Below are 144,179 nucleotides of genomic sequence, written 5' to 3' on the forward strand. Positions count from 1 at the left end.
TTCATCACGTTTTCAAAAGTAATCCAAAACGATAAAGGTTACTCTATAACTAGTGTTAGGAGTGATCATGGCACTAAATTTAAAAATCTTGGATTTACTGAGTTTTGTAATTCTAATGGTATTAGTCACAATTTTTCAGCACCTAGAACCCCTCAACAAAATGGAGTTGTTGAGAGGAAAAATCAAACTTTAGAAGAAATGGCTAGAACCATGCTTTGTGAAAATAATTTGCCAAAATATTTTTGGGCGGAAGCCACAAATACTGCTTGTTATGTTGTAAATCGAGTAATGATTAGGCCTATTTTAAAGAAAACTCCATATGAAATTTTCAAAAATAAAAAGCCTAACATTAGCTATTTTCATCCTTTTGGATGTAAATGTTTTGTTTTAAACAACGGTAAAGAAAACATTGGCAAATTTGATGCTAAAAGTGATGAAGGAATTTTTCTGGGTTATTCCTTAAATTCTAAAGCTTATCGAGTATTTAATAAAAGAACTTTAGTTGTAGAAGAGTCTATACATGTTTTTTTCGATGATAATCCCCTTCCGATGAAGGATTCTTGTGTGAATGATGATATAGGTATTATAAATACAAATGAAGTTAGACATGACGTTGAAGAATCATCATCAAAGGAAGAAACAAAAGATGAGGTAACTCATGATCCTCTTGAGAATCCAACCATTGAAGAAAGGGAAGTATTTTATCCAAGATAGTACAACTATGTCAAGGATGGTGAGATTATAGGTGATCCATCCAAAGGGGTAACAACTCGATCTTCTATTAGAAATATTTGTAATTATGTTGTATTTATTTCATGCATAGAGCCTAAGAATATTAAAGAAACGTTAAAAGATGAACATTGGATTATGGCTATGCAAGAAGAATTAAATCAATTTGAGAGAAGTAAAGTATGAACATTAGTTGAAAGGCCTAGTAATAAATCTACTGTAGGTACTAGATGGGTATTTAGGAATAAGCTTGATGAGAGTGGTAATATAGTGAGAAACAAGGCTAGACTTGTTGCTCAAGGGTATACTCAAGAAGAGGGCATAGACTATGATGAAACATATGCTCCCGTAGTTAGGATGGAAGCAATTAGAATGTTATTAGCATTTGCATGATTTCATGAATTTAAATTATATCAAATGGATGTTAAAAGTGCATTTTTTAATGGTTTTATAAAGGAAGAAGTGTATGTGGAACAACCTCCAGGTTTTGAAGATTCAAAATTTCCGGATCATGTTCTTAAATTGACAAAATCGCTTTATGGTTTAAAACAAGCTCCTAGAGCTTGGTATGAAAGATTGTCAAATTTTTTTAATTGAAAAAGGTTTTTCAAAAGGGAAGGTTGACACTACATTGTTTTTAAAGCACAAATGTAAAGATTTATTAGTAGTTCAAATTTATGTTGATGGTATAATATTTGGTTCTACTAATGATGTTCTTTGCCAAGAATTTTCTAAGCTAATGCAAAGTGAATTCGAAATGAGCATGATGGGGGAGCTCTCATTTTTCTTGGGACTCCAAATCAAGCAAAGAAAAGATGGCATTTTCATCAATCAAGCTAAGTGCGTCAAAGATATGCTCAAAAAGTTTGGACTGGAAAATGGCAAACCTCACGACACTCCAATGAGCTCTTCAACAAAGCTTGACTTAGATGAAGGAGGTAAATGTGTAGATGTTAAATTATATAGGTCAATGATTGGCTCTTTGCTTTATCTAACTGCAAGTAGACCGGACATTATGTTTAGTGTTTGCTTATGTGCTAGATTTCAATTATGTCCTAAGGAATCACATTTACTAGCTGTTAAGAGAATCTTTAGATACCTTAAGGATACTCCTAGTTTAGGACTTTGGTATCCTAGAGACTCTAGCTTTAGCTTGTATGCCTTTTCTGATGCGGATTATGGAGGATGCAAATTAGATAGGAAAAGCACCTCCGGTACTTGCCAATTCCTTGGAAATATGCTAATTTCTTGGTTTTCAAAGAAACAAAATTGTGTTGCATTATCTACCACTGAAGCCGAATACATTTCAGCTGGTAGTTATTGTGCACAAATTTTATGGATGAAACAACAACTTTTTGATTATGGAATTGAAGAAGGTACCATTCCTATCAAGTGTGACAATACTAGTGCTATTTTTCTCACTAAAAATTCCATCCAACACTCTAGAACTAAGCACATCGAATTAAGACATCACTTCATTAGAGACCATGTCACTAAGGAAGATGTAGTTCTAGAATTTTTTGATACTTTGCACCAATTAGTGGATATCTTTACAAAACCTTTAGACAAGGAAAGATTTTGGACACTTAGGAGAGAATTAGGTTTGACCAACCTATCTTTACTTAGTGTTTAAAATAATTTTAGCACTTTTAAGACTAAATGAAAAATGCTTAATTTTTTATTGCATTCATTGCTATTAGTTAGGGGGAGTTTATGATTCTTGATGAAAATTAATTTTATGTTCAAATATAGTTTAATTTGATTGTTTGAACGTGATTAATTTTCAATATATGAGTTGCCAATACCACTAGAGAAAATTAATTTAGCATTTTGTGTGTTTAAAATCGGATTTTAGCATTTTGGTGCAGAGGGAATCGATACCCCCATGAGGGAACCGATTCCCCCTTTGAAGGGGAACCGATTCCCCCTACAGGGGAATCGATACCCCCTGGGGTTCTGGTTTTATCGGGCATAACCTTTGGTTTTGGCTCAAAACCTCTCTTCTCTTCCGTTGTTCTTCCCCTCTACTCTCTCAAATCTCCATTTTTCCTCAAATCAACGTTTTTAATAAAAAAAACTAGATATTACAACTAATTTCATCAAAAACACAAGAATTTTCCAAAAATTTAGAAATTTTCGAAATAAAAAAATGTTTTTCAAATTATTGTGTTTTAATTGAATTATGTTGTTGTTATGAAAACTATACATATATTGTTTTTCAAAATCTTATTTTTCAATAGTTTTCAAAAACTTTGCCCATTAGGATTGATTTAGTGAACCTTGAAATATTAAGGACTCAATTGAGTTTTGGGATTGATTGAATTGCATACATGTGTTTTCTAAATTGCAGGTTATCCATTCAATTCCTCCTCATATTCCTGAAATTCCAATTCCTAATCCTAATCCAGTTGATTTTAATTTAACTATCCAAAATTCATGCTTCAATCATCCTGGTCCCAGAAATCATCGTTTTTGGTATTATCAATATTTCGACTCTTACAAAATTATAGAAGAACGTATCCCTTCTCGTCAAGCTATGTTAGATATTAATTTTAAATATCTTTCTCTTTTACAAGAGTGGAAATTCGATAAACTTTATGACCTTGATCCTATTGTTTACCATCAACTTGTTCGAATCTTTTATTCTAATGCCGTTTGTGTAAAAAATCGAGCTCAAACTGAGATCATAGAAGTTCGTTCCTACCTCCTAGGACAATTCTTACATATTAACTCGACTTACATAGCCAAGGCATTAGGATTAGATAACGATAGTATTTCAAATGAAAAACAAATTTTAGGTTCTCGTTATAAAAGAAGGGATAGTGCGAGTGTCTTAGACCTTCATGAACGTTTTCTCTTCACCTAATGATTTCTTGGTGGTTTCGACCATCCGGAGGTCGTTATTCTACTCTTAGAGCCTTGGATATTTGGTGGTTATATTGTTTCGAAAACAGTATTAAAATAAACCTACCTCATATCATTTTTGCTGAAATTGTTGAAACCGTAAATCTTGTTCCTAACAAGAAACTCTGTTCATCTCTAGTTTACAGTTGCATTTTGAGTAATCTTTTTACTAAAGCCGGGCTTAGAGTTGGTCTAGATGCCTCATTTCCTCTAAAGAAACAAATTAATCTTTTTTCCTTAACGAGAGCGGGATGGAAAAAGGATAAGGAAACCGGTGAATGGGTTCGATCGTCTGAAAATACTCCGGGAGCTAGTTCTTCACGAGCTCCACCAGAAGGTGACGATGATCCCAAGCTTCAACAATTAATGCGAGACATCGATGAAGCTGAAGATGAGCCTGAACAGCCCGAGGAGCAAGCACAACAAACGCATCAAATGCCTCCACATTTTCAATCTTTTATGGAGATATTCGATTTCCGATATGTTATAATGGATTCGCGCTTTACTTCTATAGAGTCCCATTTATCCACAATGGGAGCTCAACAATTAGAAATCCTCCGAGAGATGCGCACAAACAACGCTTCGATGAATGAACGTATTGATGCACTCTCACATGAAATGGCCGCTATGCGAGCTCGTTTTCCTCCTCCCGATCCGGATGTTTGATTATGTGTTTAGCTTTAGAACTTTGAACTAAAAGATTATTGTTTCAACATTTTGAATATTTTGGAATGTTTGATTTTGAGGATTGTTAGACTTTGGATTTGTTTGGATATTTAAATTTATATATTTGGTTTAGTTAAATTTATTGCATCATTTAAATCATGTTAGATATATGACCAATTTTTCCATGTCACATTGTTTCTGAATATTGATTATGAAACTAATGGCTAACGTTTCTCTTGATTGTTATCTTAGTAGCTTAAACTATATATAATCAAATTGGCTACGTGATTGGAAAACCTTGTTTAAATTCTTTTAAAATGTCTTTTTGATTTAACAAAAAGGGGGAGAAGTGTGTTAAATGTTTTAAATGGGAGAAGTGTTAAAGTAAGGGGGAGTAATTTCAAAACTTGATTTCAAAATCTTAAAATTACTAAAATGTTTTGTTATATCAAAAAGGGGGAGATTGTTGAAAACATTTTGATATTTCGATATAACAAATTAAGTTAAATGAATTTTAAGATTTTTCAAAAAATTTTGTAAGTATATTCAATATAATTATTCAAATATCAAAATATTACTCCAAATCTTTCAAATGTCATTTTTAATCCTTACTCAAGTGTAAAATTAAGTTTTAATCTTAAAATAATTTCAAAACGATTTTATAAAATATTTCGAACCATTTCAAAGCCAAAAATTCCAGATTGCTCAGAGGGAACCGATTCCCCCTGAATGGTTGGGCTCCGAGAATTCCAGTATGATCGGAATGAACCGATTCCCCCCAGGGGGTACCGATTCCCCCACTATTCAACGGTCGAAATATTTGAATTTTACACTTAGGGAACTGATTCCCCCTATGGGGTACCGATTCCCCCACGCTCCAAGCTGTTTTATTAATTGTTTTCACACTAAAACGGCTATATTATCTTCATTAATGATCCCCAATGTTCAGAAGTGATTCAAGGTATATTTAAGCAAGCTTAGAAGCCATTGATCAAGAACAAGAAACATCAAGCAACTAAAATCAAGAGAGAATCAAAGAGAAAGCATCAAACCTCAAGTTTGAGCATTTCAAGCCTATTTTTCATTCAATATTCATTTTGCTTTCAAGAACACTTATTGTGCTCAATTGTATTCATTCTTGAGTGTTCTTTTCTTTGTTCTAGAATTATGCAAACAATCTACCTTGTGAGGATTTCCTTGTAAGTTTGCAAATTTATATTGTTCTCTTTAGGAGAGAGTGTTCTCAATAATTTGGGGTATAATTCTTGAGGGTTTGTAAGGTTACTCTTTGTCCTCAAAAGAAAGACAAATTAGTGAATTTGTGAAAAATCCTTAGTGTGGATAGCTAAGGTAGTGGACGTAGACTTTGGTTGAGAAAGTCAAACCACTTTAAATCGCTGTGCAATTTCTTTCAATTTTCTGCAAAAGCTTCCACCAAAATTTTTTATTGCCAATTCACCCCCTCTTGGCCGATTCCGTCAATCGATTAACTCAACATCATGCCAGTTTCGGTTTCTATCATGCATATCATATTTCAACCGAGACTCAGTCGACTTAGGTTGGAGGTTCATTGAATACAATGCAACACACTCAAACATCTTCGACAGAACATGCAGTTGAGGGTGAACGGGATCATATTGTATATGGCCAACAACATAGTAGCCAAGTCGATTTAGTAACGACAATGATAGCGTCAAATACCATAAGCCATCATCGTATTTCGAAGGTGGATCTCAGAGCGTGAGAAGTACACCTCCTTGGCAATATGAAGACGAAGACGACAATGATCAAGGTCGATGACCTCGACGTACTCGACAGTCACATGCCATTATCATTCGACCACTCCTCGGCATCGTCAAGAACATAAAAAATAGAAATAAATTTTAGTAGTTTGTAAACAATGATATTTTAATTAAAAACATTTTTTTTTATTTTTTTAAATTTAACCTGGGTGAACTCGTCACCTCTATGTGACGAGTTATGTTGACCAACGATTAGTTTTTAATGGAATTATCACCCCGGTGTACTCTTTTTTTATTTCTAATTTTAATTTTCTCAATAATAAAAAAAATTAATTGACTCGTCAACTCGACGTGATGAGTCCGCTTAAAAACAATAAATTAATGCCCCACATGAGACCTACTCATCCGAGTCCATTAAAAAATAATGTTACATGAAACTCGTCACCTTGAGGTGACTAGTTCGGCCGACACTGTATCAAATGCCGTAGATTCCTAATTAAAATTGGAGGATGGGTAAAACCCTAAATAATAAATCCAAAAGCCCTATTGGGTCAAAAAAGCCCAAGATATCAATCTCCAGATCTTAGGTAATTTCTCGGCCCAAAACATAAAAGAAATACTAACAATATGCTCAAGTTGCTGTTCAATTCTATGGTTTACAATCATAAATTGTTATGTCCAAATGGTGATTGATATTTATCTATTAATATTTCAGGGATATTCGATTTACAAAACATAATATTACTTTTAAGAATAAGTTTAAGATATAAAATTATTTGGCATATTATTAAAAATATTATTTGATTCATTTGGTCAATATATAAAATTATCATAATTACTAAATTATAATAGGTAACATATTTTAGTAATTCAGAAAAAAAACATATTTTTATTCTTCCCTTTTTTTTCTATCACTTTGATAAGAAAAATAGAAGCCCTGATTGTTTGTTATCGGTTCCAAATTTAATTTTTTAATATGAAAAATGTGGTACAATTTAATTCTTTAGAGAAAGGACTCATTTATAAGTAAAGTAAAATATTGAGCTTCAACCATTTATGTAGTAAGAAATTATAAAGAAGTAAATTTTAAAATAACTATTTTGTAAAATATATTTTAAAATGATTTTATATTTTTTAATCAAATAATAAAAAATGATAGTTTAATTGAATGAACCAAATATAATAATATAATATAACCAATAATAAGTATTAATCTTCACACTAACCGTATTCCTATATTCACTAAAGCTACCATATTTTTCAAATGTACTGTAAGTGGAGCAAAGATGAACCACAAATTGCTTCTGCAACAGTTTAAATCATCCTGTGGACGCACTCGGCAGGCCCTGTCGCTGCCAACATTTAAGATGTTGAACCGCATGCCAAGTGTTTGTGGAAATGAGTCAAAAAAGACAACTCGATGGTGGTCGTCAACCTAATGGAAAGCAAGAAATGGGTTGGACCCCAAAAAGAATAGGAAAAGGGAAACGAAAATTTTGCCATCTGTTATAGTAAGTGACCAAAAGAGTAAGAAACAAAGTTGAGGTGTGTTGGAAACAACGTGAGCACTAGAAACCATCCCCACACCCACACGGACGAAGAATATGAGTATGAAACACCATGTGATGCCATGGTTTTTTTCCCGACACCACCATGTGACCCATCACCTTCTTTTGAACCCAAAATCCTCCGTTTTTGCCATCCTTCCCGTGTCTGTTTTCATGCCATGATTCCTATGTGGACCTCTACCATGCACGCCATATTCATAATAAAACAAAAAAGAATGACCTTTGTTTTCTTTATCTTTAGCAGTCCACTGTAAAAAAAACTGTTTCTAAGTTTTCATTTGACGTACCATGATAACCAGATGTAGGCGTGGGATAAAAAAAACAAAAGTTTATTATATTTATGCCAATGAACCTTCTTTTTCATGGTATGTTCGTGAACCATAACAACATAGAAGAGGTATTCACAATGATCATTGGAAGAAAGATGTTCAAGCTGAATACGATGCTCTATCAGAAATAATATTTAAGCAGTCCATTGTTGAGTTACCACTAAATCGAAATTCAGTTAATTAAATGACTTTCTAGGGTAAAGTAGAGGAGATGGGTCAATTACTTGGTATACACTAGGCTTGTTGCAAAAATGTACTTGCAACAAGGTTAATATGATTTTCATGAAATTTTCGGTCAAGTAGTCACACCCATTACTGTGAGAGCTATACTTTTTGAAGATGGTGTCTATGACAACATTAACAATACCTTTCTCTATTTACACCCTCTAAAACCTGGATTTTTTTTATTACTCTTTCATTTTAAACAACATTAAAAATCTTCCTATAAAAAAAAGAAAAAGAAAAATTGTAAGTGGCAGTATCTCAGTTCAAAAGGGTACGATTTCACTGCAACCAAAATCGTCCAAATCCGCCATGGAATCTTGGGGCCACGAATCCCGAAGCAACTTGAGTAGCATTTGAGCTTTCCTCTTCGCCCTTTCCGTACAATCACTTTGAACCAACAACAGCAGCTGTGTCAGAACGCCCGCGTTCACTGCCTCCCTCTGACACTCTTCCGACTCCGAGCACAGCGCCATCAACGCACCGGCTGCGTACTCCGTCGCCCTCACCGAGATCTTTAGTATAGTTTTTACCAAAAGAGGGACCGTAAGCGCGTGCGAAGCAAACGCCGAACATCCCGACGGGACCCGACATAACAACTCTATGGTCGCCAAAGCTCGTTCGGCCTCGCATTTGTCCAAGTCGGCCAACCGGTCGATCAACGTCTCCGGTGCCCCGGCTTGAACCGCTTTGTGCCGGGTGTGTTTCACTAAGCACAAAGCGAAGAGAGCTCGAATGCCGGTTCTTAACGCGCGGGGATAAGAGTTGAGGCTCCTTAATATGTCCGTCACCCCTTCGAAGATTTCATCCACATTGATTATCTGAGCTCGGAGCTCCGACGATCTCGTTCCGGAGAGAACGATTTCGATGAGTGAAGCCGAGTTGACTCGGACTTCGATCGATGAATGGAACAACATATGCGATAAGTTTATCACTCTATCGGGATCCGAAGCGATCGACTCACACTCTGCTTCACTAAGTTGAAACATCACTAAAACCGCAAGCGCCTCCACATTCAACTCCGACGAACCCGAACCCGAACCCATATCCTTAAACAATACATTTATTAGTATTTCCCGTGCGTTATGCGAGGAAATAACGCACCGGTTTTTATCAGAATCACGAGCGAGACCCTTGAGTCGACGCAGAGCCGAAAGACGAGACTGAAACGGATTGGAAACAGACGAAGCTTGAGCCAGAAAAGTCCGAACCATGTTCGGATCGGCAGGTTGTTTAGGCGTGGGAATCCGCTGGATACCAAAAGTCTGATTGGCGACACACCAATCTTGAATAAGTCTGCGAAGGGTGTGGTTGGGGATGAAAGTGAAATCAGTGAGCGGGACACGAGTGACGGGACAAGTGGTGTTACCGGTGGCGAGCCAGGACTCGATGCTGGATCGGTCGTAGGTTTGACCGGTGCAGACGGTGACAGGGTCACGCATGAGCTCAAGTGAGATTGGGCACCTGAAATGAAAAGGAATTTGAAAACCAACCAAATCTAAAGGCTCAAGAGTGGTTCCAGGCATCTCTGAAGATTCTCTGACCGGTGCCTGTGTTTTTGGTTTGATATGAAAAGCCAGAGAGACAAGAAGGAAAGAGCTGCAATGAGAATGGTGGGACTCCGTGAAGGGGAGGGACTTATCTTATCCGACTATGGGCCACACGTGTGTCATTTATAACTGTGGAGTTTGAGTAATGTTCAGTCAGAAACAATTTTAAAAGTTTAAAATCTCAACTCCATTCGAATGTTTAAAAATTTAAAATCATTACGTTTGATTTAAACTCAAAACAAAAAATTAAATTTTAACTCGAGTTAAAAAATTTAAACTTAAAAATACTCTTATATTATTTTTTAAAAGAACAAGAAATAGGGGGGAAAAAAAGGCCACCGTGATTTTACAAAATCTTGGAGCTTTCTTGAAAACCAACGTCTGACCCTATGCAAGAGACTAACCTGCCGGTCACAGAGGTGACCCAGGCGGGAGAAACTATGACAGAAGTAGGAAATAGTAATAAACGGGCTCGTCAGTCAGCAAGAGAAGAAGTGACCGAGGAGAGGTCATGGACTAGATCTTGGAGAGACACAGTGGCAGACTCACCTATCTTTACCGGAATGTTTCATAGTTCGGCAAGAATTGAAGAAGAAAACTTCGAATCGGATGATGAAGAGGAGATCGAGGATGACGGTATACCTACAATAAAGATTCCCCCAGAGGAAAAAAAAGAATCAGAAAACCATGACGTAAAGCTCTGATCATCAAAGTCTTGGGAAAGAACATTGCCTACAAAATCTTAATCAGTAGAATTACATCCATGTAGAAACTTGAGAGCGAATTCGACTGCATTGATTTGGGAAATGGGTTCTATGCAGTTAAATTCCAGAACATGAACGATAGAGTAAAAGTCTTGACTGAAGGACCATGGAAAATCATGGATCACTACCTAACAGTTTAAAAATGGAAACCAAATTTTCTTGCAGAAAATGAAAACATACCTTCGACAGCAGTTTGGGTCCATGTTCCGGGACTCCCCATAGAATATTTCGACGAAGGCATTCTTGTCAACATTGGAAAAATCGTGGGTACCCCTCTAAAAGTTGACTATCGAACAGCATGGATGACAAGAGGAAAATTTGTTAGAATTTGCGTGGAAGTTGACTTAAACAAACCATTACTTTCTCAGATAAGAATAGGAAACACGATCTTTAACATCGAGTATGAGGGACTACACTTAATATGTTTCATGTGCGGAATGGTGGGTCATAAATCGGATGCCTGCCCTATCAAACACTTCGAAAACCCCCAAACAGAAAAGGAAAAAGTTATGCAACAAGCCTCAGAACCAAAAGAAGCCCAAGAAGAAGAATTACACAAGGAACAAGAGCGAGAAGAAAAAAACAGTAAAGAAGGGAGATATGAACCATGGATGATGGTCCAAAGGCGCCAAAAAGAAACACGCGGAAGTAACAGGAAGGAATACAACATTAATCAAACAGACCATAAAGGAAACCGCTTTCAAGCGTTAGGAGAAAGAGACGATAACGAAAATATCAGAGGGGAGGAAAAAATGGAAAATGACAAGGGAACAGAGGAAGAACAATTCCTTAACAATAATCAACCCAGGACAGAAGAAAAATCTCAATATAGCAAAGTAGCGGCGGAAAAAGACAAAGGGAAAAAGAAAATCTCTGATAACAAAAAAAATGGGAAGCAAGGATTCGTCTCAGGGGAGCAAAAAAAAGCTGTAACAATACAGAAAGTAAGTCCAGGAGAAAACAGAATCACTACAGGAGGGGACGAACATACCAACGTGAAAGTCGCTGGAACAAACTACAGAAATAAGACTACAAATAATCAGGAAAGCAGCAGGATAATTAGTCACGAAGACAACCAGTTAATGGAGGGAATAAGCTTTGAAACCCAAAGTCACGCGATAAAGGAAAATGAAGGAAAACCGAATCAACAAAATAGGCAGACACCAAGTGTTGAAAAAAATGATATGACTAGTCAAATGATAACAGATGGAGAGGAGCCTGATCTACAGGAGATGGCACTTATAAAAAGTTATTCCTATGAAGATGATAAGTTGGAATTGCAGGGGTGTGGGTAACCAAGATTTTATAAGAAACTGTAAAGCAATTATCTGGGAAGAGAAGCCAGCTATGGTTAGTCTACTGGAAACGAAAACAACAATAGGGATTGGGAAAACGCTACAAAAAAATTAAGTTTTGACAACAGCTTCGAAGTGTCGGCTAGTGGTTTACGTGGAGGGATCATCATTCTTTGGAACTCGAATCTTGTAGACATTAGAATCTGCTACAACACTGATCAAGCTATTCATTGCGAATTAAAGGAGGAGGACAAAATCTGGTTAACGTCGTTTGTCTATGTGCAACCCCACACAATCAAAAAAGAAGAATTCTGGAATGATTTGGGTAGTTATTCGGATACCATTAATAAACCGTGGATCGTCATGGGAGATTTTAATGACATTGCTTCTTTAGACGAAAGGGAAGGTAGCAATTCCGACTGCATTGACCGGATCATTAAATTTCGGGATCGCTGGGACAGATGCAATCTGCTGGACTTGGGATGGGCGGATAATAGATTCACCTGGGTGAGAAGACACAAAGGTCAGATTATTCTCCAAGAACAGTTAGACAGAGCGTTAAATAACACAGATATCTTGGATATTTTCCCAAACATTCACACGTCTACACTCCCCAGACAATATTCAGATCACCACCCAATTATGGTCAACACAAGCCTGACTCATATTATGGACAAGGATAAAAGACCTTTTAGATTCGAGGCTTTGTGGCTAACTCACCCTGATTTTGACATTACTTTCAACATAGCTTGGAACAGGAAAAAACACTCCATTATAGAGGCTATTGAAGAAACCGGAAAGGAGATTAAAATTTGGAAAATAACAGCTTTTGAAGACATCTTCAAACAGAAGCGATCGTTGCGTAACCGTTTAAAAGGCATTCAGAGATCCCCGAATTATATTCTTTCAAAAAGACTACAGGATTTGGAAAAGAGGCTCAGCGATGAATATCAAACGATGAATATCAAACGATTTTAAACCAAGAAGAGATTTTGTGGCTTCAAAAATCTAGATTAGATTGGGTTTTGAACGGGGAGCGTAATACAAAATTCTTCCACATTACTACTAAGATTAGACGGAAACGGAACAAAATTGTTGGATTATTCATAGATGACAATTGGGTCACTGATAAACAGAGTCTCGTCAGGAATATCGTAGACTTTTTCAGAAATCTTTTCTCTAGGAAAGAAATAGGTAATCTCACTGAAAGTTACGACAAATTCAAACCCCAGCTGAATGAGGAGGAAAAAGCTGCACTAATTAAAGATGCAACGAGTGAAGAAATCAAATCCGTTGTGTTTTCTATGAAGGGTTTGAAATCCCCGGGTCCGGATGGAATCCAGCCTATTTTTTACAAAAGAAACTGGGACACGGTTAAGGAAACTCTGATGCAATTTGTGAAAACAGCAAGTCTACTGGAGAAATCGACACTAGGATTCTGAAAGTGTACTTGTTGCTTATTCCTAAAACTGAAGTGGCGGACAGACTAACATTATTTCATCCTATAAGTCTGTTCAATACTTCTTATAAAATCTTGGCTAAAACTCTTGTACACCGGTTGAGACCTATATTACAAAGAGTGATAGGCCGTATCAAAATAGCTTTCTCGCTGGTAGAAGCACTACAGATAACATATTGGTGGTGCAGGAAGCGGTTCATACCATAATGCAACTCAAAGGAAGGAAAAGTACATCAATCATGAAAATAGACCTTCAGAAAGCTTACGATAAAGTTAATTGGGACTTCCTACATAAAACACTACAGGATTTCAATATTCCCGAAGAAACAATCTCCATCATCATGTTCTGTGTCAGATCCAGCAGTATTGATCCGTTATGGAACGGAGAAACGACTGAAAGCTTCAACCCAGAACAAGGCCTTAGACACGGAGACCCCTTATCCCCATATCTATTTATTCTTGTTATGGAACGGCTGTCACACATGATTTTAGAAAAAGTGGACAAGGGGAAATGGAAAGCTTTTAAAATTACGAGAAATGGAACTAACATAAGCCATCTTTTCTTTGCAGATGATCTTCTACTATTTTTTGAGGCCAAGGCGGACCAAGTGATCGAGGTTAGAAATTGCATGACAGAATTTAGCAATGCCTCGGGTTTAGAAATGAACCTCCAGAAATCGAAAATTTTTATATCGCCAAATATGAACATCGAGGCGGCAGATTACTTGAGTCAACTCAGCGGGGTTCCCCGGACAAATGACTTAGGAACTTACTTGGGAGTCCCTATCATTCATAAAGAAATACTTTATTGAGTGAGTTAAGTCGTTGAAATTAATTTTATTATATTTTAAGATTTTAAATTCAAGTAAATATGTTTGTCTGATGTGTTTGTGCTATCGATAGTTAAAAGAAATTATAAATAGTTATTTTTATTTTAATCATTCTATTAGTGTTAATATTTAAAAGTTAACTTAAATAATTTTTTTATAATATTATTAGTCATTCTAATTTGATAGCATATTAATGATTATCAATAAAATGATATGTTGATTTTAGAAAGAGGTCTAAGATGCACTAATCAAATTACCTCATAATTAAAGAAATTAGTATTGTTCTTAGAGGTCATGAGTTCGAGCACCAGCTACTATAAAGGTGATTGAGCGTTCATTGTCAAATGGTTGAAAACATATAGAATCGATACTGCTATGTAACATCAGCCTCTATTTGAACGAATTTATTGCCAAATGTGTTCCTAAAAGTCTCAGATTCGAGCATCAACCTCTGCAAATAGAGGTATTTGATCGCATTTATTGTCAAATAATTTAAAATCTTTATAATAAATAAATACTCACTACACATTTAGTCCCCACTCTATACAGTTAACCCAATTTAACCGACCTATCTTACCTTCCTTCATGCTACGGGCGACTCACCAACTTTGTCTCTAGGGAGTGCAACCCCTAGGAAATGTGGTTTCTTTCTTTCTTTCCATATTAGGGCAATAAAATCATTCCATGACGGTCGGAACATGAAGGAGATCAACAATTTCCATCCAGCATTACCACACGCCCAACCAAGCTTCGGATCCTATTCCATAACCGACTTTGCCAAGTTGTAAACCTACAAAATACTGTCCCAAACATGTCTACAGTAAGCACACTCAAAGAATAGGGTAATCATGAGTCTCAAGCTCATTCAAACCCATTATAAATATAAGTGTCATCAATATTCAATCTAAATGACATAAGCCGACTCATCGTAAGAAGTCTATCCAAAGATGCTATCCAAGATATTACCGAGTTATTTACTATGTAGATTGAACGACACACTAGTCTATCCTAAGAAATCCTTTGGAATGGCCTTCCAAATCGAAAAAATTAACACTAGAGGACCGACAAGGAGGTCTTTAATCGATGTAGGCTTAGATCTCAATTGAAGCAAACTCGTCCACATCCACCCACCCTAAGAAGAACCCCTAACTTGCTAAATGGAGCTGCCTTGTAACACATAACGATGAACTCCTGTAACGTAAATTGGTCCATCTTTAAGTAAGATTGTAACACTCTAAAATTGGGTTAAATTAGTTTGTTTGTAAATTTTTTAGTCTTGTTGTCAATTCTTTTAAAGACTAGAACGTAGGGTTCTAATTAACCCATAAAGTTAGGGCAAAGATACCCAAACACATCACGTTCAAATTTCCTGTTTCCCATTTCAAAAAAAAGTTATCGCGCATACTTTCTCTCCGTATTTCTCTTTCTTCATCACCCGTTTTTAATCTCGGTCGATTTGTTGTTAACCGTAAGGTGGTGTTCGACACATTAGTACAATTGTGTTCATCTCATCGACCCTGTTCAGTCGGTGTTATTGGATTGTCGTTGCCATCATCGTTTTGTAACTGGTGAAGATTCTAATATTTGAGTTTCATTAAAACCACATCTCCATCAATCTTTTTGGAAAATCGACGTTTGTAACTGACTTATCGTACCCCCAAATATTTTTAGGAAATTTCTAGACTCTTCAGCTACTAGAGGAGGCCCCACGCGTGGTGGTGTGCGACTGGGCTCACGCGACTGGGCTTTGTTCTGCTGATTTAGACAATGAACCTGTCTGACCTTGAACCGATCCTAAACCAGTTTGATCAAACCGCTGATCGAACCAGTTGACCCATTGACCCAACCTGCTGATCAAACTGCTATCGGATAGAGTAAAATCACAACTGATAATTTAAAAAAATAAAAATGAAGATAAAAGAGACACCAAATTTACGTAGAAAACCCCTAAATAATATAGGATAAAAACCATAGGCAACGGTAGAAGAATTTCACTATGAGAAAATAGGAATTACAACTTCTCTCGATCTACCAAGGAGAAAACAATGATAATTCTCTCTTGATAAAAAAGAGAAAACAACTCTTAAGAAACTCTCTAAATTCTCTAGTATTGGAAGAAAACTAGAATGCTTTGGGATGGTTTTGAAGCTAAATGAGCTAGGGTATTTATAGTTGAAGCTTAAGGACTAATCTTATAAATACCCTAAAGTACAATGACTAAATTGCGTAATTTACCCTTTACCAAAATTCAACAATTAGCCGCCCAATTTGAACCAAAGCCTTAGCCGTCGGCTGCTACTTTGATATTTCAACAATCTCCCACTTGAAGATTTGATTGGAACAATCATATCTTCACACCATTCTTTCTACCTTGTACCATCATGTTGCTTACGTCTCTGACAGGCCACAAGAGGATCGATACCAAGTAAATTTATCAACATTGATCGCCTTCGTCATGAAATCTGCTATGTTGTCTTTGGTATGGATCTTCTGCATATCTACTGTCCCTTCTTCCACCTTTTCACGAATGAAATGGTACTGAACTCGTATGTGCTTTGTTCTTGAATGAAATGCTGGATTCCTTGCTAGATCCAAGGCGCTTTGGCTGTCACAAAACAGAGAGACATACTCTTGATTGTGTCCAAGCTCCTCCAATAGCATCTTCAACCAAATTGCTTCTTTACTAGCTTGTGTAGCTGCTATATATTCTGCTTCTGTTGTGGACGTAGCCACAACTGACTGCAATTTTGAAACCCAGCTTACAGCTCCACCAGCAATTTTGAACACATATCCTGTAGTAGATTTGCTTTTATCCAAATCCCCTGCATAGTCAGAATCTACATACCCATTGATTAGTAAGTTTGATTCTCCGTAACATAATGCAACATTTGAGGTCTCTTTGATGTATCTCAGGATCATCTTTATAGTATTTCAATGCTCTTTGCCTGGATTCACCATGTACCGACTAACCACTCCCACTGCTTGTGCAATGTCTGGTCTTGTGCATATCATAGCGAACATTAAACTTCCCACTGCTGATGCATACGGTACTCGAGATATCTCCATCATCTCTTCTTCACTGCTAGGACTCATACTGGAGGATAATTTGAAGTTAATAGGAAAAGGGGTAGAAATTGGCTTATAATCTTGCATGTTGAATCGTGACAAGATCTTATTCAAATAATTCTTTTGTGAAAGTCAAATCTTCCTATTACTTCTGTCTTGGTGAATTTGTATCTCTAGAATCTTGTTTGCTGATCCCAAGTCCTTCATTTCAAATTTCCTAGCCAGTTGTTCCTTCAATTCTTCAATATGATCTTTATTGGGTCCTGCAACCAACATGTCATCCACATACAACAACAATATAACAAAATCGTTATCACCAAACCTCTTGAAATAAGCACAAGGGTCTGCATTAAGTCTGTTATATCCAAGGCACATAATGAATGAATCAAATCTCTTATACCAACACCTCGGCGCCTGCTTTAGACTGTACAGAGATTTGTTCAACCTGCAAACCAAGTTCTTCTTTTCTTCTTCTTCAAAACCTTCTGGCTGGAGCATGTAAATCTCTTCTTCAAGATTTCCATGAAGAAAAGCTGTTTTAACATCTAGCTGCTCAAGATGTAAATTCAATGTAGCACACATTGCCAAGACTACTCGAATTGTTGTTAGTCGAACCATAGGAGAAAAAATTTCATTGAAATCAATACCTTCTTTTTGAGCATATCCTTTGACCACCAGTCTTGCACGATACCTCTCAACTTGATCATCACCATTTCTCTTGATTTTGAAGACCCATTTGTTACCAATTGGCTTCCTTTCTTGTGGTAGTGGCACAAGGTCCCATGTATTATTTTTATGAAGGGCTTCAATTTCTTCTTGCATCGCCATCATCCATAGTGAAACATCTGAGTTGTCTATTGCCTCTTGGTATGTTGATGGCTCACCGTCATCTGTTAAAAGGCAGTATGCAATATTACCTTCTATAACATAATATGAGTGTCAATTGGGACGTCTTCTCGCACGATCTGATTGACAAGTTGTTGGAGCTTCAGAACTCTCTGGTTCTTGTTCATCATGTGATGGTTCTGCTTCTGAAGAATCTCCTTGTTCAACCTCCTTTTCCACATATATTTATGTAGTCTCTAACTTTTCAGCACTATCATCGTCTTCTTTTCATTTTAGTTTATCTTCTACAAAGATAGCATCTCTGCTGATGATCACTTTGCGGACAGTGGGATCCCACAAGCGATACCCATTGACTCCATCAGCATACCCCAAGAATTTGCATTTTCTGGATTTTGGATCCAGCTTTGAGATTTCTTGGGAGTTGTACATCACGTACACAATACTTCCAAATACATGGAGATTTGAATAATTAGTTGGTTTACCAGTCCACATCTCCATTGGTGTCTTCAGCTCTATTGCAGTTGATGGAGCTCGATTCACCAAATAACAGGCGGTGTTGACTGCTTCTGCCCAGAATGATTTTTCTAGGTATGCATCTCTCAACATTTCTCTTGTTCTTTCTAACAAGGTTCTGTTCATCCACTCTGCCACTCCATTTTGTTGATGAGTGTTTTCCATTGTGAACTGTCTTTTGATGCATTCTTTCCTACAAAAGTCATCGAATTCTTCGCTTGTGTATTCTCCTCCATTATCTGTTCTGAAACACTTGATCTTATTTCCAGAATCAAGTTCCACCCGTGCTTTGAAGTTTCTAAAAGTTGAAAACATATCTGACTTCTTCTTAATAGGGTACACTCAACATCTCCTGAAGTAGTCATCAATAAATGAGACAAAGTATTTTGCGCCGCCTAAGGATGTAACTGGTGCTTGCCATACGTCAGAGTGAACCAATTCTAGAACACTTTTGCCTCTAGAATTTGATGTGTTGAATTTCAACCGGTGTTGCTTACTTGTTATGCAATGCTCACACAAAGTAAGTGATACCTTTGTTAAGCCTGGAAGTAACTTTTGCTCCACAAGGACTTTCATTCCTTGTTCTGACATGTGTCCAAGTTTCTGATGCCATAGTATTGCCGAATCTGATCTACATGAGACAACAAAGGCTTTTGCTTCTACCAAAGTCTCTCCTTTCAGCATGTCCAAGTTTGCAGCTATCTTTTCGCCTTTCAACACCACAAGCGCTCCATGTAACACCTTCATGATTCATTTCCGTGTTTCAATCTTGCTTGCATTATTATCCAACAATCCATAGGATAATAAATTTTTCTTCAGGCCTTTCATTTGCCGCACATCTCGAACAACTTTAATCATTCCATCATACATCTTCAATTTGATGGTTCCCACGCCAACGATCTCTAAGGCATGATCATTGTAACTATACACAGATCCTCCTGAGACAGGTTCATAATGATGTAACCATTCTCTTCTTGAGGTCATGTGATATGTTACTCCCGAATCAATGAGTCATATATATGCATATCTCTTTCTACTTTCCACGGTGGTTGACGCTTCACAACATAGAGCATCTCCATCATCTGAAGTGTTTGCGGTATTGCCTTGTGGATTGGAATTTTTATTTAGACTCCAACAATCATTCTTCAAGTGACCCTTCTTTCCATAGTTGTAGCACTTTAAATTCTTCTTGCTCCTCGACTTCGATCTACCATATTTGTGACCGCTGCTTTGGCCACGTTCTATTGATCTCCCTCTCATCGTTGTCAACGCTTCTACTTGTTGCAAATTTACTTGTATGTCTTCCTTATTCTTGCGCCAATTTTTTTCTTGGAGAACAGTAGCTGCAACGTCATCGAAGACTAGACTGGTGACATTAGTGTTTGTCAAGTTGATGATGAGTTGATCATACGAATCAGATAGACTTTGGAGTAGAAGTTCATCACGTTCTTGTTCTCCTATTTTACATCTTAAGGATGTAAGCTGAGAAAATAACGTGTTCAGTGTGTTTAAGTGCTCCGTCACTGAAGTAGATTCTGATATACGGAGAGTGTACAATTTCCTCTTAAGGAAAATTTTATTATGCAGCGATGTGGCCTCGTACAATTTGGTGAGATGATCCCATATCTCCTTAGCTGTCTTTTTCTCCTCGATGCTTGACAATACTTCATCTGTTAATGCTAGATGAAAGTTTGTCATAGTATTCCCGTCCATTTCGATCTATTTGTTGTCATCTGTGAAATTCACTGGTCTTTCACTGATAGCTGCTGGACAACCGTCTTTCCTCAGGATGACTTTCATCTTCAATTTCCACAATGAGAAATTTCTCCCATTGAATTTTTCAATATCAAATTTCGTTGCCATAGATTCTTTTACTGATAGCTCTCACTATTTCACTATCGTGAATAGTTCTCTGGAACCTTCAAAGAATGGGTAATAACTTCTTACTTTCTTATGTTGGAGATCCACCTTTTGGTGGCAACCACAAAGACAATAAGCAGATATTACACACTCAAATCTGGCTCGGATACCAATTGTTGCGGAAGACGGCTATCGGATAGAGCAAAATCGCAACTGATAATTTGAGAAAATAAAAATGAAGATAAAAGAGACAAAATTTACGTGAAAAAACCCTAAATAATATAGGGTAAAAACCACGGGAAACGGTAGAAGAATTTCACTATGAGAAAATAGGAATTACAACTTCTCTCGATCTACCAAGGAGAAAACAATGATAATTCTCTCTTGATAAAAAGGAGAAAACAACTCTTAAGAAACTCTCTAAATTCTCTAGTATTGGAAGAAAGCTAGAATGCTTTGGGATGGTTTTGAAGCTAAATGAGCTAGGGTATTTATAGTTGAAGCTTAAGGACTAATCTTATAAATACCCTAAAGTATAATGACTAAATTACGTAATTTACCCTTTACCAAAATTCAACAATTTGCCGCCCAATTTAAACCAAAGCCTTAGCCGCCGGCTGCTACTTTGATATTTCAATAGTAAGGTGGTGTTCGACACATTAGTACCATTGTGTTTATCTCATCGACCCTGTTCAGCCGGTGTTCTTGGATTGTCGTTGCCATCATCGTTTTGTAACTGGTGAAGATTCTAATATTTGAGTTTCATTAAAACCACATCTCCATCAATGTTTTTGGAAAATCGACGTTTGTAACTGACTTATCGTACCTCAAAATATTTTTAGGAAATTTCTAGACTTTTCAGCTACTAGAGGAGGCCCCACGCGTCGTGGTGCGCGACTGGGCTTTGTTATGCTGGTTTAGACAATGAACCTGTCTGACCTTGAACTGATCCTAAACCAGTTTGATCAAACCGCTGATCGAACCAGTTGACCCATTGACACAACCTGTTGATTTTGACCCGACCCATTGACTGTTGACATTGACTTCTGACCTTTGACCTTTGACTTTGTCCCGTTAAATTTTTTTGATGACTTCTATTCTAATGTTTTTCGACGACTCGAGTCTGTTTTTGCAATTTATTTTTCCAAATTCTAACTCGAAAGCCTTGTTTCTTCATGTTCTAGTACTTTTTTAACTAAATTTATCTTTTATATGTTTTTAATCATTTTTTAGATGGAGCCAAAAAATAATTGAGATGAAGTTGTCAGGTGTTACTAAAAATGATATACATATAAGGATCAACATCACTGATCGATATGCGGTAAATATTATTTCTTTTATTATTTTTTTGAAATTGCTTAACTTCATATATATTAAATTTTATAATTAATTTTTACAATTTTCTTGGCTTCCATATTGCGATGAAAATATCTACCGGTTATTACCACAGGGATTTTTTGATGGGTCCGATTTACGTTGTGTCGTGACTCCATTATTACATTTTCCGATTGTTGAGATGCATGCCACTGATAGAGTGTTGCGATAGTTTGCGTCTCATCAATTGATTCCTACGCAAATATGGGACATGGACGCGCTCTATAGAAATGATACACGGAAATATACCAAAAATTGGCTGATGAAGCACGTTGTCTACATTGAGCAATGGAATCAACATCACCTATCGATCCCCCACGTTACGATATTATACCGATCGACCTAGATTTCGATCATTCTCCCTATCTTGAAATTAGGAAGCAAATGGAAAATCATATCTGACGATACCGAAAGAAAAGGGAGAATGGGAACAACAGAAGGCTATATTTGCCAAGTAGAAGAAATCATCGTCATTTTCTTCTGCTGCTAAAGCATCTGCATCTGAAAATTACTATTATGCATCTCAGTCTAATTTCGATTTCTATACTACATATCATATTTCAACCAAGACTCAATCGACTTGGGTTGGACCTTCATAGGATGCAATGCAACACACTCAAGCATCTTCGACAGAACATGTGGGATATAGTCAACAAGGTAGCCAAGTCGATCCAGTAACGACAATGATTGCATCAAATACCACAAGTCCATCACCGGATTTCGAAGGTGAATCTCAGAGTGCGTTAACTACGCATTCTTTTGAACAACCAAACAAAGATGAAGATGAAGACGACGACGACGATGATCAATGCCAACGATCCTAATTTACTCGATAAGCCCCATGCCATTATCATTTGACCACTCCTCGACATCGTCAAGATCTTCAAAAATATAAATATATTATTTATGTACATATTAGTTTGTAAAAGTAGTTTTTTTAATAAAAATATTACTTTAATTTTTAAGTAATTAATCTTTTTCAATTTAAATCAGAAGAACTCATCATGTGACTGTTGCTATTGTCCGTTGAACAATGGATTTTTTTTGAATTCAATTGAACTCGTCATCTCGAGGTGATAAGTTTTTATTTATTTATTTTTTCCATTTTTAATATTAAAATTATTTTTATAATTTTTATTAAAAATATTTAAACGGACTCGTCATGTCGAGGTGACGAGTCGTTTTAATTTCAATAAATAAATGGCTCACATTGGACCCACTCATTTGATTCTATTAAAATAAAAAAACAGGTGCCCTATTGGGCTAAACAAAAAACCCTGATGGCCTATTGGGACAAAAATCCCCAAAAATGACCAAAAAACAATACAAGCCCCTAATTTATCTTTTTTACTGTGTTATGATTTGGCCCAAACGAGGTACATAAAAATAAACAGTAACCGTCGACCGTGCAACATGAAAAAAAAAATAAAACATTGGCCCAAACAAATAGGTGCATAAAAATCAACATTTAATGGAAGAGTTTAACACTAAAATATATAGATAATCTAATTTAAGATAAAAACGATAGAGAATAGACGCAATAAAAAATGTTATAAAAAATATAATAATTTCGTTAGACGCAATCTAAAATATTAATTTTTTCTAACATTTTCGTTTGCCAACCGAAAATGTTATGAAAAATGTAACATTTTATGTTTAACCAAAAATATTAGAAAAAAATTAACATTTTAAGTTTCACCTATAAAAAAAATTATATTTTTTATAACATTCTTGATTGTACATATTCTTTGTCATTTATTAACCTTAATTTAAACTTCCCCTAAAATATTTTCTAGAGAATGGGATGTTTGTTTAATTTTGTTGCCATTGCGTAACTATTAAAAATCAATATATTGTTAAAGTTTTTATTTTCTGTAATTTTACATGTGCGTATCAAATTTAAATTCTTTGCTTTTTTTCATTGATTTTTCAAGTTATTTTCGTGTATCTCAATATTTTCATAATTTAATTTAAATATTATTTACGAATAAAAAATGTTTTAAAAGTAATTCAATTTTAGAAACATTTAATATTTTTGTTGGTAAAAACACCGGTATCCGATCTATTAATCGACTAATCTGGATCGGGATACTGCAGAGGCAAAGGAGGCTCCCAACCCAGTATGCTTCATTCGCAATGGCCAGAATTCGAACACTTACCTTACTTATGGGATCTAATGCCTCATCCCACTAGACCAACTGATTGTTGATATTTTTTTTAATAAAAGGCAAAAGCCATGAAAACTAAGCAGGGAGGACCGCTCAGTTCGACTATGAAGCTCCTGCAGGAACGATGGTAGAGAAGAAAGAAGTGAAGTCTCATACGATAAGAGTGAACGTAGTTTGACAATTCCATCGACAAGCTTATTAGTTTCTTTAGGAACCTAAGTGATCTCCGTCACCCAATATCGTTGACGAAGTTTATGAATGGAATGTACTAGCGCATGGGGACTCGTTGAGCGATTAGAATTTGTAATAAGATCAACGACATATGTACTATCCGATTGGACCAAGAGCAACTCAAAACCATGATCCCGGGCAATTTTCAATCCTAGAAGAATAATCCATAGTTAATCTTGTAGGAGAGTTGTGTTAAAAGTCTAATATTTGGAAAATTTTCTTCTATTCAGTCATAACTTTCAATAATATAACTAGTCTCTCTACCTAATTAACTGACTATCTAAAAAATTACAAACTAACGAACTCCTCTCAACACTCTCTCAAGTTGAGGGTTTAAATATGTTTTTAATCCCTAACTTATTCATCGGATAGTGGTATTGTTGGACCCCCAAAGCTTTTGCCATAATGTTTACAAGTTGTTCTATTGAAACGATATGAGCAGTTCGCACTAACCTCTCTTGTATTTTCTCCCTCACAAAGTGACAATCAATTTCTATATATTTTGTACGCTCATGAAAAAATGAATTTGTTGTTATTTGTATTGCAGTCTTACTATCGTAAAAGACTGTTACTGGTGTTGTATTTTTAACTTCCTGTTCTGCTAACAATCCTTTTAACCACACTATATCCTCTGTTGTTGTAGCCTGTTGAAATAGAGAGAAGAGTATTGAGAAACAATGGCTTGAGTTTTCCATTGATTAAGAGTGGATATATATACACAAGATGGGGCACATAGAAATAGGAAACTAGCCTAGAGTTAGGGGATTACAACTAATTACAAGGCACATAAATAGGAGACTAGCATAGAGTTAGGGAATTACAACTAATCACAAGAATATTATAATTGATTACAATAATTTAAAATTTAAATAAAATTTGTTATAATTAATTCTCTAATATGCCCCCTCAAGATGGAGCTCCGGAGGAGACACCAATCTTGACCCTTAAGTCTTAGAATCGACTTCGTGGAAGCGGTTTAGTAAGAGTGTCGGCAAGTTGATCTACTGAGGAAACATGAGTAACACGAAGAGCACCTGATTGAACTTGACCCCGAATAAAGTGATAGTCAAGTGCCACATGTTTCATGCGCGAATGAAAGACTGGATTAGAACAAAGATAGATGGCATCAACATTGTCGCAGTAGATAACAGGCGGTGTAGGAAGAGTGATGCCAAGTTCTGTGAGAATGGAACAAATCCAATTGAGTTCAGAAGTAGTAGCGACAACTGATCGATACTCAGCTTCCGTGGAGGATCAAGCAATTGTACGCTGTTTCTTGGATGACCAAGAAATAGGATGACGACCAAGATAGACAATATAGGCACTCGTTGAGGTATAGTCATCTTTGTTTCCACCCCAATCAGCATCTGAGAAGGCATGAAGGGAAAGCAGATTTGCCTTGTGAAGGAATAATCCATGAGTTAATGTGCCACATAGATATCGAAGCAGTCGTTTTGCAGCATTCCAATGTTCAGACGTTAGGCGATGCATGAATTGAGAAAGCTTGTTAACAACATATGTTATGTTTGAGCAAGTGAGGCAAAGATACTGTAGACTGCCAACAATTGTTTTATATTCTGTGCAGTCAGTTAGAGTTGTACCTGAATGAAGTGTGAGATTTCCATACATAACAAGTGGTGTAACAACATGTTTTGCACCAATCATTTTTGTCCAGGAAAGAAGATCAATGATGTAGCGCCTTTGAGTAAGTAGCAGACCGGATGAAGTGGTTAGAACCTCAATACCGAGAAAATAAGACAAGGTACCAAGATCCTTGATTGAAAATCTTTGTGCCATGAGGTCAATATAGCGCTGAATAATATTGGTGTTGGTGCCTGTGATAATAATGTCATCCACATAAACAAGTAGATATATAGTAGTGTTACCTGAGTGAAGAATAAATAGGGAAGTGTCTGCATGAGAGTTTGTGAACCCATACTCAATAAGGAATTGGCGAAGTTCAAGGTACCAAGCCTGTGGGGCCTGCTTGAGTCCATATATAGCCTTCTTTAGTTTGCATACATGTGTTGATTTGTCTTTATCAGCAAATCCTGGAGGCTGAGCCATGTAGACATCTTCAGAAAGATGGCCCTGAAGAAAGGCATTATTAACATCCAATTGTCGCAATTGCCAACCTCTACTGAGTGTCAAGCTTAGAACAAGTCGTATTGTTGTCGGCTTGACAACCGGACTAAAAGTGTCATGATAATCCACTCCAGGTCGCTGATGAAAGCCTTTGGCAACTAGTCTAGCTTTGTACCTGTCAATAGAACCATTAGAAAGCTATTTAATATGAAAAACCCACTTACATCCAACAAGATTCTGCAGAGAAGTAGATGGAACAAGCTCCCAAGTTCTATTCCGAACAAGAGCATCAAATTCATCATTCATAGTTTGTCTCCATTTAGGATCTTTTAGGGCTTGAGAAATAGTATGAGGCTCAATGTCTGATGGTTGAGAAATGATAGCAGTGAGGTTCATTTTGGTTAGGGGTTTGTGGATGTTGTTTTTCAATCTAGTGGTCATGGGATGGGTATTTTGATGGGTGGGTTGCGCTATGATTGAAGTATAATAGGTCTCAGAATTGTGTGGTTCTAGTGGTAAATGGTCGATGATGGTTTCTTGATGATTAACCGAGTTGTGTTCGGGTAAAGAGAGGTCTATTGACAGGGATCGACGGTCAACTGATGAGAAATGACAGTGGTTTGTTTGGGTATTTTGTGACGGATGTTGACATGAGAAATCCCTTTGTGGCGGCGTATTGAGTGAGCCACTTGAAATTGGTAAAATTTGGACCGGGGGAAGCCATTTGGAAATGATCTCTGGGGTGGGACGTGATAGATGGATTTGGTGAGTGCTAAAGGGAAAGGAGTTTTCAAGAAATTTGACATGACAAGAAATATATATTTTAGAAGTGGATAGAGCGAGACAGATATATGCACTTTGTGTTGAAGAGTAACCAAGAAAGACACAAGGAGTGGAATGAGAGTCAAGTTTATGCTGAGAATAAGGACGAAGCCATGGATAACATAAGCAACCAAACACCCGAAGTTTAATGTAGTTGGGTTGAGACTCAAAGAGTTTCTCAAAAGGAGATGAAAGATGTAATGTGGGTGTGGGCATACGGTTGATGAGATATACAGCAGTGGCAAATGCGTAAGTCCAATAAGTTATAGGAATTGATGCATGAGCGAGGAGAGATAAACCAGTTTCAACAACGTGTCGATGACGTCGTTCAGAAAAACCATTATGTTCTGGTGTATGGGGTGGTGTAGTAAGATGTGATATACCATTGGTGGAGAGGAAAAGATCAAGGGCTTGATATTCACCACCATTATCTGAATAGAAGGTAACAATTCGATGTTTAAATTGGTTTTCGACTACTGCCTTGAAACGTACAAAGACATTATACACATGAGATTTTTGTTTAAGGGGATAAATACCAAATATATCGTGTATAATGATCAACAAAAATAACATAGTATTGAAAACCATCAACAGAATAAACATGAGAGATCCAGACATCAGAAAAGATAAGTTCAAGCGGGTGAGATGAGGTTAAGGTAGAAGAAGAAAATGAAATTTTATGACTTTTATTGCATGAACAGGCATTGCAATGTGTGAAGGAGGATAACAGACTAGACAATGGTAAAGGAAATTTGGAAACAATATTTTTTATAATAGTAAATGACGGATGACCTAGTCTAGAGTGCCACTCAGACGAAGTGGTCTTGACATTGGAAAATGAAAGCAATGGTGGAGAGGAAACTGAAGGGGATGTAGTCGGCCACTTATATATGCCATCCTTAGGTTCACCCATCAAAAGTATTGTCCATGTGTTTAGATCCTTCACCTGAAAAGCATAGGGTGAGAATTCAACAGAAAAATGGTTATGAGTACAAAATTGATAAATCGAAATTAAGTTCTTTTTTATGGAAGGGACACAAAGAACATTTTGTAAAGTAAAGGTGCGAGAGGAAGTAGGTATAGTGGTAGAACCAGTATGGGTTATGTGAAGGGTCGATCCATTACCAATCATGACATCATCAGATCCTTGGTACGAGCTATGAAGAGAGAGATTGCTCAAGTCAGATGTAACATGGTGAGATGATCCATTATCCAGTAGCCAAGTAGGTGTAGTGTTGTTGCCCAGAATAGCATGATTGGCTCGTGGTTGCCAGGGTGTGGATGGACGATAACCCTGAGAGCCTTGAGGATGAGATATTGGTGATTGTTGATTAGTGACAAGCCAAAACATCGAGCATTGTTTGGCAGTGCGTCCTTGAGTGCAGTATGCTTGACAATGACCCAAATAAGGTTTGGGTTGGCATTGATCATGAGAAGAAAGTATAGTGGTAGGGCCTGATTGTTGTGAATTGGTGGCTGATGGACGCCAATTTGGACGATTCCGAAAGGTCGTGGGATTTATCGTGACTGGTAGTGATAGGGAAGGTGGTTGAGCAATCTGAAGAGATGCTTCTTTGTTGAGAAGTTTCTCATGAAGTTCAACAAAAGAAATTGGCGTGTCACGGGAATTAATGGCATCAATGACATATTTATACTCATCACTTAGTCCTTCTAGAACCCGATCAATAAGATCCTCATCATCAATTAGCTTCCCTAGAAGAGCAAGTTCATCGGTACGAGTCTTTATCACCTGCATGTATTCACTAATTGATTTTGAGCCCTTGGTACACTACTTTAATTGTTCCTTCAATTGTTTAATATGACCACGAGATGGTTTGGTGTAGGTATTAGCTAAGGTTTGCCATGCATAAAGGGAAGTGGTGGTGTGGGCAATAAGCGGTTGTAGTGAAATGGAGATGGCACCAAGGAGAACGCTAAAAAAGAGACGATCTTGACGCTTCCAGGTTATGTACGCCGGATTTGGAGATGTAACACCATTGACAGTGACGATGGGTTGTGGTGGAGTTTGAGTGCCATCAATAAAGTGATGAAGATCATAACATTCAAGAAGAGATTGGATTTGAAGGCTCCATGTGAGATAATTGGTGGATGACAATTTGGTGAAATTGGAGAGATTTATTGTAAGGAGAGGATGTTGAGGATCTTGAGAGTTTTGGATAGTAATAGGGTCGTTGGTGGAAGAGGAAGTCGTATGGGAAGCTATTGAAGGGACTAGTGGCGTAGTTTTAGATATATGTATATAAAGGATCGTGATGTTTTTGAAGGGAAAAAGAGAGAGGAAAATATGCTCTGGAAGATTAGGCTCGTGATACCATGTTGAAATAGAGAGAAGAGTATTGAGAAACAATGGCTTAAGTTTTCTATTGATTAAGAGTGTATATATATACACAAGATGGGGCACATAGAAATAGGAAACTAGCCTAGAGTTAGGGGATTACAACTAATTACAAGGCACATAAATAGGAGACTAGCCTAGAGTTAGAGAATTACAACTAATCACAAGAATATTATAATTGATTACAATAATTTAAAATTTAAATAAAATTTGTTATAATTAATTCTCTAATATAGCCAAACTTCTATATTTTGCCTCAGCAGTTGATCGAGAAATCATATTTTGATTTTTTATTTCCAGGAAATTAAAGAATCATCCAATTTGATGCAATAACGAGTAACTATTTTTGGGACATACGACAAGATGCCCAGTCCGAGTCACAATATGCCAAAACTCGACATTCATTCAACGCTTTCATTAAAATTCCCTGCCCCAGATTGCCTTTAACATATCGCACTACCCTGAGAGTAGTTTCAAAGTGAGAGTCCTTGGGATCATGCATAAATTGACTTGAATGCTTAAACGCAAAAGTAATGTCTGGTCTTGTGTGTGTTAGATAAATTAATCTCCCTATCAACCTTTGAAACACGGTTTTATCCTCCATCCTCTTGTCATTGCATTCTCGATGCGACTCATCGTCGAATTTTATCGTTGTGAGCTTCAAATTTTGTATCAAGGGAGTAGCTGCTGGTTTTGGACCTCCTAATCTAGTGTTTTCAACAAGTTCGAGAGCATACTTTCTTTGATTGATCAATATCCCCTCAGCAGACCTCAAAACTTTCAAACCTAAGAAATATTTTAACTCCTCTGGTCCTTCATTTTGAAGCTTTGACTTAATATATCCTTGAGCTCATTGATCAAATCCATGTTATTTCCAGTGATCATCAAATCGTCAACATAGATAAGCATTACTACTAACTTGTCTCCCTATTTTTTGGTCAACAAAGAGTAGTCGTATTTACTCTGCTTATAGCCAGCATTTAACAGAGTTTCAATCAGCTTCAAATTTTGCCGACGCAATGCTTATTTGACTCTATATAAGGACTTTTGCAGTCTACAAACCATGTTCTCCCCCTGACCTTTCAAGAAGACACATATAAACTTCCTCATCAAGATCAACTTGCAAGAAAGTGTTATGGACATCCATTTAGTGAAGGAACCATCGAAACATTGTTGCAAGGGCAAGAATGAGGCGAACAGTGGTCAACTTGGCAACAGGAGAGAAGGTATCACCATAATCAAAAGCCTTCTCGTTGTGTGTAGCCCTTAGCAACTAGTCAGACCTTATAATGTTCAATTGCACCGGATGCCTTATTTAACTCGATAAACCCATCTACAAGTAATGGGAGTCTTGTCCCTGGTCAAAGGAACAACCTTTCATGTATTATTGGATTCCAACGCAAATATTTATTCCTTCATGGCCTAAACCCACAAGGGATCTTTAATAGCTTGTGAATAGGAATTAGGTTCAATGATGTTGGAAGTAGAAGATAAAAAAGTTTTTGTGTGGTGTGGTAAATGTGAATATGTAATAAAATTAGAAATAGGATACTTCCATGGAGATGACAGAGCTGAGGTAGATTGACAGGAATGAACAAAATCATGTAACCAAGCTGGTGGTCGAGACACTCGAGAAGATTTACGAACATGAGGTGACTCTAAATTAGGAACTGAAGATGTTTAGGGACTAGGCAAACCACTGAAGAGGTGTTTGGAACATTCGACAAATGCGGAGAAGATAGTGGAGAAGAAACATTTAATGGAGTATGTGCAATAGTGGATGAATTCGGAAAGGACTTCGTTGAATATGTATGAGCTGGAATGCTTGTTGAGGATGAAGGTGTGTCCGTACTTGGTGAGGGGTCATTAAGGATGAGAAATTCTGAATCATAAACAAAAGGATGAGATGGAAAAAAGATTGTGTAAAAGCTGAGGGAAAAGAAAAAGGAAAATGGGATTCATGAAAGGCAACATCACGTCTAACTAATTAACTGAATATCTTACAGATTACAAACTAACTAACTACTCTCAACAAGTTGTAATGCCAACAGTTTTGTGAAAGCCAATAACCGATTACCTTTAAAATCTCAAACGACTCTACCAATAAAGCTAATATTTGGAACAGTAGAGACAACCATCAACATTAAGGCAATACCAATCAGCTGGTGGTCTTTGCCATTGAAACAAAGCATCCATTCTCTATCGTTGGGGAACTACAATGCTGGCTGTCATCGAAATATGTTACCCACGCAATGTCACGACTGAGAATCGAGTAAAAAGAGCAGCAAGAATTCATAAAAACAATATCATTGCATTGTTTCCATGTTTGCCAAGCAAGAGAAGAGAAAAATAGACGCCATGGGACATCAAGCTCCCGCACAACATTGTTATCAAAGATATTAGAGCAGAAGAGAAAAATCAGCCACACGATTGGGCGAAACCACACGTTCCCATAGTGAGCGAGCATGTGGACAGTCCCGGAGCATACGGATTGCGGATGCAAGAGGAGTATTACAAATCTTGCACGATGGATAATCGGTGGAAGTACGCTTAGCTTGTTCGAGATTCTTCATGAGCTTTTGACGAAAAGCTGTCTAAAGAAAAAGTCGTATGTGTTGTGGAACTTGTAAGCACCAAAAGGACTGCCAAACTGGGGAATGTGAATCCCAATTGAGTTCAACAAGTGAAAAATAAGCCGAGTTGATGCTGAATTAATATTTCGAGCCCCATCTCCACATGTAGCAGACAACTATATCGATACTGAATGGAGGACGAATGCCAAGGATGTATGGAATAGTGTTACTCTCCAACAATAATTCAAGGGCCTCAATATTTCAAAAACCATCCATTGTGAGAAGATCAGTAATGCTAACATTCTCATCAATGCTGTTAGAATTGAAAGCTTGACGACGGAGAGGTCTAAGCTGTGGCACCCATGTATCATCCCAAAAGCGGACTCTCAAGCCATTTTTAACCAACCAAGTAATATTTTGATAAAAGTCCTCCCATATAGAAGTGAGAGCTTACCACAAAGGGGAGTAGTTTGATCGTTGGGTAGACAATGGGTATAACTAAAATATTTTATATTTCTCACGAAGTATAGTTATCTAAAGAGTGCTTGGCCTAGTAATTAAGGCATACCCAATTTTCAATATGAAAGCTACATTTTACTCAGTCTTTGGAAAAGTCGAGTCTGTCACACCGTAATTTAAGAGTTAATTATTTATTTATATATTTATTTAATTCAGCAACTAAATTAGGATTTTATTTAGGCCAGTAAACGAACCGAACGCACACGAATGGAGGTATGTTCATTTAATAAATAAACGAACACGAACATAAACGAACAAAAAAATATTGTTCATGTTCATTCATTAAGGAATATAGCTTGTTCATGGTCGTTCATTTAAATGATAAACGAACGTAAACGAACACAAACAAACGAACATAATAAATGAACATAAACGAACAACACAAACACAAAAAACAAACTTATTCGAACACAACAAATGAATGTAAAAAAAGTAAACAACAAAAATAACAATTTAAAATTCATTAATATCACCTGCAACTTTAGAGTTAATTTGTTCGAATACGACAAAAACATACATAAATCATAAATAAGCTATATGAACATAATAAAGTCTTAAAGTTACTTTGTTCAACAAAACAATCTTCTTGAAATCCAAACAACTTCAATAATCTTCGTAACATATTCAACTTGCCATTTGTTCGAACATAAATGAACGAACATAAACGAACATATAATCGAACGTTCACGAACGTAAATGAACGAACTATCCCTTTGTTAGTGTTCGTTCATTTAATTAAACGAACGCAAAATCTTGTTCATGTTCGTTCATTTAATAAATAAACGAACATAACAAACTTCCCGCCGCACGGTTCATGAATAGTTCGCTGAACGTTCAGTTTATTTACATGCCTAATTTTATTTAAATTTTTAAAAAATTGTAACTTACAAAAAATCAAAGGCCTTAAAGGATAGTTTTCCCTTTCTTATGTTTGGGAGGGATTTTAAAGCCCCTCTCACTTACCTAAAAGTTTCCCAAAATAGCTATCTCATAGGCTTTTTCTCTCTAATTTTCTCTCTCTTTCCTCTTTTAATTTTCTTTTCTCCAAGAAACTTCAATCCTTGTTTCGTCCTCGACCATACCTCCGTTTATTACACCACATGTACCATGATGTTCCCATCGTTATTTTGAATCCACTGATGTATGCCTTATCATTATCATCGTTGGCGTTTGAAGGGGTAAGAAACTAGAAGTTTTTGATGTTACGAAAATGAACACTTCGTCATTCACCATCGTGAACCGAGCTTGAAGAGTGACTTAAAACTCCATTTTCTTAATTTTACTACTTTTTTCAAAAACTTTCGACCACTAGGTCACCGAACGCGTCTATGCGCATAGGGCTTAGTCATCGTATGGGGAGAATTTTCTATAATCGGGTCAAATCGACCCATATTCCGACCTGACCTGATCCAGCCTAAATCCAACTGGCCTAATTCAGTCAACCCAACTCCAACCATCCCAACCCAAATTAGTCCAGTCGAACTAGACTGAAATGGTCCAATCTAGCCAAACTAAGAAATTAACCGTTGATCGATGTTGACTTTGATCGTTGATAGACCTTGAGTTTTTTTGAAAACCTTCATCTTGATCTTTTTTTACGTCTTGAGTTTAATTTTGCAATTCATTTTGCTAAATTCTAACTTGAAGGAACCAAAATAAGCTTGTTAACCTAAAAATACATTAATATTTTTAGTATTTTTACATGATTATTGGATTTTAAATATGGAATTGATTTGAGAACGTATATTTATGAAGGTACTCGTGTTTCTCATAATTGAGAGTTGACTAGATCTGGCGTTTCTCGTCCAGTAGATCCGTATGATTCATGCACTGTGAGATTTAGTCGTATTAGGTTAGTGATATAATTTCTCTCGAATCGTAAGATCTAACACTGTTGCAGATTATGATAGGTATACCCAACAATAGGATACTCTATCATACTTTTTAGACCATACATATGTGTTCTCGATGGTGTTACATTGTTGTTTTAATTGATTTATCTAAATTATTCTAGATTTTTGGTAACGCTAAATATTTTTATTAGGCTCGATCGATCAACCGAAAACCGCCAAGATGGGGTGAATTGACCTTTAAAAATCTTTGGTGTGAAAGCAATAAAAGATAAGAATTAGACACAATATTTATAGTGGTTCGACTTTCTCAACCAAAATCTACATACACTATCTTAGATTTTAACAAATTCACTAATTTGATCTTTCTTTTTTTAGGACAAAGAGTAACATTTAGAACTCTAGTTTTTCTTAGGCTCAACTAAAACCTCTCCCCTTTTACAAAGGATGTTTAGTAAACAATAATACCTTACAAGGTAGGTTTTTACAAAGATTTAAACTCACAATAATAAAAACAAAAGATATGCAATTAAGCTATATACACTTCTGTACAAGAGAAAAATAAAGAAAATAAAAATAAATTTTTTTTCTCTTGATCTCTAAACTTTGATAGGTTTTTGTTCGTTCAAAATTTAACGTAAGTTTTAAAAAAATTGAAAGTTTAGGTACTAAAACTAAAACGGACCAAAATTAATATTTTAGGTACTAAACACGTTAAGTTTTTAACGGCGGGCACTGAAATGAAACAAAAACTAAACGCTTGGTATGATTTTGAAAAATTAAAAATTTAAATACTAAAACGGACAAAAAATGATAGTTTAAGTACTAAATGTATAGGTTACCCTAAAATCAAAAGATTTAAATTTTAATATTATAAATAGAATAAAATAATTTAGAAGATGATCCCATAATAAATCTTTACAATATATATAATCTAAATTAATCTATTGGTAAATTAAATACCAATTTAATTTATCAAAATAAGTGAGCTACCTATGCAATTTTGAAAAAATTGAAAGTTTAAGTATTAAAACAGATCAAAACTAATAGTTTAAGTACTAAATGCATAATTTACGCTTGATTTTATTTAATAAATTTAATGCTTTGTGCAAGTGGACAAAATGTTATTGGTGATAAACTCACTTTAGTTATTTTCAGTAGGGGTGTTCACAGTTCGGTAAAATTGAATTAGTCAATCGAATCGAAATTTAGATTAGTTAATCGATCAGTTAATTTTAGATTCGATCAGTTAACAGTTAATGGGTTTTTTTTCAAATTTCAGTTTCAGATAATTCGGTTCGAAATCAGTTAATTAACCGAATTAACCGAAATTATTAAATATTTAATAATATATATATATATATAGTATTTAGTTCTAGGGTTGTTTGAACTCATTTTTTTACCGAATTAACGGATCAAATTAATCGAATAAACAAAAAAATATTAAATATTTAATATATAATATATATTATTTATAAATTTCGATTAATTCGGTTATCTGATCAATTAACGGAACTTAATTTAGTTCGGTTAAATTTAAAAAAAAATCAGTTAATAAAATTTAGATAATTTGACTTAGTTGACTAATCGAATTACCTATTTGAATACCCATAATTTTGAGCATATAGTTGCAGACAAAGGAGAAAAACAAACCTAAATGCATGTTTATCTTATCAAGGCGTCTGTTTTTACACATGTAAAAAGGGTCCCAAAAATATTCTCAAAAAAAAAACTTTTATGCGTCAACGTGATTATTCGGAACCACACTCATTTCCAAATTTTCCCATTTCAATGATAAAAATATTACTTAAGAGACTGAGAACAAACACTACTCCATGGTTTAAAAGAAGAGAGAGAGAGAGAAGGGTCACAACTCAAAAAGCCGTCTCCCTTCATTTCTCTCTATTTTGCTTAGTTGTTTAGGTTCTCATATGTGCCGAGTGCCGATATTGCTCCCATTACGAACATTTCTTTGTTCCTTCTTCCCGTATTGTTTTTTTCCCTAAAAAAAGGTTCTTTCCTGGTTTACCATGGTGGTCTATGCAATGCTGGGTTTCCTGGTCTTTACTGGCTTGCAGCTTCCTTTGGTACTGGCAGGTTATGTTTCGCTAGCTTCATGTTTTTACTTGCTGAGCTTTACTTACCCTTTTAAGCAAGTTGTAATTGTCATTATCACTTGTTTTTCCTTGTTGTAAAATATGCCATTTTGGGCCATTATTATGCTTTAGAAAAGGGGGTTTGGTGTATCTAAAGAGCCCTGAAAATGGGTTTGGGTTTTAAACCAGAAAGCTTTCAATTATGATTTGCATTCTTTTCAAAGTTCACTCCTTGTTCTGTTTGATAATAACTGTCATTAGACTGTATGAGCTACCTGTACTTTGTATGCTTTTTGGCTAGCATTGGTTCACTGTTTAATGAATTTGAACACAATGGCTTGTTCAGTCAAGCAACTATTCAATTTATGAACCTGGCTTCAAGGATTCCTAGAGCTCTGTGTTAAAAATTAATGGCCAAAGTGGTGTCATTACAACTAGATTTTTCTTACTTAAAAATGATACGGAAATGCGTTTCCTATAGCATTGACTTGCATAGTGCTAAGTAATGGTCGATTTCGAATAATGGCAGTCAATGTGAATTTGAGGTAACAAGACCTAGGTACCTTTAATTGGATTATGCATTCTAGGTTTGAAGTTGATTGAGAGTCATATGTTTAATTCTTATTCATGTTTCCAGTGATTGCCAGTAATCTATTTTGCAAGTAATTGATTACAAAGCGATAACGATTAAGGACTATGCTATTGTTGCTTACTCATCTGATTGATGATGCAACTACTTTTGCAGATTGCCCCTTAGATATGAGTGCATCAAATTTTGCTCTTGTGGCTTCTTTATGCTCGAATAAAAGTGAAAGAGGAAAGTGTTGCCGCTATATGACAAATGTGACAGGCAACCTAGGAGTTACCTCAGATTTATCTGACATCTGTATCCACTACATATTGCAAACCATGCATCTGTATGGAGTTCCACGAAATGCTACAAATTTCTGTGGATTTGGTACGAAGATTCCCGTTAGTTTTAACTGTAGGGATCAGACTACAGTAATGCTGATGCTTGAGTCTCCTGAATTTATGAATGTTACTGTGAACTGCAAACTGCCACTATCACATGAAAAAAAATGCCGAAAGTGTTTAAATGCTGGCATCAACTGTGTTCATCATCTAGTTGGATCTCAAGATAATATGACATTGAGTACTTGCCGAGATGCGACCTTTGCTGCACTTGCGAGCCGAGTTGACAGCACTTCAGCTGTTGAAATTGCAAGTTGCTTTTTCCAATTTGAGGGATTTAACATCCCCACAGGTATAATTTGTTTCATAAAAACCAGTTATTTAATTTTGTACGGGTATTGTGTGTATATATGTATATATATCTTTTGGGATAATCTTTTGCAAAATTTCTCGTACTTTTTGCAGGGCTCAAATGTTTATGATTTTCTAACGTACCCAATTCCTTGTATTTCATCTTATCAGGGGTTACAAGAGCCAAGAAGCATTATTTATGATCCATAAACATAAGAAATGAAACACAAGGATGCCTGGAAAACTAATGCTCCTAATATAATATCGTTTTAAAAATGTGTTTTTGCTTTCTGTTTGAACTGCATTGAGTTTTCATAAGTAATCGAACTTTTATGCCTTTGTTCCAACTATGATGCTAGTTTCAGAGTCACCCGTGTCTCCACCTGCCCCTAAGGTTTCTCCTAGTCCATTAGTTGCTGCTGCACCGAGTCAACACATATTTGGAGTACCTCCAAACCAAATGCACCATGAATACCACCTAACGTCTATTCTTGGCATTGGCATAGCAGTTACTGTCGCTTCTGTGATGGTGCTTATAGTTTTGATAGTCTTGATTTGCAAGAAAAACAAAGAGTTGGAGGATTCTGATATTACAGACAAGAATTCTTCAAAAAAATTTCCTACTCGTAGGCCCATGCAGAAATTTCAGGAAGGTTTGTTTTGATATCACCTATTCTCCTTTGATAATGGCAAGTTTTGAGAACCATTTTCTCATCGACGGGTATTAACTTGCAGGTACTTCATCAATGTTTCAGAAATATAGCTACAAGGAAACAAAAAGGGCAACTTGCAGTTTTAGCACCGTCATTGGACGTGGAGGGTTCGGGACGGTGTACAAAGCTCAATATAGTGATGGATCAATGGTAGCCGTGAAGCGGATGAATAAAGTCTCGGAGCAGGGTGAAGAAGAATTTTGCCAAGAGATAAAACTTCTTGCTAGGTTTAACCATCGACATCTAGTTGCTCTAAGAGGATTTTGCATTAAAAATCGTGAGAGGTAGTTCATTCTTTTATGTATAGCCTGGTGATTGATTCATCTACTAGCAAGTTAACTGCTTTTACTTTCTGGCAGGTTTCTAGTGTACGAGTATATGTCAAATGGAAGTCTAAAATATCATATTCATTGTATGGTTCGCCATTCCGTTTATTTACTTCATTATCTTCTTCTTTCTCGTGTTATTTTTCTTCTTCCTTTTGTTCATTCCATGCTCTAAATGGATATTGTCTCATATTCATGCAGCCCCCCGGAAAAAACCAACTGAGTTGGGAAACCAGAATACAGATTGCCATCGATGTGGCTAATGCTTTGGTAATAGCTGTTTTCCAAATTTGCAGTTTGTTTATGCGAAATTATCATCTCATTCCTCATACACGGTCTGTATATACAGGAGTACCTTCATTTTTATTGTGATCCACCTCTTTGCCACAGGGACATCAAATCAAGCAACATTTTGTTGGATAAGAATTTTGTTGCAAAGGTATCGTGTCTATCAAATTGTCAAGAGCATTTCGTTTTTCTCTCTTCATATACATATGTTTGGATAAAAAACGAAAAGGGTACAAACAGGTACTGAAAAAATTCAGGAATAAACCTCTCCATATAAGAACTTGTTTTCCTATAAAAGCATCAAAGAACATTGCTTTTAAACAATTTGTGCTTTCTGCATAAGTGTATCCTATAGGTTGCAGATTTTGGCTTTGTGCATGCTTCAAAAAATGGTTCTATTTGCTTCGAACCGGTAAATACTGACATCCATGGAACTCCAGGTTAGCCATCATTGGAAGGTTAAAAAAATTTCTCATTGCTGTACTAAAGATCTAAACATTAAATAATTTTCAGGTTATATGGATCCCGAGTATGTGGTCACTCAGGAGTTCACAGATAAAAGTGACGTGTATAGCTACGGGGTGCTACTTTTGGAGATGGTGACTGCAAGACGAGCCGTACAAGATGGTGTGAATCTGGTAGAATCAACCCAAATACTGTTGGCATCAGAGTCGAGGCTAATTGAGCTTGTAGACCCCAGTATCAAGGACTCCTTTGGCTTAGACCAACTTCAGACGGTTGTGACCATTGTGAGATGGTGCACCCTGAGAGAAGATCGAGCTAGACCTTCGATTAAACAGGTCCTCCAGCTCTTGTATTAGAGTTCAGATCCAATGCAAAGTGGGTTTATACAGGCCGTTGAAGATGAAGATTATGAAGGTAGTGATGGAAGAGGACGGATAAGCGGAGGGAATATTCCTAAGAGTGAACCACTTTTTCACAGCGGGGATGGAAGATATCTGGCTTCATCTTCGAGTACATCGAGGTCATACTGTCGTTGAAGCTTTTTACTAGAAACCAGCTCACCGCGATCTCCTCAAAACGTACTCTCCCTTTGAGGTCAATCCATGAACTAGCAGGTATGCATTGTCTTTGTTATGCAATACCATCAAGCTTGTGACTTGTACAAAAGTGGAGGGAAGGGGGCTCTAAAAGGTGGGATCTTTTTTGGATAACTGAGACATAAATGTAAATTTTGCTTGTGCCCTTGGATTGTGATATTGCAGCTAGTCATCAAGATTGTCCTTTACAGGTTCAGAAACTAAGAGAGATGCCTTGGTGCAATCAATTCCATTGAAAAGTAAATCATTTGTGTTCTTTTGCCATCAGAATAAAGTAGCCAACATCAGAGCAGAAAAAAGAATGAAGCAATATATATAATATATCCTCTAGCAACGTACTGCATAGAGAAATTTCCTCTTGCTTACTGGTTCTTCGTGCAAGATCACAACACCTCTCACCTTGTCAAACAACTCCTCAAGCTTCTCCATGCCGAACTTTCGACATTTTCTTGTATCGTTGTTGGTAAATTTCTTCAAAGCAACACAGAAAATTCTGCAAGAGTAACAAGAATTCAACTCATATTTAAACTGCTCAAGATTAGAATCCATTGGGTAGTCTTAGTGGTAAAAGAGAATTATGTTTTTTCTAGAAGTCTCGATTCGAACAACTGCATTCTTTATCTAAAGTAATTATGGAGTAGACTCTATTTATGATCTTTAGTTAGAGTTCCGATCCTATCGTGTTCAGTATTTTGTTCTATTAAGTTTGAATAAATGGATGTCTCTTATTTTCATATGTAATGGGGTAAGGGGAGGTAAGATAGTAGGCTGCCCCCAACATTAAATTGAGAACAGCTTTCGTAGGAGATCTCCAAATTATGAAATGCCCTCTATGGGATTCGATCTCACGACCTCAAGGATAAAAACTTTGTACTCTACCAACTGAGCTGGATGGTCATTTCGTTCTATTAAGTTTGACAATTGGAATAATACAAAACGACGCCGTTGGGATTTGGATAAGATAAAAAGCTTAAAAAATGTTCTTCGGTTTCAAGTTTCGCAAGCTGCTGGAGAAGTAATTCGATTTACACACTCCAAGGTTGCGAGAAATGGAGAGTTTGTCGTGCCAGAAGCTCCGACGAGGTTATTATCCCCCAGGATTCCTCAAATGCCAGCTTCTCGCTCTGCTGCGTTTCTTTCTAGCTTTGTATTTCTTTCTTCCCAGGACTATAAGTTTCCAAGAACAACTGCTTCACTGGCTTTAAAACCCACCAAATCGTCGGCTTCAACAGTTCGGACAACCCCATCAACAACGACCACAGTTACAAGCACAGACACCGCCTGTACCAAAAAGGTGTCTCCTTTCTTAACCCCCCCTTTCTTTTATTCAAGTGCTTCATTTTATGTTTGCAATTGATTTGTATCTCAAAATATGGAAAACCCTTTTCACAGTTTGACTAGAGATTCATAGAGTGGGAAACCCTTAGTTTACTTTGTTGAGCACTTAGTTTAATGGGGTTTAACTACTTTTTATAGTTTTGATGTAAGAGTTCAAAATTTTGATTGTTGTTGTTGTTTATGTGGATGGTTAGGTTTTGATTCCAATAGGATTTGGTACTGAGGAAATGGAAGCTGTTATATTGGTTGATGTTCTGCGTCGTGCCGGGGCAGAGGTTAGCCTCAGGGGAACCGCGGCTTGAGATTCAAGCATCGGGAGGCACCAGATTGGTTGCTGATACCGCAATCTCCACTTGTTCTGATCGAGTTTTTGATCTAGTAGTATTGCCCCTTAGTTCTACAAATCTTTGGTTTTCTTATTAGTTTAAGATACATGTCACCATGACTGCATATTCCTAGGTTTATGTTTTGGAAATTCGAGACTCTCCCAGAGGAAACGACCCACATGACATATGGGATTCATCCTGCTCATTCTCTTTTGGAGAATAAGGCTACATTATACTGATTTGGTAAATTGTTTGTACTATATAGTTCATGTAGCAATTAAAGTTTGCATACTGTTTGAAGGGAGGAATGCCTGGATCAGCACGACTAAAAGATTGTGAGATTCTTAAGAAAATTACAAGCAAACAAGCCGAGGAAAAGAGCCTCTATGGAGGTATATCTACTGCTCTGGCAGTCATACTTCTCCCTTGGGGACTCTTGAGAAGGAAGAGGGTGAGTACCGGTTTATATTAGAATTTTTGTTTCCTATCTATGTATTTTGATTTCTAAATTTGATGTAGTTTTCTATGCAAGACAACTTGCCACCCTGCATTCTTTGATCGGCTTCCGACCTTCTATGCTGTCAAATCAAATCTTAAAGTTTCAGGAGAGCTTACTACAAGCCAGGGCCCAGGAACTTCTTTCATGTTTGCTCTGGCCTTGGTAGAACAGCTTTTCGGGGAGTTTGTGGCCAAGGAGATTGGAGAATTATTGGTATATCGGTCTATTCTGGTGTTTTCAAAAGCCTATTTATGGTAGTTCGCTGTTTCTTGTTCGATCCATGCATCCTGTATCCACCATGATACGCCATCTCAAAAAGTTTCCGGCAATGAGTTATTGACTGCAACTTTGTAAGCATGCATTTAACTCTATATGATTACTGTTTTCCAGTTCATGCATTCTGACGATGATAAGCCGAGAATGGAAGAGTTCAACAAAGTTGACTGGGCTGTTGGTCACACTCCTCACGTGAGTTATTACATGCTTTAGTTGTTTACTTTCTATGTCAATAGTCTGGCTTTTCTTGCAACAATTTATTGTGTGTTTTATTACAAGTTCAATGCAGAATCTTTTGTTTCAGCCATTTTTTCTTCCTCCACATGCCTTTTATTGTTGAAATGTTTTCGGCAGGTTCTGGTTCCTGTTGCAAATGGCTCAGAGGAGACTGAAGTAGTTACCGTTGTTGACATTCTACATCGTGCAAAGGTGGATGTTGTGGTTGCTTAAGTTGAAAAATCGGTTTGTTTTGGCATCTCAGGGTGTAAAAGTCGTAGCTGACAAACTAATTGGTGATGCCGCAGAGTCTATATATGATTTAATCATACTTCCAGTAAGACAAAACAAAGCTTTTTTAATACAAATAATTTTAGATGCATTCTGTTACACCATGTTACCATTTAATCATACTTGCAGAGAGGAGTTACTGGTACCGAACAGCTACAAAAATCTAGGATTCTCAAGAAGTTGCTGAAAGAACAAGATGCAGCTGGAAGAATATACGGAGCCGTTTGCTCTTCTCCCACAGTCCTGCATAAGTATGGACTGCTGAAGGTAGAGTCTCAAGACTGGAAATAAATTATTTGACATTTATATTGATTATCATTCAGCAACACCGATAACCTCAGATGAATGCAGGAGAAAAAAGCCACTCTCATCCCTGTGCCATTACGGAACTCACCAATGCAGTAGAGGGTCCCAAAGTAGTTATCGATGGTAAACTGATTACAAGCAGGGGACTTGCTACTGTTCGGATTTCGCACTCGCTATTGTCAGCAAGTTTTTTGGGCATGCAAGGGCTAGAAGTGTCGCAGAAGGTCTTGTTTTTGAGTACCCCAGGAGTTTAAAGATCTAATTTAGATAAATGGCAATTTTTCCAGATGCCATAAGTTTATATAATCCCTCCAACGGAACATCTAATGGAAGGAGAAAACCATCAAATCAGAAAAAAAAAAGCCCCAACTGAATCAAAATTAGGAAGTGGATAAGATATCCATTCCGGTGGGATAAATGACTTTGATGGATGAGACTTGGGAATATTTCCCTCTGTTTGAAAGTTCTATGGATTGTAGAGTTCAAATCTATGATTGCAATGAATCAACCAGATTATATTCAGATTCTTGAAAGCTAAATTGTTTATTCTTACGGCTGTTCTACAAACAAGAAACCCAGAATCAAAATCTATAGCTTGTTTCTTACAACATGCAAACACATAAATTACATTTACAAGCATTGGGGTAGAGTGTACATAAAGGTATAGGAGCATCCATCTATCCTACAAGCCTGCCCTTGTTGTTAAAGTTAAGTCGAGATCGACAAACAGAGATCAAATCCACCAAGTGAAACTAAATCAAGTTCATAACTTGAAATTCAAAACCCTTTGTACCTATATTTACAGCTGTCTAGCTCCTATGCAGTATTATCAAGATAATAGAAAATAGACACAGGCAGCAATTGTTAGACCATATCTGGCTAAGATTGTGCATCAAAGAAACAATTCTACCATCAGCAGTTCGTCAACTCTACCAAGGGCCTGTCAGTGTTCTTCTCAAGCATTGTCTTCTACCTCCCCATGATTGGTTCAGTTTTTCTAGCATCTGTTCAAACAAGACAACCGAGGGTGGACTATCAGCATTATAGTTTAATAATGAGGCTAGCAAACAGAATGGTAAACCTCTTCCCACTGGACTTGGTGAAATTTTTAATAGTAAGGGATTGTTTGTTTGTCTCTTAATAGATTCATTCAGCGTTGAATGTTAAATCGTTCAGCATTCAACACGTTTGTTTCGTACCTCTGAATGATTCAATGCTGACTAATTCAATAAAACAGTGCTGACTGATTCAGCACAAAAGTACATTCTAAATGATTCAAAGTCATTATCAAACAGTATGTCACATTTAGAGCTAATTCATACAGAGCTTCTGAATCATTCAGCATTTGAATAATTTAACGCTTAATCATTTTGAAGTAAACAAACAACCCCTAAATTTACAACTCATCATTGACTCTTTAATCCAATAATGGGTCAGGAAAAAATGTATGTTAACACATTCTTTATGTGGCGACAAATTGGTTCTAATTATCTTTTCATCTAAGCACGCTGAAAAAATCTAGTTTCCATATCCATTTATAAGGAAGAAAACGTCTATATTTTTAATCTCATAATGATAAAATACAGAGTGTGGTATTCTTCACCATGTTAAATGCAGTGCATGAGAGGAACATCTAAAAACAAGGAACAACAATTAAAATCCATAAGAAAACACGTGTTTTCTAAATTTGTTAGGCTCTGGAACCCATCTAAAAGCTAGTTTCCTGTATAGGATTATAAGAATGTATAATATAAATGCAATGTGGAAGCGCTGGAAATGTGCATTACCTTATTTTTCTGCATTTCCATAACTTCTTCCTGCACCAACCAAAACACAGTGAAGGAGGTCAATTCACCCAACCTTAAAAAATATAAAGAATCTTTAGTCCGGATACATTACATACCTGTTTCCTCTGCAATTCTTGGTTCATTTCTTTAAGTTTTGCAACTTCAGCTTCAAGCTCCATTGTATAAGCCTGCCAGTAGCTCAGAACAGTTAATACAATCAGTTGGTTTTATACTCGGAGTGGAAGAACTCGACTTAGATCTCAGTCTGTAATTTAACTTTTGAAATTATAGACATCATCTTAACGACACATTTTTATACATAATCACTGATCTTGAGAGTAAACAGGTTTGGTTAGATTTTATTACACATCTCACCGTCACATTGTGTAGTCTCTACAGGAATATCAAGTAGAACTGAACTCAGGCAAAAACATTTCATACTGATACAAACAGAATACCCTCACCAAAAACAGTGCATTGGACTAGACCTTTTTCTTCCTATTGACACAAACAGTTGCAGCAACCTTTCTTCTTATGTAGAATGCAGTAGCTCTTTACTGGCAATGCATTTGATGTGTTAACCAGAAACCATAACAATCCACTATTTTCACATAACCAACATACATAAATGAGATAGAAATCTAAAGGTGAAACAAAATACAATCTGATAACTAAGCAAGATGGAAAACAGTGTAGTGGCTCTATCACCCAACTAACCTGTTTGCGAGCTCGTGATCTAGACGCTGACTCTCTGTTCTTAATCATTCTCCTTTGCCTCCTCTCAACTACTTTCTCCAAAGCTGCACTGCGTTTTCTTCCCCGGCCAAATGCATAAGGAACCGGTGATAAAGAAGAGTTATCTATGCTGTTGTTTGAAATCACATCTGAAGATATATGGTTTGCAGGAGATGCTAAACCAGCTATTCCCATCCCACCACTCTGCAGCCCAGTAGATTGAACTAGATTAGTATTCATTGCTACCGAACCCCGAGCTCCAGGGCTAGCAAACCGTGTGGTGTTTATCAAGTGCATAGATGGACCAAATGCAACTGTTTGTTGCTTGGGAAAGATCGGCTGTTGTTGTTTTTGCTGCTGCTGCGGTTGTGATGATTTGGCTACACTCATGTCTAATGGTAGCCTTGGAGGCTGACTAAGAACTGAGCTATTGTTACTCAAAAAACCATTGTTTCCATTAGTTTGTTGAAATCCAAGTACTAGACCAGAGTTGTTATCAAAGAATCCAGTGTTATTTGGCATTCCAACCTGTTGGATATCTTCTCTTACTACACCTGCCCTCGCCAAGAACTCCTCCAAAGTTATCTCTCCCAATGTCGGTTGCTTTTGTGGCAAATTCGCTCCACCAACAACAGCACCACCCCCATTACTTACATTTTTAGTACCATCGTTTTCCTTAAATAAGTCTTTCCATACTTCTTCAACTGTTTTCTGACTCAGAGTCCTCGGCAATGTCAATGAACCTTGCCTCTGCAAATTACCACCAGAAACACCATCTTCTCCTCCTGGAACTGAAGCTGTCATCACAGCCTGAGTCTCTCCAGCAGTAGATATGTTTCTCAAGAGTTCATCCATGTTCATCGATCCAAAGTCCTTGCCGAGACAACCGAATGTGTTCTGCAGCTCTTCGAAGGTCAACGAGTATATTGATGACTGCCTACCCAATAGGAAACTGTCCATTGCCTTTGATCCATTCCCTTCCATACTTGGAGCTTCACCAAAGTTCTTGAAATTCAGATTAGATCCCATTTCTTGTATTGAACAGAAGCAAACACAAATGGACTCTATTCAAATGCCCCTATAAATCCAAGGTAGATGAGATGTTCATATCATTCACTTTCCCTTTCATATAACTTTTTCTTCAAACCAAGAAAAGTGTACGTTAATTATACGCTCTAGCCAATAACGATAAAAACGTTCATGTCAAATCTCGAAATTTAAAGATTCTCCAACAAATAGTACAAAACATACAACCATACACATAACCAACCAACAGGCAAAACGCTAAAAAAAATGCAACCGGAAATATTAATATTTTTTTATCGTTTCCGGTAAAACGCTACCTAATAGGTTAATATTTTAACGTTTCCGATTGCAACCAAAAAATATTACTTTCTCCTTAACATTTCCGATTGAAGCCGAAAAAGTTAAAATATTAACGAAATTAACATTTTAAGTAAACCTCTACCGGAAATGTTAAAAAATATTAACATTTCCTTAGCCTTATATTAGGCTGCTGCCTTTCTTTAGAGATTCCCAACCAGCAAATACATCAAAATTATGCCGATAATAAGGAAAAAGATGAAACTATTCTTTGTAATTTTATTTCACAATACAGAAAACAGATCCAAAAACTCTTCGTAATTTTATTTCATAATCCAAAACCCAGATCCAAAAACTAAAGAGTAAAAGAAATTGCATCTAGAAATTAATTAACAGCTAACGAGCATCAAACTGCCAGTATTAAGACTACTAGTAAACAACAAAACAATTGAAGCTTCAGCAAAATCTAAAGCCAACCCATTATTCCAAATCATAGAACCTATCAACACCATGTAAACATCAAGAAAAAAATCAACTGAAAAAGAAGAAAAAACAAATAATTCCATCATAGAACAGACATATAATCAGCTAAACGAACTACAAGTGCAAACATATCTTCCTTAATCCATTTAAAAAAATTATCAATAAATAAGATAAATTAAAAAATAAGAAAATGACAAAAAAATAATAAAATGAAACAGGAGAGGGAGAGAGTAAAGAAGAGTCAAAGAAAGAGACGCTCCTACTGTATTCACCTGTAAAAAATTATTTTTGCTAGTATTTAATTTTTGATTAAAAAACCAAAAATTAAAAATAGAAATTCCTGAAAATCGAGAGAGAATTGCTGAAGCGAAACGGGGAGACTTCAACTGTATGGAGGCGACAAGTGTCTACTTCGGCCTCTACATGGATCGATATTTAAGGAGCCTTCCAGGTTTTGATGGATATAATTGTAATTTCACGTTTTTATGATATTTATTAGCCGTGGATATTGCGCAAAGTGGACCAATAATCATTGAGCTTGAAAATTTGATGTGATACTTGACCAATGAATAATAGAAACATGGAAGGTTTAGGACCGTCAGATCACCTGTCGTACAAGCTGATCGGATGGTAGATGTTTGGAGTTGTACTACTTGATAACTTTATTCTCATTTTTTTCATGCCTTTCAAATTATTTTACATTTTAGAGTCCGTTTAATTGATCATAAATGATTTTTTTTAATAATTTACTTAAAATGAATTATTTAAAAATTGTTTACGTTTAATAAACTATTTAAAAAATATTTTACGTATAATGAATTATATTTTCTAAAAAAATGATTTTTGAAAAGTTATTTTACACATTTCGAAGATATTGTATGAACCATTTTTTTTATTGTTTGATGCATTATAATTAATTTTATGAAAAATGTTTTACGTTAATTGATTTACGCAAAATGAATTATTAGAAAACAGTTCTCAGAAAATATTTTACGTTGTTTAGATGATGTTATGTAAACCATTTCTAGTTGATAAATTTTCATATTATGAATATCAAATATAATAAATAATTATTTTATTATCACTGAGGACCTCAAGAAATTAAAATAATTTCTTTATCACCGAACTCACTTAATTCATATAATATTATATTAATATTAAATATATATATAAAATAATATTACTCATTATTAACAATTTGATAATATTATTTTATAAACATAATAAATTATATTAATTATATTAATAATGTATTATATATTATTAAATTTAAAATATAATTATCATATGTTATTATAATATAACTAAGTATATATTAATATAATATTATAATTATATATATATTAAATATTTTAATAATTAATTTTTCATTAAAATGATATTAAATAAATAAAATAATACTATTTTGAGTGTTTATATTTTGGAGTGAAAATTAGGAAAATGTTTTACAGAAAATCATATAGTAAAACATTTTACCGAACATACAGAGGAACTAGGAAAATGAATTGCATTGAGAAAAACCAATTACAACTATCAAACACTGAAATATATTTCCCATAAAACTAATTACAACTATCAAACACCGGAAAACAAGGAAAACATGTTGGATTAAAATCCATAAGTATTGACACATATTTATAATGTATATTATTATCATAAAATATGACATAAATTAAGTAATCAATTATGTTATAAAATCATAAGGTATTAAAGTTGTATTTATAATTCGATGAGGGTTTGAGTTATAAGTACATACAGTAATTGATTCTTGATTCAGTTATATAAAGGGTTATAGTTTTCAATAAATAAATAATATTGTATTTACATCCCGTCATAGAGTTTATATTTAAGAGAACTCTATCTTCTTTGAAGATCACAATCAAATAAAGACTTAAAGAGTTCAGTCTATCAATTAATCCAGGTATGGATGTTCATGGACGGTTAATCGTACCGTTTAGCCTACAAGGTATGGACGGTTCATGGACGGTTAATCGTAACATAACTATTAGTGGTTAACTGCTATTAACATTTCAATTACATGTTAACATATTACAATTATTTGTCAAAAAATATTTATAATTTATACTCTAAAAAAATGTATAAGTTAAAACATATTTATTAGGGATGGCAATGGGTCGGGTCGGGTCGGGTTTTTGGGCCACCCGACCCGACCCGAGAAGAAAGGGTTCTCCACCCGTGACCCGACCCGACCCGACAAAATTAATGTTTCACCCGACCCGACCTGACCCGAATATATGACTTAGAAACCCGACCCGACCCGAAATAAAAAAAAAATTTAATTCAATGAAAACAGTGACTTAATTGAAAAAAATTATATATGGAGGGATATTATTGTAATTATCCCTAAATATATAAGATAAAATTATATATATTTTTCAGGTCGGGTCAGATTTTTTTTACCCTAAACCCGACCCGATTCGACCCGAATAGTGCATTTAAAAAAAAACCCGACCCGAACCCGAATTTTTTTTAAAAAAATCCGACCCGATCGGGTCGGATCGGGTCGGAACCCGTCGAATTCGGGTTGAGTTGCCATCCCTAATATTTATACCAATGTAAGTGAATAAAATAAAATAAAAAGTGACATCATCGTCATCGTGTCGAATCATTAAGAATTATTTAATTAAACTGTTATCTTTTACTTTGATATTTCGCTTAAGGGAAACATTATTAATTCTTATTATGTTCGTTTTGATGGAGTTAAAAAAAAGGGTTCTATAAAAGTTTAGCCTTATTAGTATTTTTTTTAATTACTAATAATAATGACTTGTAATTGAGAGTAGTAAGGCCAATTATAATTCTGCTTTGACAGATTCTTTATAGTAACATGCTTTGATTAAAAACAATATTTTAATAATAAAACCCTTTTTAATAATGAAAATATGATTTGCCTATTTGTTTTATATATCCATCTATTGCTTCATAATTTGTTCAGTATATCATGTTTTTAATTATTATTATTTTTTGAATTCACCAAAATTCATAAATATTTTGATTATTTAGATTATTCAAAATGTGCTTATATCATTAATCTCAATTGATACATGTTTTTGTGTTTGGTTTGAGCACTGTTATTGGGAAAAGTAAGTTCTAGTGTGTTTGGTTAGAGCACTAGGATGGGGTAGGCTAAAGCCTAATTTTAACATGTATTAATTTTGCTTATGAGTATTTTATGATACATATTTAATTTGATTGAATTTATTCCGTTGTAAATTCAATTTGATTTTAGTTTCTTGTATCGTGTTTTGATTAATTTGGTGAATCAATGATTAAATTTTTTTGAGAAATAGTTAAATGTTTAGGTTTTCAGTTTCTACTAACGTCGTTTAGATAACTTTATTATGGGTTAATTCGAAAATGATGAAGTGATTAGAAAATTCAGTTTCGATTTTTTATTGTTATGGATTATAGAATATATATTTAGTATTTATATATTCGATTCAGTGATTAAAGATTTAATTTATTAGTATGTACTCTTGATTTTGACTTTTGTTTAAATATTTATTTATTTTTGGGTGATTTATGAAGTTATGAATTAAATGCATGCTTAAGAAATTCTTCAGAAACAATCAAAGACTAAAGTTTCTGGTTTTTGATAGCACCATTTATATAACATTGTTTTGGGTTATTTCGAATATTATAGTGCAATCAGAAATTTCAGTTTTGATCTCTGATTGTAATAGAAATATTAAATTTGACCAATAATTCCAATATGACTTAAGTAAAGCAATAAATCATTAAAGTGATATCAATTATAGAAAATATTTTATTTTTAAATATAAAGGTTATGTATATGTAACTTAGCATATATTAGTATTGATCAATCCAAAGGAAAATTAATAATTGACATAATCGTATGTACAACTTTGGTAAGAAGCATATGATAATTATTTGGTTTGATGTGTGAGTAATAAATCGGCTCAAAGGAAATTTTTGCTTAACATGTTCTTATTATTAATGTTTGGTTACCGCGCCAGATATCACTTAAGGTTAATATTTTGTCTAAAGATAAATTATTATTATCTTGACATAAGGTTTAAGTGTATTCAAATTTATTATTATTTTGATTATCTTTTAATTAATTTAAAGAGAAATTAAGAGAAATTGATTGATTGATAATATTTTTAAGGCTTTATGTATATTGTTTAATGCAATATATGTATATATTTAATTCGGGTTTTTAGTTTTGATTATTGGTTATATATATATATATATATTGAAACAAATTAATTCATATTATGGCTATGTCTGATAATTTGATAGATTAGTTGAGATATAATGCCGTCAAAATGACTTCTTTTGTGTAGACTGGTTTGTTTAAAACACAAAGGTGATAATGTATTTCTTGTGATTCATGTGTTTATTAATGGAACCAAAGGAAAATTAATATTTGTCCAGATTTTAAGCAACACATGTGGTAATAGTATGTGACAACACTGCAATAAATTTTTCAATTTACGATGAAATTTCTACATGACATTCCGTATAACGTCACAATATATAGTATAAAGGTGACATTCATTTTTTTCATCACATTTAGTGATTAATGATATATTTTTATGACAATTTTAAAAATTATCATTGATTTTCGTCACTATATGTTTGGCGCCAAAATTTCCCTCCAAAAAATTTGATGGAAACTTTTTAATGACATTTAGATCAAATGGTGACGTTCTAAAATCGTTTCCATTGAAATGAATGTATTAGTGACGATTTAATTTGAAATAGTGACATTATACATTTGTTACTAATAAGTTTTATGCGAGACAATTTGATTCATTATATTTTATAAGACATTAAAAGTGAAGTTTTATTATTGTCACAAAAATAAAAAATAACGACATTAATTATTTGTCACTCATCATTAATATCTCATTTTTATATGATAATTTTAGAATACATTATAAAATTATGTCACTGAAAATATTTTTAGTGACAATTTTTAAATACTTTAATTTTAATCGTAAAATTTCAATCTTTGAAACATAAAAAAAATGGTATCGTGACAGAAATGACTAGGTTGATGAAATATAAATTAGGAATTGCACATTTTAGGGTTTTGTTATGGGAGAGTTAGACCTGTAACCATTTTTTTTCTCTTTAGTTGAGGAATTGTAATTTTATTTTCTCTAATATATTTTAAAAGAAATTCTCTTTAATATATGCTAAAAGAAATTTTCTTTTTTTTTGGATAATCTGTATTTATTACCCAAGAGAAGCAGAAGACTGCTACATATGAACCAGTACTTTACAAAGAAACAAATGTTTTAAAAAACAAAAGCCCCTAGCAACAGATAACCAAAAACCAGTACAAGGTGATCAACAGAGGGGGAAGCGCTTCAAGATATCACGCAATGTTCCAGCTAGCGCAGAGAGTAGCGTTCCTCGGATCTGCTACGTTGATAGAGAAACCACGCAACCTAATTCGTACGACAGTTTTTACATCCTCAAGGATAGTAGACCACGGTCTAGGGACTCCCCCAAATAACCTGTCATTTCTCTCATTCCATATCCAGTACACATGGCTCGACAAAGCAAGTTTAAGCACTCGCGTGATGAGGGATTTGCCTTTAAAACAGTGAGTGGCCCAAGCAAGCTCGCCATCCCAGTGAGAAGCTCGACGATTAACACCACAGAGCTGCAGAATGGCCTTCCAGAGATTCCCCGCGTAGTCACACTCAAAGAATAAGTGGTTCCGTGTCTCAGACTCCAAGTTACATAACAAGCACTTATCATTATCTATGGTAAGTCTCATTCGCAACAGCCTAATCCTGGTAGGAAGTCTATCCAGGATTGCCATCCAAAGAATAATAGAGTACTTAGGGATACGTCCAGCCAACCAAACTAGATGATGCCACACAACCTTTGGTGCCTCAGGGCGAATGGCCTCCCAAATCTGCCTTGTACTAAGTTCTTTGCCCCGATTAACAAATAAATGATGAGCATCATGTCTCAACTTCAGCAATCTCCTGAAGTACCAGCTAGAATTAGAAGGTAAGTTCAACTGCCAAAAGTCTGAGCTTTTAATAATATAGGAACGAATCCAAGCTACCCATAGGGAACCCTCCTCTGCCAACAAGTTCCTGATAAGCTTAACGAAACAAGCTTTGTTCCAGCCAAGGATATCAATGACCCCAAGACCCCCTTCAGACTTTAGAAGGCATATCTATTTCCAACTCACCCGAGCTCCCTTCGCAGGCAGATCAGCTCCCTTCCAAAAGAAGCGAGAGCACAACTGTTCCACCCTCCTGATCACCGCAGCAGGAACCATAATCTGCCTACACCAATAGTTAGTTAAACTGAAAAGAACAGCACGTATAAGTTGGAGCCTACCGGCAAAGCTCAAATGCCTGTTAGCCCAAAGGTTCAACCGTGCCCTTATTTTATCAAGAAGAGGCTGACAATCAGCTATAGTAAGCTTCTTTGTAACCAGCGGGATACCCAAGTATCGCACAGGGAGCTTCCCTACTTTAAACCCCGTGTTCACACTTAGATCTCTACATTGATCAGCTGATATCCTAGCAACAAACATCTCGCATTTATTGATATTTAATTTGAGCCCAGAGAAAGAATAGAAGACATCCAAGACAGTTTGCACACCAATGATAGAATCAATGGAGGCTTTGCAGAAAATGAGGAGATCGTCGGCAAAGAAAAGATGAGTCAAGCCTATCATTTTGCATTTGGGGTGAAACTTAAAAATGCCTCTAAGAGCTGCCACATTCAACAAATTTGATAAAACGTTCATAGCGAGAACAAAGAGGTAAGGCGAAAGAGGGTCGCCTTGTCTAACACCACGGCCACCTCTGAAATAGCCAACGAGACTGCCATTGAACATGATCGAGTAGCTCGGTTTAGTGAAGCATGCCCCAATCCAACCAATAAATTTCTCAGGCAAGCCCAATGCCTTCAGAGTAACCAAAATGAAGTTCCAATCAAGGGAGTCGAAAGCCTTCTGGAGGTCTATCTTCAACGTGCATCTAGGGGAAATATTTTTCATATTATAACCCCTGACAATCTCTTGGGCAAGGAGGGTGTTGTCAACAATGCTTCTCCCTTTAACGAAAGCAGTTTGGTTTTTGGTTACCATGTCGGGGAACACAGCAGACAAGCGCTTAACCAAGATCCTGGTGATGGTCTTATAAATCATAGTGCAACAAGAAATAGGCCTGAAATCTTTGACTAAGCTAGGATTTGGCACTTTGGGAACAAGGACAACAGCTGTGGAGTTAAAAGCATGAAGAATGAAAGAGTTGTCGAAGCAATACCTAACAGCAGTTGTGAAATCAACTCCAATAATGGGCCAAGCAACCTTATAAAAAAAGGATTATAACCATCAGGTCCAGGGGACTTGTCGTTTCCCTGTCCCCATAAGGCTTCCCGAATCTCTACGTCAGAAACATCACGACATAGAACAGTGTCAGCACCCAGGGGAAGGGAGTAATTGAGGAGATCTTTAATTGTAGCTGTGCTACAGCCCTTTACATTTGCATCGATCGTACCCAGCTGATACTGAAAGAATTTGATCACCTCATTTGCCATATCATCGAAAGTGTCGAGCCTAGTACCAGATTGATCAAAAAGAACCCTTATCGTACTGCTTTTCCTTTTGCTAGCCACCACCGAATGAAAGAAGCGAGTACCTTGATCACCCTCATTTATCCAACTAGCTTTAGCCTTTTGCTTATAAAAAAGCATCTCAACTTCTTCAAGGGAATGAAGCTCCCTTTCAGCTTGCATTTCATCGTTGACAATACTGCCAGCAGAAAGATTTGCAAGTTGAAAACGCATCAGCTCCTCTCTTTTCATTTTCACCTGATTGGAGATGTCATTGAAGTGGCTTTTGTTGAGATATCTGAGAGGACATTTTAACCGTTTGAGCTTTTGAAAAAGTACTTGGGCAGGATTACCCTCCACTGGAACCTGCCAAGAATCCCTAACGATGGCTAAAAAGTCCGGGTGCAGAGCCCAAAAATTAAAGAACCGAAACGGTTTAGGCCTAGTCACAGGGGCTGCTTTCCGGAGCCACACTACAGCAAGACAGTGGTCAGAATCCCCCGGGGCGAGGAACTCTACATCGGATTCAGGAAAAACATCAATCCAATCAGATTTCACCAGGACTCGGTCCAGCTTGCGAGCTAAATACGAATCCTGCTGCTTGTTTGACCAGGTAAGTAAGGGACCAGTGAACGGGTGGTCAAAAACCCCCAGGTTTTCCACACAGCTCTGAAAGTCCGAGATATCAGCTAGAGTAGAAGCATTGATGCTACCCGAGCTCTCCTCAGGGTTCAAAATGATATTAAAATCGCCCCCAATCAGCCATAGAAGGTTGACAATATCCAGGGAGATTAATTGGTTCCATAGGTGTCTCCGAGCATTACCATCATTCAATCCATACACTGCAGTGACACAAAAGCTCTGTCCCTCAAAAGAGCCCTTAATCGAAACACTCTGATCATACGCATAGATGACAGAACAAGCCAGGTATTTATGCCAAAGAACCCAAATACGACCATTGACTGCGTGATTGTAGTTGCAATAGGAGTCCCAGTCACTAAAACTCCGGTTTAGAATGTCAGCAGAGTTAATTTCCTTAACACGAGTTTCCAGCAGACAGAGGATGCTTATATGACAGCTAGTAGCCCAATTAATGACTTTCCTCTGTTTATGAGGATTATTAAATCCTCGGATATTCCAAAAACTAACTAACATGAAATAATGGGAGAGGAATAGGTACCACCCCTGTCCTCCATTTTCTTCACTTTATCAAGCTGTTCTTTTTTCTTCAACTTTAAGTCCTGAACAAGTTTAGACACTCCTAAAGAAGCTGCTCTCTGCTTCTTACCATCATCAGCAGGCAGCAAATTTTTAGGATCAATTGAGGTAAGAACCTCAAACTTATTTTTTGAAGCTCCTAAAGTAGCTTTAGGTTCTTTCGTTAGTCTACCCCGACCACGTTTAATAGGGGGATTACTTCCTGAATTCCCCACATGAGCATTTAAACCCGCCATATTATCTCTACTAGAATCAGCATGGACCTTCCCTACACACTTCACTTCCACTAGTGTACCATTATTAGGAATAGACTGTTCAGAAAAATTCAAAGACTCAGTACATAACCCAGAGCATTTCACCACAATCTCAGCTGGGCTTGTATTAACAATTTTCTCCTGGGCTGGTATTGTTTCAACACCATCACTCATCACCTCCAATCCAATTAGACTGTTGTCAACAACACCCTGCTTAATTTCCTGAGGAGGAGCTTTTGCCTTCCATACCTGTTCCTTCTTCTTCCCCAAAGGACATAATTTCATTGAATGTCCAAATTTCATACATTTAACACACGAGGCAGGAAGCCAAGGTACAAAAACCTTAATTCTCACTACAGACTCATCATAAAGAAGCACATCAACAAAATCTGGAATTTTCGAGCCAACAGAAATTTCAACACAGACCCTAGCATACTCAAGTCTCGCTCTAGAAGCAGTAATGGAGTCCATGTGTAAGGGCTTACCGATAGCACTAGCAATGTAGCTGAGTCCCTTCTTCGAAAATAATTCCAAAGGAACATTAAAGAGTTGAATCCAAATTGGCATACGATCCAAATCAAAGTGCAGCTCCTTCAAATTCGGTTCCCATTTCCTGAGGAAGAGGGGCTTATACTGTACATGCCAGGGACCATTTTCTAAAACCCAGTCCCTGGCCAAGGAATTATCGAAAGAGAAAACAAAAAGGTTGGATCCGGCGAGGCTCACCTTCACCGGAGCGGCTTTGCCCCACATCAGATCAACTGTTTTCTGCAACAAGCCAAAGTTAGGGGTTGAGCCAATGAACTGCCCAACCAGAGCATGCCTCCATTCCAAAATACCCTCCTCGAACACATCTCTTGGAGGTTTCACCATGAGCAAACCCGTAGCCTCCGACGGGGGAAAAAGTCCAATTCTTGCTCGTTACCTGCCGCAAATAAACTTCTCTAGTCTGTGGCCATACCAGCAGACATTGCCCAACAAAATCCCCAAAGAATCAACCAGAAATTGAGCAAGAATCAAACAATCGAAGATCGAAAGAGAAGAAGGATAGCCTGCTTTCAGTCGTTGTTAGTCCTGCTAATTATTTTTTAATATACGATAATTGATAAATTAATATAAACTATGATGTGTATATTCGGAATTGATGAAAAAGACATATTTAGAACGTAAGTTTATTATAGTTAGAAGTTAGCGTCTGATCGAGTCGAACTAAATTTTTTGAGTTATTTGTTAATGAGTTATATTTTATAATATAACTTGAATTTAATTTTTTTACGTTATTCAAGTTCTATTTTATAACTGTACTTGAGTTTGAAAATTTTTAAGTTGACTTTATAAAATTACGAGTCCAGTTTTTTCTAGTCGAATAGATCAATTTTTAAGTCGAATTGAATTTTACTCAATCGTAATAATAATATTTGTTCCACGAGGACGATGAGCGTAATGAATCATCCACTTTTTATTCAATAACTATCGGATACAACAGACAAGTATAGAGTCTTTTTCAAACTGTGTGTTACTTATGAGCTTTCTTCTAATGAAATAATAGACCATATTATTTTATATTCTACATATTTTCTAAATAATTTTAAAATAATATTATAAGAAAATAAATATAATTCATATATTTATTTTTAGTATAATTAGTTTTGGGTTTCAAAAATCGTATAATCCTTATAACATAAAATAAAATCATACTATTGTTCTAGTTCATATGCACATACGTGCTTTGGATTTTTAATTATTTATTATATATATATATATATATTTATAAATTATTTACTTCAATAATTTTATAATTTTTTAATAATATTAAAGAGAATAATTTCTTTTACTACTCTAAATTATTTAAATTATATTTAATATCTCTATTTTTTATTTTTTAACAATTACGTTTAGATATATTAGAGGTGAACTTTGATCTTCTCACCAATTAAAATTCATTTTCCCTCCAATAAAACTACACGTTCCTTATTTATAACAAATTTTTCACTTTTGTATCTTTCCTTAGTCAAATAAAATCATATGCATATTTGATTTAATAAGACTATCATAAACAAGTAAGTGGAATACAAAATTTTCTTTTCTATATTTTATTATTGAGATATTTTACTTTATAATTTTATCTAGTTAAAATTATTTTTCTTCTTATCACAGTATTAGAAGGTTTCTTCAACTTTAATCTGCGGGTAATTATTATTCTTTTTCAAATTTATTTATTTTTTACTATTAAATGTAGTTAAATAGTTTGAATATGGTTTTTGTCGATTTTATATCATTGTTATTGAATTGATATGATATTAGGGTTGCTTTGTTATTGAATGGACATGGGTTTATCCAATCATCCACGATTTTAATAAAAAAAATTATTGTGTTATTGGTGACGATATGATTTATCAATGAAAAAAATGTACACCAATTGGTATCAAAATTAATTGTCACTTAATACAAATTAAAAGGTGATGTTATCCATTAAGGTCACTATATGTTTAACAATACATGACGAAAATAAAGACATCGCCACTTTTGAACATTAAGTGACATACTTAGGGTGACGATTGCCGTGACATCAACTTTTACCTCACAAATGACAATTAGTGACGTAAGTGTAATTTTTAGTGACAATAACTTAGGTACCACTAATAAGAAATTTTGTTGTAGTGCAATTATAAGGTATTTTATGTGAGCATTACATTAATCCAAAGAATAGTTTATTGCTTGACATAGCTTATTATCAATGTTTAATTACTACAATAAGAGTACCATTTATTGTTAATATTATTGTCCAAAGACTTGATATTGATGTAGTGTTTGGTATCCTGAGATGAGAATTAGCCATAATTTTGAATTTATTTGTTTACTACAATAAGAGCATCAATTTTATTTATGTTTTGTTATGTATTTATTGCTATCACAATATTTGCTATTATACATTTTCTACTAATGCTTAAGAAAACGAATCTCAATGAATGAGAAAATGTACTTACATAAGGTTTTGGTTACATAGACTCTGCACTAAGGAAATAACAATTTTCCTTAATTGGTATAAGGGATTTTGAGAGATTAAATTTGTTAAAATTTCATAAGTTTAATGGTCATGAAGCACAACATTTTAGAAACCTTTAGGAGTACATAATCTGAAAAGATTGCTAAGGCTAATAGTTTCCTTGAAGAAATTGAGAAATATTTTCCTAAAAACTCTCCATTTAAGATGAAAAATTATTTCAGAAAAACAAACTCAACAACCTTAAAGAACAAGTGTCATTAAGAAGATCCAAGAGACGAGAGAAGTATTATGTTAGATAATTATATTTCTAAAAGAAATAAAGATGAAAATAGAATAATGAAAGATGATATAGTCAACTTTCGTCATGTCATAACAGTTATGACTCGCAAAAGTGAATTAATGTCATGTAAGAAAAGTATAAGTTCAATACAAAATAATAAAGTTTAAGGATTTATCTCATTACCGAAAGGTGTAAAGTTGATTGGTTATAAATGAACATTTATAATCAAGATGGATGCAAATGGTTATGTTGACAAGTATAAGTCGAGTCTTGTATATAAAGGATATACTCGGAAAGTAGGCATTAATTTTGTAGAAACTCTCTTTGGTTTCTGAAGACACTAAAATTCGTTCGTTTAAATTACAATATACGTATATATATATAACAAATTATAATGAATGTATATATTATTATTTCAGGCCCAAAGCCATTACAAATAAATCCAGCAGCCCATTTACAAGATTTAGCAGCCTAGTAGAGACCCAACAGCACGTAACCCAGCAAGCTAGGGTTCCTAGAACCCTAGCATCCCTCCCCAGCGCCGCATGGTCAACAGTAGACGTCCAAGAGTCCCACAGCCGAATCCTTCGATCAATAACCCTCACCCATGTCCGAGTTTCATGGCCACCTGTCTCTCGTCCTCAACAAGCCCGCAAGGATCTCGGTCAGCACCAACACACCAACGATGCAAACATCAGTGTTTCAGTCGAAATGAAATTCCTAGAAATAGTTTTGCTTCTACTATAAATTCATGTAACAAGATACTACAAGGGGGGGATTTTTACATGAGATTCACACACAAAAATAGACGAGATATCGAGTGAGATACAAAGCATTGAAAACATTTTGTAACCCTTACGAAGTGAAATAAAATGTATTAAATTTTTTACCTTGGTGATTCTTCTCTTGCATGCTATTCTCATTCGCGTTCATGGCCGATTTTGGCCCCAAAAAATAAAAAAAATACATTCGGTCGATGACTGGAGGGGGAAGAGTTCGAAGTTTGTTTTTCAGATCTACACCCCTACGAGGCTTATTTTTAAAAACGGTTTGGATTTTTAGAACGAGGGAGTCGAGATCCTTTAGATGGGCAAAAAAAAATTGGTTTCACCACCGATGATCGACGGCCGGCGCCGGTCAATGGCGGCCGACGAGGCGGCGAAGGGAGGCCGATTTCTGGGTTCATCGAACCCACGGTGGTGTTCATCATTTCCGAATGAACACTTGAGAGAGAATTCTCTCTTTGCTTTTGATTCGTTTTGGATCAAATGGAAATATGAAAATGTGTTTAAGAGGTTGGGCTTTATACCCAATCTGTTGGACCGCCTACGACCCGACCCATCCACCTTCTGAACCGCGTGTTTCTAAGCAAAAGTGGGTAAACAACACTTTTGGTCCCTCGTAGTTTTTAAAGCGTTATCTTGACCCCTGAATTAAGTTTACACCTTAATATTTCTTTGCAATTTGACCTCTAATTTGTGGTTCTTTCAATTTAATCCCTACGCAATTTAATTTATTTTTTATTTTTTATTTTTTTTATTTTCTCATTTTTATATTGAGAAAATAACCTCAGTGACCAAAAATCCAAGATAATATACGATTTTGATCAACTTTTTTTGGATTTGCGAAAATGACCAACAAAATCGCAATGCGATCTCTAATTCGCATTGCGATCTCCACTATCGCAAATTCGCGTTGCATTTCGCGTTGCGATAATTGAAAATCGCGTTGCGATAGTTGAAAATCGCGTTACGATTTTCCATTTCGCGTTGCGATTTTCCAGTTCGCATTGCGATAGTTGAAAATCGCGTTGCGATTTTCCATTTCACGTTGCGATTTTCCAGTTCGCGTTGCGATAGTTGAAAATCGCGTTGCGATAGTCTATAGCTGTCGATGCGATTTTCCAAATTCGTTGCGATTTTCCAGTTCGCGTTGTGATAGTTGAAAATCGCGTTGCGATAGTTGAAAATCGCGTTGCGCTTTTCCAGTTCGCGTTGCGATAGTCTACAGTTGTCGTTGCGATTTTCCAAATTCGTTGCGATAGTCTACAGTTGTCGTTGCGATTTTCCAAATTCGTTGCGAAAATTCGTTGTGATAGTTAAAAAAAAAGATTTTGTTTCTTAAGAATTTTCTCTAAAAAGATAGTATCCGCGCGGACGTGTCAAAGACACGTATTACCACGACCACGACCACGACCACGACCACGACCACGACCACGACCACGACCCGACCCGACCCGACCCGACCCGAGACGAGACGGACGGCGGCGGCGGCGCGCGAGAGTCCCCCTTGTTCTCTATCACTCAACAAGGAAGTGGGAAAGCCAAGCCTTAAATACCATTCTCAATAGTGTTTCCAATACTATGTGGGATTGAGCATTACCAACACTTGTTTCCAATACAATGTGATTATTCAGGAAACAATTAACAATCATGCACCTTAAAACAACTGAATCAGCAACCAATTGCATTAGTATTATACGATTAAATATGTCATAATTAAAAGTCAATCTACAATCAATCGCGATTATTGCAATTTTTAGCAAAACATTCAAAAATAATATCACTATTTAAGGCTCAATCCCACATAGTATTGGGAACAAGTGTTGGTAATGCTCAAATCCCACATAGTATTGGAAACACTATTGGGAATGGTATTTAAGGCTTGGCTTTCCCACTTCCTTGTTGAGTGATAGAGAACAAGGGGGACTCTCGCGCGCCGCCGCCGCCGTCTGTCTCGTCTCTGGTCGGGTCGTGGTCGTGGTCATACGTGTCTTCGACACGTTCGCGAGGATACTATCTTTTTAGAGAAAATTCTTAAGAAACAAAATCTTTTTTTTTTAACTATCGCAACGAATTTGGAAAATCGCAACGACAACTGTAGACTTTCGCAACAACAACTGTAGACTATCGCAACGAATTTGGAAAATCGTAACGACATTGTAGACTATCGCAACACGAAATGGAAAACCGCAACGCGAAATGGAAAATCGCAACGCGATTTTCAACTATCGCAACGCGAAATGGAAAATCGCGTTGTGGTTTTCAACTATCGCAACGCGAAATGCAACGCGAATTTGCGATAGTGGAGATCGCAATGCGAATTAGAGATCGCATTGCGATTTTGTTGGTCATTTTCGCAAATCCAAAAAAAGTTGGTCAAAATCGTATATTATCTGGGATTTTTGGTCACTGAAGTTATTTTCTCTTTTATATTACATTATATTATATATACATATATTTTTCTTTCTTAACTTATTTATTTTATATTATATTTATACTTATATATATATTTAATTATATTTTTTCTACTTTTTATATTTCCTTATTTCTGGTTTTTTACTATTATTATATATTTTACATATTTTCCCATTTTATTTTATTTTATTCTTTTTTCCTTTACTTATTTTCTATATTTTACCTTTATTTTTTATTTTTATCACGTTTATTTTCTTTATCCTTATTTCATTTATTTTATTTACTTTTCTTTACCTTCACTTCACTTCATCTTTTTCATTTTCTTTGTTTTTTTCTTTATATTATTTCATGTATCTCATTTGTTTTTATTTCATTATCTCTATTTTTTCCATTATTTTTTTATCTAACATGTTTCTTAGTTTCTTAAGGGTACACTTTTAAGTTAATTAAATGTAAGTAATTCAGATCAATTTTTACCTTTTTAATTAAACTTGCAATTTTCTTAATTTAAAACAACTGGAAATTATGTAGTACCGAAAGGGTAGTTCAAGGGTGCTAACCCTTCCTTGTCTGTAACCGACTCCCGAATCCGACATATCACTGGTAAGACGCAGATCATGTAAGAAATAAGGTATTCAGTCAACCTATTTGCTTTAAAATAAATGATCGGTAGCGACTCCTAATTCATTTAACCCAAGTCGAAGCCCAATTCCGGGCTCAACTGAAAGACGGTTGCGACAGTTTCATTGAAATAATCTTTCAAGATAATCATGATACTTGTTGCTCATATTTGATCTTGAGTTACATAAGTTGAATTTTAAAATTGTGTTTCTAAATAGTAACATTGATGAGATATTTTACACGGTGCAATTAGAAAATTGTGTCTGTGGATACAAAATTAATGATATGCAAATTAGGGAAATTCATTTATGAGTTTAAGTATGACTCATGTTAATTATATAACAAATTTTATCAAATGGTTATCTCGTTTGATTTTATGATGAATTTGATTGACAGTTGTCTATACTATAAGTTCAGTGGGAGTAAATCAAATGATACCCCTTATCGCTAAAGGAAATAATTTTAGTCTTGATCAGTGCTTTAAGAATGATTTTGAAACTAAGGAAATATTAAAGGCTCCTTATGCTTCAAAAAAAATGAGGAGTTTATTGTATACTCAGGTTTATATGAATTCGGACATCGCGTATGATTTTAGGATATTAAGCAATTTAGGTATGAATAATTGGATAACAACCAAATTGATTCATACGAAACATTTAAGAACCAAAAAAAATTACATGCTTACATATCGGAGGTCTAGTCATCAAGTTTATGGACTCTGAATTATTGGAATATAGATGTAAAATTTTATCACAAAATTGCTAATTATGGATTGATAAGAAGACCACTTGAGTTATTTTGTGACAATAAAGTTGCAGTCTTTTATTCCATATACAAGAGAAACACCTTAAAGTCTAAGCACATAGACATTATGTTTTTGGTTGTTAAAGAAAAATAAGAGTGGTTATGTGTTTATAGAGCATATTGGTACAAACTCATTATTACGTGCTTATTAAGGAACTGTCACTCAAGGTCTTTCATGAGCACACTACATGTGGGTGTAATATCATTTAAGGATATTCAGTTTTAGTAGGAGTTTGTATTTTCAATACTCGTTTTTTATAAACAAAATTTTAGTTACTTCAGTTTAAGGATATATATTTTAAGGTTGTTTTATGTAGAAATAAAGTTTGTTTTGGTTTATACATACTCTTGTTTTAGTAAAATTTGATCTCACTAATATTTAAAGAGGACCAGTTGAAAATAGACATGTGCGGTTTGCATTACATGTAATTTCCATGTTTTTTATTTTACCAAACTCTATGGACCATATTTATTATTTTAAATGTCTAATATAACTAGGAATCGATCTAGGCAGGGCGGTCGCGCCCTAAAACAATCTAAAATTATTGTATATTTTAAAATTTTTATGTATTTTCTATTGAAAATATTTTTTCGCCCTCCTAAAATTTTATAAATTCAAGTTCGCCCCCTGAAATTTTCATAAGTTCAAATTCGTCCCCTATCATAAAATCATACGTCCGTTCGTGAATATAAGTCTTTGATAGTGATTAATATTGCAATAATTATAGTTTTTAATGTTACGTGGTTTGCATGTTATTTTATATGTCTATTTATTTTATTTTAAAAAATAAAAAGTATTTATAAATTATGATAAATAAAATTTCCCTTTTATTCAATTAATATTATTTTAGTATATCTAATTACATCAAATCCAATTATATAGAAAATTTCTAAACGCACCTTTAATATTAAAAATTAGTAACATTTTTATTAATATTTTATATTTTTTACCTTAAATAAAAAACTTATATAACACCATTGTTAATGACTACGTCTGAAATACAATTAAGATAATTATATGTAAAGGCTGATGGCTTAGAAGAAGTGAATGTAGAATGCACAAAAACGTGTAGGGGTGTAAAAAAAAGTCTGTAACCGTTGATCATAATTATTAATTAGTATAATCGCTATATTTTATACGTTAATTAATCAAAATGTGTAGGGGTGTTAAAAAATAATAATTGACCGTTAAAATTACGATTACAAATTTTAATAAACAGTTAGCCGTTAATAAATTAAATTTATAATTAAATTTATAATTTATTCTACTTTTACACAAATAACTTAATATTTTTATTTATAATTTATATATATATTCAATAAAACTTGTACTCAAATAACTTAATAAACATTTTTTTATTTTTAATTTTAATTTTTAATTTCATTCTAAATACAAAAACATAATTACACCGGTGTCAGTATATGTTATGTGCTACATTTTTTATTTTATTCACTTATATTGGTGTAAGTATGTGTTAAGTGCTACATTTCTTTTAGTATGAATTATGAATGTTTTTTTTACATAAAATTGTAATAAGTGTAAGTTAACCTGTAACCGAACCGTTAACACTGAATAATCATTTATTAATAGTAAATAATTACCAGCTTGTTCTATTAAAATCAGCATTATAAGTAATTGAAAATACACATTTTTTGTGATTTTCAGTATTTAAATATTTATACAAAAAGTTCTTAATGATTTTTATGAAGGTAAATTAAATCCTTTATTAAAGTTTAAAGTTTAAAGTTTTTATTAATCAATTTTTATTTCAAATTAACCTTGAATATTCCCAAGCAAGAATGGCCGAGGATCAAATGTTGGGGAGTTCAAATATTTATATAGTATCTGTATACGTGCACGTATACATATTTAATCTCTCAATTAAATTCGATATTTTAACAATTTCTCCAAAAAAAATATGTCGATTATAGTTAATTCTTTTATGATTATATATATTAATTTAATATTAAAATGTAATAAATCAATTAAAATATTATGAGGTGTGAAAGTATATAAATAAATTATTAGCATTGCCGCTGAAGTTTAGTTATATACAATACACAAGTCTTAAAAATAGATTAAATAATAATAATAATAATTTTTAATAAAATCCGTTAGTTTTATTAAAAATAGAAAATATCCAAAATTAAACTGAATATTTACACGCATAACTTAAACGTAAACGAAATTATAATTAGGATATTTTCCTATAATCATTGACACAAAAACTAGTCACCTAGATCACACAAATACCATAAAAGGAAAAAGGTTAAAAAAACCTAACCAATGCTCGAAAAAAATAAAGATACGAACAAATTTGACTGCATCAGTAAATGAATCACAAAAGGGGATGAAACAACTGAAAGACTATCGACAAATTGTAAATCAGAGTCAATCGACGGGAGAAAATTATACACGAACGCAAAACGCGTATCCAAATCAATCCGATGGTCCAAAGTAGGGAAGATCGTCATAATAACAAATAAGTTCCATCTTGATCAGTCGTGATGATATCAAATCCAACTCTGAGAAAAAAAGATAAACAAAAACAACGACCAAACAACCAAAAGTTACCAAAAGGTAAAGAAAAACATGCCACAAAGACAGAGATAAACGTGTCACAAAGACAGAGATAACTTCGGGTGAAGACAGTCGTCCCCTAAAATTTTAAAATAATAATAATTTTAAAATAAGTGAAGATATAAAGAATATATAAACCAAAGAATTGTTGAAGGTGAGACCCAGGACCCTCCTAACATTTACATAGAAGAATTTTTTTTATCTTAATTGAAAAGTACAACTTTATTAGTGTAATGATTTGAATATCTCAATCTAATGCATTTTAATCGACCCTTAAGATATATAAATAGATGTGAGTGTGATTAAAACAGTTCAATAATTTGTTATTAAAAACTCTAAAATAATAATATTTTTTAGGGGTGTCCTTCGAGACTATGAGAGAATATAAATTTGAGGATATGCACTTTGAAAGAAAAAAAGAACTCCTCAGAAGAAGATGAAGCATGGGATCACGATGTAGCTAACTTCGGGTGAAGGCAGTCGTCCCCTAAAATTTTAAAATTATTTTATATCTTATATTTTTTTATATATTTTTTATTCCGTTCTTATGTTATTAGAGAAGCTGATTTCTGGCATATGAAAATCCCCATGAATGGAAGCTGGAGCTTCTCATCTCTTTCTGGGCCGGGTTCGTGATCTCAGTGTGAGGTGGTACATATGGGAAGAATTACGCTCACCTGCCCCCAAAGTTGCTTGGCATCACATGGTATGGTTCTCTGGACGAATCCCCAAGCACACCATTATTGTATGGATGGCCATATTAAACAGGTTGCCTACTCGGGTTAGACTCCTGCGTATGGGCCTCGCTATTGAATCTGATAGCTGTTTATTTTGTGGCAATAAGGCAGAGACAAGAGACCATCTCTTCTTTGAATGCCATTTTGCCAAGGATCTTTGGAGCTCTATTCTGGATCTTTGTTGCATCCCTCGTGTAGCTTGTAGCTGGGAGGGAGAACTGGCTTGGGCTTCTTTGTTGCTCAAGGGCAATTCTCTCATCGTTAAAATACTTAAACTTGCTTGGACTGGTCATGTGTACAGTGTTTGGAAGGAAAGAAATAGCAGGTTGTTTGGGAATAGAGCCAGATCAAAGGAAGAGCTGTTGGGAGATATCAAGGAGGCAATCCAATTACTGTTGGGAGGTAAATCCTTCAACACAGCTGGTTCATCTAATATTGCCCTGTCTGCAAAGTGGGGCATTGCTTGAGTAGGTATTGTTCTTATTTTCTGCCTGGTTAGATGGCGATTGTACTATGCTTAGCTCTGCAAATCAGCTGATTTTGTCATTGTATACTGTAGCAGTTTTCTACTTCTTGGGTAATGAATTTGAATTATCCAAAAAAATAAATAAATTTGTCTTCTAACATAAAATCCTTCGTCCATCTTTACATGGGATCACAGAAGAATTGCAATAAATTTAGAACACTGAAGCTAAAAAAACAATTGTTGAAATTAATAATCTAGAAATCATAAAAATGTTGAAGAACTATACAATCAACAGACATTCATATGCTATAATCAGAACGATAGCAAGGAACAATATAGTTTAGCCCACTTTATGATTGCTTTTAGTACAAATAAACAGGTGGACTTACATTTGTTTAGTTCTATTGCAGTTGAAATGTTGTGAATTGTACATAATAAATGTTTCAATAACATGCTTCCAAATGAGACAGTGATATCTAATATTGATTCTATTGACGGGAACAAACTTTTCTAGTTAATTATTGGTGGTTTATTTTTTTTAGTTTAAGAGAAGAGTCATAATTGATAAGATAACGACCGTTTAGAGATGTTTATGTGTGAGAAATTTAAAAGCATAAAAGAAGATGTGATGAAAGAAAAAATCTCTATTCGGATTCACTCGTAGTTGATGAGTGTTTATAGTGATCTTATGCTGACAATGTCAGATATAAGATTATTATGATTATTTGTAGGTCAGCTATAAGGCTATTAAATCTTGAATTTTGTCGATGGTCCTATTTAGAGGTTTTGATTATGCATTGTTGCTCATTTGAAGGTTAATGATACTTTTGCCCTCGGAAATTAGAGATCCTTTAACAACTCCAGCGGATAAAGAAATTTGTTTAAGATTTTGAGTTGACAAACAACTAAAAAAATTTAGAAATCATCCCCAAAGACATAACAAATTAATTTGAAGGATGATACTAGTTAGAATTAACAACATTAAGAGCAGAGAAATCTCTAATGAAGGGATGAAGGTGAGTGGAATAACAAAAAAAAAAAAAAAAGAGTGAAGACGACTTAGGGATTTTGACAAAATATCAATAGAATAATAGGAAAGATGTTTAACATCAAATGCTCTATATCATTAAAGAGAGACATTTATAAAATAGCCCAAAGTTCAACCAACTAACTGGGGTAAGCAACATAACCTAAAGTTGGCTAACAAGTTAACTGATGCATACAGAAAGATGATACTTTAAGGAATAACAAAAAAAAAAAAAAAGAGTGAAGACGACTTAGGGATTTTGACAAAATATCAATAGAATAATAGGAAAGATGTTTAACATCAAAATGCTCTATATCATTAAAGAGAGAACATTTATAAAATAGCCCAAAGTTCAACCAACTAACTGGGTAAGCAACAATAACCTAAAGGTTGGCTAACAAGTTAACTGATGCATAACAGAAAGATGATACTTTAATATTTTCGTAGGTCAGCTATTAAATCTTGAATTTTGTCATGATAGATCATGTAAGTTTGTCGACGGTACTATTTAGAAGATTTGATTATGCGTTGTTGCTCATCTGAAGATTAATACTGCTTTCGTCCTCAGAAATTAAAAATCCTTTAACAATTTCGGTTAATAAAGAAATTTGTTTAAGATTTTCGATTGACAAACAACTAATAATTTCTAGAAATCATCTCTAAAGATATAACAGACTAATTTAGGATGATACCTAACATAACAAAGATTTAAAAATAAACAAAATTCGCAACAAAAGAAAGGAAATTAAAGAAGCAGAAGAAGAGACGGAGGCTTAGACCCCGTGCGTCAAATGGTGAAGTTAGAAGAAGAGAGCATGATGGAAATGTGTGTGATGAGGTGCTAAGCTTGAACCCCATCAAAGCTTATGGGGGAACAGCAGCATTAACAATGGCACCAGCTGCGTCAGGTGAATCACCACCCAATTCACCCAAACTCTTTCTACACATCACCATTTGCACCATTCATTTCCTTTCCACCAAAACACCGCCTTCACAGATTTGGTCAATACATATAAAACACTAATAAAAACAGCTTCATTTCAACATGTGGATGCAGCTCGTCTCTACAATATTTAATTAGAGGTTGCAAACGGATCCTTTGTATCGGGTTGGATCGGGTTTAATTCGGATTTAGTTTGGGTGTATAAAAAATTGGGTCAGGTCGAGTCATTTCGAGTCTAGATTATATTCGGTTTAATTTTATTCGGGTTGGATCGAATTTGGTTCGGATTTAGTTTGGGTGTATGATAAATTGGGTCGGGTCGGGTCAGGTCAATTCTCGGGTGGATCAATTTTTAGGTCGAGTGACTATCATATTAATTATTTTTCGATTTGGATCAAAATTAGATCAGTTAGATTTCAGATCGGATCAATATCGGATCGATTGATTTTCGATTAGGCCAATTCATATTGAATTAGTTATAAGTCTACTCAAGTATATATAGAATTATTGATATCTTGTAAAATATGTATTCTTATTTGTTAACCTTATCATTTAGGCTTAATTCAGTTATAAGTCTAATCAAGTATATATAGTTTTCGGTTCATATTGCTTTCAGTTCAAATTAATTTTAGATCCGATTAAATTCAGTTCGGGCTAAATTTAGTTTAGGTTGTTTCGATTCTTTCGATTCAGGTTAATTTTGGTTCGGATTGTTTTCAATTCGGGTCAAATTGGATGTGGGTTCATATTAGGTCAACTAAATTTTGGTCATATTCAGGTTAATATTGGATATTGGGTTGTATAAATCGGTTCGAGTCAAGTTTATCAAATCATATCACATGTATTTATATTATCCTAAAAATTATAATTAAATTCTTATACTTTACTTTTTCAAAATTGAGTACATGCATTATTTTTTAATTTGAAAATCTTTATCTCTTTTCTATTTAGTTTAATTTTATCATTACTTTGTGACCTAATAATTATAAAAGAATTAAATTTTTTACAAAAACAGTCAAACTACACAGAATAGGCTTAAATAACTTAACGAGGTAATCAAAACTAATAAAGAGAATCAAAGGATGACAATTACTTTAATAGCATGTCACATAATTACTTTAACAAATTACATTGTTCCTCTCTAATAGCATGTCACATAAGATCATAGCAAATTACTTTAACAAATATCAAATAATAAGAATAACATTTTTTACGAATCCTAATTTTAATTCTAATCTTAATTAGAGAGGAAGAGGAAAGTAAAATTATAGGAGAGAAAAAACAGAAATACTTCTAATTCTATTAGAGATGTATCACATTATACGACCATTGATAATCACATTATAATAATATCACAGATATTATCAAATATTTTAAATAATAAATTTCGATCAAAAATACGGTACCATTAAATTTTTAAAAGGATTTTAAATATTATTAGTACACAATTTTTTTTTAATTTACAAATCTGAATGATGGGCAAATTTGAAACATAATTAGAGATTATAAACATGTAAAACAAGTTGACAACCATAAAAGAATTTAACTTGGTATAAAAAATAAAGGAAAAGAATATTCGTTCCTACCGATGAAAGAAAAAAAAACGCGAAACTGTATCCTCTAAAGAAAGATTTCTTAAACAATTCGAAAACTTAGCTAGTAAGTTTTAATTTACATATTTACCCTTGCATTATTAGTGGGGAGTTCTCAATAATTGAGAGTTGGCCCCACTTGGACCCACCGAACCCTCCCAACGATTTAATAAATTTGCAAACACAACGCCCTTGAAGAATAGAGTATTTCAAAATCAATCCTTTTAAACTACCGAAATTACTCTCGAGTCCTAATTCGAGTGTAATTCTTATTCTCTTTTTGAAGTAATTCGTGTATAAATAAATATACGTTTATATATCCATCAGTTACGTGACACAAGTCCCTCCCTCTTCTCTCCCTCGCTGACCTCGAAAACCTCAGCCGCCACCAGACGGTGTTTCGCGGTGGCCCTGAACCCAATGACGAGACGTTACGTGCCTTCGCTTCCTGCTCCCTCGCTGCAACGAAGCGTTTTACACAAGCAGCGGTCATGGTGTCCTGACGCGGAGCGAGAAGAGGCGTGGCTCAAGAGGAAGGAGCTTTATGGCCGGGGAATCCGCCGTACTCAGAGCTTCACCGACCATGATATAGAGGACCTCAAAGGCTGCATAGATTTAGGTTTCGGTTTCGAACCAGATTCGCCTGAATTGGATCCGAAACTATCCCCAAACTCTACCCGCTTTGGAGTTTTACTGTGCCGTTAATCGCCAATTTAACGGTGGAATGTCGAGGTCTTCGTCCATGTCCTCGATGGACTCTTTAAGTGACACTGGTAGCACTGCCTCGATAATTGACCAAGGTAATGTTTAGTATCAAAGTAATTTTCTTATTAAGTTCAATCGAACTACACTCGCATCGTGTTTCTTAATTGTTTGATTTTGATTTATTGTATTATAGGCGACGATCCGGAGATGGTTAAAACTAGGTTGCGTCAATGGGCGCAAGTGGTAGCGTGTTCGGTGCGGCAGATTTCCGGGGAACCTAAGTGATTCACCGTGGATGTTCTCTTCTCTCAGTTATTTTTTGTATAGAGGCGTTAACAATATTCGAGATAATAATTAGCTTCTCTTTAGGGTTTAGGTCTAAACTTCAATTTTGTATCCTAATACATGATTTAGGTTTAGGGTTTGGATTTATTTATATAATGCGAAAACTAGAAATCTTCAAGGTGCTGGATTGGATGCGGGTTTAACTTTAAAATTTCTATTGAAAATCTTTGAGCTTATTACTACTTTCTTCAATTGTTTACTTCCTTTATATGTTCATGAAATCTACTAGAGAAGTAGGAAGATCTTATATTGCAAGCTAGCAAGAAGTACAGAGCAGCATCAGTTGATGCAGTGGTAGATCTAATGGAGCCTCAATCTGCTACCATGCTTCATTATATTCCATTATTCACGTTTGTTCCGTGCTAACTCTATGCATTTTGATTTTCCCTGAACTTGCATCATTTTCCTGCACGTTTAAGACTTTAAGTATACAAAAACGTTTTCTGCCACTAACATCGACAAGCCCTCCCGGGTTAAGTTACTTGTTTAAGACCGGTGAAGGTCTGTCATCGCCATCTCTCTCTCTCTCTCTCTCTCTCTCTCAACTTCACATGATTGGTACAAGCAATTCCATGTTGCTGATGTGAAGTCTCAAGATTTAGTTGCCATGGTTCTGTGTACCTCTGACTTCAGTGAATATACAGCTTGGTATCTGCCTGGAATTTGAAGCTTGTTACCATCACGAAAGATGATTGATTCCTGAGAAATGAGGATGTGTACTTGTATAGTATGTTATTTTTTGGGGTAGAATGGATTGGACTAAGATGCAGTGGGGATTGGGGACACTGAACCCTTGTTTTCCGACGTACATAAGATTTTATTTCATTATGGGTGTAAAATTACGAAAATTTTAAATATATGAAACTAGATTATTAATAAAAAATATATTCAAAATATGTAAAAAATTAAAAACTTCAAGCATACGTCTGCTTTCCAAGACCTTGATCCATCCCTGATTGGTCCACATCTAAATACACTTGAAGTGGAAATATGCCATCTAAGGAAGAAGACTGTGTTTGGGTAAGATCCAGCGTAAGAGAACATAATGATGCGACCTGTTTTTGCAGTACTGAAGGTTATTCTGAAAGTGTTTTTTTAACTTGTTTAGCTATAAAAAGCAATTGAGATTCCAATGCCTGCCTGATTTGCTCTGTAAATGGTTGTTTGTAGATTTGTGATGCAGACAGAGTACGATATGTTTCACCACTGCTGAACAAGATTACATATAATATCATAACAAAGATATATGCTCCACTAATATAGTATAAAATTGTAACTTGGATGGACTCAGACTGCATTAAAATAATAAAATAGCATTTTAATAATATTATTATGTAATAATTAATTTTACACTTGACATTACATAAAAATTAATATAGATGAATTTCAAAAAATTAAAAATAATATTTCAGATTAAATTAAATTTGAACAAACATAAAAAAAATATTAATCCTGTACCTAAACTCAAACCCGAACAATTACCTACTAACAAGTTAAGACTTGAGTGTCTCCCTTTTTGTCTCCAAAGCCAAATTGCGACTAATTATCAACAAAAAAGCAGTCTTCCATGGACTTTCTGAACGACCAGGAGCATCAAGTTATTAGCTTCTTTTGTATGAAAATTCTCCATGAGAATCAGTTTATTTTTCTTAATCTCCTTAAAGACAACCATACGTCAAATTTCACCTCACTAATATCTTGACATTTAAATAAAATCAGGTTTACTCCATTTTTCCCTTTCGTTTTAACACTCAAGTCCCCGAGCTAGATTCTGAGAGGCAGAGATAAATACTTTTTGATTGATGGGTCTTGTCTCAAACCTAAGAGGGTCAAGAACCCAAGAAGGCTTGCCATCTTCTACATCCGTTTCCAACCACAAAAATGGTCCAATTTGATGCCCTTGGTTGTGGCCCTTGATGTCATTGCTGAAATTTCGTTTCTTGGTCGCCTTGACATCGCTAAAAACGCCGCCTTTTTAGATTCATGGCCCGACATGTTTCATAAGTCACACTCTTCTGATGGAGTAGAGGTTGCTGGAGATCAGAACTCGGCTACAGAGAGTTGTGAGGAATGGCTCTAGAGAGAAGATGCGGTGGTTTATTCAAGGGATTTTAGCAGAGATCCCATCTGGGTTTCTGGCAATGACCAGGTCCCTTCACACTTGTGCTTGTTTTACACTTTCCTTAGATTTTTGAACTTTTCAGAGTGATTTGTCTATGCAAATGTGAGGATACTGATTAGTGTTATTTGCAGATAACTATTGACCATATTACACTCCATTGTTTTTTATCCGCATAATAGGATGCAATGCAAAGCTTTGTAAAAGTTCTTTATTCTCCTAAATTGAACTTAAATTACTTTGGTGTTTGATGTAACAGTTGAGTCTCTTAAATGTTACAAAAAGGATTTGTTTTTGTGTTTTTTGCTTTAAACTGGAAAACAATTGTTACAACCGATTTATCGAAATGCTTCGAGAAATAGGATAGGGAAAATTGCAATCCGGGCTGGAAGGAATTCATGCTTTGGAATTGAATATTACGATATATACCATTTGGTTTTGGTTTCGCCTTTTGATTAATGGAATGTTGAACTTTTATAGGAACTATACCTGCGGTGGTTGGTTCTCCAAATATTGAAGATTTTGCTCATCCTGGTTCAGTTTTACATATTAAGGAATTAGCGGATGTTCAACCAGTTGCAAAATGAATGAAGTATCTTGCAGAAAACCCTGATGCATATAATCAATCATTAAGGTGTAGTGTGGTTCAATCCCCGAAACAAATTATGTCGATTTACGAGAACTTGTTTCTTATATTGGAATAGTTACACAAATCCCTTTCCCCTTATGATGTTTGTTGATGGTTTCTGAGTTATGTTTTGGTTTCTTTATGTGGAGTCTTGTTGACAATGAGATGTCCATGGATTAGGTGGAAGTATGAAAGTCCGTCTGATTCTTTCAAGGCCCTTTTGGATATGGCAGCAGTTCATTCATCATGCCGTCTGTGTATTCACTTGGCAACTGTCATCCGGGAGAAAGAAGAAAAGAGCCCGAACTTTCAGAAACGCCCCTGCAAGTGTACGCGAGGATCAGAAACTGTGTATCATTTATATATAAGAGAACGAGGGAGATTTCAGATGCATTCTATTTTCTTGAGGTAACCCCTCCCTCCACACTTTAGCCGGTTTGGAAGCCGGAAAGACCTGGAAGCATAAGAGGAGGCGATGAACAGAAAGTATACAGAATATATCCTGTTGGCTTGACACAGAGAGAGGCTCTATATAACTTCAAGTTCGAAAGAGATGCCGATCCTAAGAGTCACGTTCAGAGTAACCCTTGCGCGAAGTTTGCAGTCATATTTGTGTAGATTGAAGGCCGGAAAGCATAGGCGATGGATTCTGAATATCGGTGTTATTGCCGGAAATGTTTTTCCGAGAGCTTGACAACGCAACCGCACGCGGGTTATGATTTTCATCAAATGCTTCTTGTAAGAATCCCATGATTTCTTCCTTTTCTTTTCTTTTTTTATACTGATGAGCTATAGGGTATATATGCATACTCAGAATTTACTGATGGCTTAATTAGCTTTAGCTCATGCCAATGAATGCTAGAAGGTGATGAGAAATAATAGATTTAGATATTATTTTATATAAAAAAGTAAAAGTATATACTGGTGGTGGCTTAGAAAGATAGGCCCACATGTTGAATCTATCTAGTGGGAACAAACAAATGGAGTGATCCTTAAGTAGTGGCGGCGAGTCAAGCAAAGTGCCTCTTCCCTCCTTTTAAAGGCTCAGAACCAAATAACTGAAACCCAGCGTGTATGGTCTGCTGCTATCCGCTTCTACTCACAAACACAAATAAAGATGAATACACTTAATAATAAAAATTATTATTATTTTTTTAAAAATTGAGTTTAAACAATTACATCTGTATGATACATTTATACGATCTTAATTTTTTAAGAAAAATTTCAAATAAACATAATCTTATAATTTCTTTAAAGCATTTAAAAATTAAGTTTTTTTATAATTAGAGAAGAGTAATACCACTTGATTGACTATTAATACTAAAATGTAGAATACAAATAATCTTATCGGTTCTTATTTCTCAATTTTTTAATGTTAATATACCACTGATAATAGTAATAATAAATAAATAAAAAAAATAATAGTGGTAGCGGTAGTAGTAATAATAATAGTAGTAGTAAAAAAAGTGATGTTTTTACCGTAGGGATGAAACTTGGGAATATAGCAGCTTAATGCTGGAAGTAGCGGCCGCTGGGCGCAAGTGTGTTCAACTGAGAAGGCAAAAACAAAATCAAACAACTCAATTCATAAAAGTCAAATACTAAGAAAGAGGTATTAAGAGGAGAGGAAATCTTCAAGGAAAAACGATTAAAATCAAATAAATGCTTCATAATATTCCATTTTTCAAATTTACACATCTTCATACTTCTATTATCCCAATATATATTTGTACAAATTCGTTATGTTTTATATTTTATATATTGATGTTTAAATCATGTAATTATTTTTCTTAATCATTAATGATTATTCTTAATTAATTATTACTTTTCCTCATATAAAATAAGATTAAAAACAAGGCCGGATAATTAATTATAAAAAATCCTAGTCGCTCACCCTTTCCTTACCAGCTCTTCCATCCTTTGTCTTTTTTTTCTTTTTTTTTTCTCTGAGTTTGTATGTTTTTTTTATAGGTCATATCAACTTTTTCTTCTTTGATTTTCTTTAATAGGCAGTGACACCGATTTTGATGTTGGTTGTCGACCTTCGTTTCTCTTTGTTTTTTTAATAATAATAATTCTTCCTGTGTTGCACGTTTATCTCTGTCTGTGTGACACATTTATCGATTTTTTCTCGGTCGTTTGTATGTTCTTTTATTTATATTTTCTTAAGGTTGGGTTTGACGATGTCACGACTAATCAAGATAGGGCTTATTCGAAATCTTGTTGATCTTCTATGCTATGGACCTTTGGATTGAATTTGGATGCATGATTTTGCATTTGTGGATAATTTCTCACAACGCTCGGCTCTGATCTGCAGTTCTCAATGATTTTTCAATAGTTTAATTTCCTTTTGTGGTTCGTTTGTCGATGCAATCAGTTTTAATCGTATCTATTTTAGTATCTTGATTGGGTTTTTTTTAACATTTTCTATGTATGATCCTTATATGACCTGAAGTTGATAGTTTCAATGTTATAGGAAAAATCTAACTTATGTTTTTAGTTTATGATGATAGTTGTAAACTCTTATTGTAGTTTCAATAATTTAACTTTTTTAATAATACTAACCGCTTCTATTAAAAAAACAAGGTCGGATCGGATTATTACAATTGAAGAAGATAATAATAACAAATAAAAGGTCAAACTACAACATTAATTTCTAAGCTTTAGGTTGTGTATTAATTTTATCACTAATTTTTTTTAAATAATTTGAACATTAAATTTTAATTTAAGATTCAATTAGGATACTAAATTGTTAAATCTTTAACGATATGACAACGTGATCACTTATTCTTTATTTTTCTACATAAAATCATCAATTTCTCTAACTATAGTTGTTAGTCAATGGTCGCTTATCATCGGTTACCACTTATAGCAAGATATGTATCAAACTATTCGTATTTTACTCTTTTTTTTATATAAATTAGTTTTTCAAGAAATTCACTCAAAATTGATAAAGAAAGTAGCAAAAGATTAAACCTTCTAATGTTTCAATCTCCTCCAACGCCCATTAAGACAAATTTGAAGGTGTGTTATTTGACTTCACATAAGAATATTTCTCACTGTTTGAATTTTTTTACAAACATTTTAAACCTATTAAATATGAGAAAGCATCTAAATCCTTAAAAATAGTAATTTTTTGTGTTTAATTTTATTAATTTTAAAATATATTAGAGAAATCTAAAGCAATAAAATGGTAAAAGATGGTGAAATGAATATATTAGTATCTAAATTCTAAGGTGATGTAATAAAAAAAATATTTTTAAGACTCACTGTTTCCAACTATAATTATAAATGAATAAAAAATTTAATTTTGATGAAGAATTTGAGGTGAAAGAAAAAAAAATTATTTTTGACTTCCATGCCAACATAAAAATTGTCATATCTATATGGTCCAATGCCTAATGAAACGCCAAACTAAAATTTAGTGCTTAAATTAAAATATATTAAAGTTCAGTAAATAAAATGAAACATAGCCTAAAGTTTATTTCCTAATAATGCAGTTTACCATAAAAATAATATTAAAATCGAAATTAAACCAAAAGAAAACCACCAGTTGCCATGTTTCTCAGTTCCTTCTTACAAGGTGCTAGCGATCTAAACTGACATCATCGAAGAGTCCACTCTCAGGAAAAAAAAAACCTTCTCCTCTGCTCTTAAGGTCCCTTTTCCATTACAAAAATGTCCAAAACTCTTATATACCTTCACTTATCTTTCCACCACCACAATTCTCACATCCAGCTTCTCAAACAACTAAATAATCCCACCCCATGTCTTCCTTTTCAGTTCGTTTCTTTACGCCACAAGCGCTTCCCTCAACCACTTCCTCCGTCAGACCCAGAACATGGGTTCTCGCCGCTCCCACGTCGGCTCCGGCGGCTTCGGTGGATGTCGACGCCGCGAGGTTGGTGCCCTGGGTGGAGGAAAGAGATGGTTACTTCGTGTTGAAAGAGAAGTTCAGGGAAGGCATCAACCCCCTAGAGAAAGTCAAGATTGAGAAAGACCCTTTGAAGCTTTTCATGGAAGGAGGGATTGATGAGCTTGCTAACATGTCGTTTGAGGAGATTGAAAAATCTAAGCACACCAAGGATGATATTGATGTTAGACTCAAATGGCTCGGTTTGTTCCATCGCAGGAAGCATCAATGTAAACCCTTTTTTTCTTCTTCCTTTTTAATCTGAATTTTGGTTTTTTAAGCAATTGATTATGTTGAATTTTTCGTTCTGTTATTGATGGCAGATGGAAGATTTATGATGAGATTGAAGCTACCAAATGGAGTAACCACGAGTGCTCAAACACGGTACCTAGCTAGCGTGATAAGGAAATACGGAAAAGAAGGGTGTGCCGACGTTACAACCAGGCAAAACTGGCAAATCCGTGGGGTCGTGTTGCCCGATGTGCCGGAAATACTCAAGGGTCTCGAAGAAGTAGGCTTGACGAGCCTGCAAAGTGGCATGGACAATATGAGGAACCCTGTCGGTAACCCTCTCGCCGGCATTGACCCCGAAGAGATCGTCGATACATGACATTACACGAACTTGTTATCGCAGTTCATTACCGCCAATTCCCACGGCAATCCGGCCTTTGCCAACTTGTAAGTTCTCATTTACACATCCATGGTTAGTAGAAACTACAATGTGTCTGGTTTTTTGATGTTATGTTTTGGCTCGAATAGGCCAAGGAAATGGAATGCTTGTGTGGTGGGGTCTCATGATCTTTACGAACATCCCCACATCAACGATCTTGCTTACATGCCGGCCACGAAAGACGGACGATTTGGGTTCAATTTGCTGGTTGGTGGGTTCTTCAGCGGTAAGAGATGTGATGAGGCCATTCCTCTTGATGCTTGGATCCCAGCTGATGACGTGATCCCATTGTGCAAAGCTATGTTGGAAGCCTTTAGAGATATTGGTTACAGGGGCAATAGGCAAAAGACAAGAATGATGTGGCTGATTGATGAAATTGTGAGTGACACACTTCGCTTTCATGTTTTGTTTCCGTATTCATATTCGATTGTTTCCAGGATTGTAGCCTCATAAGCATCATTAAAATGCAGGGCCTTGAAGTATTTAGATCGGAGGTAGCCAAAAGAATGCCTCAAAAAGAGTTAGAGCGAGCATCTCCTGAAGATTTAGTTCAAAAACAATGGGAAAGGAGAGACTATCTCGGTGTCCATCCACAGAAACAAGAAGGTTTCAGCTATGTCGGTATTCACATTCCAGTTGGTCGAGTCCAAGCCGACGACATGGATGAACTAGCTCGGTTAGGCGACAAGTATGGCTCAGGTGAACTCAGACTCACTGTAGAACAAAACATCATAATCCCGAACGTTGACAACTCGAAAATAGAAGCATTGCTTAATGAGCCTCTATTGAAAGACCAGTTTTTGCCCGAACCGAGCATTCTCATGAAAGGGCTAGTTGCTTGTACAGGGAACCAGTTCTGTGGACAAGCCATTATCGAGACAAAGGCTAGGGCCTTGAAGGTGACGGAGGAGGTGGAAAGGCTAGTGTCGGTAACCCGGCCGGTGAGGATGCATTGGACCGGTTGGCCCAATTCGTGCGGTCAGGTTCAAGTTGCCGATATAGGGTTCATGGGGTGCATGGCAAGGGATGAGAATGGGAAGCCATGTGAAGGGGCAGATGTATTCTTAGGAGGGAGAATTGGGAGCGACTCACATTTGGGACAAATTTATAAGAAGGCTGTCCCTTGCAAGGACTTGGTACCTATAGTTGCTGATATTTTGGTGGAACAATTTGGAGCTGTCCCTAGAGAGAGGGAAGAAGGGGAAGATTGAATCAAAATCAAGTTAGTTAATTACTTTTAAAATTTGTTTATTTTAGCAAGCTTTGATTGGAAGAAAAATGAAGCTTTTAAATGGTACAGAGGAGGACAGTGATCGGTCAGCGGGGTGGTCAAATGAAAATCTCTTGTTTCTAACAGCTTGCTGTATGATAAAATGTATTAGCACTTTCAGCATATGTGTCGGAATAAAGTTATTGGTAATATATTTTCTGTTTAAGATTATTTTTTCCCTTTGCTTTTTCAACTCTTCTCTAAGAGTGGTTTATTGGATATATTGAAACGGTACCTATTGATGATTAAATCATTTATGTAAATTGTAATTAAATATAAGTTATAAAGTAATGAACTGAAATATAATGAAATTTATGAATTAAAATAAAAATTCTAATAAAATTAAAAAGGCAAAAAACATAAGAGGTCTTTGTATTTTTGAAAAAAATTAATACGACCCTCCTATTAATTTTTTCTCTCGACCCTTCAACTCAAAAAACAAACTCAATGTGACTCTTTGACTAATGTTTTTCGTCGTTTGACCGTTATGGTGCTAACGTGACATTTCACGATGTTGATGTGACAGTCCATAGTATTAATGCACCAGTCTATCTGTCATGTTTGATTTACCAAATTAGTTCATCTGTTATGTTATCTGTCACCATGGATTGTCACTTCAACAATGTCAACCATCACATCAATATCGTAAACTGTCGTTTCAGCATCGTAACGAAAAATTAAAAACGTTGGTCACTAGGTCACATTAAACTTATTTTTTAAGTTGAAGAATCACATTGAGAGAAAAATAATATAAGTGTCATTAGTTTTTTTTAAAAAAAGAAATAGAGTGGCGATGTCTTTTTCCAATTAAAAAAAGTTTAATGAAAGGAATCGGGTTCTATTTACTTGGTTTAGATAGAATATATTCAAACAAAGGCGGGTTAGGACGGCACAATGCGACGGAACAGGCCCCGAAATAGTAAGGGCAAAAAAAAATAGATTTATTACTATTATTATAATAAAAAAACAAACAAAACATTATGGATTAGTAGTAAAATTTTTGGGCATAAAACCACATAACCTACAGTCAAATCTTGTTAAACTTATATGAGAAATACGAATAATTAGTATTGTACTACAGCTGTAATGCTTATCTCATTTTAATTTACGCATGATCTTCAACGTCTTAATCCCCTGTATTCAAATTGCTCGGCTTAATTTTAATAGGAATGATTAGACTGAATGTTAGTTGAGTTGTTATTTTTAAAAGTTATAAAATTAAATATTATTTTAATATTTAATCTATTGATAAACTAATTTAAAGATAATATTACAGAAACGGCCGTTTAATTAATGTTGGAATAAAAGAGAAGAATAAAGCTTAGAGCTGATCTCCTTCGAGCTGCAAATTACGTCTAGAAGCGTGACCAAATAGTACTCCAGCAATCTCCACAAGAGCTTGGTGTCACATCAAGTAAAAGCCCAAGGGCAAATTGCATGACATCTTAGTTAAACCAACAGCAACTAGAAGAATATACCGGAACAATAATCGCTGATCTAATCGACACTGTGCAGTATCATTTGGGAGTAAGGTTGTAAAATCAAATAATCGGACATGTTTTAGTCGGATCTTGGTATGTTAGGTAAAATTATGTACAAGTCAATTCAGGTTGATTTGACAGCAGATCCAGATCAAGTTCAGATCAAGTCAATTCAGTTCGGGTTATTTTTAGGTTGATTTGACATCAGATCCAGATCAGGTTCAAGTAAGGTCATTTTCAGTTCGGATTGATGTCAGTTCAGGTCAAAACAATTCAGGTCAAAACAGTTCAGGTCCGAAGTAGATAAAGAGTATGTTAATTCAAGTTCGGGTGGACTTCAATCGGATCTCGTTCAGATCTGGTCACATCATTGACAGATAAAATTCAGGTCGGATGTTTATCGGATACGGATTGAGTTCATGTCAGGTCGTTTTTATTTTTGGATTAATTATTTTGTCATCTTTCGTGATTGTTGAATTGCAAGTTGTAATTGTATATGATTTCGAGTAAATTAAGAGAAAAATAAATATACATAGATCAATTTTGTAAAAAAATATAAATTTAAGGATAAATTTGAAGAAATGTAAAATTACAAATAAAATTTTAAAATATTAATTAAACAACACATATAGGTAAGGGCCTAAATCGAAATAAATTTAAAATGTGAGGTTTAAATTAATATAAAAAATAACTAAATTAAACACATTTAAAAAGTTATGGCCAGTTACAAAAATATAAATAACAACTAACAAAGGGCAAAATGAAGATGCAAATATAAATTTAAGGACTAAATTGAATACATATAAAAGTGAAAGACTTAAAATTGAAATAAATTAAAAACAAAAAAAGATTAAATCAAAATAAATGCAAAATGTGAAGAAATAATAAAAAATATAGTAAATTGCATTCATTTAAAAAATTGAATAAATATAATATGTATATATATATATATATAATATAAGTTTATATATAAACTATATATATATATAAACTATATTTATATTATAAACTATATAATTATTATAAGTTATATATATAAATTATATTTATATGAACTATATATATGAACTATATATGTAAACTATATATGTATAAACTATAAAAAGTATATAGTTTATAAACTATAATTTATATTAATATAGTGTATATATATATATATATATATATATATATATATATATATATATTATTTAAAGTGTGTGGTAGGAGAAAACTTTTTAAAATAAAGATTTTTTTGTGTGAATTTTTTTATTTTATTTGGGAATTTAGAGGGAATAGAGAAAATTGGAGGGAAATTGAGATTTGAGATTTTATTTGGAAAGATATTTTGGGTTAATTAGGCTCATGCTCCTCCAACAATCATTATTTTTTCACTTGTATTTGATTTTTGATTTCTTTCATTTTAGTCATGGTTTAATTGTAAATATCTTCTTGAATTTTCAATTCGATGCAATTTAATCCTGTATACATTCTAATTACTTTTAATTATATATATATACATGTGTGTGTGTGTGTGTGTATGCATGTATATAAACTATATATGTATAAACTATATAAAATATATAGTTTATAAATTATAAATTATATTAATATAGTATATATATATGTATAACTAATATAAGTAATCTATAGATTATATATATATATTATAGAAACACTATGCATAACTATATAAAGTAATAAAGTATATAGTCTATAAAAACCTTAAACCTAAACCTAAACCTAAACCTTAAACCCTAAACTTTCAACCCTAAACCTTAACCCCTGAACTATACATATAACTTATAGTACATGTATATATAAACCATGTATAGTATATATAAACTATACATACATATATATATATATATAAACTATATAAAGTAAATTACTTGTATAGTTTATAGAAATACTATGCATAAACTATATAAAGTAATAAAATATATAGTTTTATAGAAACTCTAAACCCTAAACCTTAAATACTAAACCATAAACACTAAACCATAAACCCTAATATAAATGGACTAGCACTAATGCATATATATTGTAATAAAATAGTGGGCTTATGTATTGGGCCTATGTAAACTAATGTAAATGGACTAGCACTAATGCAAATGGACTTATTTTTGGGTTTTATTATTACTTATTCATAACAACAAAATAAATGGACTATAAATGTGAATTAACCTAACATGCAACTAAAATACTAATTATGCAAATGAAATTAATATGGCATGTACTACTATTTATGAACCATATAATATGCAATGTGACATATTAATTATTTAACACCTAATTAATTATGTTTTATATAATTTACATTTAAATAATTTTATTAAACAATTTTTATATAATATGTATGTATAAACCATGTAAAGTATATATAAACTATATATATATAACCTATATGCATATATATATATATAAACTATATAAAGTAAATTACTTATATAGTTTATAGAAACACTGTTCATAAACAATATAAAGTAATAAAGTATATAATTTATAGAAACCCTAAATCATAAACTTTAAACCATAAACATTAAACCCTAAACCATAAACTTTAATATAAATGGACTAGCACTAATGCATATATATTTGTAATAAAAGAGTGGACTTATGTATTGGGCCTATGTAAACTAATATAAATGGACTAGCACTATTGCAAATGGACTTATTTTTTGGTTTTTTATTACTTATTCATAACAACAAAATAAATGGTTTATTAATGTGAATTAACCCAACATGCAACTAAAATACTAATTATGCAAATGAAATTAATATGACATGTACTACTATTTATGAACCATATAATATGCAATGTGACATATTAATTATTTAACACCTAATTAATCATGTTTTATATAATTTACATTAAAATAATTTTATTAATTTTATTAAATAATTTTATATAATATGTATGTATAAACCACACACACATATATATAAACTATATAAAGTAAATTACTTATATAGTTTATAGAAACAATATGCATAAACTATATAAAGTAATAAAATATATAGTTTATAGAAACCCTAAACCCTAAACCCTAAACCCTAAACCCTAAACCCTAAACCCTAAACCCTAAACCCTAAACCCTAAACCCTAAACCATAAACCCTAAACCCTAAACCATAAACCCTAATGTAAATAGACAAGCACTAATGCATATATATTTGTAATAAAAGAGTGGGCTTATGTATTAAGCCTATGTAAACTAATGTATTGCCAAAATTATTTATATTAATAATGTAAAATGTTAATATATATTACATAATAAATACTTTCATTATTAATATTATTTTTTCTTTATATAAATTAAACTATATAATTTATATAAATTAAACTATATTAATTTTCCTTTTCATTATTAATCATGTTTTATCTAATTTAAATTTAAATAATTTTATTATTTTATTAAATAATTTTATATAATAGGTATATTTATTAATTTAATTATCATAATAAATATTTTATTATAACATTTAAAAAGTAATCATATTAATTTTTTTAATTACATCATAAACTAAAAAACTCATAATTTTATTAAAATCTTATAATTTCTTCCATGGTAATATATAAGTCAGGTAAATATCAAACGAGGTCATTAACAAGTCGGATCATTTACAGGTCAGGTTAAAAACATGTCAGGTTGAAAACAGGTCGGGTAATACCAGTTATTTACCAGGTCAATCTCGGGTTCGGGTTCATATCAATTGGATGCAGTTCGGGTTCGTGTATCATATTTTCGGTTCAATTTGGGTTCATGTCATTCTCAAGTCGGGTTCAGATCCATAATTTCCAGGTCCAACTCGGGTTCAGGTCAACACTAGTTCCGACTCAAGTCGGTTTCGGATCGCCACAGCGCAGGTCAAAAACAGTTTTGACTCGAGTCGGTTTCAGTCAGTTTTTGCAGGTCGGGTCAGCTTTTTACACCCCTGGGAGATGTCGTTCATATCCCTCACTCTGTTCAAGGAGCAACCAAACCATTTTATTATCCATCTCAATAATCACAGTTAGGGTGAACCTAGGCATGACTGTAACACCCCCAACCCGTATACGACCCGAATCCGAGTCCGAAGTGTCACATTAACTTTTCAAAAACCTTTACTTGTATAAAATAGTGAGTAATTTAAAATTTATTATTACATATAACTTATTCAAAACCTTTATCGAACTATTCAGAACTTATACAATATATTATCTTGAATACATGCCAACTAGAACTTTATATATTAAAATACATATTATTCACCTTTCTTCTGATCTGACATTTGGTAAGGAGAACTGACCTGTCTTGCTCCACAATGCTCTTTACTCTTCTCACTTCGGTAACCTACGTGTGAAACAATCACACGCTAAGTCGATGACTTAGTGAGGCATTAAACACATTAAAGTAACTCTAACTACTTAATCATGCTTGAACATATCATATCATGCTATCTGATCAAAACAATATAACATTTCATGTAATCAAATGTACACATATACACATCATCATATCAATCATATAATACAATTCATATCACAAAAGATATACTTTACATGTAATATATATGTTTATTATTATCTCTTTGTTAGCCCATGTACATCTGTGAGAACTGTAGATATATGAGTCTATTGAGGTTGTGCACTATGCTGTCACCACAACTCGTATAAATGCACCAAAGTGCCACGTAGAATTGCACCTAGTGTCGCGTAGAAATGCACCGAAGTGCCATATAAGGTTGTCCCTAAGGACCACATATCATTCCTTAGGAATCATATACATATGCCAAGGATCAAGTATGTATCTCAAAAGACCTCACACATGTTCCAAAGAATACATATATGTCCCGAAGGACCGCGTAGACCCTCGACTCTTAGCATGCCAACTATACCCTAGCTCTCATGACACATAACATGGGCATCATCATTTATGTCATTTCACGTTTTCACATAAACACGTAGTTCACTTTCACATAGCACGTAGATTATGTCACATAAGTTGAATCACATATACGTATAAACACGTAAATCACTTTCACATATCACGTAGTTCATATCCATTTTTCATACTATTTCACATTTCTTGTCACATTGCTTATATCTTATTTTTATATCTTATCATATATATATATATAGTCACATGTTCATATAATCCATCATTTCCTTATCTAAATGTGTATTCATATAATTCATATTCCTATATATATATATCATTTTCCTATACTTGTATTCACATCATTTATATTCGTCTTCTCATAATCTCATATGTCCTTATTAATAGCTTATATCATATATGTATAAAATAACTTATCTCATATCATATAGCTTATACCTCATTCTATGATATTCACCTAGATCATATCACATCTGTCATACTCATAAACATATGTCACTTCTATTATTTCATTTATATACTAATCTAATCTATTTACCTATTTCAATTCATATAGTACCTATAACTTTCTAATATGACTACGTAGATTTCCATCATACAACCCATATATCATAATTTTATTTAAGCATATGTATCTTTCCCATCTAACTCATCTTATATGTTCCTATTATCACTTATGTTCAAGTCTCATATCATCATATAGGTCAATATTATCTATCTTGTTTCAATTCTCATTCAATGATATAATTCTATTTTACTATTTCACATAAATGTTTATACCACTATTCACTTACCCAACTCACATTCTTATTGTTTATATAACCTTTACACTTGAGTACTTCATTCCCATCATTTCTTCTAAACTCGCTTTTTACCATATTCCCATATTATTACTTAATTTATCTCCTATCATGTATTCGCGTAATCTTATATTCCATTTCTATATATCTCAACGATCTTATCACATAACTTCTCTTTTATATTCATATAATTTCTTATCATATCATCATAACATAGCATATATTCACATCAACCATGAAATACATATATAATAACATGCCAACACATACCATAACATATAGCTCAGACACTCATAATAAACACATGTTCATGTTCATGCGTCATGCACAATACTATAGAAATTAGACGTGTCGCAAGTCTTATTTTCCATTAAACATCATATATAAAATAATACGCACTCACCTTGGCCTCACTAAGTTCCAATCCATTTTTATAATTTCCTCTCTTGCGATCGAATCATTACTTGATAATCGTTCCGGGACTTGTTCGTGCTCGATATCTATATAATCATACATTGATACATATTAGTATCCAATTGATATACTCCAATATATCATTTCTTAGACCAAAAGAAATGTATAATTCTATTTCCCTTGAAGTGCATCGATGCATTCTACAGTGTATCGATGCATCCCTTAACATGTGCATCGATGCACTCCTTATGCATCGATGCATTAATTGCATTCGATGTTTCCATTTTTAATGGGTGCATCGATGCACTTCCTGTGCAACGATGCTCATAGCCCAGAAATCCAATTTATGCCCGAAAATCCCCTCTTTTCAACTTAATTACTTCATATATCATTTCATTTCGTATTCTTAACTTACTTACTCCTATTCAAACTCATTTATATTCATTTATCTCGTCTTGAACCTTAATATCCTCTCCTCTTTATTAACTTCAAGAATTATACCAGATTTTTAATATGTTTTAAAACTCATTTTATCACTTCATATCTCTTAATTTAACCCTTGACAAGTCAAATTTATCTTCCAATTTGAGTAATGAACTATATTCTAAGATTTCATTTATAAACTCTAAATCTTTAATCTCTCCTAACTCCACCATCCTTTGCTTTTAAGATGATTTAAGCTTTCTTTAAGCTTAATTATCATCTAATAATCAAAACTCAAATCTTAAATTTAACCAAGAACTCAATAATCAGAAAACTCACCTTTGGCTCTTGGCTTTCACGCATGAAGGAAGAAGAAAGATAAAGAGAATTCTGGAAACCACTTTGTTTCCTCTTCCATTCCACGTGTTTAATATATAACCCTATTTAAATATTTTCCTTGCAAATAACCCTTTAGCCCTTCAATTCACCTTATAATTACTAACATCTTTCAAGTAATATTTTAAAATAAATCATTGAACTATTTCATTCTTTTACTTTAGTCACCAAATTCTGAAACTTTACAATCTGATCACTAATCCGATATTGAGGATGTTACAATGACCGTCCCCTAAAAATCTAGAAATATAATATATTTTAAATTATATATATATATATATATATATATATATATATATATATATTAATGAAAATATATTTTCGACACTCTAAAAATTTGTAAGTTCAATTTCTCTCCTAAAATTTTATAAATTCAAATTCGTTCCCTTAATAGAAAATTCTACGTCCGTCTCTGATCATATCTATTAAGGACTACTCCTATGCCATAACTAAGCCATTATATATCCCCTACAATTCTGCATCTAAAACCGAACAATAGCCAATAGCCCACAAACACTCTTCTCTTTCATTAAATCTGATTGAAAAATAATTTGATTTCACTGCAAACATATGTTGGTAATACAAAGAATTTTACATTGGGTATAAATCGTTTGACGTTGTCCGATTAGATTCATATATGTTTCTTTTTTAACAAGAACCTCTCAGTAAAATATTATTTATCAAAGTTTATTTTACTGTTTTTAGTCATTACAAAATATTTAATATAGTTTATGATCATTAGAATAATGTTTATGAAAATTAATTATTTGGGTTAACTACAATGATGATCACTTAATTTTTGTTTTGTCCACTTTTGGTCATTGATTTAAAAAACATAATATAATCACTTTCATTTTTATTTAATTAAGATGTGGTTACACCGAGCTAACTGTCGTTAACAATAGTTAAATATTTTGATATAATCATACATTTGATCCCTGTTATTTATATATTCTCTCAATTTAATCATAGTTTTAATAAATTTAATCATCCAATCGAATGATGTCACATGTCATGCCACATGTCAACATTCAATTTAAGGACTATCTTTATTTCAATTTAATAGATTTATTTCCACCAAAAAATAGTGATACGTGTCACCCTCTAGTTGAAAACAAAGGAAAACAAATTGGAGCAAAAAAATTCAAACCTTGGTCTCTTAGGAAACTAAACATGTATCCAACCATTAAGAAAAAACCATTATGTTAGCTTTATCGATCAACTGAAATAGCCAAGAGGGGTGAATTAGCCTTTAAAAAACTTTTTGGTAGAAACTATCAATAACTTGAACTTTTGCACAAAGAATTTAGAGTGGTTTGACTTTCTAAACCAATGTTTACATCCACTATCTTAACATCCACACTAAGGATTTCTCAAATCCACTAGATTTGCAAACCTTTAAGGACAAGGTGTAACCTTACAAATACTTCAAGGTTTATACCCCTAAACATTGAATACTCACTCTCCCAAAGAATAATTAAAAATTTAGAAAACAAAAGAAAAACCTCACAAAGGAAAATGTGTTTGCGCAAATTAAGCACTCACAAAAAATCACATTTGAGCAAATTTAACAATGTAGCTCACAAGTGTGTTACAAAGAATTTGATAATTTTTGCTCTAAAATTCTATTGATATTGGTTTGATCTTGCAATTGACTATCTTGTTGTTCTCCATTTGAATATTGGTCCCTTTTATGTCCTCTAACATCAATCTAGTTGTTTGGAGTTGTCGGGGATTGATTAGAGCTGTTGGAATCATTAATTTTGAGCATTTAATGCTCACCTGTATATTTGGTATAGATACAAGATGTTGGTATCGAGACCGAGCATCCTAACGGTCCAATTTATGTTCGTTGAACCCTTGGTATCGATATTGTTTGAATGAGTATCGATACTTAACTATCAGTCTCAATACTATGACCATGGTCTCGAGACTATAGACCCTTCTGGGATTTTGGTATCGAGATTGGCATACTGGTCTTGAGACTGGGAGGGATTTTGGTTAAAATATAAGTGTTTTGAGCTTTAGAACAATACTTATAATTTTTGAAATTACTCAAGAACACTTGAAGTCTCAATACTATGACCATGGTCTCGAGACTATAAACCCTTCTGGGATTTTGGTATCGAGATTGACATACTGGTCTTGAGACTGGGAGGGGTTTTGGTTAAAATATAAGTGTTTTGAGCTTTATAACAATACTTATAATTTGTGAAATTACTCAAGAACACTTAAAAACACTTTAAAATTATTTATGACAAATTATTTATTAAATGGTGAAATGCAAATTTTAACAACTTAAATCATTTAAAAATTCATGTTATATCAAAATCAAAAGTTTGTTCAACAATCTTCCCCTTTTTATGTAACAAATCCCTATGTGAAAATTTGTTTTAACTTTAAAAATGATTTGTCAATTTAGTTTTGTGAAAAATAAAATCTCCCCTAAGTAAAATAATTTATGGTTTGTTAATTTTACACTTACACATATTTCTCCCCATTTTTGTTATAACAAAATCAAATTTAGCTTCAAAAGAGAAAATTGTTAGTGTAATAGGGAAGTCAAATATTCAACAATAAACATTAAATCAAATTCATGCTTAACATAAAATAAACAAGTTCATAAGATCAAATAAGCATAAATTCGTCACAAGAGTAGTTCAAACATAAAGTACCAAATTAAAATAGTATCAAATACAAAGCAACATAAAGTACTAAACTAAAATCCATAAAGTGCATGAAAACGAGTCATAATGCAAAAGTCCTAAAAGCATAAAAAATATGCCTATCTTCCGGATGTGGTGGAGAAGGAGAGGGAGGCATTAAATGATGATTTATCGAACGAACATCAATCTCAAGCGTATCCAAGCGAGTATTTATGTTACCGAATCTTTGAACCATATAATCATACATGGTCTTCATCGATATCTCCTCTTAAGGTGGGGGCATCAGTGACTCATCCATTTCATTTTCTTGTTCCTCAACGACGTCCTCGAGATGTCGTCTAAAAACACGCCACTCATCGGTTCTTACATCGAAATCCCAATTAACCTTGTGGGCCAATTTGAGATCGATGATACTAACGATAAGAATAAAGGGGTCATAGACTGTAACATCCTCAATACCGGGGTAGTGACTAAATTGTAAAAATTTCAGAATTTGGTGATTAAAGTGAAAAAGTTGAATAGTTCAATGACTTATTTAAAAATAATATCTGAAGGGTTATTGGTAATTATTGAAAGAGTCAAAGGGAAAATAGGTCATTGAACAAGTAAAATAATTAAATAATAATTAGTGGGTATTATAATACACATGTGATGCATGTTTGAAGAGATAAGTTTCCAAACTTATCTTCTTCATCTTCTTCTTTTCTCCAACGTGAGGCTCCAAGGCAAAGGTGAGTTCCTTTGTTAGTTAATTATTTGTTGATTTTATGGTTGGGTTTTGATCATTAGATGATAACTAAGCTTAAGGAAAGCTTAAGTTGTCTTAAAATCAAAAGATGAAGAAGTTATGAAAGATTAAAGAAAATGGATTTGAAACTAAATTTGACTTGTCATCAACTTAATTAAGATATATGAAGTGATAGAATTGGATTTAGAGTATCTTGAAAATTTGGTATGATTATTGATTTCAATATGAAAGATGGAATTTTGAGATTAAAGATGAGATAAATGGATATAAATGAGTTTAAGCATGTGTATGTGAGTTAAGGATATGAAAGGGGTTAAAATATGGCACAATTAAATTAGAAGGAAGTAATTTACGTGTATAAATGAGAATTATAGACTAGTGTGCATCGGTACACATTCAACATGTACCGATGCATCAAGGGTAAATTTCCATAAATTATTCAGTGTGTATCGATGCACACAGGTAGGCATCGATGCATGGGAATTTCAAAGCTATTTTGTGTACCGATGCACCACACCCTAAAGGAAAAATGGAATTTGGTTCATTAAATTTGCCTAAATTATTAATACCAAGTTATAAGGTTTAGGCTTTTGATAATTGTCACGAAAATTATGTTTATGTAGATATTGAGCCTAAACAAGTTCCAGAACAATCAAAGAGTTAGGATTGAATCAAAGCAAGGCTAAGGTGAGTGCATATGCATAGCATGATTATAGTAGTATATTCAGTTCTAGACTTGTGATAAGTCTAGATTTGATACTTTAATATATGATTCATTTCATAGTATGAAATATGATATGAGTTCATACCATATACATTATACGACATGAATATGCAGGAAAAGTTATATGAGCTATGTGATAACGGTATGGAAATAATATGTCTATGAGATATAATAGGTGATTGTTATGTGTGTGAATATGTTTGATATGATTACATGATCATAAGATGTAAACCATGTGATAAGTGATATGTGACTATATGAAATTATGAGACAAGTGATTAAGTGCTTAAGAGATATAAGCAATGAGATAGGTGATATGTGAATCACATGGAAATGATTTATGTATAAGTTTATATGTTATTCTATGTGCTATGTGATATATATATGAACATATGTGAATAAGATATGACATATGTATATGAACAAAGGAGAAATGAAATAAGCTATATGAAACAACCTACGTGATTCCATGCAAAGTTATATGAACTATGTGACATATGAATATGCAATACGTGATACATGTGATATGATATGAAACATATGGTTACACATACATGTGGTATGTGACAGAAGAGAAAGAATAAGTGATGTGAATATGTGAACTGTCATAAATGGTAATGCCCATGTTATGTAATATGAGAGCTAGTGGTATAGTTGGCATGCCAAGAGTCGAGGGTTTACCTATGTTCTACGAAACATATGGACATAATTACCTATGTCTTTCAGGATATATGGACATAATTATCTATGTCTTTCAGGACATATGGATAGAATTACCTATGTATTTCAAGAGATATGGACAATATACCTATGTTCTAAGGAACATATGGACAGTTTACCTAGGTTCTTCGGGACCTATGGACAGTTTCTGAGGTTCTGTATGACCTCTGGATAGGTCATTCGGGACATTTATACGAGCTATGGTGACAGCATAGTGGTGCATAACCTCAATGTACTCACATACCTTAAGTTCTCAAAAGTATACATAGGCTAATACATGATCTTTAAAGACAATAAATAATTTGATATGATACTATGTGTGCTCTGTTGTAAAATGATATGGATGCCCGATGGTGAGTATAGAAAGGTTCAATATATGCTTACATGATATAAAGGAATTAATGATAATAATATGAGTACTGATAAGTATTGTAAATGGTATATGCTTTTATATGATATGATAGTATTAATTGTTTATGCATTAATATGAGTAGAGTAATATCATATGTTTTCATGCCTCATTAAGTCAATGACTTAGCGTGTGATTGTTTTACACGTAGGTTCCGAGAAGAGGAAGATTGATAAAAGTTATGCAAGACAGGTCAGTTCTTCTTTCCAAATATCAGATCAGAAAAGAAATGTATAATATGTATTTTGTAATAAGGATAGTGGTTGGCATGTAAGTAACGATTTAAATCCGATATATTCTAATCAGTTTGTAAAATCATATGATAGAGTTTTGCAATGTTTTAAATATGTATATGTAAATGGAAATTCTATACGAATGAAAACTCGAATTTTTATGAATTTATATGTATGTTGCCAAAGTTACTGTAGCACTATTGTAGCAGTGCATCGATACACAATTGATATTCGAAATTTTTCACTGTTCATGGTACTGTTCATACCATATAGTACTGTTCATAAATATGTTTTTTTTTCAAATTTTCATAATGAAGCATCATTTAATAGAATATTATTGTATTTTCTTAAAATGAGTTCAAATGTTTTGATATTTTATAAGAATATCGTTTTAAAAAGTCAATGTGACATCTCATACTTGTATTCAGGCCAGATACGGGTTGGGGTGTTACATAGACGATGGGCACTCTAAGCCTATCCCTAAAGATGTAACTAAGGATACAACTATAGGGAAGTGTTTTGGCATAGTTTGTCCCTTTAGACACAACGTCGACAAGCTCTAAGAAAATAATCATGGAAAAATTAAGACAAATTTTGTTTTTTGATATTATAAATCCACCAACAATTGTAAGCACACGTATGGGTAGCTTTACCACCGAAAGGACGAATAAACCAAGTTATAAGGAGTAAAAGGAGATGATTGGGAAACTCAAGAGAGGTAGGGCTATCATTTTGAAATCTATCCATAGGAATAAAAACAATATCCTTAAAAGGTCCATCATCATTGTTTATTTTTAAGAATGAGACAATTGAAGTGGGACTAAGAGTGAAAGTATTACCCATTAAGTATGAATCAATCCCTATAACGTTATTAACATTATCCTCCTCATCTACTAGGATAGAATTTGAAAAGAAAGCATGGACAAGGTTAGGATTAATCAATGGAGGAATGCTAAATAAATCTAACCAACCCCAAGAGACAAAAGTTTCAAAAATAGGAAATTGATAATCCCTAGACATAAGAAAGTTTGGATCGATGGTACATTCAGTTCGAAGGGGTTTAGTTTTGAAAAAAAAAAACTATTGATGAGTTCAAGGGGATTAAGATCCCGAAAGCAAGAATTTTCAAAACTAAAAATTGTATTTGAAGATTGACCTTGTTCGTCAGTGCTACTAGTCTTAACACGCTTTAGGTTTGTTCTAGGAAGCATATTGGACAAAAACAGTGGATAATGACAAGAGACAACTCTTTTAGGAATTTTGTCAAACATTTGGTCGACAATCCTAAAACAAGGGTTTAAAGGAAAAAAGTTTGTGAATGGGTTAAATATATGTAAGAGAAACATGCAAATATATATCTAAACAACAACCTAATTACAACCAATTTGACAATATTTTTACATTATTCATAAAAAATTCGAAACCTTATATTGATTTTTTTTTTTGGAAATATTATTGAACAAAACATGTTTTTTATTACAATAGAAATATGTTCAAAAGATTTATAATTAGTTTTAATAGCAAGAATCAACATAAAAACATGATTTGAACCATTGGGAACAAATAATTTTGAAAAATTAAAGAAAAAGAGTTTATTAGAAAATACCTCAAAATTTTGATGAAAAATATGAATTTTGATTAGTCCCTTGATGCTAATCCACTTTATACTATGTAAGGGTGATGAATTTAAGTGTAAATTTTTGGTGAAATCAGATTTTAGAAAGGTGGATTTGATAGGATTTGGAGATAGAGTCGGCTAGGGTTTGAGTAAAAAGTAAAAATTTGGAAATTTTTAAGATAAAAAAGAGTTTTTCACGTGTACAGGGGCCTCGATCTCAATACCGAGACTGGAAGTCTCACGACTATCATGGGTATCGATGCTAATAGGCGGTATCAATACTGCTTTTGGCTATGGATTTTTGAAGAAATTATTTGCTATATAAAAAAGGTCCAAAACATACCCAAAAAATATTTAAGGCCACAAGATATCAAATTAAGCATATAAGGCTACAAGAATCAAATTCATGCAATATTAACTCCTCCTAACTAAATGTAATAAGACATTAGGAGGGGACATACAATCTGTTAGAGTATGCTCAAAGACCAATCATATGATGATTGTAATAATAATTTTATTAACCGATTTTATTGAATAAAGGCATTGCCGCTATTATTTTCATTTATATATATGTGTTTAACATAAACTGGAAGATAATAAAGTCCATATAATGACATAATTGTTATTATTAAAAGATCGCTAGTCAAGTATTATTATGGGCATGGACAATAATAATACGCTTAAGACTAACATGTTATTGATTGATGACAATGAGTTGTCATTGACATAGAGATGTCAGAATTGATACATAATTATATTGTTAGAGAACAATGTATTGGATTGACCAACCATGAACATATGTCTTGGATTATTATGTGACAATCATAACATTGCTCATGGTGATGACTATATGTATGATCCTCAGACTTGAGATCAATACTATCCCAACATATATTGTTGTATGTTTTGATGCAGCTAAACAAGCTCTGTAGCTGTTTGCTCTATAAAGACTGTTATTGAATATATCTCAATATATGTAGTGGGTGTGTATGATTAAGATAGGATTTGTCCTTCCTACATAATAGGAAATATATCACAAGTCACTTGATTGAGTAAGACTAGAAATGAATGGCCATGTTCGAATAAGTTGATATGAGATATCATAAACTATTCGTTAATTAAAGTCTACTCTAGATATCAAGAAACAATAGATGGACTATACAAGTGTGACTATTCCAAGACTTGTGCCTATTCTAGATATAAAGGACATAAGGATGTAATACATAAAAGAGTAATCACCAAGATAATATGTCGAATCATATTTTTTTGTAACTTAGGTGACAATGATATATTGCTAGATGTCACTCATTGTATATAATATTAGAATTGTTCTAATAATTACTGCTAACGTTACAAGAACCTACAAGGTCACACCCTATGATTGAAATGAGCAAAGATGTACAATTTGTTGTACGTTACTAAAATATATGTTTTAATAATCCCGAATATTTAATTTCAATTAATTAATTAAATATAGATTTAATTAATTTGAAATAATAAAATCTCCAATATGATTAGGGTAACTTGGATATTAGAGGATTATTAAATTCCAATTAATTAAATATAGATTTAATTAATTTGAAATAATAAAACCCTAATATGATTAGGGTAACTTGGCTATAAAAGGGTGTGTTAGGTCTAGCAGCCGTTTTTGCAACAAACACACAAACCCTTCAGCTATTTTCTCTCAAAACAGTTTTGGGGAAAACAAATATTGCTCTCAATCGGGTGAACTGAGTAGAGGCCAAGACGTGATTTCGTGGAGGCTTTCGATTCGAATCGATCTACACTACCGTATTCACTGCTATTCTTACTGTTTTCAAGGAACCCACTGTAAGTATTCACATCTCTTCCTCTCGATTTCGGTTTTTCGTACTTGGATCGCTGAGACCGTCGAGTTTTGTTTCCGCTGCGCCATGGGTGCGCTGACGGTCTCAACACAATCAAGCACAAAAATAAATATAATCACATAAAAATACAAAATTGCATGGAATTAAAACATTTTACCACTTGAAGTAAGGTTGATTGATTAAGTCTCACTTTCTTCAATTTTCTTTCTTAGTGTGTTTTTGATATCACGATTTCACATTCTAACACTAATTCATCATAAGTATCTTGTAACTCATCAAATGTATATGAATTTTAATTAGATGAGTTAATGATACCTTTGAATTTTCTTTAGGACGTCATAATCTTTCGTCTTAAGTTGGTAGTAACCAAACCTCAACGCTATCTTCAAAAAGACGGTAAGCCCTCGGAACTGATCAAACATATCATTGATCCTAGGCATGGATATTTGTTTTTAACCGTGATCTTGTTTAACTTCCTGTAATTAATACAGAGTCTCAATGTCATATCTTTCTTTTTGATATAGAGAATTTGAGCACCCCATGGTGAAACAATAGGTCGAATGAATCCCCTATCCAACAACTCCTAGAGTTGGACCTTCAATTCCTTAAGATCCTTAGGGGTCATACAGTGGGGAACCATCGAAACTAGAGTCGAATTGGAATAGAATTCAATCTCAAACTCAAATTCTGTATACGATGGTAATCTAGACAACTCCTCAAGAAATACATAGAGAAATTCTTTAACGATCTGGATTCTCTCTATGCCAGATTAGGAACCTATCATATCTAGAATATAAACGAGGAACACCTAAGAACCATTCCTAATCATCTTTTTAGCTTTCAAAGCGGACATAACATTCATTAGGAATCCAAGACGTTCTCTTATTATCATTATTTTCATGTCATTTGGACTCTTCAGAACAACTCACTTAGTCTCACAATCGATATTAACTAAATGATGGTCCAACAACTCCATGATCAGAATCAAGTTGTATTCTTTTAGAGGTAACTCAATCAGATCGACCAAGAAGATATCCTCATGGATCTCTATAAGGACTCTGAACTATCATATGACTCTCAGTATTCTCAAACAGTATGTTAAAATCCCAGATATAGAACGTGATAAATATGAATGGGTAAATCTAGGATCAAATAAAGTATAGAACTAGATGAATAATAACAATACCTGCAATCACATTAGGCTTATCACGATCCTATTGACGTCTAGCAACATAAACTAGCATATATTGTTTGGCCTCAGTCCGAGCTATACCCATACCCTGAGAAGGTCAATATCTACTAGCAAACATAGATGCTCTAGGCTGACTACGACCCCTAGCTGGAGTCTGAATTGTACTTTGAGTATTAGTAGGAGTCTGAAATAATGTTTGACTAGCAAGAGCTGGCTCAGGACAATATCTCAATAAATGATCTCCAGATCCACATCTGAAACAAGTACCCATCTTTTTCTGGCACTCATCAAAATGAAATCTTCCATAATGCTCACAAGTGGACAATGGCGGTACTTTAGAAGAAACACCCTGACTAAAGCTGGAACTGTCGATATGGCTGATGCTGTAAGCCTAGAACTCTACCACCTCTCTGAAAATACTCGCCCCTACCTCTCTTACTAGGACACACAGAAGCATCACCTAAACCAGAATATCTCATGAATCGGTCTCTATCTATGTCTCTGCCTCTTTCTCGACCTCTCTTACGCTCCAAACCTATTTGCTCAATTTCCTCAGTAGTCTTGGTTATCTTAACCAAAGCATCAAAGTTTCTCTCCTAGTGGGTAGCAACTCAACTTTTAATCTTATATATGAGTCTATTATCGGATCTTAAGCATCGATCCAACTCAGTGTCCATAAACCCAATAACATATCGACTCAACCTCATAATCCATAGTAGACATGTCACCCTACTCCAAACTCTAAAACTCATGGTATCGCTCTTGTATGTATCTTTCTTCGATGTAGCAACTTCAAAAATGCTCCTTGAAAATATCCCAAGTCAACTGATTCGTCAGGATACTCTTGGAAATCGAATGCCACTATCTAAATCATTCCTTCACGAGCAATGCTAGTGATTCCTTCAACTTCTGCTCGGGTCTCAGTTTTATCTTATCCATAATTCTCTTAGTATCCTCCAACCAATACTCAACATCAGTCGAAGGTCCCCTAGTAATTCCCTCGAACGGAACTATTCTAGCAGCCACCAAAGACGATGATTTATCTACACATATTAGTATGAGCTCTAGCTGCCATCCGAAACACATGATAGACAACTCTATCAATAACATCCTCATCCATCTCTATATACTCATCCCCAATAAAATGAGGGTCTCTCACAGGTGTAACTGAATCCTCTCGAGAAGTAGATGGATAAACACATGGAGCATAAGGATCTCTAGCTAATGACAAGTCCTTTACAGAAATAGAAGGCCATGTTGGTCGTCCATGACGTAGTCTACGACCTCGAGTGCTCATCTAAACGGTCTACAAGGCTCTACAGAAAGAATTTAAACCTAAGTTAGATTAGCATCAGAAATCTCAAATCTATTTAAAACTCGAAGAATAAGGTGACACAATGTTTATATCAGAAATATCTTTTAAAAATATTGTATTTAGGACTCATCCATAGTCCGAGTATTTAAAATAATAGCTATGTAACCACCAAATATCTAGTTCAGTTTTGTTAGGCTGATCTGACTAGGCCAATTTAGGTTTTAGGTTGGACGGGTCAACAAGTTGGGTCGAATGGGTCAACAGATCATATCGGTAAAGGGGTTAGCGGGTTAGATTGGTAAACGCCGACCCGCTTCTAGACGGTCCACCAGGCGGTGGACAAGCCCCACGCGCAGGGGCGGTGCGTGGGGCCACGTGTAACGGTTCTAGGTGTCAGAAAAAAATCTAAAAATGTCTACAAATTATTTCAAGGGGTTTTGAGACACTAACCAAACTCGATTCACAATGGTGAACGATGAAGAACTCGATTCACAAATTATTTACCCAAATGGCTAGTTTACCTCAATGGTTGAGTGATTTGACTCTCATGTAAGATACTCAAGATCAATTCATACTAGGAACAAGAAAGATTTCTATCTTTTTATCCAATAGGTGACTCACCACCTAATTAGTTGAATAAAATTAATTAAAAAGATATTGATAAATAAAAAAAATGATGGGGTAATTAAAAAAAATTGACATGTCATGCCACATAAGTATTATTGTCGATGATTTTAAAAAAGTTTAAGTTTAAGTATTAAAATAAAACAAAAGTGATAATTTAGATACAAAACGTGGTATATTACTGTGTAAGACGTGGTAGTAAAATTTTCCTTACAAATTATTGTAACGTCACATAGATAGAAGATGCACCTTACATGCTACGCTTCCGAAGGTTCATCCAACATGACGCGCTATTACATTACGTAGTACAAAAATAAACTAAAACGACTATTAATCCAAAACACAAATTGTCTTTGAATAAAAGAAGTTCAGTTTATAAGGAATTGATATAGATATATATATATACAGTAATGATTAATAGGTTCCTTTCTTTAGTTGTTTCATGCATCAGCATAACATGTGCAATGTGTCACGTTGATTGAAGTGGAACAGATAGTGCATATTTAGCCATGTTTTTGCAGTGGCCATCCTTGGAGAGTTTTCAGTGCCGTACTGCTCTGGCCTCTCTCTCTTTATCCATTCTTGAATTGGAATGAAATCTATATGAAGATTTTCCAATCCTTTTCTTCTCCCGTTTCAAGACGTCCATCAATACTAACATTGACATGATTACAAGCATGGAGCTGGAACAAATAAAGAGACAAGTTTGAAGCACTCCCATGCCTTGGATCTCCTGGATATAATGATATGATATTGGACCAGTTCTGATTCCAATTTCTGAACAATATATATCAAGTTCAATTACGTGTTGCCTAATCCCTAGCCGCAATCTTCTTGGTTATCAATTCAAGAATACATTCACTAATTTGCACATATCCCATCAAACACCTCACCATTCCTTATTCCCTTTAGTGATGTGTTAATCACATCCTTGTAATGCATTCATACATCCTTATTCCCTTTAGTGATGTGTTAATCACATCCTTGTAATGCATTCATACATATCCTTGTAACACCTAATGTGTTTATTTGTGGTACTTGTTCAAAAAAAATTATAGTTATTAATAATATGCATATATTTTTTAAACATAGTTGTTTGAACTCGAGTTTTATAAAGGGAATAATGTTCATTTTTATCATTAAAGCCACACGAATTCACCAAACATGTTTATTAAATTATGTTTGTCGTATGCTTAATTATGTGTACTAAATAGTTAGTGAACTTTGTCGACACTAATTACTTCACGTTGTACTATCGTATGGCATTTGGATTGTGCAAATTTGAAACTACAAACGTATGTTAGCTATTCCTATAAATGGATAAAGCCGAACAAGTTTGATCAATTTAGGTTAAAACCTGTCCATAACTAGAATCTCCAGTTTCTTGATTTACTTTGGATTCGATTAAAGCAATGGAGAAATGGTGGAAATTGACATGCGGCATGCCAGACAAGATATGCTGCCTTAATTATTGTTGATGTGATTCATGTGAAACATGATTTATTTATGTTCATTTTATAGTTATTGTTTGAAGATTGTAATTATTCTTCTCAATAATATTCCTTTTATAATTCGATCCTAAATTCTCTCTTTAAAAAATATATCATGTTTATCATTACACATTACCACTTATTAATATGTCGGAAAAAGATGTTGGTATGCATCGTGCGTGGTTAAATTTGGACAGTTGGGTTTGGGATTTGATTAATTGACGTTTTGATTAAATTAGTAAATTCACAATTAGAACAAAAAATGTGTAATTAATGATTAGTTTAATGCATTAGGTGAGTCGTTTTCCAGGACATGATTTCCTATTGCTTTCTCAAAGTCAAGCTTCTTTGCTTTTGAAAACATTTATTTAAGTTTGCAAGTGCATGAATTGCAAAGTTCCACACGCACATATTAATATTTAGGTAAAGTATAAATTGCTGCATTGATATAATTATTGTTATAATATTTAAAAGAATGTGAATTTGAACTTATTTAAACTCAATTGTCTCTATTTTAAAATTTAGGAATTATGGGTACTGTTTTTTATAATATAAAAGCAGTTAGTTTTATTAAAAATAGAGGAAAAAATTTAAATTACAAGAAAGGTTTATGATCGTAATTGTAAATTAAACATATAATAATATTATTATTATATAATTAGTAACACAACAAACTAGCAATTTATGGTTAAAAAAGAAAAAAGAAGTTAATCACTTGAGATCACATAAGGACTATACAAGCAAAAGATTAAAAAAATAATTAAAAAATTTAATAATATATACGAACAAATATGATTGCATACGAAAATGAGCCATAAAAGGGGATTGATCTATTAAAAGATCGCCGACAAACAATAAATCAGAATTGAGTGATATGAAAAAGTTATCCAAAAACACAAATCACGTATATAAATCTAATTTGTGGGTCCAAAGCAGGGAATATTATTGTGATGACAAATTAGCATCATCTTAATCAGTCATGACGATGTCAAATCCATCACTGAAAAAAATAAAAAAATAACGATTAAATGATAAAAAAAAAGTGTAAAAAAAGCGAAGGGAAACATGCCATAAATGTAGAATAAAACATGTCATAAAAAGAGAATTATTAAAAAAAATTTAAAAAAATATGTAATATTAGAAAAATAAAAAAATAATGAATATCGATAATCGGCAATCAACATTAAGATTGACTTCATCACTGATCACAAAGATAAAAAAAGAAAAAATGACTAACAAGGACAAAGAAAATAGAGAAAATTAGGATTGAAAACCCTGAATTAGGATTAGTTTAAGTATCTTAATTTGTGTATATATATATATATTTGTCAATATAGTATATAATAAAAATCAATTATATTAAAATAAAACATGACAATAATTAATATTGTTTTAATTATGAATGGTAGAAAAAATTCTACAGCGAACGTCGCACATCACAATGCACCTCTAAAGCTACATACCAAAACACACTATTAGTTAAATTGTCCTTATTAAGTATATATTAAAAGGGTAAATTACACGTTTCGTACTTAAATTATCACTTTTATTTCGTTTTTAGTATCTAAATGTTAATGACTTTTTTTAAAACTATTAACAACAATGCTTATGTGGCATGACATGTAATTTTTTTTATTTTTTAATTACCACATCACTTTTTTATTTGTTGATATTTTTTAATTAATTTTATTCAACCTATTAGGTGAAGACACGTGTTACCACCTATAAGGATAAAAAGTTAGAAATCATTTATGCTCCTAGTATAAACTGAACTTAAGTATCTTACAGGAGAAACAAATCACTTAACCATTGTGCTAAGCTAGTCATATAATTAAATTTCATCACATTTTGTTTTTAACTTATATAACAGTATCACCATAAAATCAATATTTTTCGATGATTATAAGATTCAAATATGGGACACTTTAAATTAATCATTGAAAGCTTAGTCACTCAACTATAGTGTCAATTTGTTTTTATTATACTAAACTTAATACTTACTTATTCATTATTAAATTAAAAGACTAATTTTCACTTTATTTAAAAAATAATAATATATATTTTTATGAAAATATATATGAAAAAATTATAAAAAGTATATTATAATATTATAAATATATTTATTTAATTTTTAAAATCAAATTAATTATTTATTTGAAATAGTTTTATTTTTAAATTGTCTATTTAATTTTAAATAATTTTAAAATTTAAGGTAAATTATACATTTAATATCCATCTATCACTTTGGTTATGTACAATATTATTTTAAATTAAATATATAATTTAAAAATAATATTATTTGAAAAAAATTATTAATATTATTTGAAATAAATAAATAAATAATATGATTTTAAAATTTAAATAAATATTTTAAAATAATTTCATAGTATAATTTAATATAAATTTTATAAATATATAAATAATTATTTAATTATTTTCTATTTCTAAATAAAGTGGAATAGTTATTCTTTAATTTAATAATGATACAAGTAAGTATCAAATTTGGTATAATAAAAATATATTTGCTTTATAATTGAATGACTAAGCTTTCGGTCATTAATTTAAAGTGTCACATATTCAAATTTTATAATCATTGGAAAATATTGATTTTGTGATGATACTATCATATAAGTTAAATACAAAATGTGGTGAAATCAACTTAAATTACTAGTTTAACTTAATAGTTGAATACTTTTCATTTCATGTAACTGGCCTAAGTTCAATTTATGCTATGAGCAAGAATAATTTCTTCTATTTTATCTACATAGTTGGTGACATGTATCACTATTTAATTGATTGAATAAAATTAATTAAAAATAGAAATAGAAAGGTGATACGAAAATTAAAAAAATTATTACATGTCATGTCACATCAACATTGTTGTTAATAGTTTTGAGGGGAAAATGAAGTTTAGGTGCTAAAACGAAATATAATGATAGAGTAGGTACTAAACATATAATTTACCTTTTTAATATTTATTTAATAAGAACAATTTAATTAGTGGCATGTTTCGGTATGCAATTTTAGTAGTGTGTTGCAGTATGCGACGTGCACTATTAACTCATCCATAAAAGATAGATCAATATAATTATCGGATGAATTAGTAAAAGCACATTACATTTCGTGATAGAAATGAAAATACAAAAAAACTATTAACATAAGATAAATTAAAATTGAAGGTAAAGTAGATTGATTAGTACTAACTTTTAGCATGTATATTATTTTTATCATTGAATTTGAAATTATATCAATTTAAACATTGAATTTTAATTTCAAGTTAAATTAGGGCATTAGATAGTTAAATCATTAAGATGATTGTCGAAATAATAATCGTGAGTGCTTGAAAAGATGGAATGGCCATCCATTCTCGAGTGTGGTTGCATCCTTTGGTTTTGTGTTTTAGTTATAATTTGATATAGAAAACAGAATTAGGAGGAAGAAGGCATATGGGTTGGGTGTGGTGCTTATATTATAGTATTGGTGGCAAATCCCTCCATCTACTTTGAGATTTCATTTGGAAATCATGCAGCACCACATCTCGTCTGATAAAAATCTTGCTCGATAACATGACTCGAGGATATCGTATCGTATGCTCTAATAAATGTAGGCGTACGACTATTGTGAACAGTTGGTCTCCACCTCCTTCAAATATCATCAAGGGATGCTTGCTTCTCCAACAGCAGAAATTTTGCCCGAAACTATTATGGGGTGGTTGTTGTCGATGGACAAGTTCACACATCAAGCGTGTTTGTGGTTGAGTGTCTCTCATCGGCTGCCTACATGTGAATATTAGTTTACACGGATTAAGACCACAATGTTTTTTAAATATTCTAAATGATTATAAAGTAATATCTTTTTAGAATATCTATTAATCACGTATATATTCACAGTTGTTCAAACTCGGAAGTTCTAAAGAGAAAATGTGTCTTTTACTGCCGAAAATTACATATCATACAAATGCTGTGCTATTATATTGCAAACGTAAAATTCCAAGTCACATGTTAAACTCCGTCGTCTATGAATCAAAGTAGACCATACAAATGAAAATAAAATGTTAATTAGTGCCTCTGAACACATCCTAGAGTGATACTGATACGTAAGGAGAAAATTACAGAATGCATCATGGTTTTAATAGTAACTAATAAGCTTAATATATCAATTGAGGTGACTAATAACTAGAGCTTGTTAGCTGGTTTTAACTTCTGCTAAAAAGCCTAATTATACAGACAATCCTTCCAAAACCACTAATAATCAATTTGTCCCTAGCAAACTTTCTGCCATTCATTTATTCCCACTCTATATAAACCCCCCATTACCTTCAAACCAAAGTATATACTTCACCATTGATGTTTATGTTATTCCTGTAACATCTTCCCTGCTAGCTGCAACACCACAATTTCATTAGATAAAGAAAAAGGAAATTAAGGGTTTCTTTTTTTCCCCAATGGAAACTACAGTTTTCATTTTAATATACGTGATTCTCTTTCTCTCAACTCTTCTTTCATATCCATTTCTAAGGAAGAAGAAAAGAGGGTTTCGTATAGGAAGGCCTGAGCTCCCACCAGGTTCAATGGGTTGGCCATATGTCGGAGAAACCCTTCAGCTTTACTCTCAAGACCCAAATTTATTCTTTCTTACAAAGCAAAGAAGGTGTTTATATTTCTTACCAGGCTTTGTTGTTCATTTCCCTTTGTCTGGTACCGTATACTGAACTGGGATGGCATTTGTTTGTTTTCCTTTTTGATGTTTCCAGATATGGAGAAATATTCAAAACCCAAATATTCGGTTGTCCATGTGTCATGCTGGCTAGCCCTGAAGCTGCAAGGTTCGTGCTGGTGACTCATGCTCACTTGTTCAAACCAACTTACCCCAAAAACAAAGAGAAGATGATTGGCCCATGCGCGCTCTTCTTTCGCCAGGGCGAGTACCACACTCGGCTGAAGCTGGTTCAAATCTCGCTGTCCCCTGATTCCATCAGGAAGCTGATTCCTGATATCGAACGCATAGCTCTCTCTGCCTTGGACTCATGGGCTGCCTCTGAACAAGTTATGAACACCTTCTCTGAGATGAAGAAGGTATCTTTAAACATGTTTCTAATGTATTGTCCTACTGAGTTCTTCACTTGTCTCACATTGGATCATGTTTTTTTTTCTAACATGTACAGTTTGCTTTCAATGTCGGCATTCTTTCGATTTTCGGTCATGTAGATGGAGGCTACAAAGAGAAGTTAGAGGAGAACTACAGGATAATGGATAAAGGCTACAACTCTTTTCCTACAAGAATTCCAGGGAGTGCATATCATAAAGCACTCCAGGTAAGAGTTCCTTACCATAGAGAGATGTGTATATGATCTTTCAAGAGGCAATTCTAAATTGTTTTTCCCCCTCATTGAAAAGGCTAGGGAAAGGTTGAATCGAATTCTGGGAGAAATAATTCGTGAGAGGAAGGAAAAAGGTTGGTGGAGAAGGATCTTTTGGGACATCTGTTGAACTCTAAGGATGAAAAGGGGCAAACTTGACTGAAGATCATATTGCTGATAACATCATTGGAGTACTTTTTGCTGCACAGGACACCACAGCCAGTGTCATAACATGGATTCTTAAATTCCTCCATGATGACCCCAAGCTTCTGGAAGCTGTTAAGGTAAAAATCATCCAAGTGTTCGCTCGAATACTACTTAAAATAATTGAACGTCTCGATTCATGGTTCTCACAATCGTTGCAGACGGAGCAAAAGGCCATACACCAGTCAAACAACAGAGGAGAGGGACACCTAACATGGGCACAAACAAGGAAAATGACCCTTACACACAGGGTATGAACTGTTTAAGTCGTACATGTTTCAACCAAGAATTTCAAGAAACATCTAAGCTTTGGAGGAATCAATTTCAGGTTTTACTAGAGAGCTTGAGGATGGCAAGCATCATATCTTTCACATTCAGGGAAGCAGTAGTTGATATGGAATACAAGGGTAACTAAATTGAAGAGTTAACTGGAATATTCTTTGTATGTATTGCATTTAAGGTGGCATTAATAATTAGTTACTGTCCTTATAACTTTTACATGTGCAGGATACCTAATACCCAAGGGTTGGAAAGTGATGCCATTGTTCAGGAATATTCATCATAACCCAGATTTCTTTTCTGAACCTCAACACTTTGATCCATCTAGATTTGAGGTACTTAACTCTCTCTTTTTTTAAAAAAAATTTATAAAGATAATAGGCAAATGGATCGACATAGGCTTACTGTTGTTTTTTTCTTTCTGGATATGGGTTCAAGCAGGCAGCTCTAAAACCCAATACCTTCATGCCAGGCAACGAACTAGCCAAGCTGGAGGCTTTTATTTTGATCCATCATCTAGTAACACGGTTCAGGTATAATTCATTCGGATTATAAAATACTGTTGAATTAGATATTTAGTAACACAATTCAGGTGTAATTCACAGGAATGATAAAATATGGCTGAATTGGGCATAATAGCACAATTTATGTATAATTCACTCAAATTATAAAATGTGTTTAGGGTTTAGGGTTTAGGTACCTCATTCAATCGGATTATAAAATATGATTGAACTGGACATCTAATAATACAATTCAGGTCAAATTCACTCGGATTCCAATATGTTATTTGTAGGTGGGAGGTGGTGGGCTGTGGTAGTGGGATTAAATATGGCCCATTTCCAGTACCTCAAGGAGGACTCCCAGCCAGATTTTGGGAACAATCCAGCTGTCCTTCCCAAGATATGTGCCCATAAGTTGTACAAATTTGGGAAAGAAATCAAAGAATCCGTCCAGCAGTGCAGCAACCCTAACCAATTTGATCTCAAATTATCTCACCAACCAATATTATGCAGCTTGTAACTACTTAACTTTTTCTTCTTCTTTAGAATATGTATGTATATTATTGGTTATAATAAAAAATATTAATGAAAAAATATTTTTCTGGATTGATTATAATATAATATTTATTCGAAATTTTTTTAAACTATTGGTAATGTATAAATCATAAAGACTTTACTGTGAGAAGCTGAGTACTATAACAATAATAACATTCACTTTTACCACTAAAACTACTAATTTGTTTCCGGTCGCTCTAGGTTTTAACTACTAATTTGTTTCCGGTAGCTCTAGGTTTTTGGTATAACTTTTCCTTAACTTGTAATGAACGGGAAATTATAAAGGAAGTTAAAATAAACTTATAACCAAAAATAAATAAATCATTATTATTTTTTATGTTATTAAGAAATTGAGCATGTGTAAATTCACAGAACATTATTGCAATAATCTATGTAATTAACAGAACATGTTGCAATGCACCACCATTCATTGTATAGGCAATACGGGTAAATATATGCACAATGACATCACGTGGCAGTCTGCAGAAGTGGGCATAATAAAGCCCACGTGTCCATCCCTTGGGGAAAAAACCAGAGGTGCCTTGGGCTGGAGGGCACATTCTCTGTTAAGGGCATACTTTCTTCATGTCTAGTGACTACTATGGAATGGTGAGCCCCATAAAAAACAAAGTACATTACAACCAGCCCTGTAACGGCATGCAAATAAGCTTTGCCTACATGCTTTTAAGTTTTGAAGCCATGGTGACTTTGGCGGTGGCCCCAATGCCTAATTAGCCCCGAATCTGCTAAGGATGAAAGCATTCTTGTTGGAATGACCTAAGAAACAAGGGCAATGCCCCCACGGTCCAAATAATATAGGTTCAATTAATTCTAAGGACAGAGAACACTTCACAACAGTGCAAGTTCATGGCCAACAGCCACGGGACCACATGAAAGTAGATGACTCACTGCCGCCTGTATTATTTTAACCATCAACTTACTTCTTTCTGCCTAGTTGAGATGAAGCCAAATGCAATACCATAGAAAGACCAGATGTATTCCCGAGAAAGTAACATGTTATTCTGCAATCTTATTTCACCATCATCCCGTTATTTACGATATATTTAAGTGCCCCATTTTCTCTTAAACTATACATTTTGTATCGAATTGTCTCCTAAAATAATTTTTTGGACATATTGCCTCCAAAAATTTAAATCATTCTCTCTTTTATCTCAAACCATTACCTCCATTAAAACACACAAAGATTATATATTTAGTCACTCAATTAAAATAATTTGATGTGTCAACAGAATGTATAATTTGATCAAAAAGACCTGACAGTCGAAAACATCCTGAGAGCTTACTTGAAGAGAAAGGCAAAGAATGTGTATTAGTACAGAAGACAACAGTCCATCTATGTGGATGTGGTGAATAAGAAAAACTTATCTGTCTTGTAAAACAAATTCCTCAGGATTGATTCCACCATATAAAGACAGATTCACTCATGATATTTGACCCATCAGCATAATGCACCAAAAAAGTTAACCATAACTCAAGTCAAAAACAGAAAACACTGGAACATCACAGTGCCAGGCCTCAGCATCTGCAATTCCATCAAACCTTAAACCTGCAGGGAAAGAAGTATGCGGATAAAAGTATAGAGATAAGTATTCACTTTGTGACTGCTAATGTTAGTTAACGAACTTTAGTTCATTATTGAATAGAGGATGATAAAACTTCTGTTTTAATTATTGAATCAGGGTTGCTATGCAAGGAGTACAGTAACATCTTTTATAGTCGAATGCACAGACTACAATGCAAGGCTAGTGAAAACCCTAGTAGCAATTTGTGAAGTCATCATAACCGAATTCCTTCCAGACGGGATGTGGCGACTTGGGGGATTTGTAGTGTGCTTTGAATTTGTCAAACGCGGAGGGAGGGGCCCTTTATATTTTCATATTAGGGGTTTGACCGTCAACCCTTTGGTCCTAATCCTTGGTACTTCTCGAAGACATCCAGCTACGTCAACTTAAAGCAGTGACACACATGTACGGTTCTTTACTCCGACCGTACTCCTTAAAATCAACAGCTGTTCATGAAAATGACATTAAACTGTCACCAACTGAATAAAATAGGTTCTCACCCAGTTTCCTTCCCCTTCCATATTATTTAAGGCCTTTCGTTGACTGTACTGAGTAATACCAATTCTTCTGTCAATCTGGATTTTCATTGATTGAAACCCAAATTACTGCTCTCTTTGAATCGGTAAAAACTCCGGTTTATAAAAATATGGTGAAAATATTTTTATTTATGAACATTTTTTAAGTTATTAATTAAGCTAATTAAAAATTATATATATTATTTTAAGGTCAATAACATATTTTAATTGTTATTATTTTAGTTTTATTTCGTTTACTCAATTATTTTCTTTTTAAAATCATCCACAATTACGTTTAGATTTTATTTGGGTCATTGTCGTTAAAAAATTAATAAAACTTTACCAAGATATTTTATTTTTCAATGATGACATGATATTACCTTATGATAATACAAATATCAATATTAATTTTTTAACGGTGAGTAACCAAAATGAAACAAAAAATAATGTTACCGATGATTTTGAAAAAAAATAATTGGGTAACTAAAACAATACCAAAATAATAGTTTGGTAATTAAATACATAATTTATCCTATTTTTCTACTAATAATTTTATAATCATATGTATGTAATTTTTTTTGAGAATATATATATATAATGGTAACTCTATCAATATGGTACCAACAACCTTGGGTTATATATAAGAAAATTTTCGCAATTTCACCCTAACATGGATGTTTTTAGAAACAATCAATGAAGGGCATACTAGAGTTTATCATGTCTATTATCGAAAAAAATTAAATATTTTATATAAAAATATACTTATAAAACAATAATTCTATGAATTATTATAAGTGAATCAGACAAATATATTAATCACGTATTAGTTATAAGTTATTTTATTTGAAACTATTTAGAAAGTATGAAATAAAACATTTTTAAATAAAAAAAATATTTTAATTAAGTTAATATTTATTTAATTAACTTGTAATATCAACCCCTTCTAACGTGAGATATATAGGGTTGGTACACATTTAATGTTGAGTATAGCAAGACGAAACTTCTCGGGTGTTGAAGGAACCAGCTGGCATGCCACGTCAGAACCTTACAAGTCTCTGTATAAAACGCTCCTTCGCTCTGTTCTTGTCCCTCCACATCCAGAAAACAAAGAGACCTGAAAAAACAGAAGAAAGGTCTCAAAAGTCAAAACTAAATCCCAAAACACAGACTCACTACAATTATATGCAGAAGCCCATGAAAAGACAGAAACTTAGCACAACTCCATCATCAAATTCAACGGTGCCGCCGCCTTCGCCACCGCAGATTCACCGTCTTTCTCCCGAACACGAACTCTCCATCATGGTATCGGCCCTGAGAAACGTCATCACCGGCTTCACCCCTTCCTCCACCGCCGTCGATATTCCATCCGATTTGGGTTCCCTTATGACTTCCATTCCCACCGTTCCTGTTGATAGTGGGAACGTGTTATTTCAAGCGAGAGAAGTTATGGATAAGTGCCACGTGTGCAAATTTGAAGGCTGCCTTGGCTGCAATCTTTTCCCGCCAAGTCAGCAGGAAGAACAAAAGGGTACAACGACGACGACGACCGTGAGTAGAACAAAACGAGTAAAGAAAAACTACAGGGGAGTTAGGCAAAGGCCGTGGGGGAAATGGGCGGCGGAGATTCGAGATCCGAAACGCGCAACCAGGGTCTGGCTCGGAACATTCAACACGGCGGAGGAAGCTGCTCGGGCTTACGATAAGGCAGCCATCGATTTCCGTGGACCAAGAGCTAAACTTAACTTCCCATTCCCGGCTACCTACGGTAATGACGAAGTAACAACAACATCAGCAGCGACAACGACCGCAGTTGTCTCCGATCAAGAAAATAGCGGATCGATGAATTTGAACACTGGAAGGGACACGGAAATGAGATTCGGAACGGAGTTTTGGAACGGGATGGGAGAAGATGAGATTCAACAGTGGATGATGATGATGATGACGACGGATTTTGATTGGGACAATAATTCCTCGGATTCTGCTACGACTCTGGGACTTGATTAATAGCCTTCCTTGTTTCATTTTTTTAACTATTTATTGTTCGTCATTGATTCCGGTAGAACTGAAAAGCAAAATCTGCTGGTTTTGGAAGGAATATTGTTAGAATTTGGCCAACATAAAAGGCTCTTTCTTGTTGTATTAGTTGCAAGAAAGGGTTCATTATTGAAGCAAATGTACATTTGTTCTTTAAATGATTCAAATGGCATATATTTCCTGGAGTTTTTAGTCTTCCTTCCTTTTTTTACATTCGAAACCATGTTTTGGCATTTATGTTTGTGGAGATGACGCTGCCACTGCAAATTCCCAGGAGCACTAGGTGACTCAGGGTTGGCTGCCTGCCTTGGAAAATACAGTCAATTTAAAAAGTTCAATCCTTTGATGAGATTGGATCATAAATAAACACCCAAATGAACAGTGAAAATAATATTTTCGATTTAAATTTTAAAAATAATATTATAAAAATATAAATGTATATTTTATTATACATTTAAAATATAAACATTGAAATGGTCATGTAAAAAAGAGGAAAGTGAGAGACATCACCTGATGAAAGGCAAGGGAGAACAAAAAAGGAAAGTTGCGCTTGTGGCAGCCAGCCGCCAGGTGGGAGCTGGGACTGTAACACCCCCAACTCGTATTCGACTCGAATACGAGTCCGTGATGTCACATTGATTTTTTGGAACAATATTCTTGTAAGATAGCAAAACATTTGAACTTATGATAAGAAAATACAATAAAATACTATTAAATTATGCTTCATTATAAAAATTCAAGTCAAAAATGTGTATTTATAAATAGTACTATACAGTATGAATAGTACCATGAACATTGAAAAATGCCGAATATAAATTGTGTATCGATGCACTGCTACCGTGCATCGATGCACTGCTACAGTAACTTCGGCAAAATACATATAAATTCATAAAAATCTAAGTTTTCGTTCGTATAAAATTACCATTTACATATACACATTTAAAACATTACAAAACTCAATCATTTGATTTTACAAAATTGATTAAAACATATCGGATTTAAACCTTTATTTACATGTCAACCACTATTCTTATAACAAAATACATACTATACATTTCTTTTCTGATCTGATTTGATCTTTGGAAAGGAGAAACTGACCTGTCTTGCATAAATTTTATCAATCTTCCTCTTCTCTGAACCTACTCGTGAAACAATCACACGCTAAGTCGTTAATTTAGTGAGGCATGAAAACATATGATATTACTCTACTCATATCAATGCATAAACAATTAATACTATCATATCATATAAAAACATATACCATTAACAATACTTATTAGTACTCATATTAATATAACTAATTCTTTTACATCATGTAAACATATACTGAACCTTTCTATACTCACCATCGGGCATCCATGTTGTCATAACCATTTTTAGGTAAAAGAATTAAAATATTAATTAAAAAAAACAATTACGACTTTATTTTGAAAAATGGGTGAATTTGGAATTGATTTAAATTAAATGAAAAATGAGTCGCCATCGACCTTTGGGTTAGGTAGGTCGAATACCTAAAAACGTCTTTTAAAAACAATTTTAAGAAAAATCATTTTTTAGACAAAAATTCGGTCTGCGTTACCAAAGATTAATTTTAAATGGGTTCAGGAGTCGGTTACGCGTGGGGAAGGATTAACACCCCCACAGTGCCCAAAATTGGTACTGTGTCGCTTACACTTTGTCGTAAATGGTAGAAATTACAAATCGAATCAATAATTAAAATGTGATCCATTTATTAAAGTTAATTTGATTTGCTTCGAATTAATTAATTAAAGAAAATTCTTTAACTTGAAAAAGAAATCTCGAAACTAGCAATCCTCTGTCGGGACAACTATTTCGATTATTTTTTATCCGTAAAGAATATTTTCATCTTTGATAAAACACAAATCGAATATAAATTGAAAATCGGCGTTTGCGTAAAATGAATCGCTACAAAGAAACACATTGAATTATGCAATTTAAAATACGATATGAATTAATAAGCACAAGTTAAATTAATTTATTTCAAGTTCACATTTTGTTAAAATGTCATATTAGATCGCATCACTTCGACTAAGTGATACTTTCCACGCTCATTCTACAAATCGGTGTTCTCGAAAAAAAACATTCGAGTTAATTCAAACATTTAATCGAATACGAGAGATACATAAAACACTGACACAATATTAATTAATATGAGCATAATATATGAGGATAATCGATATACAAACATTCAAGAATTATGGAATACCAAGCAAATATATTTACATGTAACGTAATAATAAACACACAAAAATAAATAAACAAAATATTACTTAAATGGTTTAGAGTAATAATAAGAAAAAAAACTAAAGCAACACAATAAGATGATTAATTTATAAACAAATAAAGTAATAAAATATAAACAGACAATACCCATACAATTCACTTGAAAAATCAACAGTGATGACCCAATGAAGTCAACTTAAAATCTAAAACCCATAATACAAATTAAATATCTACCTTTAAAAATATCATTTAGGGTCTAAAACAAAAAGTCAAACAAATTCAGAATCCATATTATAAATGCTAAAAATTTAATTAATACACAAATAAGGACTTAAATGAACTAAATCACAAATCAATAGACAATAATAGACATAAAACCAAACATATTTATATAACAGGTAAGGACCTAATGGAAATAAACCCAAACAGTAAAGCTCCAAAAATGATGACTAAAATGAACTTAATCATAAATCAGAGGTCAAAATAAAGTATTCACCCCTAAACCCATTAGTGAACAAATAATGATCAAAATGAAAGATAAACAAAAATTAAGTCCAAAATGCAATAAATAAAAATCATTAACTAATGACCAAATGAAAACTAAGTAAAATTTACAGCTATATATCTAAACATTTAAAAAGATATAACACATGACTAAAACAAAAGCACTAAACAAATAAGGTGCTCGAAATGGAAGAATGAAACTTCATTAAGTGATCTGATTACATCCATTACAAATATAGAGGGACCTAAAATGATATTGCACTATTTTCAAAAAAGCAAATCCCTCTTGGCCTAAATGGCGTCACTTCACTCTAAACATAAGACCTTAAAACAGAACTGAATCGGTTTTCCCAAATTTCATTTCATTTTTCTAAAACCTAAAATTCTTTATTTTCCCTTTCTAATTTCTCTCTTCCCTCACTGTCGTGCTTTCTCACTCTCCCTATTCCTCCCCAATTTCACAAGAGGAAGGTAAGAAAGAAATAGAGAAAGAACCATACCCACACGATCACTGACGAGGATGACACTGATGAACCAAGGAAACCGCAGCGGCTGTCCGATGAAGGAAAAGTAAGTCTCCTCTCACTCTTTTTTATTTTTTATGGTTATACTCTCTTCGTTTTTTTCTCTTCTTTTTCGTGTATCCCCCAATGTCCCTTCCTTTCTTCTGTGTGTTCCCTTTTATTTGATTGTTTCTCATTAATAATGAATGGCTAGGTATAGGAGTATGGGGCTAGCGTGTGGTGCTGTACAGCATGGGGCGGTATGGGTGACAGTAGAAAAATTGGGTCTGAATCGGGTATTGTGCAGTAGCATGGGTGAGGTATGGGCTACTGGGATTTGGTTGTGTTACAGCAGGACAAAAAATGGTGCTTACAGCTGCCCATCTTTGCTCGTTGCTCTGAAACAGAAATGGAGCAAAGATTTAAAGCACCATTTTTGGCCCGAATTACTTAAATTTCCTATCCATCCGTTCTTCTCTTTCTGAAATTCTTGTTTCTCTTCGGACGAGTTCTTCTCTCTCTTCGACCACTGCTATTTTCTTCGAATAATCTTTGTTTGTTGATGAAATTCTTTTGGAGGTAATTTGTTGCTGAAAACGATGTTGCTCATCCGTGTTGAAGAGATAGGGTCAATTTGATGTTGAAGACGACACTGCTCATCCATGTTGAAGAGATCGGGTCGTTTTCGATAAATTATGACGATATTCCTACGCGTTGAGGAAATCGGGTCAATTAGGAGATAATTTATTGCTGAAGATGACGCTACTCATATGTGATGAAGAGTTTTGGTCGTCTAAGGGTGACACGGCTCCTACGCGATGAGGAGATCTGGTCGGAGTATGACACTGCTCATACGTGATGAAGAGTCCTTGGCCATCTTTAGGAAGTATGATAACACGGTTCCATTATGCTGTGGATGGCTAGTTATCTGAGTTGACACGGCTCATACGTGATGAGGAGATCTGGTCGTGGGATGACACTGCTCATACGTGATGAAGAGTTTTTGGCCATCTTTTGAAATGATGATAACATGGTTCCACTCTGTTGGGGACGACTGGTTATCTGAGTTGATACGTCTCCTACGTGATGAGGAGATCTGGTCGATGGATGACACGACTCGTACGTGATGAAGTGTTCTGGCCATCTTTAGGAAGGGCGATAACACAGTTCCTACGTGATGAGGACGACTGGTTATCTATGGTTGACGCGACTCCTACACGATGAGGAGATCTGGTCGGGGGATGACACGGTTCCTAAGCGATGAGGATGGTAGGCTATCTTTAGGGATAATGATTTTAAGAGAAACCGACTCAAAGATTGGATTTTGTTTCCAAAGAAACAGACTCAAAGATTTTTGTTTTGTTTCAAGGGAAATAGACTCACATATGGTAAATTTTGTTTCCAAAGAAACAAAATCAAAGATTTTTCTCAAAAGAAATTGTAAGAGAGACAAAACCATGTTTCAAGATTTTGTGTTTCAAAAGAAACTACTCAAAGATTTTTTTCGCGAAAAATTGTCTCACGAGAGACAAAATTTTGTTTCAAAAGAAACAGACTCAAAGATATTTTGTTTTAAAAGAAACATCTTAAAATGATGGTTTGTTTCCAGTGAAACAAATTCATAATTTGGCGTTTTGCGGAAAATTGTCTCAAGTGAGACAACACTTTGTTTCAAAGATTTTTTTTTCCAAAAGAAATTGTCTCAAGAGAGACAAAATGTGTTTCAATGGAAACAATCTCAATGTTTTTATGTTTCAAAAAGAATTTGTCTCAAGCGAGACAAAACTTTGTTTCAAGAGAAACACTATCAAAGTGTTTTTTATATTTCAAGATAAACTGTCTCAGGATAGGTAAAATTTATTTCAAGAGAAACAATCTCAAAGCTTATCAATTTTGTTTCAAGTAAAACAATTTCCAAATTTTGTATTTTGAGGAAAAACTGTCTCAAGAGAGATGAAATTTGCTTTAAGAGAAATAATCTCAAGTGAGATTAATTTTGTTTCAAGTGAAATAAATTCAAAATTTGCATCTCAAAGGAAAATGTCTCAAACGAGACGAAATATACAACATCAAATGTTAGCAATTTTATTTCAAGTGAAACAATTTCTAAATTTGTGTTTCGAATGAAATTATATCAAGAGAGACGAAGTTCATTTCGAAAGAAACAATCTCAAGGCTTGTGTTTCGAAAGAAAATGTCTCAAGTGAGACGGAATTTGTTTTGTGAAAAATAATCTCAAATGCTTATAGACTGGCTGCTTCTGTATGTTGAGGAATGTTTTCATTAGAAGATCTAATAGTTCACTTCCGGATGTCAAAATTGTTCCTTCATGTTGAGGACATTTGGCCATCACCAAACTTTGATTTTATGTCAATATAAAAATGATGCATTTATGAATGACTATCTTGGATGCTATGATGGATGCCAAGATGAAGTTTATTTTATGTGTTTGATTTGATGAATTTTTGAATTTTTCCTTATGAGAGGGGAAAATGTCTTTAATAAAGTCAAGATTTCAATTGAAAATTTTAAAAATATCCTTGTGATAAGGGAATTTTTTTATTGCAATGTGATGATGAATGAATGATGTAAAGATACAAATTTCATGTAACATGTATGTTTATGTTGATGTATATTTTTTTGATTCAATGGTGAAGGACGGATGCTGGAGCACTCTTCATTCTATCCCTGATTTGGTTGTCTTCACTCTTTGTTTGCAACAACGCGCATTCTTGCAATTCTTGACTCGTGTCAATTTCTTCTTGCCCCAGCAAAGTTTGCCCCTAATAAAAATTGGTTTTCTTTGTATGAATTTATGCAAAAATCCAGTAGAGCTTCCCTCCTGATACCCTCATAATCTATTCCAGATGGTTTGAAAAGAGAATATATCATTTCAAGTTTCAGAGATTGTGTACGCACAACTTTCCTGTAGCAAGAAATTAAAGACCACTATCAGGAGCTGGCCACTGCAGTAATTGATGGGATGTTAGACTACCCCGGAGAACCATGGGACACATCTATGCTAAGAATGATAGTAGGAACTTCAGAAACAACTTGACTTGAAGATGTTTGCTCAATTGCTGACATCGAATTTAGTCTTCTAAGCTTTGCATTGATTTTTTTAGAAGCAAATTTGTAAGGTATTGATCATTTATCCTAGTTAGAGACATATACTGTGTCACTATGCCAAAATCGTCAAGACTCATAGATATTACAATTTTCTTATCAGGTAAAGCACAAAGGAGAAATTATGGAGCTCCAAGAAATTTGGATGTTCTCAAACATTTAGCAACTTGTTCATCCTTTCATGTGGCTTCTGTCTAGATTTTTCAACCAGGGAAGCTCTTTTCATGGTGTTCAGGGCTTTTGTATAGAATTGCAAGGACACCAAAGAAAAAATATCAGTAAGAATATAAGTGGGTCGTTTTGGCTTGCCAACATTAATGCTTGGGAAATCACCAGAATAATGCTACTTGCATGTTGTGATAATGGACAAAACAATTATATATAGTGAGCTCTATTGTCTCTGCTTCACCATTTTCATTTTTCTCACATTTTTCTGACTCATTGATGTTTTCTCAATTCAATGATGGTGTACTCTTGGATGATACAATCCCCCAAAAATGCCCCAACATTCATCAATTCTTGCTTCAACACTGATTGTAAATATTATCATTGTGTATGAGAGCCACGCGTCAACTACCAATATCTACTTTGGAGATATTATCTTGTTTGAAAATGTTTTTCTTATCCTTTTATTTTCAAAATTTTGAAAAAATATCAATTAGAAGAATTTTAAAAAATGTTTAATCAAAAATTTAAAAAATATTACCCCTTTCTAGGTTTCACGATTAAGACAAATCATAAAACAAGAGTTCATTGGATATCATAGAATTAATTACTCTCTTAATCATTCGAAAAAAATTATAGCTATTTGACAAGTGTCAAGATTAATGTTATCCTTGAGTTAGGGTTAAGTAAGGAAAGGATAAGGTGTCTCGGGTTGTTATATTTGGTCAACGGTATGGTATTCTCATTTATTTGCTGTTCAGTGATCTGATGGAGTATCTTTTGTACTCATTTATTGGAAGTATTCTCCGACTCCCAGTTCTCATGATCTTATTCGAGTTGTGCGATCGCCTCCTATACAACAGCTGCACCATCTTTGTATTCGAATCACCTTTTCAGATTTTCAACTCGAATCCTCCTTTGGTTTCAAGACGTTATTCAAGATTTACATCTTGAACCCCCTTTGTTATTTTTCTCTATCATGCATTAAAGATTTTTCAAAAACCTTTTTGTAAATAAAAGATTAATCCTGACAGGCGGGATGAAATCTGAAGATAGTCTCTTTTGTTTAGAAATCCACGTATGATTAGAAAGGACTTTTAAGGTACGTAATGTAGGCCATGGTTCACAGTTATGAAAGAAAGGGATAAAAGGCCCAAACAAGTGTTTGTGGGTAATTGAACCAAGTATCAATTCATTCTGATGACCTCAATTTTGTCTTGCTCAATTTGAATATGCTCACATGTGTCTTTCTCTTAATGTTCTATGATATTTGAGTGAAGTGATTTTGGAGTGATTATGCTTGATCAATCTTACGGTTTGAAGCTCGGTGCGTCATCTGAGTCGAGAGACTCATTGTTTGTGCTCTTTGTCCTCTTTTTGTTCTTTGTTTTTTCTTTTGTTCTTTTTCTTTGTTTCTTTTTCTTTGCTTTTTTCTCTTTGCTCTTTATTTTTCTTTGTTGTTTTTCTCTTTGTTTTGATTTTATCGTCGCACTTGGCATTTAGTTCACTTTCGGTATATCATCTGAATCGATGTCTTCACTCATGCGAGCAGACTTCCTCCACCTTGCCCCCCAGTGTGGAGGGTGATCCTTGGTTAGGGTTGCATCAGAAGAAAACATAATTTAGGCTCAAATGGGACACAAGGGATATCTTTTCTCATGTTGAGAAGGGATAAAGAAAGAATGTCATTTATCATCTCATACACAGAAGTCCTTGCAGAAGAGGTATCCCTAGGGGGATAGATTTTCAGGATTAATTTTTAGTTACATGAAAACTGTAATTAATGCATGAAAAAATTATTTTGAATGAATTTCCTTATTCTGCTTCTTGCTCTCAGCATGCCACAATTGCTCAGGCTCGTCCTCAGAAGATCGCTTTGAGATGCCCCTCATTGTCTTATTGTAAGAAATATCATGTTCAAGCGAACATCTTGTACTCAATTTCTGTAGGTCTTATTGGTAGAAAAAGTTAGTTTGATGTCTAAGAAGATGATGGTGTGACTTTGTTGGCTCAAAAAATGTATGGGTATGAATTTTTGTGTATCAAGGAAAGGTAATGTCAAAATTTGGTCTTTTGGTAATGACCATGAGTTTTTTTGTAAAGAATCAAGGTATTTTATTTTGGCTTTGGACATGATAAGAAAGGTCTAATCTTTTCATATGTCAAAAATCCATAATTCTTGAAGAATTAAAAGGATCCGTAATTCATTTGATATTCAAAGAACTAAAAATTTAAAAATCGCTCAATTATTCAACCTTAGAAGGTAGCATAAGTTCAGTCGTTTAAAAGATTAAACAAATATGAAAGACAAAACAAAAACGTGTTCAAACAAAACAATGCTCTCGATGAAAATGGTAGATGCAATGCCCTCATTCTTCTTTGATTGTCCATGCCCATGAATTTATCAAGTTCTAGATCTTGTACTTCAGTTCCTTACAGTTCTCATTGGAATGTATGGAGTTTTCTATGTGGTAACTGTACACGAGATCAACATCGTAGCCTTTGGGATATGGGTACTCTTTTCTCAGATCATTCTGGAAGGCTTAGTCCTACAACCAGCTGAACAAGCTCTAAGTGTACTGATTTCAGCTTCTTACTTCCATGTAGTATCACGTGGTTAGGACCACTTCATCGAATCCTTCACAGATTAATTCCATGTTTTTATGAATAATGTATGTGAAAATGCTTAAAATGAAATACATATGCAAAATGCAAAGATGCAAATGCAGATGCAAAAATGTTGTTTCCAACGATTAATATCTTAGAATAATTTTCACCATAAATAAAAGTTTTCACATTACAAAACATTCCACTTTACAGACATGCCTTCGCTTAGATGATTAAGTCCGAAGTGGACCATTGTTTTGTTTTAGATCATCGTCTTCGAAAATGATACCCCTCAAGCATTCTATAACCTAACTTCGTTAATGCCCTGGTGGTACGAAAGTCAGTGCGTCACTCTTTGATAACTAGTGATGATATGATCGTAGATGAGAATCTACTACTGGGTTACTCTTCGGATCGATGGATCGTTATTTCAATCTCGAATGTTGCACGATCTTCGAGCTCACTACTTCATCTTGGATATTCGTATTTGGAACTGATGACCCTCAATGCTTTGTAAACTAACTCTGTTAATGTCTCGACGGTGCCGAAGCTAGTGCATTGCTCTTTGGTGATAAGCGATGGGATGACTGTAGATAAAACTCCACTGCTTGATTACTCCTCGGATCAGTGGATCATCATTTCAGTCTCGAATATTGCACGATCTTCGAGCAAGTCTCATTCTTGTACTCTGAACTTATTTTAGCCCTCGGTGCATGTCTGTGTACGCGATTGTTTGATTGAAAACTTTTATCTCTTCTTGTCAAGATTTTCTCTCGAATATTCCCTTACGGATCAACATTCTCGCATTATGTCATGATGATGCAATGTAATGCAACGAAAAATGAAAAATGACACAAACAAATGAGAAAAAATAAGTTAGTGTACACAAACAAAAGAAAAAAATTAGTTAGTACATGTAAGACAATCTATACAGATAAAAAGGCTATTCAAAGATGAATATAATACCTACCCCGTCATGATATCTATCTGAACATGCTTTTATTAAATAACAATCCTACCCAGACATGCTATCTACCCACAATGAGTTATTTTAAAGAAAAAAATCCTAACCGCATGATATCTAGTTCGCATGCTTTTATTCTACAAAATTTAAAGCAAAAAGGAGAAGTTAAAAAATGCTCCTCCTTTATGAACACCTATTTTGGGTACCTACTGACAGTCAGAGGCTTGGTATGGCTATACCTAGGGTGATCGTTCTATGGTTCACTATATGCATGGTTTCAGTTCTAAATGAAAGAAAGATGCTCGAATTATCCTTGATGTCGGTGCCCCCTTGGACTGCCAGACCCTCGATCTTCACCCATTACAGGTTTCAAACGGAACGAATTCAATTCGAGGGGATTCATTGCCTTATACCCATACGAGGAATAAATCCCTACGAAGGTATAAGTATGTATCCCATAGGTTAATTGCTAAAACTTATACGAAGAATAAATTCTTACGAGAGTAAAACAATCACCCTGACTAATTCGGATAGAAGCTCGTGTCTAGAGCTCATGTTATGCAGATGCACGTGACGTGTGTGAGGAGGAGCGTACCTACCTTTGACGCAAAATATGAACAAATAAAAACCCTAAACAAAAACTTGGATAGAGCTGAAAGCAAAAATTAAAATGTTAGTATGAAAATTAAAAAAAAATGAAGCAATTAAAAACTTCAATAAAAGGATCATAGATTAACTAAAGACTCGAACTCATAAATTTGACCACAACGATAATGTGTAAGCGACCTACAGCCTGACTCTCTAAAAAAAGTCCCCAGCGGAGTCGCCAAAGCTGTCATAACCATTTTTAGGTAAAACAATTAAAATATTAATTAAAAAAACAATTACGACTTTATTTTGAAAAATGGGTGAATTTGGAATTGATTTAAATGAAATGAAAAATGAGCCGCCATCGACCTTTTGGTTATGTAGGTCAAATACCTAAAAATGTCTTTTAAAAATAATTTTAAGAAAAATCATTTTTTAGACAAAAAATCGGTCTGCGTTACCAAAGATTCATTTTAAATGGGTTCGGGAGTTGGTTACGTGTGGGAAAGGATTAACACCCCAATTGCGCCCAAAATTGGTACTGTGTCGCTTACACTTTGTCGTAAATGGTAGAAATTACAAATCGAATCAATAATTAAAATGTGATCCATTTATTAAAGTTAATTTGATTTGCTTCGAATTAATTAATTAAAGAAAATTCCTTAACTTGAAAAAGAAATCTCGAAACTAGCAATCATCCGTCAGGACAATTATTTCGACTATTTCTTATCCGTAAAGAATATTTCATATTTGATAAAACACAAATCGAATATAAATTGAAAATCGGCGTTTGCAAAAAATGAATCGCTACAAAGAAACACATTGAACTATGCAATTTAAAATACGATATGAATTAATAAGTACAAGTAAAATTAATTTATTTCAAGTTCACATTTTGTTAAAATGTCATATTAGATCGCATCACTTCGACTAAGTGATATTTTCCACGCTCATTCTAGAAATCGGTGTTCTTGAAAAAAAAAACATTCGAGTTAATTCAAACATTTAATCGAATACGAAAGATACATAAAACACTGACACAAGATTAATTAATATGAGCATAATATATGAGGATAATCGATATACAAACATTCAAGAATTATGGAATACCAAGCAAATATATTTACATGTAACGTAATAATAAACACACAAAAATGAATAAACAAAATATTACTTAAATGGTTTAGAATAATAATAAGAAAAAAAACTAAAGCAACACAATAAGATGATTAATTTATAAACAAATAAAGTAATAAAATATAATCAGACAATACACATGCAATTCACTTGAAAAATCAACAGTGATGACCAAATGAAGTCAACTTAAAATCTAAAACCCATAATACAAATTAAATATATACCTTTAAAAATATCATTTAGGGTCTAAAACAAAAAGTCAAACAAATTCAGAATCCATATTATAAATGCTAAAAATTTAATTAATACACAAATAAGGACCTAAATGAACTAAATCACAAATCAATAGACATAAAACCAAACATATTTATATAACAGGTAAGGACCTAATGGAAATAAACCCGAACACTAAAGCTCTAAAAATGGTGACTAAAATGAACTTAATCATAAATCAGAGCTCAAAACAAAGTATTCAACCTAAACCCATTAGTGAACAAATAATGATCAAAATGAAAGATAAACAAAAATTAATTCCAAAATGCAATAAATAGAAATCATTAACTGATGACCAAATAAAAACTAAGTAAAATTTACAGCTATATATCTAAACATTTAAAAAGATATAACACATGACTAAAATAAAGCACTAAACAAATAAGGTGCTCGAAATGGAAGAATGAAACTTCATTAAGTGATTTGATTACATCCATTACAAAGATAGAGGGACCTAAAATGATAATGTACCATTTTAAAAAAAAACAAATCCCTCTTGGCCTAAACGGCGTCACTTCACTCTAAACATAAGACCTTAAAACAGAACTGAATTGGTTCTCCCAAATTTCATTTCATTTTTCTAAAACCTAAAATTCTCTATTTTCCCTTTCTAATTTCTCTCTTCCCTCACTGCCATGCTCTCTCACTCTCCCTATTCCTCCCCAATTTCACAAGAGGAAGGTAAAAAAGAAAGAGAGAAAGAACCATACCCACACGATCACTGACGAGGATGACACTGATGAACTAAGGAAACTGCAGCGGCTGTCCGATGAAGGAAAAGTAAGTCTCCTCTCACACTTTTTATTTTTTTGATGGTTATACTCTTCGTTTTTCTCTCTCCTTTTTCGTGTATCCCCCAATGTCCATTCATTTCTTCTGTGTGTTATCTTTTATTTGATTGTTTCTCGGTAATAATGAATGGCTAGGTAGAGGAGTATGGGGCTAGCGTGGGGTGTTGTACAACATGGGGCGGTATGGGTGACAACAGAAAAACTGGGTCTAAATCGGGTACTGTGCAGCAGCATGGGTGAGGTATAGGCTACTGGGATTTGGTTGTGTTACAGCAAGACAAAATATTATGCTTACACATGTCATTTCACAACAGAGCACACATAGTATCATATCAAGTTATTTATTATCTTTAAAGATCATGTATTGGCCCATGTATACTTTTGAGAACTTAAGGTATGTGAGTACATTGAAGTTTTGCACCACAGCTCGTATAAATGTCCCGAAGGACCTATCCAGAGGTCATAAAGAACCTCGAAAACTGTCCATAGGTCCCGAAGAACCTAGGTAAACTGTTCATATGTTCCTTAGAACATAGGTATACTGTTCATATGTCCCGAAAGACATAGGTAATTTTGTCCATATGTTCCGTAGAACATAGGTAAACCCTTGACTCTTGGCATGCAAACTATACCACTAGCTCTCATATTACATAACATGGGCATTATCATTTATATCATTTCACATATTCACATGCACATTTCACTTTTCATATGATTTCATAATCATATATCACTTAGCTTATAACACTTCTCTTGTGTTCATATGACATGTAAATCATTGTTATCTCTAGTTCTCATATGCTTCACATACATCACGTATATCACATTCATATCATATATTCATATAGGCTCACGGTTTTATCACCCATCATGTCATTTCACATATACGTTTTTATATCACATAAACTCATATCTTCTTAGCACATAGCTTCTTATTATATCATTCACCTCATATAATTAAGCATACATACATTTCATGTCATTCATTTCATTCTCTATATCCTTATCACATAGCCTATTTTATTTCTCATGTTATTATTTAAGCACATATGTTATGTCTTGTTTACTTATGTTCAAAAATACATATATATCATACATACATAGCTTATATCATATTTTCATGTATTCCTGCACATATAAGAATCACATAATATTTTAGAAGTTACTTCTTACCATAGTAACTCCGTCACTGGCTCATCGCATGCCAATGTTCATTCTATAACATAAGCACAAATTAAATTGCACTCACCTTAGCCTTGCTTTGATTCGATCCTAACTCTTTGATTGTTCCAGAACTTGTTTAGGTTCAATATATACATAAACATAATTTTCGAGATAATTATCAAAAGCCTAAACCTTATAACTTGGTATTAATAACTTAGGCTAATTTAATGAACCAAAATTCTATTTTTTTCCTTTAGGGGTGTATCGATACACTATGGGTGCATCGATACACAAAATAGTTTCGAAATTCCCTTGCATCGATGCCTACCTGTGTGCATCGATACACACTGAATAATTTATGGAAATTTACCCTTGATGCATCGGTACAAGTTGAATGTGTACCGATGCACACTAGCCCATAATTCCCATTTATGCACGTAAATTACTTCATTCTAATTTAATTGTGCCATATTTTAACCCCTTTCATATCCTTAACTCACATTCACATGCTTAAACTCATTTATATCAATTTATCTCATCTTTAATCTCAAAATTTCATCTTTCATATGGAAATCAATAATCATACCAAATTTTCAAGATGTTCTAAATCCAATTCTATCACTTCATATCTCTTAATTAAGTTGATGACAAGTCAAATTTAGTTTCAAATTCAACTTATCAACTCTTTTCCGGAAATTCACTTAAAAACAATTATCTTTAATTCTTCATAACTTCTTTATTTTTTGATCTTAAGATAACTTAAGTTTTCCATAAGCTTAGTTATCATCTAATGATCAAAACCCAAACTTTAAATCAACAAATAATCAACTAATTATAAAACTTAACAAATAATCAACTAATTAGAAAACTTACCTTTGCAAGCTTGGCTTCCTTTCTCTCGTATGATGAAGAAGAATATGATGAAGTGGAGAAAATATCTCCTCATCCTTATCCCCACATGCCAATATATCATTTTCAAGTCAAATGACCATTTTGTCCTTTAATTCTTTTAATAATTACTAACAACCCTTCAGGAAATACTTTCAAATAAATCATTGAACTTTTCAACTTTTCCACTTTAATCACCGAATTCTGAAATTTTACAATTTAATCATTAACCTATAGTTTGGGATGTTACAGGGACCCACCAAGGATCATGTTTCAGATCATACTTCCACAGCAAACGAGTAGAAATGGCGTTATTTTTTTAAGGGTAAACCTGGGCACGGTTAGATACTTAGCCAACGCCCAAACCACTAAGCCAAGAGCACTATTTAAAATTAACATACAACATACAATATACAAGATATTGTAATGAATGAGAAAAAAGGTTAAAATTATAAAAATACCTTCTAATCGTGTTGTGACACGTCTCATAATATGAAACTCGTTTTTTATAAAATGCGAGGTCTGATCTTACTTTTGGTAGAACTCATGGTCATTCTATGCAAGGATGAACTTAGGCAGGGCGGTCGCCCCTAAAAATTTAAAATTACCCTATATTTTAGATTTTATATATGTATTTTCGGTTGAAATTTTTTTTTCGCCTCCCTAGATTTCATAAGTTAAAATTTACCTTTTAAAATTTTATAAGTTCAAATTCGCCCCTTAACATAAAATTATGCTTATGTCCTTGATTCTACCGGACAGTTTGAAGGATATTATTTTTAACAAATACTATTTGGAAGATATTAGTCCAGTCCAATAAATGATTTAAAATAATAAAGCTAGGTAAACTTGATGACTTCACACTTAAAAAAATATAAAGTTTATAATATGATAGCACGTCAAACGAGTATTATGTTAATATTTTCTGTAGTATATTAATGGTTTTAAAATATATTATGACGTAAAATCACTTAGTGAAATTCAATAACAATAACCAAATTTCAATTGTAAAAAATGTTGAAATTAGTATCAATCAATCAAAGAAATAAATGTTTATTAAAGGCATTTCTGATAATTTTATTATTGAACAGAATAAAAAAAATAGTAAAGGTACTTACTATAATAAAATATAAAATTATTATTTCGTATAGGATAATTTTTTTTAAATAATCAATACGTTTTAAATAATAGTAAATTCATAAAGGGCATGTGTTGAATTGAATTAATCACATTCAACATGTGGTCAGTTAACGTTATAAATAAGAAAATGGTTGTCACACAGAGGATTGATGAATTGGAGTACTATAGAATAAAGTTCCTTGAATAATTTTAGTGTGGGGTCTTATCATGTCTGCTACATATTGTTTGATTTGACTTATTATTATTGCAATGAACTCGTGGCCAAGCGCGTCTGGTCAACTTGATTATTCGAATTGCATGACGTGATGAAGCTCCATTTGTCCAATATATTTTATATGCTTTCACTATAAGTAGTTTGAATAAATAATGTGCTGAATTCTCTGCGACTACTTTTCGAAATTATCTATATCTATTTTATAACAATGTGATCAATGACTTCAAAATTCTTGAATATTCATATAGTTTAATTATATTTTTTATTAATGATTTTTTCAAAATACTACACCAAAATATGTTTAAAGCTTCATATAATTTAAATTGAGTAAGAAGTGCAGCAGTAGCAGTGGATATCATTAGTTAATATTGACTCTCATCAATAATGGTAGGACAATCTTATTCAATTTAAAAACTTAGTTGGCATGTAATTAAACTATATAAACATTTTGTAATGTAATTAAGTGGAGATTTGAATATGTTGCTTTCAAAAAGATCCTATTTGGTGGCTAATCAAATTGAAACAAAATTTTACGGGTTTTCAAATGACAAACATTATTTTAAAGTGATGTAACGTCCATATATCATGTACAGAAGGGTATACGAAAGATGGGTATTATAGTTGGGCCTCCGAGTTTGCTTGCTGGATCAAGCTAGCTTACCTGGTTAGGCTTCTTCACATCTTTGTTGGACTTAGACCTAAATAAAAAATAAAAATAAAAATAAAAAAAAACAAACAAACAAACAAACAAATATATAAAATATATTTCGAAAAATGTTTTCGAAATCTATACATATGATATATTTCCAAAAACGTTTTAAAATTATGTATTATATATATTTTCAAAATGTTTTCAAAGCTATATATATTATATATATTTCAAAATGTTTTTAAAACTATATATTATATATATTTTCAAAATGTTTTCAAAACTATATATTATATATATTTTCAAAATATTTTCAAAGCTATATTATATATATATATATATATATATATATATATATATATATTTAAAATGTTTTCAAAAACTATATATTATATATGTTTTCAAAATGTTTTCAAAAACTATATATTGTATATATTTTTGAAATGTTTAAAAAATATTATACATATTATTAAAAAGCACCCCATGCGAAAATGAGTGACTACATCGTTGTTAGCTATTTGTCGAGGCTTGTCTCTATTCAGTGTTATATTTGTATTGCTTGCTTGCTTGCTTGCTTTCTTCTTGATTGATTGAAAATTTAATTAAAATCATGTCTTATTGTGAAAATTGATTGTGTTTAATGTAATTCGGAAAAAAATTCATGTGATGCATGTTGATTTATCAGAATCGGAATATATGTTGTGCGTACAAAATAAGTGATTGTGCTAAATTGTGGGAATCATGATATATACTTTGAAATATTTGATTATGTAATATTTATATTTGGATTGGATTCAGAAATCAGGTATGTATGTCATTTTGCTATGTCATATTGGGATGTGTTTGATAGGAGAAGTTAAGTGTATTCACTCGACGAGGGAATGTTACTTTCGAATTTTGTGGGCTATGCCTTTGTGGTGGACTCCACTTCAGCTGGCGTGATTATAGTTAAAGTGGTTATGGGGAACATACTCTTTAAATGGTGTGACAGACGTATGAGTGCATTTATTTTTGCATTTCATTCGGACCATGAATATGATGACTTGGATTCTGTATATGTTTGTGTTTTGAACTTATTTGTCAGATTTCTCTTTAGAGACACACTAAGCTTAATAACTTACACCCATATACTCAACATTAGGTGAATCGATACTCGGAGAATCACATTCTTTATTCAGACAAAATTATTATTTTCAATATGATTTTTATTTGACTTTTCTTCTGCCATACATTTGTTTATTTTTCTGGAATTGATATGTTTGTAAATGAGAATTTGGACGTTACTATTATTATTGAAACTGTTTATGCAATCACTTCCAGTTATTTATTATTTATATTAAAAACATTTATTAAAAATTAAAAAATTTGAATTTGATAATCATTCTTTTAAATTATAATCTAATTTTTAAAGTTTTGAATTGAAAATATTTTTTGAGAGATAAATTTCAATTTGAATTTTTAGATTCAACCTAATTTCTTTAATTCGATGTAAAAAGTTACAATACTCAACAGAAACAGATAGATTAACCAAAGCACACAAAACAAAGACAGAAAATGCACGAGAACAGCTGCAGTCAATGTCTTGTCATTCCAGGGACCACTATTGGCACCGCTGCAACTCCACGCTTTTGCCTATCCATGTTGGCTTCCCAACCTTCATTCCCCAAAAATAATATATATGTAATTCGTCAACCAAAGCATATTAAATATGGATTGATTAATGATGCACAAGGGAAAAATGATTGATTTTTGTAAAGGTTGAATTCTATTTTTAGTCCCTCTACTTTATCCAACATTGAGAATTAGCCCGTATATTTTGTTATAACGTGACCTTATAAAAATATGGTTTACCTATCTCCATGTCAAAGCCACGATTTTTGAGCTCTCTGTATTCTTGACAAAGAGCAAACGGACCACAGCAGAAGTGAAGCAGGCAGTCATTACATGGTTCCTCCGCTAAGTCGTATTGTCCCCTTAGTCTCGAGCGATAGATGAATGAATATAAACATGCACAACCACCGAAACCCAACAGCACCGTATACAACAAACCCCTTGAAAAACAAGCTGCCCAAAAACAATAATGAAATCTCAAATTTTTTAACGAATTGAAACAAACATCATATTGTAGAAAAAAAAATGTAAACGTTACATGTTTGTCCTCGGTTGACTATCTCCGATATCTGTCCGAATGTTATGCAAGGACAAAAACAAGTAATCAAACCTGCAAATTTCGGAAATCGAATCAAAGGGTTCATCTGAAAACGAAAATAAAGCATGAAAAATGATGAAGATGGTTAATGGTTTATGACCTTACAATTTGCAGGGTCATCAAAGCAATGGCAAAGACCAGTGGTCCAGTCTCCAGGGGGGTGGTGTTGAAAACGTGTAGGGAAAGCAGTTGAGATTGCTGGAGTTGGGGTGGGACTTGGATGGCTGTGAGCCGATGTCCGAACAGCCGGATGATCCTGCGTGCTAGTATACATGGTTTCTAGTTTTTTGAATTTCTTTGAAGTTTTCAGTTGGTTTGATAATACAGAAAACAGATGATTATTTGTAGGTTATTCCATGGCTTTCAGATGATGGAAAGTATGAAGCTGTAGGGTATCTCCTTGCTTGCATTGTAAGTCCAAGTTGATAATTTAAGCATTGATTCTGATGTAAAGCCGATTCCATACAGGGTTCCATCGGAATAATATGAGATGGATGGATAAAATTAAATAAAGGGGAGTGTCGCCACATGGGTTTGGGGCTTCTGAGTTATGAACCAAATCCAACCCATAGACTCACCGAAGCATAGGCCCTAGTCCTCTAGAACCCGACCCAATTCCTCTAATATTTCCAGATCCAACAATTTTGCATTCCATTTTTGTTTTACCGCCAAAGTTTCTGATTTTCAAATTTCTTCTTCTCTAATCCCTCACCCCTCTTTCTTTCACCGCCCAAAATGGTGAGGGAAAGTCAGTCCACGTCATCAACGGAGGAAGACGAAGAAATTTCCTCCGATTCCGATCCAAGCGACGATTACGCCGTTGAGCGTCCGGAAGAAGACAATGATTACGAAGAAGGAGAGAACGATGACGATGGTGGAGAATCTACAGCGCATCATCCACCGTCCGATGGAGATCTCAAGTCCAAGAACGTCGATGCTTTGTTAAGGTGCTTTCCGTTTCAAAAATCCAATACCTAACCAAAAGAAAAAAAACGAAGAACTTGGATGACCAGAAATTTTCAGTTTAAACTAATCGAAGGTGTATTTTTTTGGCTTTCCTTTGAGCTTGAGCTGAAAATAATTCTGATTCAATGGATTATTGGTTATGCAAGGACTGTTTTCATTATTATTTTGATATTATTATATTTTGAGTCTCGAAATACCGATCGCAGTTAAATATATTTTATGTGAATTTTGTTGATAGTTTATTGAAGTCTATATGTAATGATTTATTAGGGGCAACCTTGTTGTAAGAAGACAATCGCTGCTTCCACGAGTTCTTTCAGTAACTGAAGGAGCTGCAGTTTGTAGGAAACCATTTAAGCCCCCATGTTCTAATGGCTATGATAATGGGAAAGAAAATCTAACACATCGTCTTTGGGCCCGGAAGCGGTTTGTTCCTTGGGGCTCTTCAAGGCCAGCGTTAGTTGCAATAGCCAAACCGCTAATTAGAACAGAGTCGGATAGGACTGATATTAAGGAGGAAATTGTGACACTTCCGCCGGGTGTTGAGCCTTTGGTATTATGGCAACCTGAAGAATCTGAAGATGGGCCCAAAAACTTAGTGCCCATAGCAGTGGATCCCTTGCTTGTCCGTTTTCTTCGACCCCATCAAAGGTATTGTTTATCAGTCTCAATCCTGATGTTCAGTTTGAGGAAATGCAAGGTAGAGCTTTATGTACATAGTTATATGTATTTCTTTATGTAAATTTGTGTCTGCGTGCACGTGGTATGTAGATGCAATTCAGAAATGACCATGTTCTGTTTGAAAATTGAAACTATAGTGGTTAACAGCCCACTGAATTTGGATTTTATTTGGGTATGGTATGGGTCGCTGAGAATATATTATTAGAATAAGAATGTTTTTATAGAATTTTGTAAATTGGTTGTGGATGTTGTCTTCTTCTTTATTTTAAGGGAGATATTCTTTTCATTTTGTAATACAGAGAAGGAGTTCAGTTCATGTTTGAATGTGTGTCTGGGTTGTATAGCGCTGCCAATATTAATGGATGCATTCTTGCTGATGATATGGGGTAAATATCTTATCCCTTCATGGTAAATCCCTTCAGACAGTTTATGACTTCGGTTATCATACTCTGGGTTTTATTTACATATCCTTCATATTTGCAGTTTGGGAAAGACACTGCAGTCAATCACTTTACTGTATACCCTTCTTCGTCAAGGGTTTGATGGGAAGCCGATGGTTAAGAAGGCCATAATTGTCACACCAACCAGTCTTGTCAGTAACTGGGAGGCAGAAATCAAAGAAGTGGGTTGGACAAAGAGTTCAACTTATAGCTCTCTGTGAAAGCAGCAAAGATGACGTCGTCTCTGGAATTGACAGCTTCATAAATCCCCGTAGCTTTGTGCAGGTAGTTTTTGCACTGTATACTTAAGTGTGGCACATTCTTTTTGATTTTTTTTAATCAATTGTTTTCAGGTATTGATTGTTTCATACGAGACATTTAGGATGCATTCATCAAAATTTAGCCAAAGTGAGGCTTGTAATCTTCTTATTTGTGATGAGGCTCACAGGCTGAAAAACGATCAGACAATAACAAACCGGGTTTGTTTCTGAAGAATCTCTTTTCTCAACTTTGTGTTCCATGGTAGAAGTCTTTTTTTGTTGCTTTTCTAACAATTTCCATAAACACGTCTATGGTCTAGGTATTGGCTGCTCTCTCATGTAAACGCAGGATTTTGTTATCTGGAACTTCCATGCAGGTGATACTGTAAAGGTCGTTTTATATGATTCATGAATTATGATGTCTGTCTTCCTAACATATAGTTTCACCTCCTTTTCATCCAAACAGAATGACCTTGAAGAGTTCTTTTCCATGGTCAACTTCACTAATCAAGGAATTTTGGGTGATGTTGCATACTTTCGGCGTTACTACGAGGTCAGTTGATCACTCAGCACTGTAGTTTCAGAGGTTAAATTTGCAATGCAAAAATTACATGTAAAAAATGCTTGTATCTTTGAGTTCCCGAGTTCCATATTTTTATTATCTTCAAAGACACCTATATTTTTTAGTTTAAAACTCGTGTACTTGTGTTATCCCTTCTCTGTTTCTGCCCTGGTCTACAAAAAAGCTGTGAGAACGGATTTGCACTTGAATTGGGCCTACATTAAGCTACATAAATGCTGTCATTAGTGTTGCATCAGCAAATATACCTTGCATATCTAAATATATGTTTGATCTCCTTTCTTCCACATTTAAGCACTCTTTTTTTCCCTGGACACTTTCCTTGTGTAAAGGCCAGTTGCTTCTGGGCAATAAAATGCTTTACAATTGATTTGTTGTCGTGCAGTAGAAAATATATATAATCAAGTTGGTTTTTAAACTTTGGAGGGTAGTATCAGGATGGAAGCCATCACAGTGTATAGTTAAATTCTTCTAAATAAATTTTAACTAGAGAAGTTAGAAATGTATGCTGCAGTTGCCGGGAAGAATTCACATTCCTTGTATCCTCTATTACTAATTTGTAATTCTGCTGTCTTCACGATTATTCTTGTTGTTCCATTTTACCTTTTCTTTTCCATTCTATTAACACTTGCTTGTTCCTTATATATACTGTTGTAATGCCTCCAAATGATTTAGACACCAATAATTTGTGGAAGAGAACCAACTTCTAGTGAAGAAGAGAAGAAGCTAGCTGCAGAACGTTCTTCAGAATTAAGTGCAAAAGTAAATCAGGTAATGTTGGTTTATTATTCTTATTTTTAGCAATAACTGAGTTTCTGGAGGATATATCTACATTCTCATTGGTATATGAACTTTATAGAGTGGTTACTCTCTTCCTGAAATCCATCACTTTGTGTTGCTAATTACTGTTATTCTTTTGAATAACCACTTCCTGTGTTTTTCACAATTGATTGAAAGATACATGATTGCAGTTCATATTGAGGAGGACTAATGTGTTGCTATCAAATCATCTGCCTCCAAAGGTATGGTCCTCATATTGAACTACATCTTACTTTTTACATATCTTTGTCTTAAACTCCTTTTGCAATATTATCTTTTACTAAATGCTCATAATATTAAATATAGGTTGGTGAGCTAGAGTAGATATTTAATGGATTATCTGAAATTTTCCTTCAGGACATTTTTTTCTTCTTGCAGATAGTTGAAGTTGTATGCTGCAAGTTGACTCCTCTTCAGGCTGAGTTGTACAACCATTTTATACACTCTAAAAATGTTGGTTTATTTGTTATTGCTTTACAGTGGAGAGTGGACTACCTGAAGTTTACTGTGTAGACCAAACATAATTGTTGTCTTGCCCGTCTTGAATTCAGGTTAAAAGAGCCATCACTGAAGAAACAAAGAAAACAAAAATCTTGGCTTATATTACAGCTCTCAAGAAGCTCTGCAATCATCCGAAGGTACTGTAGTTTAAGGGAAAAACAGAATTTTTTTACATGTTGCTTAATGTATAACGAGTTGTGTACTTTTTGAATAAAGTTTGGGAAACAAATAAATCTGTTATTTGTGTGTGAGTTCTCCATTCCATATTTGGCACAATGTTCCTTTTTACATTCAGCATTTCAAAATTAACTGGATGTACTAGCATTTGTGCCATATGACTTATATTGTTTACCTTTCTATTTGATTTATCTTCTTTTACTAATTTTAAGAAATTTACTTTGTTCTCATAAATGATATTTCTCTATGTAGCTCATTTATGATACCATTAAAAGTGGAAGTCCAGGAACTACAGGTTTTGAGGACTGTATGCGGTTTTTTCCACCAGAGATGTTCTCCGGAAGGTAGTTTCCTCATATATTGGATATATTTATGCTTTATGTCAACTGTCTGATACATCATAAGGTTATGTTTATTTTTTTATTGTTAGATCCGGATCATGGACTGGCGGTGATGGGGCATGGGTTGAACTATCTGGGAAAATGCATGTATTAGCTGGATTGCTGGCTCATCTTCATCAGAGAACCGATGATCGCATTGTTCTTGTTTCAAACTATACACAGGTCAGTTTAAATGATTAACAAAACGTTATAGAGCTTTGATAAAAAAATCGTTATAGAGCATTATCATATTTTTTTTCATGTTAGTATGCTCAGTTTTAGATGAATCCCTTGGGATAAATCATATTATTATAATTTTTTATGTCAATGAATTTGTTTTGCATCAGACATTGGACCTATTCACTCAACTGTGCCGAGAAAAAAGATATCCATACTTGAGGCTTGATGGAACCACATCAATTGGCAAAAGGCAAAAACTAGTTAATCGCTTTAATGATTCAACCAAGGTATAAAATTACTTGCATCAGTCTATTTGTGGATTAGGTTTCTCTAGTTCATAGTTTTTCTGGGGGTGTTATCAGTGATAATCCGGAATGATTAAACAACAATTTTCAGGATGAATTTGTATTCCTATTAAGTAGCAAGGCAGGTGGATGCGGTCTCAATTTGATTGGCGGTAATCGACTGGTCTTGTTTGACCCTGATTGGAACCCTGCCAATGATAAGCAAGTAATATCTTATCTGAGCTCCAACTATTTTTTTTGTCATTGAGAAAATAGGCACTTGTCGTGTGACCTACTATTTTGACCCTTTGCTAACATAACCTAGGCTGCTGCAAGGGTTTGGAGAGATGGGCAGAAAAAAAGAGTTTACATTTACAGATTCCTAAGTACTGGAACAATTGAAGAAAAGGTTTTGGCATCACTTTAACTCAATATCACCCAGTGTTCTGACTTCTGCATAAACCTTGCCAATAAACAGTTGGAATAAGAGAGCATATTTATATTTCTGTAGGTGTACCAGCGTCAAATGTCAAAGGAAGGGCTGCAAAAAGTCATACAACAGGATCAAATCGACAGTGATATGGGACAGGTTCCTATTTGTCAGTTTTTGTATTTTTTTCATTGGAACTTGATTTTAGCTTATCATATGAAAACTGCTTGAGACTTCGTGTTGCAGGGAAATGTTTTCTCAACGGAAGATTTACGTGACCTTTTCACATTTTATGATAGTGTGAGGTAGAGTGTTTTCTAAGTTACAGCATACTTATATGTCCTCTCTAAAAAATTCATGCATTACACAATATCATCTATTTATTCAGAAGATTTGCAACACCTCTAGCGAACCTGAAATTGAGATTACACAACCGTGGGTATAATGTTATCAATTAACAGCATCAGACTCTTGTAAACCTTTAATTCTGCAACAAGACTTGACATTATCTTAGGGTATAAAGTCTCTTTGTTACTAAATGCTACAGTTATGACAGGATGAAAGAAACCAAATTGAAAATTATTGCATTGACCTCGGTAGCAAGTCAAGAACGTCCATTGATCATGCACGTAATATGAACAACTACTGATTTACTTTGGCCTGGTCTTTTGAAGCAAGCCACATTCCACAATTATGCTCTATGCTTGAATATTCTAGTTCACTCTATCTTTGAATCATTGATTCAAATATTTCGTAGCTAAGGGCAATTTGATTTTCATCTTTGTGTGACACAAGCCTTTATCTCATAAATTACGCAGGTCCGAAATTCATGAAAAGATGAACTGCAACCGCTGTAACAATTATGATAATGGACTTGAAAACATGGGAGAACAGGTAGAATGTGAATCGGAGAATGGAAATTCCGGCTCTGATCAAGAGGTTTTTGACATAGGTGGATTTGCGGGAATTGCTGGATGTCTGGATAAGCTGAAGGGCTCAGAAAAACAGGTTGGGTTATCATTGAGTCATGGAGTATACTAGTGCCTAGTTTCCCATGAGGTCATCCAGTTTATCTTCTCTTTCGGATTGTTTTCAGGTGGGGAGTCCCTTTGAAGAGGATTTAGTTAGCTGGGGGCATCATTTTCACTCAGAATCAGTACCTGATGCTATTCTTCAAGCTTCAGCTGGTGATGAGGTATGGCGATATTTATGCTACTTGTATGCTGTACTTTACGATTCAAAAACTACTCTAATTCTTTGCAAATTGATGATCTTGAGCCTATGAAGAACAAACTTCCTCCAGTGAAATGCATGCATTCAGCAGAAAAATTATAATGATAGTCCTAATCCGTATTGCTCAAAGTCCTCATTTTTCTTGAAATATTCATGTCAGATAAATGTACCCGACGTATGTCTGGGGATGTTTATGATTATATGAACCTCCAAATATGTGGAAAAACTTAAAAAAATCTTTATCTCGTATTTACATTGGAATTCGAGTAACATATGTCCTAATCTTAATAAATATATATTGCAGGTCACATTTGTTTTTACCAATCAAGTAGATGGGAAGCTTGTTCCTATTGAATCAAAGGAAAGAGAAGGAAGTAAAAGGCAGAATAATGGAAAGGTTAGTCACTTGATAGAGAGAGAAGGCAATAATAAAATGCAGAATTCCATGAAGCAAAACCTAGTTTCCAAGCCAAATGTTTTGCCCAAACATCACAAACTATTAAATTCTGATTCTTCCAATAGAAATTCTTTGATACCACCATCATCATCTACTTCACCCACCCCTATACAAAGTGCACTTCATAATCATAAGACCATATCTGGTGGGCTTTCTCTTAGAATTAAATTACCTCTTAAAAGATCCTCCCTCGCTTCTGTAGAACATGATGACGATTTTCAGTAAAGCTTTTAGGCAACATTTTTTCAGATTGTTAAATTTTGTTTCTCTTTGTTGTATTTTATTTTTCTTACAAATGATTAATAAAGATTATATGACATGGTTAAATACAATTAATACATTTAAGGTGTTTATATTTAGAACTCTGATATATACATATATGTTAATGATTTTATATTTACACGAAGTAAAAAATACAATACAAAATGTGAGATTTCTGAAATATGGATCTCACATTCTGATATATACTTCCTTTTGGGCACACTGAAGACCAATGAGAATCGCCCAAAGTTCGGCTTGAATTGTAGAAACTATCCCAATAGATTTCTGAAAGTTGGAGATCCAAGCACCTGTGTGATCCCGAAAAAGCCCACCAACTGAGCCTATACCTGTCGTTGAAGAGATGGCAGCACCGACATTCAAGCAAAGCCATCCTGGGGTCAGTCTCATCCATTTGACGGGTTTTTGAAGTGCAACAAGAGATATCAGAGGTACAAGACTACCATGATAATACCTGGCCCAAGTAATCCCTTTGCTTAAGATGCAGGCATTGGAGATTTTCGAGCTGTTGAAGGCGTAATCATTCCTCGTCTTCTAGAACTGCTAGATTATTGATGAGAAAAGAGTTGGCCAAGGAAACTTCCATCTTGTAACAGTAGCGTTTGATAGGAGACAATCTCGAAACCATTCCTGCAAAGACATGTTAAAGAAAGAAGTGAGGAGATTAGGCGGGAGCAGACGGTGCCATACAGTCCATGCCTCCTTACAATCACGTTTCGGATCCCAAACAAAATTACTGAGATGAATGTAAGTGCCGCCGACAAAAAAAAATATGCTTAGGATTCCAGCGCCAAATAATTCGATCCTCGCCTGCCGAGTTGTTAGGACAATTAATACTGAGAATATGCATTATCATTTCATGAGTAAAAGTCCGAGAGAGTTTACCATAATCTCATTCCTCACGGTTATTAGTGAAATCCATAATAGAGCAATCCGGGATAAGGAATTCAGCATTCACCACATGCTCGCTCATCGAGCCGAGCGAAGGTACGCAAATATATAAATATTTAATATCAATTTCATATATAAATATTTTAGTTTTATTAATATTTAAATGAACTCGATAAATTAAAAGCAGTATTCATTTTATTTTATTTTATTGTCCAATCTCATTTCATGCTAATTACGGATTTCGTCCAACACATCGTATATTGTTTCATCACAAGTTACGATCTTTCCATAAATAAAATATTCCGTCTCACACTGTACTGTTTTCCAATCCCATTGTATCGTATGGGATGATCGATCATGATCACAACGACCACGCGCGTTGAAAGGCGGTATCTTTATGACCAATCGGCTATTCGGTTCCACACAGATGATTACGATGTGGTCTCTCGTCATCAAGCGAAGATACATATAGATCATGTGGCCGGTTGTTCGTCGTCTTTTTAATGTAAACGAAATCTGTTATTTTAATGTCAATTTCCATTACCGACGACACCTCGAGCAGTGACAAAAGGATAGAATCAAAATCAAATATTTATAGTGTACCAAATTCTTACCTAATAACCAAAAATCCTAATTATTGGGAATCGGTATTATCTTACTAATTTCAACCCAGGATCACACCAGAGAAAGACAAATGGAGCTTAAACCTGGCTTATCAGCTCTGGTCACTGGCGGTGGTTCCGGTATAGGTAAAACTTTCATAAGCCTTTTCTTTCCTTCAGTGTCATATTTTGGATCAAGGACTGTTTATTTCAATTTATCGGGTTTGCTTTGATTTTTTATTATGAATCGAATAAAGTTAAGATTGTGAAACAGATTATGTAATTGATTCGAAATGTTGTTTGAATTATGCGCAGGTAAAGCTTTGTGCTTAGCTCTGGCAGGGAAAGGGATATTTGTGACCGTTGTAGATTTCTCGGAGGAGAAAGGGAAGGACGTTGCATCTTTAGTTGAAAAAGAGAACTCAAAATTCCACCAAAATCTAGGGTTTCCTTCTGCTATTTTTGTTAAATGCGACGTTACTAGCCTAAGTAAGTTCCATTGGATTTCATTTACGTAGTTGTCTCGGATAATTACATTTATATTAAAAAAAATGCTTCTTATTTTGAATAGGAGATCTAACTTTAGCATTTGAGAAGCACGTCGCGACATACGGAGGATTGGATATATGTATTAACAGTGCTGGCACCGGTAATCCTGCATCTTTCTGGAATGACCAAACTGATGGCTCTAAGACATGGAGACATACTGTTAATGTCAACCTCGTTGCACTTATTGATTGTACTCGCCTCGCGGTAATGCTTTCAACTTATATAGTACTTGATGCAGTCTTGGTTTATGACAATCCCTGGGTGCAGCAATGAATGATTTGTCGAGTCTTTGAACAGATTAAAAATATGCAAGCTCTGCAAAAGCCAGGGGTGATCATCAATATGGGTTCCTCTGCCGGCCTTTACCCAATGTATGGAGACCCCATTTACTCTGGCACAAAAGGTTTGCGGGTTTGTTTTGCTTCATTTATGTGACTGTTGCCGTTGATATTTTAACTTGGCTTTTAAAGAATGGTTTGGTTATGTATTGCATCGAACTCATGTTTTCGCCGACTATTTCTTGAATTAGAGTAAGAAGAGGGAAATTGGATAAATTATGAAAGAAATGAAATTTTATCTATTTATTAGTTCTTGCTTATAAGGCGTTTGTGTAATTGATCATTTTGCTTAAAATATTTGTTTTCCAGGCGGTGTTGTCATGTTTACTAGATCATTAGCTCCCTACAAACGTCAAGGAATTCGTGTGAA

The 144,179-nt window shown here is 33.9% G+C and overlaps 9 protein-coding genes and 7 pseudogenes across 9 annotated transcripts in view; 13 read left to right on the forward strand and 3 right to left on the reverse strand.

Moving 5' to 3' along the window:
- Window positions 1–8,287: 8,287 nt before the first annotated feature.
- On the reverse strand, window positions 8,288–9,701 carry LOC120145084 (U-box domain-containing protein 26-like). The gene has a single exon (XM_039158985.1). The coding sequence runs from the start codon at window positions 9,684–9,686 to the stop codon at window positions 8,427–8,429; it is 1,260 nt and encodes a 419-aa protein (XP_039014916.1). The 5' UTR covers window positions 9,687–9,701; the 3' UTR covers window positions 8,288–8,426.
- A 398-nt stretch (window positions 9,702–10,099) lies between these two features.
- Window positions 10,100–11,769, forward strand: LOC120145328 (histone-lysine N-methyltransferase, H3 lysine-79 specific-like). The gene is made up of 2 exons (XM_039159201.1): window positions 10,100–10,346; window positions 10,640–11,769. Exons 1-2 carry the CDS (start codon window positions 10,100–10,102, stop codon window positions 11,767–11,769), a joined length of 1,377 nt encoding a protein of 458 aa, XP_039015132.1.
- Window positions 11,770–12,132: 363 nt separating this feature from the next.
- On the forward strand, window positions 12,133–12,747 carry LOC120145330. Its single transcript, XM_039159202.1, has one exon. It carries the CDS (start codon window positions 12,133–12,135, stop codon window positions 12,745–12,747), a length of 615 nt encoding a protein of 204 aa, XP_039015133.1.
- A 23,584-nt stretch (window positions 12,748–36,331) lies between these two features.
- LOC120145055 lies at window positions 36,332–40,300 on the forward strand (annotated as a pseudogene).
- A 482-nt stretch (window positions 40,301–40,782) lies between these two features.
- On the forward strand, window positions 40,783–42,009 carry LOC120145335 (annotated as a pseudogene).
- Window positions 42,010–42,012: 3 nt separating this feature from the next.
- LOC120145053 lies at window positions 42,013–43,902 on the forward strand (annotated as a pseudogene).
- On the reverse strand, window positions 43,875–47,131 carry LOC120145052 (ABSCISIC ACID-INSENSITIVE 5-like protein 7). The gene is made up of 4 exons (XM_039158961.1): window positions 45,825–47,131; window positions 45,224–45,295; window positions 45,108–45,137; window positions 43,875–44,324 (listed from the first exon to the last, which is right to left on the reverse strand). Exons 1-4 carry the CDS (start codon window positions 46,869–46,871, stop codon window positions 44,250–44,252), a joined length of 1,224 nt encoding a protein of 407 aa, XP_039014892.1. The 5' UTR covers window positions 46,872–47,131; the 3' UTR covers window positions 43,875–44,249.
- Window positions 47,132–55,056: 7,925 nt separating this feature from the next.
- LOC120145054 lies at window positions 55,057–73,195 on the forward strand (annotated as a pseudogene).
- On the forward strand, window positions 67,781–68,392 carry LOC120145336. The gene has a single exon (XM_039159203.1). It carries the CDS (start codon window positions 67,781–67,783, stop codon window positions 68,390–68,392), a length of 612 nt encoding a protein of 203 aa, XP_039015134.1.
- Window positions 73,196–75,073: 1,878 nt separating the features above from the next.
- LOC120145337 lies at window positions 75,074–76,423 on the forward strand (annotated as a pseudogene).
- A 3,052-nt stretch (window positions 76,424–79,475) lies between these two features.
- On the forward strand, window positions 79,476–81,643 carry LOC120145567 (annotated as a pseudogene).
- Window positions 81,644–108,137: 26,494 nt separating this feature from the next.
- On the forward strand, window positions 108,138–110,323 carry LOC120145338 (annotated as a pseudogene).
- A 3,406-nt stretch (window positions 110,324–113,729) lies between these two features.
- Window positions 113,730–114,777, forward strand: LOC120145726 (ethylene-responsive transcription factor ERF109-like). The gene is made up of 2 exons (XM_039159480.1): window positions 113,730–114,597; window positions 114,658–114,777. Exon 1 carries the CDS (start codon window positions 113,745–113,747, stop codon window positions 114,564–114,566), a length of 822 nt encoding a protein of 273 aa, XP_039015411.1. The 5' UTR covers window positions 113,730–113,744; the 3' UTR covers window positions 114,567–114,597; window positions 114,658–114,777.
- Window positions 114,778–133,032: 18,255 nt separating this feature from the next.
- On the reverse strand, window positions 133,033–134,124 carry LOC120145525 (protein PLANT CADMIUM RESISTANCE 3-like). Its single transcript, XM_039159350.1, has 4 exons — window positions 133,868–134,124; window positions 133,703–133,774; window positions 133,405–133,617; window positions 133,033–133,207 (listed from the first exon to the last, which is right to left on the reverse strand). The coding sequence occupies exons 1-4, from the start codon at window positions 134,034–134,036 to the stop codon at window positions 133,128–133,130; spliced, it is 534 nt and encodes a 177-aa protein (XP_039015281.1). The 5' UTR covers window positions 134,037–134,124; the 3' UTR covers window positions 133,033–133,127.
- A 300-nt stretch (window positions 134,125–134,424) lies between these two features.
- Window positions 134,425–141,440, forward strand: LOC120145526 (protein CHROMATIN REMODELING 25-like). The gene is given in 22 exon segments (XM_039159352.1): window positions 134,425–134,709; window positions 134,999–135,379; window positions 135,709–135,795; window positions 135,893–136,025; window positions 136,027–136,134; window positions 136,203–136,328; window positions 136,430–136,486; window positions 136,576–136,662; window positions 137,365–137,460; window positions 137,661–137,711; window positions 137,887–137,961; window positions 138,060–138,146; window positions 138,439–138,530; window positions 138,617–138,749; window positions 138,914–139,033; window positions 139,143–139,256; window positions 139,356–139,439; window positions 139,542–139,619; window positions 139,707–139,765; window positions 140,279–140,468; window positions 140,557–140,655; window positions 140,998–141,440. Coding segments are annotated over 22 exon segments (2,847 nt in total). The 5' UTR covers window positions 134,425–134,497; the 3' UTR covers window positions 141,376–141,440.
- Window positions 141,441–142,939: 1,499 nt separating this feature from the next.
- LOC120145523 (probable quinone oxidoreductase) overlaps window positions 142,940–144,179 on the forward strand; it is an 11,709-nt gene continuing 10,469 nt past the window's right edge. The window contains exons 1-5 of the mRNA XM_039159349.1: window positions 142,940–143,069; window positions 143,238–143,411; window positions 143,494–143,675; window positions 143,769–143,874; window positions 144,119–144,179. The exon at window positions 144,119–144,179 is cut by the window's right edge and continues 16 nt beyond it. Of these exons, the coding sequence (XP_039015280.1) occupies window positions 143,015–143,069; window positions 143,238–143,411; window positions 143,494–143,675; window positions 143,769–143,874; window positions 144,119–144,179 (578 nt within the window). The 5' untranslated portion in view covers window positions 142,940–143,014. The remainder of the gene's footprint in view (window positions 143,070–143,237; window positions 143,412–143,493; window positions 143,676–143,768; window positions 143,875–144,118) is intronic.

Source organism: Hibiscus syriacus, unplaced genomic scaffold (assembly GCF_006381635.1).
Source record: "Hibiscus syriacus cultivar Baekdansim isolate YM2019G1 unplaced genomic scaffold, ASM638163v2 tig00110893_pilon, whole genome shotgun sequence".
Classification (NCBI taxonomy): Eukaryota; Viridiplantae; Streptophyta; class Magnoliopsida; order Malvales; family Malvaceae; genus Hibiscus; species Hibiscus syriacus.

Excerpts from the sequence above, each read along its gene's own strand:
- LOC120145336 (XM_039159203.1), top strand. The coding sequence starts at position 67,781 with ATGGAAGCTGGAGCTTCTCATCTCTTTCTGGGCCGGGTTCGTGATCTC.
- LOC120145084 (XM_039158985.1), bottom strand. The coding sequence starts at position 9,686 with ATGCCTGGAACCACTCTTGAGCCTTTAGATTTGGTTGGTTTTCAAATT.
- LOC120145052 (XM_039158961.1), bottom strand. The coding sequence starts at position 46,871 with ATGGGATCTAATCTGAATTTCAAGAACTTTGGTGAAGCTCCAAGTATG. Across the intron at positions 45,296-45,824 it reads GATCACGAGCTCGCAAACAG|GCTTATACAATGGAGCTTGA; the intron begins GTTAGTTGGGTG and ends AGCTACTGGCAG. Across the intron at positions 45,138-45,223 it reads AAGAATTGCAGAGGAAACAG|GAAGAAGTTATGGAAATGCA; the intron begins GTATGTAATGTA and ends TGGTTGGTGCAG.
- LOC120145330 (XM_039159202.1), top strand. The coding sequence starts at position 12,133 with ATGGGAGATTTTAATGACATTGCTTCTTTAGACGAAAGGGAAGGTAGC.
- LOC120145525 (XM_039159350.1), bottom strand. The coding sequence starts at position 134,036 with ATGTATACTAGCACGCAGGATCATCCGGCTGTTCGGACATCGGCTCAC. Across the intron at positions 133,618-133,702 it reads AGTCAACCGAGGACAAACAT|CTTGTTTTTCAAGGGGTTTG; the intron begins GTAACGTTTACA and ends GTTTTTGGGCAG. Across the intron at positions 133,208-133,404 it reads TGGCTTTGACATGGAGATAG|GTTGGGAAGCCAACATGGAT; the intron begins GTAAACCATATT and ends TGGGGAATGAAG.
- LOC120145726 (XM_039159480.1), top strand. The coding sequence starts at position 113,745 with ATGCAGAAGCCCATGAAAAGACAGAAACTTAGCACAACTCCATCATCA.
- LOC120145328 (XM_039159201.1), top strand. The coding sequence starts at position 10,100 with ATGCAAGAGACTAACCTGCCGGTCACAGAGGTGACCCAGGCGGGAGAA. Across the intron at positions 10,347-10,639 it reads AGAGGAGATCGAGGATGACG|AAAATGAAAACATACCTTCG; the intron begins GTATACCTACAA and ends ATTTTCTTGCAG.